Source organism: Typopeltis vanoorti, chromosome 15, assembly GCF_054136105.1.
Source record: "Typopeltis vanoorti isolate ZY-2024b chromosome 15, IOZ_Tvanoo_1.0, whole genome shotgun sequence".
Classification (NCBI taxonomy): Eukaryota; Metazoa; Arthropoda; class Arachnida; order Uropygi; family Thelyphonidae; genus Typopeltis; species Typopeltis vanoorti.
Window position 1 is genome coordinate 41995430 of NC_143563.1, and position 140769 is coordinate 42136198.

A 140769-nucleotide genomic window follows, 5' to 3' on the forward strand; every position below is an offset into this window, starting at 1 on the left:
CTGCAGACAGACTCCTGTCCTTCACTCGAAAGGCGTTATTCTGTCTAGATGGTCCAGAATATGAGGAGAGATTTCTTCGTCTAGAACGAGATGGATGCAAGCGATAATCTCATCCAAAGGAAATTCAAAAACGCTACAAGGCAGGTGGCCATAATGTTTTGACTCTTATATATATATATATATATATATATATATATATATATATATATATATATATATATATATATATATATATATATAAATATATATATATATATATATATATATATATAAATATTTCTTCTTCCTTCCTTAAACGTTAAACGTTAATCTTTTAATTCTAAAGTGCTTCTTTTTGTCTCTGTTAACGATAACGAACTTATTTGAATTAGTAATTTGAGACCAGAGAATATGAAGGTTTTTATATCAATGCTTACTGCTGTGGACAGAAAAAAACAAACAATTAATTTTGCAATAATGCATGTAATCATTTAACTGGAACCGTTAATAGATAAGATAACCGTTAACGATAAGAGCAAGTACATATTAAAGATTATCTTAAATATTACAGTAAACAGCGAATCTTAAAAAAAATAAAAATAAAAACAGATGAGTTCTGTCGTAACCTAAATATAGAATAGAATTATATCTATGACAAAATTTTAATGCATTTTTTAATTTTTAAAACTATTTAAATTTAAATAATTCTGATAATATTAATGAGCCCTCCTAATAAGAGATTAAGTATATATCTATCTATCTATATATATATATATATATATATATAGATTTTATATATATATAAAATAAAAAAGCGATTGTGGTTTAGATGGATCCACACCCACCCACCCACCCACCCACCCACACTTTTTGTATATGTCAATTGCGCTTTCTCTTACTTGTATCGAAGAATCAGCATTTATTTACTTTCAATATTTTTATTTTCTTTATCATATAATTCTGATTACTCTTCACAAAGGTAATAGAAACGACTAGTGTTCTTATAATATTTCTAGCAGATCGACCTGTTTGTGAAAGTAGAAAGTAGAACTCTTCAGACAGATCCAACGTACACGCTTTTTATATGCGTTTATTACTCTGGTTTTCATGTTCAACTCAGCGAGCTCGAAAAAATTCCCTTTGCATTTTCGCCATTTCTCAAATATTTCTATAGTTTCTAAATTCCAACCTTCAAGCAGACAAATAAAGTCGTAAAATGAGAGGTCTGCGGAGAGTGAGCGACTTTTGAGTGAAATATGCAGTTAACCAATAATCTTTTATTTTTTCGTAGTTTACTTTTGTGTCTAACTACCGACCTATTAGTATTTCTGGTGTTGTAGTGAAGATTTTAGAGAAGTTGGTAAGAACTCGCATACAGAAATGGGTAGACAATCATTCTATACTCTGCAGGGAACAGCATGGGTTTACTAAAGGAAGGTCATGTTTAGCAATTTGCTAATATTTTATAACAATGTTACGGCCGAGTTGGATAAAGGGAATGGATACACTATGATAAGGTTGGATTTTTCTAAGGCATTTGATAGGATACCACACGATAGGCTGTTGCGTAAACTGGAGAATATGGGATTGGAACATAATCTATCGAGTTGGATCAGGGGATGGTTGACAGACAGATATCAAAAAGTGGTATACAGTGGATGTGAATCTGTCAGATTTAAGGTAACCAGTGGTGTACCTCAGGGTTCAGTCTTTGGGCCATTATTGTTCAATCTATACATTAATGACTTCAGGGTCTATCATCAGATTTGCAATTGTTTGCTGATGATGCGAAGATCGGCAGGGCAATCAGGGATGCTACTGATATTCACCAATTACAAAATGATTTGAATAGACTGGAAATCTGGGCAAACGAAAATGACTGTCAGTTTAATGTTAGTAAGTGTAAAGTTATGCACTTTGGCGTGATTAGAGATCCAGCGGCATATTATATTAGCGGGGTTATGCTACAAGAAACTGAAGAGGCAAGGTATCTTGGTGTATTGCTGGATAGGAATTTAAAGTTCAAAGGTCACATAGCAAAAGTTGCAAATACAACTCAGAGGATAATTTCTATGCTGAAGCGAACCTTGTCATATAAGAATAAGGAAGTAAATTTGCCTCTTCTTTATAAGGATTTGATAAGACCACACTTGGATTACTGTGCGCAGATTTGGTCTCCCGATTCCAAGGGGATAAAGAAGCTGTGGAAAGGGTGCAAAAAAGAGTTACAAAGATTATATCCGGATTATGGGATTTAGATTATGAGCACAGATTATGAGTCTGTGGATTACAGACTCTGGTTAACAGGAGAAAGAGGGGTTATATGATAGAGTTCTGTAAACTTTTAAATGGGTGTTATAGCATTTCAACTGATGAAATGTTTCGTTATATGGAAGGCGGGGAGAGATCACGGAGGCATCCATGGAAGTTAAGGTTGTTCTCAGTCAAGAAAGGAGTAAGAGCTAGGTTTTTCTCTCAGAGAGCAGTGAGTGAGTGAATAATTTGCCCTTAGGGGTAGTGAGTGCATCCAGTGTGAATGAATTTAATGGAAGATATGATAGCTGGGCTGGGTAATTTACAGTCTCCATTGATGAGTCCTTGACTCCCTGGAGGTCTCAGATAATAATTTTTTTACCAGAATATAAATTATACTAAAATTAGTCTGATCGTTGCTAGAATGGTCGCAGTTAATAATGCAATGGATGTTATTTAATAGTGGAAAAGCAGTATCAGATGCTTAGAAAAAGAAAGAAACTAATCACGCTTTTGGAATCGAGAATATTTGATGAACATCATTGGTTCAAACGCTGATGAAAGGTAAGTCTTTCTTTTTTTTTTTTTACTAATAATTTTGAATTAATTTATTTATGGAACATCTTTGTTTTATTAGTATAGGCTATACACGAGGATATTTAAAATAAGTAAATCGTGTATATTTCGTTAAAGTATACCGTACATTGGTGACTGTTAAGTTCTTATGAGGTGATCAGATCCAGCACTCTCACACGTGGTGTCCCTCTCTTACATGCTACTTGTAATTGTCACTTACATGCTATTTGTCATCTCTTGAGATGTATTCGGGTAATGACATCTCAACAGATGCATAAATCGTATTTCCTTCCATCCCTACGACGATTCCTTCTCCAAATATATGTCCCCATAGTTGAAATCCCATAATTAATCGATCTGCACACTCACCACGCTGATATGCCATTGCATGTCATTTACATTCTCCTGTAGGTCCTCTGAATTATGACAGCAACCAATTGCATATTTCGTCCTCTTGGTCACTATCGCATACCAAAGAGATTCAAAAGAACTTCCCTCTGCATTCTTGTCCCCCTGATGTACTCCTACGTTGTTCCTGAAAATACTCTATCCTTCGCATTCTTTTCTTATGACTCTATCATCTTCACTCAACCAAGTCTCACTAATGCCTATAATCTTTGGCCAATTTTGGCTAACCAATTCCAAAACCTCCTCACCTTTATATCGATTACTTCAACAACTTTCTTGAAACCTTGTCCTTAACCATTAAAGTTGAGAACCTGGGATACTATATTTGGCATCGTGTGACCACTTCCCAATTACTAATCTGTAGGTTGCCTGGACCGCTGCTAACCCGCATTCCCATCAAACACATTCTACTTTCCCTGACTCTGCATTTTCAAACTCTCACAAAGCAACACTTTCTTAAGATCTTGACCCAAAATCCATTCAAACGCAAGACGTCCACCTTATCTAAAGTCACTGCACTCTTCGACAAAGTCCACATCAATCCTCAAACACAATCTATTCATTGACTCATCGCGATCATTGCTCTTCGTTTCATTTAGCCTCTATGTACACACACACACACACATATATATATATAATGATCTACTTGGTTAATTTCCTCGTTATTGATTTTTATTATTTCTGGTTGGACATAGCTATTAAACATAACTTGGCTCTTCTTTAGGTTTATCCTTAGGCCAGCTGTTTTGCTAGGAGTTCATGGAAACGAGTCTGTAATTCATGCGCAGTTGAAGTAAAGATAACTATGTTATCTGCAAAGCGTAAATATGATACCTATTTTTGGAGATATTATCCCAAAACCCTTTTCAGAGTGAGGTGACTACACAAATATGAAATAACTCCTTCTTGATAATGAAAAAAAAAAAAGAATCAGAATTGTCTGAACATATAACAGTAAAGCATTTATTTTGCTGAAAATATAAACTGAGCAACAATTGCTCAGATATCTATCCAGATAAATAATTGGTACTATATATGATTATTGATCACTGTCCTTATAAGGACTGGCTTAAAGGGGCGAAGCAAGAATGCTTTTCATCTTCCCCGTTATCTGTAGAGGACAGTAGGGATAAGGTTTTATTGAGCTATTAAAGCTCTGATCATGGCAGGAGGGTAACAGCAATAGCCGAGCCTCAGTTAGAACTTTATTGGCTACAGCATTGCCATCCATTACCCTCCAAGGGTATTTAATCACCGCATCTCACGGTCGATTATTCATCTCCACCTCACCTCCATTGATCATTGATTCTTCTATGAAAGCATTTTAAGAAATTTTATGTTGAAATTAAATTGGTAAAAAGTATTATTTGTTTAATAAAACTGTTTAAAAACTTTCTAAATACCTAAAATATTTTAGTCCTACAAATAATTAAATTATAGTTATATATATATATATATATTTTTTTTTTAAAATTGGAATTTTGCCTTTTACCTCATTAAAGTAGTTCCATAAACAAAAAATAACCCCAAAACCTAACAACAGTAAGCAATCTTATGGTTTTTAGGTTTTGAATAGATCTTAAAATGATTATTACGGGAAGTAAATTTTATGAAGAAGAATTTGTTAAAGGGATGTTGGAGACGATTATTAGTACCAGACTCGAGGAAGAACTGATGAAGAAAGAAGAATTAGAAGCTCAACGGCGGAAGGAAGAACTAGAAGCCCAATGCCGGAAAGATGAATTGGGAGCCCAACAGAAAAGAGAACAAATGGAGTTCGATTTGAAGAAACTGGAAATTGAAGCGCCTGTTCAACCAACCTCAACTCCAGTATCCAGTGACAATAAACCATATTGTCTTGAATTAATTAAGCTAATGCCTAGATTTAGATTACAAGAGGATGACATTGTGATATACCTCTCCCTGTTTGAAAGACAAGCTAAGAGAACCAAAATAGATGTTAAAGACTGGATATCATGTCTCTTGACTTTGTTACCATTTGAGATTGTCCAATTAATTGGTAGAGAGTCAGAAGAAAATTGCGAAGATTATGAATATATTAAAACAATTCTACTAAAGAGATTTAGACTGAATCCTGAAAGTTTCAGAAAAAAGTTTGTGATGCACCAAAAGGTTGCTGAAAAATCTTGGAGGGATTTCTGTTATGAAATAACTAATTATTTCGAAGAGTGGATTGGTGGCCTCGATATCAATGATTTTGAAGGGTTAAAAGATCTAATTATTACGGATCAACTGAAGAAGAAGAAAGTACCACATGAAGTGAGAGAACATCTCTTAGACGACTGGGCAAAATTCATTTCTCCAACCAAGTTAGCTGACAGATTGGACGAATACGACAGTGTTCGTAGTACATCAAGGAAGCCCATTGGAGCTATTCCGAAGGACAAGATTACTGAAAAGTTTAGACCTTATACTCCACCTGCTGAGCGAACATTCAAGAATAAGTTATTATCTCCCTCTCAAAGTCCACCGAGATGGTACCAGCCGCGGCGAATTGATGATTCATACAAGCCTCACTACAAATCAACTTGTTTTACTTGTAGAAAGGAAGGTCATATCGCCAAGTTTTGTATGAAAAATAGTCAGCCAAAAGGTACTCCTGCTACAGCACACAGTAACCTAGTTCAAACGTCTACCACTGGGATGACAATAAATCAGGTGTGTTGACTGCCAAAATTTCCATTTCAGTATCCAAATCAGTGGACATTGGTCGAAACGTAGATGATTTGAAGGTCGTCAAAATCAAATGCGGAAGTAGGGTTTTAAATGGAATAATAGATACGGGATCGCAAATATCGGTAGTGCGCGAAGATTTAGTGGCAGATACGCCCCATGATGGAGAAAGTAAGATGGGAATATCTTCTGCTTTCAGAGAAAATGAAATAACACCCTTGAGAATTTTTGAAATGAAAATTTATGATAATTTACATGGTATGTTCCAGTCACATCTGCCGTCTCAAGAAGACTGGTTACCGATCTGATACTGAGCTCCTCTGCCTATGAAATACTGGTCGAAAGCGTCGAGCTACATGAGAGTATTCATCATTGGGAGACACCAGTTCTGAAATCAAAAGATTTAAGTGATAAACGGTAAGAAGATGATGGAGACGAAGACATGCCTTCGAAAACAACCAGTACAGCATTGGTAGTCAGTACGATAGAGTCCCCACCAGGTGCAGAAAATGGGTGTATACCAGAAAAAACAAAATTCGAATTCGGCAAACTTCAAGAGGATGATGAGACGCTCCGATGGTGTTCTGAATAGGCAAAAAGGCAGAAAATGCCTATGCGTTTGACAATGGGGTTCTGCTTCATAACGAACATATTTGTGGCGAGAATATTAGACAAGTAGTGCTACCGTGTGTGAAACAAGAAAATGTCTTAAAGATTGCACATGAAATCCCTCTTGCTGGCCATCTCGGCAAAAAGAAAACCCGTCAGCGATCAAGTACTCATCCTTTTGGCCTACCATTAAACAAGATGCGAAAAAATATTGCGAAAGCTGCAAGGAGTGTCAAATGAGAAGGACTGCTACATACAGAGATAGAATCCCCATACGACCTATCGTCAGACCAGAAACTCCGTTTGAGGTATGGAGTGTGTCGGACCGTTAGAACCTCCATCGGGAAGAGGACATCGATTCATAATATGTGCTGTTGATTTATGCACTAGATGGGCCGAAGCCATACCTGTCAAGGAAATAAGTGCTAAATCTACATGTAATGTTCTGATGAGGATTTTTACTCGACGGGATTTCCTAAAATGGTCTGTACCGACCAAGGTACGAATTTCACATCTAAACTCACTCAAGCTTTTGAAGATCTGCTAGGCATAGTTCCACGTTTTTCCACTCCAGGACATCCTGAGAGTATGGGCGCTGTCGAACGTTGGAACAGAACTTTAAAAGAGATGATGAATAAGAATATACAGGAGCATGGAAGAAACTGGGATTTACATCTTCCCTATCTTCTATTCGCATACCGAGAAGTACCACATAGCACTACTGGGTTATCACTGTTCCAGATGGTATATGGAAGATTACCTCCAGGCCCCTTATCTTTGTTAAAGGAAGTTTGGACTGGTGGACGAGGCATCCCAACCACTGCCTCTCGCTCGATTAAAAATTATTTACAAGAGCTTCTTGAAAATCTAAGAAATACTCATGAAATTGCATCCGAGAACGCCAAAGGGTCTCAAGAACAAAACTGCTCCAGATATAATCTTCGTTCCAAAGAAAAATCCTTCATTGTTGGTGAAAAGGTTTTAGTATTGTTACCTTCATCCTTTCATACGCTTCTAAATACTTGGACAGGACCTGCTACAGTCGTCCAACTTACTAGACCACATTCTGCGAAGGTTGAGATGAAGGATGGAAGTATCAGGGAGCTCCACATAAATAAGCATCGACCATATATTCAAAGAATTAATCATGTCGGTCTAGTTTTCGAGCTAGATGAAGCTTTCGGAACACTCCACTATACACCCGCTGACAAGATGAGTAAATCAGTCGAAGATATTAGAAAACACCTTGAGGATATGAAAACTCTCTTGACGGTAGAACAAAAACAAGAACTTTTTGAACATCCTCCGGAAATATGCAGATGTTTTTAGTTCCAAACCTGGTCATGCCAAAGTTGACGGACACTCCATCAAAGTTACAGAGAACTGTTCCCATAAGAGACTCAAACCTTATAGGATGCCAATCACTTTACAAAAGGAAATAGATCGACAAGCCAAAGAACTGTTAGATATGGGTCTCATTGAGCCAAGTGTCAGTGAATGGGCTCATCCCGTGGTTTGTGTGGCTAAGAAAAATGGATGTGTCAGACTATGCATTGACTTTAGATTGCTAAATAGTTTTACTGTTCCAGATGCTTATCCAATGAAAATAGCTAGATATTTATTATTTGAGGTAGGACAAGCAAGATTTATCATTGACCTCACTAAGGGATATTGGCAAATCCCTATGGAAAAGGAAGCAAAGCCTTTCACTGCCTTCGTGACACATTCTGGTCACTATCGATGGAACGTCTTACCGTTTGGAATGAAGAATGCTGGAAGTACATTCCAGAAATCATTGGATAAAGCACTAGCTCCTCATAAGGCATACTGCCGATCTTATATCGACGATTTGGCTATATTTTCTAAAACATGGTCTGAACATCTCACCCATATAGATGAAATCTTCAAAACATTAAGAGAGGTGGGTTTAACAGTAAACCTAGAAAAATGCGAATTCGGGAAAAATCAAGTGAAGTTCCTAGGTCATTTGATTGGATCCTGTCAACATTCCCCGGACCCAGAGAAGGTCGAGGTTATAAAACGTTTAGCGACACCAGCGACAAAGAAGGAAGTAAGAAGTCTACTTGGGCTGGCTAGCTACTACCGTGACTACATACCACGATTCTCCCAAATTGTATTACCACTGACAAATCTGACTAAGAAAAGTGTCTCAAACAATATTCCTTGGAGTACTGATGCTTATGAAGCTTTTACGAAACTCAAAGAAGAGCGTATAAAAATGCCTTCTTTGCATATTCCAGATCTCGACAAGCTGTTTTTCCAGTTGTATACGGATGCATCAGCAACAGCAATTGGCGCATGCTTAGCTCAAAACAACGAACAAGGAAAAGAATTGCCCATTGCTTTCTTCAGTAAGAAACTAAATTCCTGTCAAATGAAATGGTCAACCATTGAAAGGGAAGCTTTTTTGCGTCTTGGAGGCGTTGAAAAAGTTTGACACATGGGTATTTGGTGCTGAAATACAGGTAATTTCAGATCATAACCCTCTGACCTATCTAATTAAAGTGCCCCTCATGGTGCCAAGTTGTCCCGATGGGCTTTAGCCCTACAACGTTATAATATGACCGTTACATATAGAAAGGGTAGTCGTCATGGTAACGCCGATGCCCTTTCCAGATTAAAAACTAATATAATTAATTAATGTTAATGGCTTGTTTCTTAATAATGATTATATATTTTCTTGATGTTTAGTTAATGATGATTATATAGTTTTTTTTTTTTTTGTTTTGTTTGTTTCTGGGAGCTGCATCGCACCATAAAGCTCTCACCTCATTTCTTGTATTTTAAAGTCAATTACTCGCCTGGGTTTTCTTTTAGATGCAACATCGACACTCCTGTGACGGATGTGCTTCCCCCAAAGGGAGTTGTAAGGATTTTTGTCACGAAGACTGGCGAATTCTCTTTAAACTGTGTACTGGTGGCGAGGAGGCGCTGCAGTCGTAACAACGGAAGCAGACGACGCTTAGGACTTCTTTTAGCAAAGTTTCCGCAGAGTGGTATCCATTTTCTTTTTTTTTTAAATGTGCCCGAAGTGAGAGAACAAGTACAACATTAGTGTTTGAAAGCAAATATAATTTTCTAGTTAGATCATATACTACAGTATAATAAGTCATCAGCATTGCAAAAAGCTAAGAGTTAATTTCAGCGAGCATTCATTCTGCGTAATGATCAAGACTTTCACCAGCTTTACCATTCATCACGAGTCCGAGTTTTACTAACATTATTGGGGTTATGATAATGGATTTTATTTTTAAGAAATTTTGAATTATACCAAACTGTATAATTTTATCGATAATGAACAATATTTTTTCTTGTTTAATTTTTTTTTAAATTTTTACCACAATTTTTATATTTTATCTAAACACGTATACACTGTACTTACAGTGTATATGTATATTTCGAAAGTTGCAGCACCCACACGATTTCAAGTCACGAGCCGCCACTGGTTATGAGGAATGAAAAGAATCTGTGTGTAAGAACGACTAAGATACGCACCTATATTAATGATATGAAATGAAACTAAGCTTGAACAATCCAAAAGAAATGAAAGAATAACTGTCCTCGATTTGGATGGTGTGCAAGTGGTGGATGCAGAAAAGATTGCTCAACTAACGAGTGTCATTTTAATAAATGATTTCAAGCTGGTGTATGCGATAGTTGACCTCACAGCTACCTCTACGCTGAAGGAAGTAATTCAAATATACGAGGTGGACGTGTAGAGCTTTTACATTGGAATACGAATTCGGCAGTAGAGATTGATGGAATATGGGAGCACGGATGCTTACCTGGCTGCAATAATTTGAATCTCAGCACAAAAGAATATATGATACTCCCATTGTATCAATGCAGTGGATTGAAAGAATGTATGATAATGTAGAATTCTTTATTTGGATTTTTACAATTGAAGATGAGTTGGCCGATCGAATAAGGAGGTTTTATTTTCTCAGAAACAATTTTCTCACGCGAGTACATTTGTCTGTACGCGCGTGAAAAACCCTCGTTTTCACTCGCGTACAGACAAATCAACCATAAGGACACGCGGTTTACAGGGGAAAATACTATAATGCTGTTGTTGGTGGTCGTGGTGATGGAGAGTAGATGGTATTGACGGTAGTGTCGTTGTTCAGTTGGAAAATTATGTAGTAAGGAAGATGGTGAGATGTGTCTATACAGATTAGAATATAAATTGCTATCTTGGATGAAAGAGGATGGCCGTGTGATAGATATCAAAAAGAAGTATATAGGATGGATGTGAGTCTATAAGATTAAGATGACCAGCGTGTCCCCCAGAGATCAGTCTTTGGTCCATTGTTAATCAGTCTTTATATCAATAATGTCATTTTTCTTCTTGATATGAAAATGATATTCACCTCTTTGGACACAAAATAAATGAATATATTTAAACATTTAGCCACTACAGATATCCAGATATATAATTCGTAATATACATTCATCACTAATTCTTCTATAAAAGTATTTCAAGAATGGTACTACTACTACTGCCAAATCGTGGATTAGGCCTACTGGGGATACCACGTTAAAAAAATCGCACTTGTCTACCTCTAAGGTAGTGTGGAAAAGAGTACCCCTTTTTCTTTTCTATCGATTCTCATTAAAACAGCGATGTCATAATTATTCCTAGATGTTTTTCTGGCTGTGTGTTTTATGTGTAATCAAAATAGTTAACTATTTACCTTTGCTACAATTAACAGCTAATAATCTTCCTTTACAAGTGGATATACTGAAGGGTTCCTGTGATTTCTAAATCTCAGAATCATGAGTGAGTAGGACTTGAAAAAAATAACTTTGTCTCAATTGCAAAGGGTATTTTCTTTAGAAAGAGCACGTGATTATTATACATTCACGTGTCTACGTTGCGGTATTGTGTCTTTTGATGAAACTACCTTAACGTTGAGTGTAATGATGGAGTATTTTGCACTGTAAAATTCTCCATCATTACACTCAACGTTAAGTAGTTTCAGTATGTAGTTTATAGGTAGGGAATGTGTTGCAAAAGTTCTTCCATATAAGAAGGTCAAGTTTATATGGTGGAACTTTTATTGTTTATAATAAAGAAGAAATCGTTAAAGAAGGCAGTTAACACTAAGAAAAATGCAAACTTCGTTCTTGTTGAACACCTAAACGGCAGAGTAGGAAATTATTATAAATGCGTTGGGAAAATTTTGATAAAAGAATAAAACTAATTAATGCTAAGGGAAAGTATTTGCCGGATTTCTGCTCAGGACATGTATTAGTCATCACAAAAAATGAAGACAAGACACGATTAATAAGAAAAGTCTCATTGGCTGTGTTATTGGTAATAGCGATATCTTCATGCTGGTTCAAGGGCACAAGAATATCCAGAGGATTTCAAATACGAAGTAATCACCATTTAGTTTGAGCAGGATGAAATGGAATATCTGTGGAAAAGGGGAGTGTGTATGATCAGCAGTGCACTGTAGACTTAAATAAGCAAACATTATTTAAGAAAACATGAATGAGTTTGAAAACATGAGCCCAAACTTGGAGATTCAGTGCGAATATGTAAAAAGCATTTGATTGATTCAGCAAGAGAGGCATGTAGGGGAAGTCACCGTCATCGATAGGAAAATCAGAACTCCATGCTGGACTCAGGAAGTCAAAGATGTGTTCAAGGAGAGAAAGAAAACTTATTGATGTCAGCTTGTTATCTAGGAGAATACAGAAATATATAAGAAAGCGAAGCACTGTAATAAAATTACCAAGAAGAAAGTCATTGAAAGTCTTTTGTAAGAATGTAGGAAATACATATCAGATAAGTAACAAATTATTCTGAAGAATGTTGAAAAAAACTTAGAAATCGAGAAAAGAGTACTTCAAAAGGAACCGGAGATGACAAATATAACATGATCACTGAAGATTTAGTTGTAAGTCTGCGATTAAAACTGCGAAATTGCTCATTTTAACTGCATGAACCTCAATGCTTCTCTGAACAGCGTGAAAAATGGTTAAAAAACTTTAGGTGCAGCCTCCTAAACATGTGAGGAGTATTCTAATAATCGATGCATTTGGGTTTCGTATAAAGTTAAGAGTTGGTTTCGTGTAAAATAGCATCTTCAACGAAAGAAGATTCCTAATTTTTGGACGCTTAGGAAGCTATTGACTTACGTGATGCGTTTGTGTGATGCCAGGAGCATCAGTGAATTTAATTTTAGATCCAAGCAGAGAAATCGTTTGGTGATTTGTGTGTTACTGAGAGGGAGGATATGTCCTAATTTCGTATTTAGTAATGGCGTTCAGATTTCTGTATGGTAGTAAGCAGTTTCCCGTGGTCATAACCTCGCGTTCGTAATCTCTGGTGAAATTACTTCCATGGATCCTATTTTTCACGAATTATCCCACCTTCTTTAAAGTGATATCAAAAACAAGATGCAAATTTTGTAATTCAAAGAGATATCCTGCGTTGATAATATGTCGCAATCCTGTTAAAACAGAATATTTAATTGATGAACTAATGTAGTTTTGTTTATTATCAGTCACAAAACTTTTTATTGTCCTAGTTTTTGCATTCCTATCCAAGTAAAATTCACAGAAAGAACAAATAAAGGATAAGGATGTTAGTTTTTGAAGTTAAATTTAGTTAGATTTGATACGTATGGAAAATACGCCCATGATATTAAAAATGTAAACTTCCATTTTATTAAAAAAAAAAAAAATCTTCAAGATTTACTAATCTGATGGGCACAAATTCTCATGACGCGCGAGACAAAAAATAACTGATTGTACCGTTACTCCAATTCCTTATAGTCCTTATAAGGACTGGCTTAAAGGGGCGAAGCAAGAATGCTTTTCATCTTCCCCGTTATCTGTAGAGGACAGTGTAGGGATAAGGTGTTATTGAGCTATTAAAGCTCTGATCATGGCAGGAGGGTAACAGCAATAGCCGAGCCTCAGTTAGAACTTCATTAGCTACAGCATTGCCATCCATTACCCTCCAAGGGTATTGGACTGAATGAATCAATCACCGCATCTCACGGTCGATTGATTCCTCCACTCCAATTCCTTGTAGCCAGCAAATTATTTCAATATACTTATGTAAGATTTAAAATGGTGTTCCTGAAATTATTTTATATTATCGAGGTAATATAAATTATTTAAGCCGATTTTAATTATTTTTAAAAGGCTTCCGATAATATATTAGAAAACTAAAAAGTTTATATTTATGTTTATATTTCTCATAACGTATTCGAATCAAATTTTTATTGCTATGCATTCGTTAGCTAAACGATACTTGTTTGTATTGGTTTGGTAGCATTACTATTGTTTCAGTAAGGAACTCATTGATATCTGATACCTTGCTAGCGATAAATAAAAAACCGAGAAGTATTAATAGCACTTTAGCATATTCTGTTTGTAAAATATCTGAATCTTTAGAGAGATAGAGAGAGAGAGATTCATGTTTCGGACATCATCTTTATTTTATTTGTATTATTTATTTATTTGTAATGCAAAGCTGAGTAATTAGAGAGTATAGAAATGTCTTGAAGTAAGTAGCGCCATCTCGTATCAATGTAGGGAAAGACTGTGCTCGGAAATAGCTTACTCCAATAGCAACATAAAGTTTAGCGAAGACAAAATAGTAATAAAGGCGTATATCCGGATAATTTCGCGGATTGTATCGGCCACGAGTAAGACAGGGCGAAACTTGCCAATTTATATAGACAATAATAGTAATGACGTTGTTGGCGTATGTAATGAATCACCGAGATTATTTAACATTATGTTATCAAAGTAAAAATAAATACTCTAACGCCCTCAGAGCTATATGATAATTTTTCAGACATCTAGGAGAGGACACAAAAGACTTCCCCCCCCCCCCCGAACAACTGAAGATTGTATTGTTGTTAAGGAAAACGAGAAGTTAAATTCGGTAAATTTGGAGTTGGACAGTGACTGAATGTTATCTAGGAACTGCTCATGTGGTTATGGGTTTGAAGGAAAATGGAAGAATAGTGTAAACCAACTGAGCATAAACAACATCATATCATAATGTCCAAACTAGAGAAGTGAAGTTTTGGATAAACAACGTTGGATGGAACAAATTCAGCAGGCCGAGGCTCGATTTGGGCTGTAGAATCATGAGCAGAAGAAGGATTGAGCAAGAGAAAAGCACATATGAAAATACTTGTACAAGAGGCATAAGGCGAAAGTAGCGCACACACATACACACACACACACACATACACAGAAAAATGACTACATCTACATTCGGTACATCCTACAACGCCCCTGGTGGTGAATTTTGGAACTTTTTTTCAGATCGCTTCCGCATGACGCACGATGTATTCCCGCAAAGCTTCGCAGAATTTCGATCACTAGGTGGCACTCCGGAACTTAAACCAGGATATTTTACTTTCGATTACTCTGTGTATAATTTTATTATTATTTGCGCATCAATGACATGAGCTGCATGCTGACTTCAAAGTAACTGTCTTCTCACAGTGCATTTTTTCCGTGACATTAATTTTTGGACAAAGTATTTCTTTGCATCATTTAAAACCAGCTAAATGCTAGCATTGTTATTGATTTAATAAATAATAATTTGTGAGTTCAACAAATCTTCATCATCGGCCTGTGGAGTAAGATAGGCTGAGATTCAGCATAGTAGGAGAGGAAATAAAGATAGAGTGCATAGTAGTAGAGTAGGTAAAAGAGGCCTCAGATGACCTCTTTTAGCTGTTGACCCCCCTAGGGGTGCTTCTAAAACGGTCGGCGATTTTTCACTTTTTAGAGAGAAAAAGGAAAAATCCTAAAAAAGGAAACATGTAAAGGAAACTGAGAGAACTGAGAAAGAGATCATGAAGGTTTGAATAGGAGTAAATGGACTTAGTGGTGCGGGAGGAGCCTACCCCGAGTGATACAGTTCACAGGGAGCTGCGCCGCCTCGATGTAAGCCTTCACCTCTCGGGTTCTCAGCTCCACCCCTTCCTCTGTGAGCTGAAAGGAAGGGCAAGATTAGATTCTCCCTACTTCCGTTTGTTGTGGGCTATTAATATTTGATCGGCCACCTTGCTTCCCCGGTTCAAGTGTAGCATACAGAGAGCTCTGATGAAGGCCCCCTCCACCTCCTCTTCTATAACCAGCACTCCACGTACCTCCTCTGGATTGACTTCACTTATATTCTCTATGAAGAGGTCGCCCCATTTGGCGCTAACGACCTTGGGACTGTGTTTGCCTGTGAGGAGGAGTACAGGTTCCCCTATTCTCTCCATTGCTTGTTTGAATTTGACTTGGACCTCGGGGATGTCTTTTAGGAGAAAATTTAGGGTCTCCCCTGCTTTTGCTTGGGGGAATTCTTGGTAGGTGGGCTCCCAAGCTTTGACTGTTTTGGACTTAGTTAACTCCTCTTCCTGTGGGCTTAATGGCCATTTGGAAGAGGTGTTGGTGTTCGCCTCCATCTCCTCTAATTCATGTTCTTCTTCCTTATCGATATTATCTATTTTAGCATTGGTAGCTTCTCTTTTTTCTGCTGGAGTTACCAGGATGGTTTCGACATTGTCTGTTTCTTCTATCGAGATTTTATCGCTCATGCCTGCAATTATGGCCGTTTTTTTTCCTTACGGAATTTTTTTGTTGTTTTGGACAAGGCGGTATGGCTTACTGATGCAACAAGAGTGGCCTCGAGAGGTGGAAAAGCTTCCTATGCTGTGCCATTTCCATTACTTAGTGGAGTTGCTAACGCGATAGCACCTCCCATCTTCTCTGCTAAGGTTCTGGATGGGCAGGTGTCCACTTTGTGGTCTATGGCACCACATTTCAGGCAAGCTGCCTCACACTTGTCTTGGTTGTGGCCTGCTTTGAGGCAGTTTTTACACTTCACTCGAGAGCAGTCCGCCCCAAGATGAATGAAGGCAGCACACCTGAAACATTGTTTTTTTTACTCCAAGGTAGTTTACCATTACCCTGGCGGATCCAGTGACGACAAAGTTTGGGACAGCCCTTTTCATCTCGAGCGAGATGTTGACTTCGCCCGACTTCCATTGTCGGTTATCTGCATCATTGAGAACTTGTACGTTGCGTACAATACCCCATTTCCCGAATACTTCGTGGATGATTTTCTCGTCGTTTTCTATGTATTCCAAAGGGAATTTGGGGATTTTCAGCAGTTTGATAATGCTCCCCACCATGAATTGAAAATTTGCTTTCCGTTGCATTGGAATCCTTCAAGTAGTTTGTCTCTGGTTTGTGCGTTCCTTACTACCACTTGGAATCTGCCACCTCCAAAGGCAGTGAAACCAAAGATCTGGTCTGCACCGACGCTGTTGATGAGGGCTTTAGTCAAAAGTCGAGGTTGTAGGTCGGCGTGAGCTTCAATGCCCAGGGTCCGAGTACGTGGAAAAACATTGACCATAGCTGGTGAGGGGAGCCTACACTATTCCCGCCACTACCGAGTGTTTTGATATTGCCCCAGTCAGGGGTTTGCTCTATCTGTCGCTGGTCCGTTAATATCACGAAATCCCGGTGGGATCCGTAACCGATATTAACTTCTCAGAACAGATACTACAGTCTCACTTAGCTTGGTAAACTTTGTAAGAACAGATACTACACTTTGATCTTAGCCAAAAGGTCAAGAATAGCTAAAAGGTCAAGAAGCGATTGTTATTGATTTGGACAAAGCATTTGTTTGCATCATTTAAAATTTAAAACCAGCTAAATGTTATTGATAATACAGACGACGTGGATTTATCATAGAGAAATCACTCTAATTTTACTTTCGAATTTAAACTTAAGTATTACAATTATCATAAAAATATTATTAAAAAAATTATAAAATAATATACAAAGGTAAAAAATAGTTTATTAAAAATTTACTTATATTTTTGTGTATCTGAAAAAGGACGCGAAACAGTTCTTTATCGAAAATTTTACATTTTTTGAGAAGACATAAATAAAATTAAGGGGATAAAAATCCCTTATTGTTTTTCAGCCAGTATGCGAAACTCTAAGCTCGAGAACTACGATCTAAGAGTTTCGTACCGAAGATCTATCGGCGAATCCAAGCGTAAGTGACCACCTGGTAGTACAACACCAAGGCAACTCGAAGCAAAGGTGGAGCAAGCTCTCTCACTCGCCTTGATATTTTCTCATAATGTAAAAACACAGCTCCTAAGAGATGTAATACTGCCTTACATTATGAGGAGAAGTCACAACCCAGAACGGTTTCAACCTTTTTTGAGGTCTCAAAAAACGTTGAAACCTTTGAAACCTCAACCTTCGCTTCGAGTTGCCTTGGTGTTGTACTACCAGGTGGTCACTTACGTTTGGATTCGCCGATAGTTCTTCGGCATGAAACTCTCATAGAGCGTAGTTCTCGATCTTGGAGTTTCGCATACTGGCTGAAAAACAATAAGGGATTTTTATCCCTTTAATTTAACTAACTTCGCCAGAAAAAATAGCCGTTTGGCTTTTCATCTAAGACATGAATTAATAAATAACGCTATATTTCAAATATTTCAAAGGATTTCCTAACAATGACAAAGCAAAAATGAGTTACTAAACCACTCTTTTTTATCTGTTGGCGATATTTTAACAACTTTAATGCGTTTTCATGGGATTGCAAAAGATAGACTGTTTTCCTGTAACACTCACACAACTTTCGAAGCTGTTTCAACTGATATTTTATGTACGTCAAGGATTGTTTACTCTTTATTTGAATGACGAACTAAGATGGAATGATAGTGCTTTATATTTGAAGGTGTAGCACATCATTATTCTACCACGTTTCTTCTCTTCCACCCCCCCCCCCCATTACTAACGATGACACACCAAATTGCATATAATTTAACTTGCTGTAGAATGTTTCTTCCGTCATAAATTTCCAATACAGTGGTGCCTTTACTAAGAAAAATCAGTTATAATATTGACCAAGTTTCCAGCATCATATTGGCTCATATTTTTTCAATGTATAAGTTATTTTGTCTTCTTGTTATTGGGGGCTGTTTGGCGTACCAAGTCCGAAGTTTGCCAGCGAATGTGACGATTGAAGTGGAAGATGAAACGAATCCTACAAACGCCACGTCTGAAGAACCCCCCACGTCTACTTTGCCCACCGAGTCTACTCTGCCCACCGAGTCTTCTGCGACTCCCATCGTAATACCAATGAAATATGAATTTAAAATAGTTATAATCGACGATGAATCTTCGGAGAAATCCTCAGAGAAATCTTCAGAGAGATATTCAGCGAAATCTTCAGAGGAATCCTCAGCGAAATCTTCGGAAGAATCTTCAGAAGAATTCTCGGGAAAATCATCGGGAAAATCCTCATCTTCAGAGGAGTCAGAAGAAGACGAGACGCAGCATTTGGGAGAAGGTGACAGAACATACGGGATGATGCCTATTTTCGATCTCGACAATCTTTATAGCGAATTAAAAATAATTAGAGGTAAATATTTGTTTAGCCTAAAATATTAAGTTTTTCGATATAAAGATGATTGTGCATGGATAGAGAGAGAGATAGAAGAGCAAAATTAGGGAAGGTTGTTTGAAACCTAGTACAGAATCCTGTTATTATAATCTGCATTAAAACGTGGAGGAAAAGTATATTTGTGTACAGCTTACGCAGCTCAACAGTAACATACCTATTAAAATAGGCCTATATAACGTCTTCTAAATTTAGCTATGACAAAATAAAGTAATAACAACTTAAAAGTATGTGATTGCTTTCATTTTTTTTTTGTTTGTCCTACTATTTTCATTTTCAACTGTCCTACTATTAACAACTATGTAATTTCATGTCATGTATTTCTTGCGCCTTTAGTTTTAATCACTAATATGGAGAGATTCCTGTCATTCTAATAATTCTTCATTCATCAGTACTATTTAAAATAGCAACAATTATTACAAAGCAAAAAATAGCAATTAATCTTAATAAACAGTTTATGAATATATTCGTATACAGTACGTTTGGCCGTGTAAGTAAACTTCACAAATTTAAATTTACCCACCAACTGGCATGAAGACACTATCACCTATTTATCCCGCTTATCAAACTGAACATTCTGTGATATATCATCATAGAATACAAGTAACATTTCGAACATTTTCCCCTCAGGCTTTTTACCTAAGCCAGATCGCCTGCTGAGGTATGTAAGCGAAGAGTCTCGGGTTCGTAACCCATCAAGCATACTCTTTGAATCAAACTGTGGCATGGATATTTAAAAAAGCCTTTAAGAGTTATTTTCAATGAAAATCACTGAAACTATATGAAAAAGCACGTTTGTTCGCTATATAACGCAAACTTGTGCTTTTCATGTAGTTCCCGGTCTGCATAGCATTGTTATAATACACACGACAAACTTATAATAGATCTAGTTGGAATTTCCTCCAACTTGATAATATAATTAAATTTTAAAAATTGATTGTTTTTGTTTTTAATTTCTAATAAAAGATGACTCTTATCTAAATGGTAACGTCCGTTTATTTCTATTCTTTTCTTCCTTTTAGCTGAAATGAAGTACTTCAAAGAACAAAAGCCCTTTTTACCACCTGATTACAGAAATAGCGATGCTAAGATGGTAGACATCAATGGCAATAAGTTTCAAGTGAATACGATGACTACAAATTACGAAGATGAAGGCCCTCAATTTCGCATCAGCGTTACTCAAGTGTCACCAGAATACAGAAGAAAGGTAAGTGAATGCCGTTGATTTATTTATTGATTTAACAAAGTTCCTCGTTTCTGTATCCTTCTGGTTGTGATATTTGGTTGGTTTGGAGTTTCACACTTTAATTGCGAACAGATATTGGCCGGTTTTTGCAATGCTGAAAAATAAATAACTGTATAAAATAGAAAACCTTTTACACACTCCTTCTATAAAAGCTTCAATTCGATGTGTAATAGTTCTGTCTGAAAAGTTACTGTAGTAATCGTAAGTTAATATTTCAGCGTATAGAAATGTAAGGATAACTGCATACTTCGTTTTAATGTCCAATTCTCAAACCGGAAAAGATTTCGTATTGATAGTATAAATAAAAAAATAAATAAAAAGAAATAGAAATAAAAAGCTAACAAAATAACTTAATTATTATTAAACATCAAAAATTCTTATTTATTTTTATTTTTCTTATAAATACATTTGTAAAAAATGATTTTTCTAAGTACACCATTTATAAAATATTATACTTATTTTATATATTTTTATATATATTATCTTTAAAAACTTCTAAGAGTGATTGATAATAACTTTTCAGTTCCTTATTAAGCCATTTAATTAAGTTATAAACATTTTCTAAAATTTATAAATAAATATTGTAATGTATGCCTTTATCTGAAAAACAATATTACCAGAAATTTGATATACACAAAAATATTTGAACACCTAATTGAGGTCAAAATATGCGTTTTAATTACATTTCTAGTACCGAGTGGGACCACCCGGTACTAGAAATCTAAAAATTTGGCCTGAATGACAAATATCCTTTGGGGCATGCGTTCAACTAATTTTCAACCAATTCGGCGTTGTAATTCGTCCCAAAAATGTTCGATGGGGGTTGGTCTGGACTATGAGCGAGCTAGTTCACACTTCGATGTTGTTTTGTGGAAACCAGTCTCAGACACGTAGTGCAGTAGGACATTGAAGAAAAAGTTGAGATTTTAAGGGAAAAATTACGTGAATTAAGCGATAGCGTCAATGCCAGGATAATATGAAAAACAAGGATATTAGGAAAGAACCTGACATTGTTAGCTTCAGGGATGCGTGAACAGAACTAATCTCAGATAATAGGGTCACTTAAACAGAAAGGGAGAGGAAAGGTTAACGATGCCTGTTTGATGTCCGGATGGCGAGAAAAATACCCACAGAAACAGAAAATCTAGTTGGATTCATGCAGTCGGAATATCTTAGAAGACTGAAATAAAAAGATCTCTCAATATTGAACTTCTTAGAGATAACAGGATTAATTTGAAGGAAAATAATGTGAAATTCTAATGTATATAACATATAAATGAATAATGATGACTAATATAACTGCATAAGTATAATTATTTGATTAATATAAACATTTACCGTAATTATAATTGTATCTTATCTCTCATACTTTTCCTAATATCTTTCTCTCAGTAATATATTTCAAAATTTTATCTCCTACACCACAAATATTTCTATTAAATATATTTTGTTTAGTTTTTCTGATTACTGTCTGTTTATTGCAGAGATCAGTAGAAGCCAGGGCCATGTAATTAAGGTAAAAATGATATATATAAATAAATTTAAGTTATTATATATATTTAATAAATATATTTAATAATAAATTTAAGTTATTATATATATATATATACATATACATAAATTACATAAATTACATATACATAAATTAAAATTTAAATAACTAAATATATACCAACAAATGATATAACTATTTAGTAAAACATGTATGTATATAAATATAAATGTATACAAGTGCAGTACTATACTCACTGTTTATTTAGTTATTACTTTGATATGATGGGAAATATAGGTGTCATGTTTTTTGGTTATGCGATGTCGACATACAGCAATATTGTACTGAATATGTTTGCATTTTGTTGTATATTATATATGCCACATTTTGCAATTATGGCTAATTTTTTGAGAGTAAAGAATATTATACAGTAGATGGCACAACATTGTACTTTGTATGATAATTAGTAGAAAAGAACACAAGAAGCGGCCTTATTCTGTTGACATTAAGTAAACTCAGAGAAGATGCTCTTACTAGATGCCAATGAAGAATCGATTCCTTCTTCCATGGTTGGCCTTAGCTGACTGGAACTATCTGTTTATTTTTTATTTTTTTTGTAAAAGTATAATCAATAAATACATATATATGTCCAATCATATATTGATATTCTATGGCAAAATTATTTTGGTCGACTCTCATTTAAGACATAGAATTCAAACCTTCTAACTAGTTGCTGTAGAAAATCTTATAGATACTTGGAGGAATCCGACGTTGAATTTTTTTTTTTTAATAACAAAAAACATTTCTATAAAAAAAATAGTATTTTATATGCAAATCTAAAAATAATATTAATTAATTTAATTGCATTGTATTTTTTATTTATCAATATTTTATTCACATCATGCTGAAATACTACATGCTATCTAACAGCAAATCAGAATATTACTCTTAACTTCTTAAAAGAACTAGGCGATGGACTGAGTCCTTGACTCTTTATCCCGTCATCTGAATGAAGAAATCTGTGTAGATGGGGTGTTATTGAGCTGAAAGCTCTAGTCATGGCTGTGTAACAGCAATAGTCGAGACTCAGTTAAAACTTCATTGGCTACAGCATTGTCATTCGTTACCCTGGAAGTCCGATGTTTAAGTAAAGGCAACTCTAAATATTCGGACGACCCCTAGACCACTCCATAGCGGCCGAAAGACTGTCCAACTTAGCCTTGGCTCCACTCAGTGACGGGCTCCCCCACCACCGAACAAACCCGCTTATATTCCAGGGAAACGCATCCGCCGACAAAGCCCCTCACCGGGCCGTGCCGGAGAACACTCTCCCCGGAGACTCAAAATTTGTTCCCTCAAGGCAAAAATCTTAAGAGAGTGAAACTCACACTCTCGAAACAGCGTCCCATGGGGTAACAGTAACAGAAGAGCCTCAGTTACAACTTTGTAACAGCATTGCCATTCGTTACCCTGGAAGCCCTAAAAAGGACTTTTTCCTCACCCGCTACCAATAGTACTCTTAAGTCCTTAAAAGGACTGGCTTAAAGGGGCTAAGCAAGAATGCTTTGCATATTCCCCGTTATATGTAGAGGACAGTGTAGGGATAAGGTGTTATTGAGCTATATAAATAAAGCTCTGATCGTGGCAAGAGGGTAAAAGCAATAACCGATCCTCAGTTAGAACTTCATTGACTACAGCATTGCCATCCATTACCCTCCAAGGGTAGTAATCATCGCATCTCACGGTCGATGTTATATTCTCTTACTGTTAAATAAGTTTTTAAAAGAACTGGGAGATGGACTGAGTCCTTGACTATTTATCCCGTTATCTGAATTAAGAAAATCTGTGTGGATGGGGTGTTATCGAGCAAAATGCTCTAGTCATGGCTGGGTAACTGCAATAGCCGAGTCTCAGTTAAAACTTCATTGGCTACAGCATTGCTATTCGTTACCCTGGAAGTCCTGAAAAGGACTACATCTCTCCATCTAAAATCCTTTCCTGTTACTTCTTATAGTCCTTATAAGGACTAGCTTAAAGGGGCGAAGCAAGAATGCTTTTCATCTTCCCCGTTATATGTATAGGACAATGTAGGGATAAGGTGTTATTGAGCTATTAAAGCTCTGATCATGGCAGGAGGGTAACAGCAATAGCCGAGCCTCAGTTAGAACTTCATTGGCTACAGCATTTTCATCCATTACCCTCCAAGAGTATGGGCGTCCAAGAATTGCTTCTATTCAGTGATGTTCGTCACCGCATCTCTTAAGTTTACTAAAATGCACCTTATTAATTAACATATAAATATTATTATGATGTGTTTGTTTATATTTTGGGTTTCCAGTAAAAAGAAAATATAATAGCTTAATATTGGGATTTTTAATATTTTCTTTTAATTGCTTTTGATTATTATATAAATTATAATAATTTCTTTCAATGTATTGTTGTAATTCAAGTGTTACAGCATGTCCCAAGTTAATTTGCGAATTATAAAATAATATTGTTTTATTTTATTTTTTCAGGCACCTCATATAGCAAGAATATAGCCGGAAATAAACCTTATTAAATAACATCTAAATATCATTATGCTGTCGGTTTATCTTTTAGGTTTTTAGGGAAAAATAAAATAAAATTTTCCTATATTGGGATTTTTAATATCTCATTTTAATTACCTTTGATTTTTAGATAATTTCTAATAATTGCTTTACATATATTGTTATAACTGAAGTGTTAATAAACATTGATTCCAAATACATATACAGTACGTCAAAAGTTATTTTGCAAATGAAATAATGTTGTTCGCATTAGGACAGTAAATACAGTAACAGAGTCAACTTTTTTTTTTTTTTTTCAATTATCATTTCAGCGTGAGTCATGAAAATTCTCAAAGGCGATTACAGTGGTTTTTAAATTGCAAGACTGAATTCTGGACAACTGGATGTTGTTATAATTGAATTACAGCCTCTTTTTTTTTTTTAAATAAAATAAAATAAAATAAAATAAAAATTTAAAGATTCCGAAAATAACAACGCTTATCGTTGGATAATAAATATATAAATTATTGCAATTTTGTATGTCTATATGGAATGGAGGCTTCTGTGTTTCTTTTGCAATAAATGAACAAATACACAAAGTACATATCCGCGTAGCTTGGAACACGACATGTGCCAGTTGATTACATGCCATATGGATATGAAAAGAAAACAGTTCAGTATTTTATTTTTGTTATTTGTATAAAGAATGTTGAAAGGGCTACTACGAAATATGAAATAGTTGTTACTTATTTCTAGATTTTTGTGATATTTTACAAAAATATAAATAATAGTATATATTATATAAATATAATATATTATCATGTAAATTTATTTATTTATGAAAATTACATTAATTTATATAACAATATATAAAAATGAGTACATAAATTATTCACACTTTTTTTATTCGGAAGTAGTCGATACACAAAGTCCTAACTTTGTAGAAAACCATCGGTGGAAAAGCATCTCGTATTCACTTTGATCAAGATGGCCAAGCTGATATTCTGGGAATAAAAAAGGATATCACCATTACACGACAGGGCGCAAAATAAAATACCAGTGTTAATACATATTTATGTTAACGTACTAATTTACTTCTAATTCTACTGACTAAATATGTATTAAAATTGGTATTTTATTTTCAACGAACGGAAAGTTAATTTATACCGCTTGTTCCAAAATCGTCTGCTTCTGTTAGTGTAAAATAAATTTCATGATTTAATAACAACTTTTAACATCAACGAAATCCCTTGAAAAATACAGAAGCATTCGATCAGATAATATTTAAAGTGAGAATACAATATTTTCTTACGAAGTAATGAATAAGCATATTTCTTTGGCAATGTTCCAACAACAACAAAACATATTTTTAATATTTTTCTCTTTTTTTACCTTCTACAGTACATAACTTCCTGCTATGTTTATTTAGCGGAAATCATTTAGCTGCACACAAACAAGTGACACAGCACTTGTGTGGTTTAAAACATCAGAAAGCTGACATCGCTCTTCAGGCACATGCGTACTTGTACGTTCTTGAATTATGCCATAATCTTGCAGCCCGTTATGAACAACAATAATTTCCTGTTGCCATGGAAACTATTTCGGTGTATTGCTGTTCTAAGAAATATTCACAGTTTGCTTTCATTGATGATTTACGGGATGAATATAAACCTTAGATTATTTTACAACGTGATTATACTTGAGTCATTCTTTCCACGAAAAGTCGCTTGCACCTTATCTCTTCTAAGATAGCCAGAATTTACTGGAAATTCAATAAATTACCGATTTCAGTAAGGCAGTGTATTTTTTAAATATTTTCATTGGCGTTCATGATTTTATTAAAAGATATTTGTCAGATTTATTTATTTATTTTCTTTTTTGCTTTTTTCTTAGAAAATTTATATGGCAAACATTCCTGCGGAAAAAAAAAAAAAAAAAAACTTCAGAACTACAAATATTATTAACTTTATTCTTAGTAATTTTTTTATAACGATCTTCATCAAAGAAAGAAAAATATGAAAAATATATTCCAAATATACAATGCGAGTTTGCAGTTGAATCCTGACGTTGAAGCAAATATATTTATATTTATATCTTTACTGCTTTGGTTTTATTCAAATAGGCTTGGAGATAAAGGAAGAATTAAATTAAACCTAGGATAAAGGTGTAAGTTGTATATTTTTTCACTTTTCGGGACAGTATTTTGATTGCAGAAGATTTTTGATCTTGGCTAAGACGAAAACGTAGTATCTGTTTACTCAAGGACAAAACAATTTCGCAGTGTCTAGCATTATCATCCACAATACAATGATTCGTTTATTTATTTATTTTTTTTTTCATTGCCATAAAGATTCCACGGAGAGTCACCCAAAGGCAGGAGGCTGCGGAGGTTAATTGTTTAAGGCAGTGGTCGACAACCGTTTTAATACGAAGGGCGCAATACTGCGGGCGCCATGACGCTCGCGGACGCTTCGCTGCCGACTCCTCCTGATTTAAATAATTAAACTTAAAATGACAATTGGCATGAATGGTTTTGAAATGCCTTTCTATATTACTTTTTTTTTAGAAATAGCCACACTATTATTGTATAATAAACAAATACATTAGAATACTATTCGAAAAGTTTATTAGAAAAGTTCATATTTAAAAGGTTGCTGACCTCTGCAAGATGTGCTTTACATTTATGGAAAATACTAAGGAAAGAGGCTTGGAGCTTGCTCCACCTTTACTACGAGTTGCCCATAAGGCACTACTTATGCTTGCATCCGCCGAAACTTTTAGTTTCTATATATTCGGCACTAAACTTTTGTAGTTTCTATATTCGGCTATGAAATAATGTTGGATTCAATATTCACTTAATTGGTACCATCCTGTATTATATTTGAAGTGTTTTTTCTTTATGTTTTCTTGCATTTTAGCACATACTAGTAATGAATGTATCTCTCGGATATACTGAGATACATACAATAATTTCTCTGAGGGCGCACTAAAAATTCACTGATGATGTCATGGCGCTAGAGGGCACTGCTTTGCCGACTCCTGGTTTAAGGAATTGTTTCTCCGGCTTTAGTTTAAATTGACTTTACGTTTGTCCTTACGGCAAATGCGATAATTTTTAAAGCATAAAATGAATATTTGTGAATATTTTCTAAATTACATAAAGTATTCTGTTATCGGAATTAAAATATAAGCACCTTTTTCTATCGAGATTTGGTACGAAACAGAACAAACGGAAATAATGTGAGCAAAGATGAAAACCGGATCGTTTCAGCATTTAACTGGTACGCAGAACGTTACTGTCTATAAGGGTGAAGCATAATGCTTTTATAATCACTGCTATCTGATAAGATTTCTGTGTAGGAGGAAGTTTATGAGCTACGTGTTCTACCCGAGTGGGTGCAAGTTATAGGATCTAGGATGGCCTTAGGTCTCATTTATTTAAAGAAATCCATTGCATCATAGTTTGCTTCTTGTTGAACTAATTCATTTGGATGTGAAGACGATTTTGAGAAGTACTTTACTGCTAAAGATTGCAGGAAAGAGTGGGTATAAGGAATATTTGTGTCCCGATCAGTGGCGGCTTGTACATAAGTACTGCGACACTGCAGTACCCACCAAGGAAAAAACGAAAAAATGAAATTTTGTTTGTGTTTATAAATAATAGCAATGCTTACAACTAGTGGTGAGCTATAAGGGACTCGCGCGAGCCCTTTGTTAAATTTTTCTGAAATTTGCGAACCCCTTGTTCTTCTTGTTTATTTTTTTATTTTTTCAAAAAAGAATTTTTTTTAAAAAAACATATTAAGCGAAAAACTCATACGGAAACCTAACAAAAGTGTATAGATTATTTGGAATTATTGTTTCAACTCCTCTATAACGAATACGCCCAAGTTTGAAAATAAAATAAGCGCATGCGCTATCTTTACCTTTCTCCCTTCTGGTAGCCAATCGTATGGCCAGTAGCCAATCAAATGTTTTATAAAAGATTTCATTCTTATCATATATTTTGATAGTTAAAAAATGTTTTTCTTATGTAAGATAAATTAACACAGTTGATTGTGTGCAAATATTTCAGGTTTAGATAATGAGATATTTGTTTAAAAATGATAGCCTTTACAGGTTGATTGCCTCTCATACTTTTTGACTGGAATTTGTACACAAGCTGTATTAATAACAGTTTTTGTGTGAAATGCAGCTTTTTTTTTTTTTTATGCTCGACGATGCGATCCCTTTGTTAAAATTTCCATAGCTCACCACTGCTTACAACATTATATAAATGCATTATAACATGTTAAAGGTTACAGCTTATGTTTCGACATTGATTGAATAGTTAATAATTGGAATTGTTCGATTAACGCTTTAGATTACGAAACAAATGCACTCTAACGCAGTGTCGGAATTATCACGTTGGTCAGTTCCGGCTAGACTCGCCGATATTCGTTTGCACTTGTCACTGCACGTAACAAGCGAATCTGACTGCTCGTGTCGCTACAGCTATATTGCATGCTTGCGCGCGTTATTTCTGTGTACGGAACTTTTATTATCGGTGTGTGTTCATAATGAGGGTGAAATATTTTTAATAAAACAATTTTTGTAATGTAAATTTACTTATTAATAAATTGGATACTTATTAGGAAAAAATGAATTACTTTTTCTTATTTTGTATATGCAGCACCCCCACCTTAAAATTTTCACCGGCCGCAACTGGTCTCGATGAAGTTGAACATTTTTGATATACCCTGGAGTATTTAAAATCATGCGTAGGCATTTATTTTGCACTCTCTGCAGTTGAAGGATATTTGTGCTTGAAGTGTGGCTCCAGGCGGGGGACGCATAAGTGATAATGGGTCGAATCATCAGCTGGTAGAGGAGAAATTTGATTTTGGTATATAGTTTACTATTCCTATTGATAAGAGGAGAGCTGTGCAATGACTTTTGATGCCTTTATACATGAGGCTTTTGTATGTGGGTTGAAGGTTAGTTTTCTGTCCAGCAGTACACCGAAATATTTGACTTCTGCTTTCCAGGGAATTTTGATATTAAATAGGAAGATGTCTTTAGGAGATATTAAATTTTTAATGAACAACATGGCAGTACTCATGAATACTCATGAATTTAACTGATAATAAAGCTCTGATCATGCCAGGAGGGTAACAGCAATAGCCGAGCCTCAGTTAGAACTTCATTGGCTAAGGAATTGCCATCCATTACCCTCCAAGGGTATTGGATTGAATGTATCAATCCTCTTTTGAATCCTTTAACTGATAAATGAGGTTTGAAAATGCTAAACCAATAGATATCGTTAACATAAAGAGGTATGTTTAAATTTTTCAATGATATTCATAAATATAATTATTTTTATTATACATCAACTATATTTTATTTAAAGTATCAAAATTAGAAAATATATAATATAGCCAATTATTTAATTATTAAAAATTACTCCTAGACAAATATAATTTTCTTTAGTTTAGACTTTTCTCTGTTCAGCAGACATTAGAATCAAAAATGATCTCAAAAAAACTTTTCTCATTGGCGTAAACCAAGTAAATCTTTCAGCAAGGCTTTAAAGTTACGTGTGAAAACTAAATGGTTTGCGAATCTGAATGTTAGTGATTTTTTTCTTCTATTTTTTGTAATAGACATTGCTATGCAAACAGTTATTCAACTGATGTATTTCGTTTTCATTTTTTTTTTTTTGTTGTTGTTGTTATATTTAAAATCAGTAATCTCGACGTAGATTCTGCATTGAAGTTATCGTTTGTTTTAAAACTATTTTTGGTTATTAAAAGATTGAAATGTATTATTATAACTTTAATTTTAATCAAAATGTATGTAATATTTTTTTAAAATCTTCTGTGAAATTTAAAAAAATTTCAATACACCATTTACATTTTATTAAATATTTACAATATTTTATTACCAGAGCAAAAATGAGGATTTTGGTGGTTAAGGATGATCGACCGTGAGATGCGGTGATTGATTTTATATGAGATGCCCATATAGGGTAACGGATGGCAATGCTGAACCAATGAAGTTTAACTGAGGTTCGGCTGTTGCTGTTATCCTGGGTTAATGAGTTCGCTCTCTTAGGTTTGCCCTAAGGGAGCAATTGAGTCTCCGGGGAAAGTGTTCTCCGGCACGGCCCGCTGAGGGGTACTTGCCGGTGAATTATTTTCCTCGGAATATGAGCGGTTCTGCTCAGTGGTCGGGGAGCCCGTCACTGAGTGGAACCAACGCTGAGATTAGGACGGTCTTTCGCCCACTATGGAGTGGCCTAGAGATCGTCCGTATTTTTGAGATTTCACCTTTACTTACATAGTCGGCGATTGATTTTATATGAGATGCCCATGAAGGGTAACGGATGGCAATGCTGAACCAATGAAGTTTAACTGAGGTTCGGCTGTTGCTGTTATCCTGGGTTAATGAGTTCGCTCTCTTAGGGTTTGCCCTAAGGGAGCAATTGAGTCACCGGGGTAGGTGTTCTCCTGCACGGCCCGCTGAGGGGTACTTGCCGGTGAATTATTTTCTTCGGAATGAGCGGTTCTGCTCGGTGGTCGAGTTTCACCGAGTAGAACCAACGCGGAGATTTGGACGGTCTTTCGCCCACGAATGAGTGGCCTAGAGATCGTCCGATATTTTTGAGATATCACCTTTACTTAAACATTCGGTGATTGATTAATACCCTTGGAAGGTAATGGATGGCAATGCTGTACCAATGAAGTTTAACTGAGGTTCGGCTGTTGCTGTTACCCCCTTGGGCGATGAGATTCGAGAGTTTTTGAGTTCGCTCTCTTAGGGTTTCTGCCTTAAGAGAGCAATTTGAGTCTCCGGGAAAAGTGTTCTCCGGCGCGGCCCGGTGAGGGGCTTTGTCGGTGAATTATTTTCTTCGGAATTTGAGTGGTTCTGCTCGGTGGTGGGTTTCACTGAGTGGAACCAACGCGGAGATTTGGACGGTCTTTCGCCCACTATGGAGTGGCCGATTTTTTGAGATATAACCTTTACTTAAACAGTCGGTGATTAATACCTTTGGAGGGTAATGGAGGGCAATGCTGTAGCTAATGAAGCTCTAACTGAGGCTCGGCTATTGCTGTTACCCTCCTGCCATGATCAGATCTTTAATTGCTCAATAACACCTTATCCTTACACTGTCCTCTACAGATAACGGGGAATATGAAAAGCATTCTTGCTTCGCCCCTTTAAGGAATGAGGATATTTTTATTCATGTTGAAGATATTCCACAAGAGCACAGTTGCCGTCTTTGAATAATTTGAGCTCTCCAACTAAATCCTGTTAGAATCCCTCTGTAATTGGTGTCTGTGTGTGAATGCCTTTCGGTGCTGGATGTATGTGTAATGTTTAAGATAGCATTCAGAGATTAACTAACTCTGAGCCCAGTCGTACAAAATATTCGCTAGGTTTACAACCTTTTGTGAGGATACGCGTAAAATAATAAAAAGCTCGTTCTGTTTCTTTTTATTTTTTGTTTTGTACTACAGTGATAATTGTATTGTCAATGTATTACATTGACAATACAATTGTAATACTTTAAAAAAATCCACCAATTAACATTTAATTAAAATGTTAACTGAAAATAAATATTTTTACTTGTTTCTTCTTTGAAACATAAAAAAAAAAATTTCAATACCTCAGTGGCTTATTCTTGATAATGAACCAAAAGACGAAAAATTTCATAAATACAAAGAATGTCAACAGACGAACATTCTTGATACAAATGAAATTAGGCCTAACAAAACCTCACTATTAGAGTTAATAAATCCAGGAAAGCGATCTTGGAAGTTAAAAAAATGCGAGGCGCATAGCCAGTAGGTTAACCGCGCGGAGATAACCATAATTATAATCGGCAATGGCTTACAGTTTGCAACGACAAATGAAAAACCAAAGAATTTCAGAATGGGCAGATGTGTGAAAAGCAACATTTAAAACAAAATTTGCAATGCCCATATTTTCTTAAAAGTGAAATTCGTAGAAGTAGTCAATGAGATTGTACGCGTTGATACATACTGTCCAGAATTCTCTCTGGCCATACAATGTCAGCATTGGTCCAATACTGTACGAATTTTCTCTTCACCAAGAAACGGATTTTCCTAGGTGAAGAAAGAAAACATGAATGCAACGAGGAAATTAATATTGACACTGATGGGAACATAATACCCGGAAGCGTTGTTGTTCTTTTGTAACCTGTGACAGACAAATTATTACATAAAAACGTTGTTTTAATTATATCCTACCTTCTATTAGCTCATATAATCAGCAGATATATATATATATATATATATATATATATATATATATATTGTTCCACCTTTGCCACGAGTTGCCCTGGTCCTGCACTACCTGTGGGATCAGTTAGACTTGCATCAATTGCAGGCGCAAACTTGACTTTTAGTCTGTTTGCTTACTTGGGAAATGGAGTAAAACCAGGTTTAAAATTACTTGGTATCTTTAACATTTTTTTTTTATCATTCTTTCTCTCGTGAAGTGAGATTTAGACTTTGGCAAGTTATTTATATTTATTTATTTTTAAATAGCTGATTTGAGAAATTTTTCATAGCTTGTCTCTAATGATCGTTCATAGCCACTTCTTTCATCCGTGAATAGTCAAAGTTTTGATTCCTTGGAATTAGAATTCCGAGAAATAAAACGGCGTAAACTAAACTACGGTGTATATATATATATATATTTATATATATATATATATATATATATATACGGTGTATATATATATATATATATATATATAACGCCGTTTTATTTCTCGGAATTCTAATTCCAAGGAATCAAAACTTTGTTTTGATTCCTTGGAATTAGAATAGTCAAAGTTTTGATTCCTTGGAATTAGAATTCCGAGAAATAAAACGGCGTTATATATATATATATATATATATACACCGTATATATATATATATATATATATATATATATATATATATATATATATATATATATATATATATATATATACACCGTAGTTTAGTTTACGCCGTTTTATTTCTCGGAATTCTAATTCCAAGGAATCAAAACTTTGTTTTGATTCCTTGGAATTAGAATAGTCAAAGTTTTGATTCCTTGGAATTAGAATTCCGAGAAATAAAACGGCGTAAACTAAACTACGGTGTATATATATATATATATTTATATATATATATATATATATATATATATATATATATATATATATATATATATATATATATATATATATATATATACGGTGTATATATATATATATATATATATAACGCCGTTTTATTTCTCGGAATTCTAATTCCAAGGAATCAAAACTTTGACTATTCACGGATGAAAGAAGTGGCTATGAACGATCATTAGAGACAAGCTATGAAAAATTTCTCAAATCAGCTATTTAAAAATAAATAAATAACTTGCCAAAGTCTAAATCTCACTTCACGAGAGAAAGAATGATAAAAAAAAAATTTTTTAAAAAAATAGAAACAGTTCAACAAAACAAAAAAAAATAATTTTTACCAACTCATTTCTTCGAATGATATCAGAAACATTTAATGTCATTAAACAAAGGTAGTATATCTTACAATTTCATGTCTTCTTCTTTTCGTTGGTTTGTCTGCTTGTGGGAGGGCAAATCCTGCAATCTTCGTATCCAATCGGCTACCTCATCTTCGTTTAAAAAGTACTTTAAAAGATTATCCTATCCTAAAAGGCATTCAAATTCTGGTTTCTACAACCAAAGAGCATCGGCAATTCTGAAGGAAAATTCATACCAACTTTCAAATTGCTTTTCAAAAATGAATAATAAACGAACAATAAAAACGTTCATTAAAATTTAGCCCTACAAAGAAAACGAAAAACTTGTCCAAATCATCAGAAAAACCCTCCATCACGATAATACTAGAATGCATACCGGTCTCTACTAACCACTTAATCCTTAAAATGTCGAAATTAGGTGAGCACTTGAACAATATCCAGCCTGCAATCTAGAGCTTGCACTAGAAGCTAAAATTTAGGATATAGTTATACAGTTTCCAGGAGTTTAATGCTTTATATAGTCCCCTAAGAAGAAGGCACTTTCATGGATTTCACTGTAACACCGATGGTGAATTAAAAATGATATTAAAGACCAATTCAAAATTAATTTAAAAGTTCGATTCATCCCCAGTCCTTGAAGAATCCATTGAAAGTTTGACCAGGAACTCAAGATACTTCTTACCTATACAACTGTTAACATTATATATAATTTTTAAATCGTAAATCCTCCCAACCTTAGAATACTGTTACCACATTCACAGAGGTCCATTTTCCGTCTCTTGTAATGCTCACCAGATTTTTCTTTAAAAGGCGATTCGGTCAGTAAGCTCATTTCGTCTTCAGGAGCCTTATTGCTGTTGCAACAATAATAATAATAATAATAATAATAATAATAATAATAATAATAATAATAATAATAATAATAAAATCCCGTTCCCCTCACTCCTTATAACTATATTCTTATGGGATGGCTTCAAGGACTCCTCTCTCTTTCTTTCGCCTTTTACTTTCTATCTCTCCTGTAAAATTCTTCTCTAACTTAGATATCTTTGTCCTATTCCATCCCCTGTTTTTTATCTTCACCAAACTGAAATTCATGCTCCCTTAATCTAGCTTAGTATGTGATATTCCATAGTCTTAAGGCCATCTCTATATCGTTCTTTCTTTCCACGTGTTCCAAAAATCTAAGTCTGGTCGTCTGGCTTTCGTGGACATATAGAAACTCAGCATTATTCAATGCTAAATCTCCCATGAAAGATACTATATTAGTAAAGGTTCTGCTCCAAAAACTACTTGATCTACTAGCATAACTCTAAGATTCTCAGCGGTGTTCCACTCGATTAGCAGGCTTACCCCACCACCGAGCAGAACTGTTCATTACCTATCTTAGCCACATGAAAGATAGATATTGGGCGTATACATACATCAGATATTTTGGGAGTTCATGTCCCTCGTCATCGACCTATAAATATAAATAAATATAAATATATAGGCCGATGACGAGGGGAATCAACTTGACTATATTTATACTATAAAGTATTTATAATAAGGTATAAAAGAGTGCTGAGGGTCAGCAAGTGGTGAGAGGGGAAGAGATTCCATGATAGTATGAGGTTATAAAGATGCCTCTGTTATCAGATATAATAATTTGTGAGTTCAACGTATCTCATCATTGGCCTGTGGAGTAAGATAGGCTGAGAGTCAGCAGATAGTAGGAGAGGAAATAAAGATAGAGTGCATAGTAGTAGAGTAGATGAAAGAGGCCTCAGCTGACCTGTTTTAGCTGTTGACCCCCCAGGGGTGCTTCTAAAACGGTCGTTGATTTTTCGCTTTTAAAAAGGAAAAATCCTGAAAAGGAAAAAAAAAGGAGAGACTAAGCAAATTTAACAAGTGTAAATAAATCTAAAGACTATGTGGAAGACAATTCTATAGAGGAATGAGTTTGACGAGCAAACCCAGAACAGTATAACCAGGAAAAGAAGGGAGATGACCTGGCCCGGAAGACCCCGCCCTGAAAAGGGCTTGGGACCACCTCGATGTTGGCCTTCGCAGTCCGGGTTTGTTCAGGTCAACCCCAACCTGGGGACAGAAAAACTTTCAACTGTGAAAGGACTAGACATACCTGTGGGTTAAACGCTGATCAGGAAGGAAGATCGAGATAGCGTCAACGCCTACAACTTGAAGGTGTTATAGGTGCAGACACAACCGGATTCTCCCCTGTATGATCTGGCAGATGGTTGGTGGATCGCACCATCTCCACAGGAACCGCTCTTCTCCCCGTAAGTACCTTTCCTGCTCCAGGAAGCGGCGGAGGTAGGCTGAGAGACAGTTCTTAACACGGAGATAGATGCGATCCCCCTCGTTAAGAAGGTGTTTTTTCCTGATTTTCCAAATGTGGTGCTTAATCACATTTATTAGGAAAATCAGGTGCTTCTTGTTTTTGGTTACTGGGGGAGGAAACTGTAGAAAGACTATTTCGGCGAATGTGAGCGCTGGGATCGCATCAGAGTGAAATTAAGGGCAAAAGATAGAAATGGATTAACTTATAGAGATTATATTTTAAAATATAATAGGTGTAAGTTATTTTTAAGGCATAATAAAAATTCTTAGGAATATATCTTTTTATTCTTGTTGATTTTACCATTGGAGAATCAATTAAAATTTTTTTTAAAAATCTATTTACTTTTTCTTTCTGTTATTAATTGCAAATTCTGTAAAAACACAAACCCGTATTTGATCATCTAATAAACTTGTAATTTAACTTTAATCTTAATGAAGTATTCTGTCTTTTTTTTTTATTCCTTCATATCTTGCTACCTCAGGTAGCTTTTTCTGCTGTCTTCCCAACGACTAAATAAGATATTGGAGGAATTAACATAAAATAAAAACAATCACATTGTCAAGAAGGAAAGGATCGACGCCACTTTTTTGGATGACATTATCAAATAGTACAAATTAAAGTGCCATCTATGAGTAGAAATTTAAACTATTAGAATCATTTAAAAAAAGCATATATCTAGCATTAAAATCACTGTCATCTCAGAATAATATACTAATGCAGAAATACCTCAAGGTTCTATTTTATCAATAACTACACACCTCATGTGCGGTTGATGATAAAATAGAATCTTGAGATATTTTATCATCAACCACACAGGAGGTGGTAAACACCGTTCATTTTCCGATGTGAGATTAACACTGTTATTGCAGAGTGAGTCTTCACTGATACGGTTGTGAACTTTCTTCTCTGTAGAACGTGGTAATTAAATATGATGGTTTTGAAGTGTAGCTGCTAGATTAACTAGCAGAGACGCGTTTATTTAAAGTCATTAAATTGCGGACTATACTGAATCTAAGAACATCAGCAAAGGTAAGTGGACGGTAATTGCAACGAGGGCGATTCGTTAGGCCTAACAGCCGATAGAATCGCCATTGTTAGCATATCTATTCCAGATACATTTACTTGCGTTTATACGCAAACTGTCAATAATGAATGTGTCAGATTTGGACGCCCTCACAGATTTGCTGGACGAAGAGCCAGCGTTCATACTTGTAAATAAACTTCAAAGGAAATTTAAGCTCAAATGGCCATCAAACTTGATAGATCCTGATACAATTCTAGACTCTCTAGATAAAGGATTGGCTTTCAGCTTCATAAAGAAACTCCTTAAGAAGTTCGAGCGTGAATGGCCCGGCTTCCTGAATCTTTACTCTTCACCTGAGACTGACGATGATCCAAATGAAGACACTCCTCAAATGGAGGAAAATTTAAATCCAGTCACCTCTGAATCTACTCATTCAGATCAAGGAGAGAAGCACGTGCGTAAAAAACGCAAAACTCTCGCCTCGGAGTCAGCAAACGAAAATGGCATGGATGAAGATGCCCCCGACATAGATTCCTCTGCCTCCACCAATGAAAAGGTGCCTCCAGTCATTCTTAGGGAAAAACAGAGATGGACAGCCCTAAGAACCACCATGGCCAACCTGCAAATAAATTACTCCACTGCCAAGAACATAGAGGAGGGCATCAAAATTCAGCCCACTACAGTGTCTGACTATAGAAATCTAACCAAGGAGTTGGACACAAGAGGTATACAATACCATACCTTCACACTTACCTCGGAGAAAAATCTTAAAGTGGTACTCCGAGGAGTATCTGAAGACATTGAAACAGCTGAAATAGCTGCTGACCTCAACATGCAAGATCTGCCTCCCATCAAAGTCAGTAGAATGTACAGATCTAACAAGACCCCTATGCCTCTAGTATTGGTAGAAATACACAACATCTATAAAGATATTTACAATTTGAAGACAATCTGTGGGCTCAAGATCTCACCAGAGCCACTTAGGAAGAGGGCCTCTTCTGGGCAATGCCATAGATGCCAAAAATTTGGTCATGCCCAGAAGTTGTGCAAAGCCCAATACAGATGTCTGAAATGTGGTGACACCCACCCCACATATACCTGCTCCAAGCCAAAAACCACCCCGGCTAAGTGTGCTAATTGTGGTGGCCCCCACCCTACAAATTACAGAGGATGTATATGCCACCCAAAAAACAGACAAACTGAGTTAATCAGTCAGTCTAGCTCACTGACAGAAACGAAAGCCCCAGAAGCCCAAGTTCATCAGGCTCCTATTAGCTTGAACAAGATGACAGGTGTTCACCCACCATCAACTGAGCCCCCTAAGAAAATAAATCTTCAACACCAAACAAGAACATATGCTGATGTGGCCCGCCCCAAAAAAGCAATCCATGACCAGAATATGAAAAATCCACATTCAAATATAACAACCATCATCACCTCTTCTCTTGTAAATATGTTACAGGATTTCAGTAACGCAAATCCATCACTGAGCACTACGAAAAGTTTCTTGCAGCAAACACAGCTCATTTTATCTGCACTCTCCAATGCATAGGAAAAAATTTACCCCAGATTCTCTAATGATTATCTCATGGAATGCCAACGGCCTTAAAAATAAAATACTAGAAGTACAGGAATTCAATGACAGATATAATCCGGATATATTATTAATTAATGAAACTCACCTGAGACCTGCTGACAATCCTAAATTCAAAGGATATCAGCTCTACAGGAATGATAGACTGGATTATAGAGGTGGTGGCACAGCCATCCTCATCAAAAATCACATCAATCATCATTCTGTAGCCATTCCTACAACCACCAATCTCGAACTTACAGGTATCAATGTCATCACAAACTCTATCGGAAACATAAAAATATATTCTGCTTATAACCCACCATCAAAAACATTGCTGACCACAGATCTGGATGCTATCCTCGGCATTAAACTGCCGGTTATTATTGCAGGAGATTTTAACGCAAAACATCACGCCTGGAGCAGTAGGTCTATAAATAGGAATGGCCGCATCCTCTATAACTACACAAGCTCAAATTGCGCAACTGTGGCTGGTCCCTCAGTGCCAACTCACCACAGTCCTACTGGCTCATCCGACGTCTTGGATATAGCTGTCCTTCAGAACGTTAACCTACAGTACTCCCTGGAATCATTGAATGAGTTATCATCAGACCACAATCCTATTCTGCTCCAACTGGGTTATCAGAGGGATCTTCCCCATTCGCCTCATACCTTCATTCCCTGGGAAAAACTATCCAAAATGCTTCCAAACTACATTGATCCCATCCCTCATATTAATTCCAAGGAAGAAATTGATTCTGCAGTCAATAAACTTACTGATCAAATCAACACAGCCATAGCATCTATCACCTCAAATTCAGTTGCCTTCAAGCCTAAACGACTACCAGATGACATAATGAACTTAATCAGGGAGAAAAATAAAGCAAGAAAAAGATACCACAACACCAGAGCACCCCAAGACAAGAAATATCTCAACAAAATGAACAGTGCAGTGAGAGATGCACTTAAAGTCCATAGAAACAAACTATGGGAAGATAAATTAGCCTCCATATCACCTGGTGATCAATCCGTTTGGAAGTTCCTGAGAAACATCAAAAACAAAAACAAATCTCTTCCTCCTCTCAAATCTGACCTGAACATTGTTTACACAGATGCAGAAAAAGCCGAAACTATAGCTAAAAATTTAGAAAAACAGTGTAGCCCTTCATACAATAATCTAAATTTCAATCATATTTACAAAGTCCACCGCCACGTCAGACATGTGTTAAAACGGCCTGATACCTGTACTAGCCAACTCACACCTATTTCCCCAGCTGAAATTTATGACATTATAAAGAATTTAAAGAATAAAAAAGCTCCAGGGCCTGACGGCATCTCCAACAAAGTTATTAAACTGCTACCCCGAAAGGCCATCGTATATCTCACAACAATAATAAATGCTATGTTCAGGTTTAAGTACTTCCCCTCTGCATGGAAGTTGGCAGACGTAATTCCTATATACAAACCAGGCAAGGATCCTCAGCAGCCTCAAAGTTATCGTCCCATAAGTCTGATATCTAATCTGGGCAAAATAGCAGAAAAAGCTATCCTTTCCAGAATTCAACTTTCAGTAAAAAAATTAAACATCCTTCCTTCAGAACAGTTTGGTTTTCGCCAATTTCACAGTACCACCCAACAAATTCACAGACTAATAGAATTCATTATCACAAGTTATAATTGGCATCAATACACCGGGGCAGTTTTTCTTGATTTAGAGAAGGCGTTTGACAAGTTATGGCACTTTGGACTACTATACAAGTTGATTTTAGCTGGCATTCCATCAGATCTAGTTCAAATTATAAAGTCATTTCTTAGTGACAGACGAATGCAAGTCAAACTAAATGATATATTATCTACCCAACGACGCATCTTGGCAGGAGTTCCTCAAGGGTCCCTTCTGGCACCGATACTTTTCACGATTTACATGGCGGACATTCCGCACAATCCAATGTCATCCATCATTGCCCTATACGCAGACGACACAGCTATACTAGCCAGATCTATTAAACCTCACCTTGTCACCAAGAAACTGCAAGAAAATCTGCAGAGATTAGAGCACTGGTTCTCGGAATGGAGACTGCAAGTAAACCCTCAGAAGAGTATTGCCATGCTCTTCACTAAAAACTCAATACTCCCCAAAGATGATATCTTCCTATTTAATACCAAGATTCCCTGGAAAGCAGAAGCCAAATATCTGGGTGTACTGCTGGACAGAAAACTAACTTTCAGTTCACATATAAAAGCCTCATGTTCAAAAGCATCAAGAGTCATTGCACAGCTTTACCCTCTTATCAATAGGAATAGCAAGCTGGATACCAAAATAAAACTGCTCCTTTATCAACTGTTGATTCGACCCATTATCACTTACGCATCCCCAGCCTGGAGTCACACCTCAAGTACAAATATCCTCAAACTACAGAAAGTGCAAAACAAATGTCTCCGCATGATATTAAACGCACCATGGTACGTCAGAAATGTCCAACTTCACCGGGATACAAATATCCCCTACATCTATTCTTTCCTGCAGTCTTCAGCAGTGAAGTTCTTCTCAGTGTCCTCTTCACATCCAAATGAATTAGTGCAACAAGCAGCAAATTATGATGAAACAGACTTCTCAAAATATAGGAGACCGAAGGCCATCCTACTTCCAAATGAAGATCTCTGAATCGCACCCACTCAGGCTGAGCTCTTAGCTCATAAACTTTTCCTCACACAGTAATCCTTATCAGATAGCAGGGAATAAAAAAGCATTTTGCTTCGCCCTTATAGTCAGCAACGTCTTGCGTCTTGTGTCTGTTATTGCAATTGTTAAATAAGTCTATGCTTGATCTCAAGAGAAGGCCTACCTAATTATGCAATCCTTACTCCATTCATGGCACTAAGGCAGAATCCTATCCTATCCTAATCCCTCAGCAATACGGCTGGTGGAGATAGCTATACGCTACCATACTAGGGAGATGATTATGAGCAAGGCGGTTTCTCTTTGCCTTTCTTGTCGTAGTATATTTTACGACTGTAGCCGTGTGTGTGTTCACTGAACCGGTTTGCCTGTTTTGAGAGATGAAAAACCCGAGTTACCGGAGGAAAATCCTCCACCTCCGTATGAGACCGGTTAACTCACCTTTAGTCGAAAGAGACCGGATAAAGGTTCTTAACATCACTGACGGGAATCGAATCCAGGTCTTTGCGATCAAAGGACTTCGTTTATACTGACTGAGCTACGGAGGTTTAAGGTAGAACAGGGTTATAAAAATATGCAGATCATTATCCCTTTCTCCTTCGCTAACACACACTTTCATTAAAGGGTTGTTTGGAATATTCCCACCCATTTCTCTCTCTCTCTCTCTCTCTCTCTCTCTCTCTCTCTCTCTCTCTCTCTCTCTCTCTCTCTCTCTCTCTCTCTCTCTGCCTCATTTCTCCTCATTCATTTTCTTTTATTTTTTTTCAGGTATATACGTTAATCATACCAACATGTTCAACATCACTAAATTAATGTAAACAGCAAATCAGTTAATGTTAAGTCAAGTCCAGCCATAACTCTTTCTTTACCAATAACTACAGTAGATTTAAGTTTTCCGATGTTATAACTGGCTGTTGAAGGCCACTCACCAAATTTTCACCTTCAACTTAAAAAAAAAAAAAATCTCATGTGTTAATTCCAACTGTTTTTTCCCCCTACTAACTTTCTGCCCATACCTATGAATAAACAATGTCACTGAATTAGAAATCTTTATGCAAACGTACGTAAACATCACTTACGCAGCGTATATGCAAAATACCCACTTTTTTCTAGGCAACTATTTGAGAACGCTGCTGGTTAGTAATCGCCAATAATATTCATCCCAATGGGGGGGGGGGGGAAACAAAGGATCTTTCTGAGTTCGATAAAGGGCTTATTGTGGGTACCAATCTGACTGGACTTAAAAACACCTGAGCTAACTAGTTTCTCAAAGGGTGCGATATCCCGGGTGTTTAATCAGTGGAAAAATAACCCGCATCACTTTTCTAAGAGGCGTATGATCCTAAGACGGTCTGTCAGGAACAAGATCGCAGTCAGAGAATTCTTCAACGGACAAACAGGACTTCTTTTTCGATTTTCTCGACATATAATGAAAGTCTCGATGAGTAAAGTTTATGAAGTCACCCAATATTGGCTTAACCAAAGACTTCTGTAAGATTTCATAGTTTCGTTTCGCTTATAAGTGACGTTTCTTTTAATCAATCCTACAGTTATCTGAACTTTACTATTTGTCCTACTAATTACAGTTCCCGAACTGTTAACCAAAATACTTTACTCTTCATATACTCAATAATAACTAAATCAATATTATATAATCCCCTACATTAATATTTCTTCGTGATACGTTTACATGCACTTCCCTATACGACTTCAAATTGTATTTCTGATTATCCGAACAACTAAGTATTCTTCAAATACTGTTATTTTTTCTTAATTAATATTAATAATTAATATTAAATCAAAAAATATCCAATCCAACCTCACAGACACAAATTATCAAACTTATACTCCAATGGTGTTTTCTTACAACGTATTTCCTTTTAAAGTTGGTTACTTATCCAATTGACATCAGTTTTACACTAAAATTTACTTCTGGGAATAAACTTGATCTTGCTTCATTTAATATTACCCAAGATATCCTTGAACGTACTTATTAATATTACTTACTTTAAACAATGAAACCTAATCAATGCTTCTTATTCTCATAAATAGTATTATTTGAATTATAATTATCTTTGTAAATAATATTATATTTTTATTTATTATTTTATTTATTTTTTCCCCAAAATTAAGTTCATATATTTAGTAATTATTTATAATCTTCAGACCCCATAGTCTTTTTTTCTTAAGTCTTCTTTTAATATACATTAGATATTATTCCCATGAAAATTCTCCTGTATAAATCAGTCATAAGACCCCCAGCTAACTTACGCCTCACCAACCTGGGCACACACAGCTCAAAGCAACATCAACAGATTGCAGACGATCCAGAACAAATGCCTCAGAATGGCATTTAATGCCCCTTGGTTCATGAGAAACCTCCAGTTACACCAAGAAGCTAACCTTCCAGATATCAAGACGTACATGACAGGCATAACAGAAAAATTCTTCGCACTCACAGATAATCACCCAAATCAGCTAATTCGACAGGCAGCGGACTACGAACCCTCAGATCAATTCACAAAAAACCAAAATCCGCCATTGCAAAAGACAGCTAATACAACTTACAATGCTCACAATGAGCGGGTAAATTACCCACAATAATCCTCTCACACACAAGCCAAAATCAGATGAAGGGATAAAGAGTCAAGGACTCGGTCCATCTCCCAAAGAAGTTCAAAGTTCCCATGAAAATCGGAATGTGATTACGATGGCAGGATTAAGTGACACGATTGATTGAGTTAGTGATTTACTGATATTTTGATGAAAATGGTGTATATTCGTATCTCAGGATTACGGATTATTCTCAAAGTATTGGAACCTTATTACAAAAAGGACTACAGGAGCGTTTCTGAGTGCCAGAACTCAGAAAACTTACTGAGGTAAGTAGCAACTAATTCTCTATTTAACTTAGCAATATCGAGACCATGGAAAAGCCCCTAACGTTCGAAGAAGTTTACAGAGAGTTCTTAAGATTAGGAAAACTCAAACAATAACTGGCCAGGGAAGGTAAAACTGTACGACACATCCCCCCCCCCCCACAGCAGTCACAGACGACATCATGGATGACCAAAACAACGAAGATGACACACACACACACCCTCAACAAGACTTAGCATTCTTGCCACAATCAGAAGAACATGCAACATATAGCAACGCCGACCAAACAGCAGAATCGCACACAGACTTCCAGAAGGTACAGAAGAAAAGAAAAATATCTAACACGACGGAAATACCAAAAACAAGAGAAACAGAAACAGACAAAATAACAATGGAAAGAATACTCCCAGTCATCCTAAGGGCCAAGAAACACTGGACATCGATCGCCACCGCTCTGAAAACAACAGGAATCACCTTCACAAAGGCAACAAACACGGAAGAAGGAATACGCATTCAACCTAAGACATCGACACACTACAGAAACATAACAAAATTCGTGAATAACAACAACCTACCGTACCACACATTCCAACTCAACAGCGATAAACATCTGAAAGTAGTACTAAGAGGAATCACAGAAAAATATTAACAGAAGAAGTCATCACAGACCTACATAACAAAGGATTTAACCCCATTAAAGTAAGCCGAATACACAGAGCTGACAAGACTCCCTACCCCTTGATCCTAGTCGAAATCTCAAAAGACCAGAAAGATACCATCTGCGACCTAATTATAAAAGTAGAATCTCTGAGACGCAAATCCACAACAACACAATGTCACAGATGTCAGAAGTTCGGTCATGCACAGCTATGCTGCAAAGCAGAATTCCGATGCGTTAAATGCGGAAGAAAACACGCCACACTAGAATGCAAGAAACCACGCACCCAGCCAGCGAAATGTGCTAATTGCGGGGGCCCACACCCCGCCAACTACAGAGGGTGTACAGCACATCCTCAAAACCAAAAGTTACAACCCCAAAGCAGCAAGCCCATACAAGAAAACACACCCACCCAACAAATCACAGCCTCCACAACAAACGGAAGATCATATGCAGAAGTTGCAAGACCAACCCAACAACAAGACTCCAAGCCCAAAACAAACCACCAACAGCAAACCAGCAAGACTAATCTTCTCAACATAACAAGCTGTATAGGAGAGATGCTTGCAGAACTCCAACAAACTGACCAACACAAGAGGCCAAGGACATCATTCTAAAACACACACAGATTTTATTCTCTGCAATCCTTAATGGATAAAAGCAAAATAAAACCCAACTCTCTACATATCATCAGCTGGAATGCTAACGGACTACCCAACAAAGCAATGGAACTACAGGAATTCGCGGAAGAAACCCAAGCAGACATCAGTTTAGTAAATTAAACACATTGCGTCCATCTGACAAGACAAAAATCAACAACTATACCATGTACCGCACTGACAGAACCTATGCAAGAGGAGGAGGAACTGCCATCTTCATTAAAAGAAGTATAAAACACAACGCAATCGCCACACCTCAAACAGAACACATGGAAACAACAGGAATTGAAATACACATGGAGAAGGCAAGCAGTATCATGGTATTTGCAGCCTACAACCCATCAGATAAAAAAAACTCCTAGAATCCGATCTGGACAAAATATTAAATGCAGGTAAAGCAGTAATTATAGCTGGAGATTTTAATGCCAAACATTCAGCCTGGAATAGCAGAAACTCAAATATCAACGGAAGAATACTCAACTCTTATACTACTTCACGAAACATAGCAATAATAGGACCCACAGAACCAACACACTACGGAGCAACCGGACGTCCTGATGTGCCTTATATAGCTATATTAAAAAAAAAAACATAGCGCACAGCTATCAAATACATGACGTCAACGAATTAAGTTCTGATCACGGCTCCATCATATTGCAACTAGGCACACACAAAATTTAACGGAAAATACCTCCACCTTTATAAACTGGAAACAACTTCCCTCAGCCTTCCAGGAAATTCTTTGCCCTGTACCACATATAATATCCACTGAAGACATAGAAAAAGCAGTAAAAACCTTTGAAAAGCAAGTACTAACAGGAGTATCACATGTAACACATACAACTAAATGCGCACCACCAAATATACTCCCAGAGGACATAAAATGTCTCATCTGAGAGAAAAACAGATTAAGAAGAAAATATCACAGAACACTGGATCCTGCAGATAAGCAGGCAGTTAACAGAGCTACAAACCAGGTTCGGAATGCCCTAAAGGATCACCGTAACGAACTCTGGAATAACAAAATGCACCAGTTAAACACAGAGGATCAATCACTGTGGGGAATGATGAGATCACTTCGTTCAAAACCTAGCACGCTTCCCCCAATCCAAGGAGAATATAGAGTCATCTACAGTGACGAGAAAAAGGTAGAAGCATTTGCAGACAGTTTAGAAAGACAATGCAGTCCCAATTATGCCAATGTAGATTTAAGCTCCATAAGAAAAATCCACACCCAAGTGCGTAAAATAACTCAAAACGCTTCACTCCAATCCAACAACAAATCCTTGTCACCAACAGAATATATGACATCATAAGGAAACTAAACAACAAAAAGGCTCCAGGTCCAGGTGGTATAAGGAACAAGGTGCTCAATCTACTCCACGTCAAGAGGTTATACATCTGATAGCCATCATCAATGCCATCCTTCGGCTAAATTATTTCCCAGAGCTATGGAAGCTTGCAGATATCTTCCTAATTCCAAAACCTGGGAAAAATGCACAATTCCCACAGATCTATCGGCCTATCAGCCTTCCATCATGTGTAGGCAAGATAGCCGAACGCACTATACTAACACGAATTCAAGAAGCAAATAACAACCAAGTTATACACGACGAGCAATTCGGATTCAGAAAACAGCATTCTACGACCCTCCAAATTTACAGAATCATTGAATACATCACCCAAGGTTATGAATGGCACCAACATTCTGGCGCAGTCTTCTTGGACATAACACAAGCATTTGATAGAATTTGGCATCATGGTCTAATTTTCAAGCTACACCAAGTAGGAATCCCAATACCACTAGTTCTACTTATCAAATCATATCTCAGCAACAGAAAATTTAAAATAAAACTGAATGGAATCAGATCCACAGAAAGGAGAGTCATGGCAGGAGTCCCACAAGGCTCTCTGCTATCTCCCCTACTTTTCTCCATATACATGGCGGATCTCCCCAAGTTGTTCCCATCCATCACCGCTCTCTATGCCGACGCCACAATTAACATAGCCAGATCCCTCCGTCCACATCTGGCCACAAACAAGCTACAGAGAGCAGTCAATTCGAGGACTGGTACACCAAATGGCGCATTGCCATCAATCCAGGAAAAAGCTCTGCAGTACTTTTCACCAGACGTAAAGCAGAACCGAACACAAGCATACAAATGTTTGGAAAAATTATTCCTTGGCACAACTCTACCAAATATCTAGGAGTTCATCTTGATAAACGCCTGAATTTCAAGACACACATAAATAGTATCTCCACCAAAGCAAGTCAGACAATAGCACAACTATATCCACTTTTGAATAGGAAGAGCTTCCTAAACATAAATAACAAAATCCTCCTGTATAAATCTGTAATAAGACCAGAACTCACTTACGCATCACCAACCTGGGGACACACAGCTAAAAGCAACATCAACAGATTACAGACGATTAGAACAAATGCCTAAGAATGGCTTTTAATGCCCCTTGGTTCAGAAGAAACCTCCAGTTACACCAGGAAGCCAACCTTCCAGATATCAAGACCTATATGACAAGCATTGCAGAAAAATTCTTCACAGACACAGATAATCACCCAAATCAGCTAATTCAACAGGCAGCAGACTACAAACCCTCAGATCATTTCAAACATAAAAAACCAAAATCCTCCATCGCAAGATAAAGCTAATATAGCTTACAATGCTCACAATGAGCGGGTAATTTACCCAAAATAATCTTCTTATACACAAGCTAAAAACAGATGAAGGGATAAAGAGTCAAGGACTCGGTCCATCTCCCAAAGAAGTTCCCAGTTTCTCCATGAAAAACAGGTTTTAGAATTAATCGACCGTGAGATGCGGTGATTGATTCATTCAATCCAATACCCTTGGAGGGTAATGGATGGCAATGCTGTAGCCAATGAAGTTCTACCTGAGGCTTGGCTATTGCTGTTACCCTCCTGCCGTGATCAGAGCCTTAATAGCTCAATAACACCTTATCCCTACACTGTGCTCTACAGATAACGGGGAAGATGAAAAGCATTCTTGCTTCGCCCCTTTAAGCCAGTCCTTATAAGGACTAAGTCCCATGAAAATCATTATAAATTATTGCTTGGACTTGTATAATTTTTCACGCGAATAATTTTAAGAGGATTACATAAATATAGTCCATTTCTGGTTTGATGTGAAATCATTTTATTTTATTTATTTAGTTTCAAGAAAAAATTCCTAAGAGACCTTTTTTATCCTTCATTATATATAAACATTTTAGATATGGGGAAACAAAAATTCTCCTAATGCATTTATTCTAATACACAGTATATTCTAATTCATTTATTTTTTTTTATCGAACTAAAACGTATTCTTTTTTGTTAGCTAATTTTCCATGACTAGGAGAAAAACGAGAAGTTGATTTCAATTTTAAACAGAGTTTGAATTTTAAATTATATCTCTTAATATGTCTATGAAATGATAACAGTACACGTTTGCAAATTATGCGTGAACATCTGTTTCACATGTGGCAATCCAACACTTGTCAAAATGAAAAAAAAAAAAAAGACACGCGCACACACAAGCACGTAATATACACATAAATCAATAATAATATTTGAGAGAAAACATGGATCAGAATGCTTAAGGCTTCTACCAGCCCGTGCTGATTATATTTTATGTTGAAAACTCCTCACCTTCCATTTTCAACTTCATAAAAATCATATTTGAACCTGGTGGACTTTCATTTGTCTGTCACAAAAGTAACCGCCTTTTTCCTTCGGTAAAATGCATTACTTACTTGACTGATAAGTCCTAATAGATATTTTGGTTATTTAATTTAAATCATACACAATTTTTTTTTCTTATTTCTTGGAGAGGGCAAGAATGTTGATCCGTCTTGATTTTAACTCACTAATATGCACTGAAACCCCTTTCAATGACGTATTACATCCAAGAACAGTTTATCTACGAATTCCAGAACAGCATTTCTTCCTTGAGGGGTTTTATTTGGTGGATAGTGACTCACCCCCCCCCCTCCCAACAGATCGAACATGATGCAGTATTTTGTTTCACGGAATTCACGCTATAAGAAGTTTGCTACGACCACTTCTTTCGCCCCCGTACAAAACTACGGAACAAGTTTCGAACCCCTCTTTATGTAACAAGAGTACACAGTTGTTGTTTTTTCCAAGAAGAGGTTCAACAACCTGCGCGTGCATTCCTCTTCACATTTCCACATGACTCCAGGCTGATTGTGGCTCCAAGGATCCGAAGGCTGAGAGGTGACATCCAAGGCAATGAAATTAATTTTTTTTTCTCTTTTTTTTTTTCCCTTCTTGACCCGAACTGATGTCAATATAAAGAAATACGCCTTAGTTCTGGTCACACATATTAAAGTGGAAAATAAATTCTTTTCCCTCCCTCTCAAATGAGAGTTCACAAAATCCTATAACACAACAGTGTTATGTGATCAAGTTTAAGAAGAAAGAGTCTATTAAGAAGGTTCTTGAAAAGCTAGGAGAGAAGTGTATTTGTTGAAGTGGGTTCGGTATGTTTGTACTGTACAAAGATGACCAGTGGGAGATAGTGGTAGTGGCCATTTCGGTGGACTATATCGATGAAAAGTACCTATAAAAATGGCAGTGCAGAAACAGATAGCAAAAACAGACTACCTGTGGAAAAAAAATGAAAAACAATTTTCGAGGATCTTTTGATTTTGATTTATAAAGTTAGATCTATACCTATTATATATTTGGTTTAATCCTTTATCCAAGTGTAAGCAAACAAAGTTTGCGCCTGAAGTATTTTCAGGACTGGGGAAACTCGTGGTAAAGGTGGATTAAGTTCTCATCTCTTGTCTTAGGATCTCCCATAATGCAAAGTACATCTCCTTGCAGACATGTATAATACTATGCATGATCTATACCTGTTTTTCTCTTCTGACAATGATACTGATGTAATGTGTTTGTGTCACGATAAACTAGATGTAAATCCAGCCCAAGAAGGCAAAAATGATCCTGATTGGAAATCGAATCATCATCAGACGTAAGAGGCAGTGAATTAAGGATTATGATTTGCTAATTGATTTGCACTAAATTTCTTCACTGGTGAGGAGATCAGTATTTAAGACATTGGATTTGGAGATGTTGAATACTGAATCATTGAATATTATGAGATTTCTCGAGTTGGGGAATAAGAATGGAGAGTATTGTCATCGTCAACTAAACTAAGGATAGGATTTAAAGTGAGAGAGAGAGAGAGAGAGGTCATTAATGTATAGAAGGAAGACTGAACAAAAGTACAGAACCCTTAAGTACTTTAGCATTGATAAAGAAATCTAGTGAGAGAAACCATCTCCCAATATGCAATGAAACACCAGAGAGAAAACTGACAATTAAATCTCAAAGAGTATGACGGAGACAATAAGATAGTAGCATATTGAGGCCTTGATGCCAGACACGATCAACTGTCTTGACAATATCAAGGGCGATCATAAGGTTTTCTCCAAATCTTTGCATGACCATGGTCACAGGTGGGTAAGGTTAGCGACATCTGTTGTAGAACGAGAGTGGCGGAATTCATATTAGTGATCACTAAATAATTGAGTCTCCCAGACGCGAAAGATTCTAGTTGTTGATGACCTTCTCCATCACTTTAGAAGGTATTGAGGTGAGGGCAATAAGACCATAGCTCGATGACTGAGTTTTATCCCCCCCCCCTTTTATACCCAGACTGGATAAAGGCTTACTTCCATGCTCTTGGATAGAGGCCAATGAGTATGGAAGCTTATTTAGGCAATAAAGGATAGTAGTTAATTCTGGAGTACAAGTCTTTAGCACATCTGGAAGGATACCATCTGAACTAGAGGGTTTATTAATATCAAGAATTCTTCTGATATCCTGCTGGCGAAAGATCAGAGAAGGCATGCTGTAAGTAGTTCAAACCACCATGACAAGAGTTGGAGGAAACCACTGATGCCTTATCTTTAGGACATGTTTGATTGTGTCATCAGGATGAGAGTGAAGTGGAAATATGGTAAGACAGGAGTTTTACTCATCAGCAATGGTGAGGCACTAGAAGTCTAGCATGCCATATTAGAGTAGGTAGCGTGCGTTTAGTGCATTTGGCCTTTAAAACTCTGCCTGTAATTTGCTAAGGTTTTTTTTAATTTCAACTGTTGCTGTTGAAGTGCGAGTTGAGTGAGAAGCTGGAGATTTTAACTTAAGCCTTTTTAACTTAAGAGAGAGAGAGAGAGAGAGAATAGTAAAAGGCAGCCAACTGGGAGGGGGGGGGGAACAGAGTGAGAGAAAGAAATCTTGAGCCAAAGCAGATTATATGAAGGAGATGAGGAGATTCCAAGTCTAGTATTCTTTAGCATGGGTTATCAGAATTGATAAAAGCAAATACTTGTCTATCCTTAAGGAAGTATGATGTAATATGAAAAGCTGAGGTGAGTTGCAGTTGTAGAGAATGTTACTGGAAGTTCAGTGATAAATAATATTACATTTGGATGCCCGTATGTAGTGGTTCAGGTATTCATATTAGTATTGAGACATCCTGATGTTCTTAAAATCAATGTAGAAGTTTTCATCATCATCATTATTATTATTATTATTATTATTATTATTAGGCGCAAACTACAAACTTAGCATATTACAATCGTTATAAAATAGAAAATCTGATATTCTGGGAACAAAGAGAAGATCCCTCACTCACACGGCAGCAATTACAGAACACAAAATATTTAAGGTGAAACGCTTATGCCACTACACAGTCAACAAACTATATAACTTATAAGTATAATCATTATGGGAAAAGCCATCCTAAGCTTCTACGTACCTGACATGATAGACAAACTTCCGTTCGACGACAGAAACCCAGCTTTATAAATATTATAGCGAGAATGAAAATTACAGAGAAATTACTGAAAAATAATAATAATAACGAAGTTCTGTCAAACACTAATACAAGGGCACAAACACCCCCTGTGTCGATCCCTCCTTTAAAAAGGTTAAATTGCGCCCATCAGTGGTTTGCCGTAGACGGATGTATACACTAACGAGGAAATTATTATTATTATTATTCAAAAATGAATGTATATTAAGTATCATTTATACCGAATTTTTGTAGTGTTCAAAAAATAATAATATTTTAATTGTATATAATGTAAAGAGTGAGATGAAAGAGGATAATTGTTAGTGGAATTTGCAAAAGAAAGAAATCTAAAAATAATGAACACCTTTTTCAAAACGAACCCTCAAAACCAACAGACCTGGTGGCACCCAAATGGAATTTCGACTCAATAGAGCTGTGTAAAATGCGTGAAGCTTTAAAACATATAGGCATAGACGATATTTGTCTAGGACAAATCATTGCAAACAACCATAAACTTAACGAAATTTCAGAATTACAGCAGGACGAAAAATTTTTAACCTTTATAGAGAGATATTTAAAACTAACTCCCACCAACGATGACCTATTGTAGCGAAACCTGGTCAGCACATGAAGGTGCTGACCTCTTTATGGAAGACTTAGAAAACAAAATTTTATCGCAAATTTTTCCTAAACCTAAAATTTGGTTTAGATATGTGGACGATATCTTCATCGTATGGAACAATAACAAAGATGACCTATATATGATTTTCTCAAAAAGATCAACGCCTTCCATCATTCTATTAAATTCACTCTGGAACTTGAAAGAGAAAAACCACTTCCGTTTTTAGACATCTTAATCAAAAAACATATTGACGGCAGTATAAATCTATCGGTGTACAGAAAACCGACCAATACAGGTCGCTACCTACATTTCAACTCCTCTCACCACATCTCACATAAACTCAGCATTGTACACATGTTAAAGAAAAGAGCGATTCGCATCACAACGGACAACAAGACCCTTCAAGATGAGTTAAAATTTATTTCCAACAATCTGTACTTGAACGGCTATCCAAGAACACTAGTCAATAAAGTCCTTTTCTCTGAACCACCACAAAGAGAACAAGAAGATATTCAATATATAAAAACGATTGCAATTCCGTTGTAAGTGGCATCTCCAACAAGCTCGCCAATCTCCTCAAGCAACACAAAATAAGAGTAACATTTAAACCAATAGAATCTATTCGTAAACTACTAAGATCTCCAAAAGACAACCATCCTTTCTACAAATATGCTGGAGTTTATAATATTCCATGCTCATGTGGCTCTAGTTACATCGGACAGACTTCGAGAAGCCTCGAAATCAGGCAAAAGGAGCACATTGGCTATGTCAAAAACAACAGACAGGACATTTCTGGCCTATCGTCTCATTTCTCTACAACTAACCATGTCATCGAGTGGGACAAAAGCTGTTCCCCTTACATAGAGGAAGATTACCATTCAAGAATTTTTAAAGAAGCAGCCACAGTCGTCCGTTCTACTGTCAACCTTAACAGAAATCAAGGCCTAATACTCCCAGAGATATGGAAAACCCTAATCAGAACCTTAAAAACGGAAGAAATGAACTTTAATACAAATTACAGAAAGCTCCTCAGCAACAGCTAGCTGATCTTGTACAGGTGATACGTGTTTCACTCACGTTCGATACTATTTTATTTGTAATTATTCTAGTCAGTTTTTACAGTTATTCTTGTCAGTTTTGCAGTTACGCATAATTGTGAGATTGTTTAAACCTATATGTAAGTGCCCTGAAGATGCCAACAGCTAAGTGTGGCGAAACTAGTTGGTTCAGTTAATAAAATTGATCAACACTTGATCTGTAAACCAAATATTATTATTTAGAAATATATTTCTGTTTTTAATCATGATACGATCAATAAAAATATATACATTTACAAATCATGATCATTTATATAAAAATTACAAATTAAATTTAATTACAAATTAAAAATCATTTATATAATAATTTTCTAATAAAATTACAAATCATATCATGATCATTTATATAAAATTCTCTTGCTTTGCAGTACTAATGAATTTCAATATCAATGCACAGCAAAGAGTATAATTAAGAAATAATTAATAATAAACAGTATAATTTATATTAATAGCTAATGGTTGTTTCTACTAAGTCAGAGGAAGTAACTGTTGTTATACATTATCCATTTCTACACTTTCGAATATGCAGAAGTTTCTTCCCAATAGATGGCGTATGTTAGCTTTCATTAATTAGCGTCCAGTGGTTTAGTGCAGATTCTGTTCAACGTTCTGATTTGTTTCATGAATTTGAATCACATCTAACGAGACGTTCAATGAAAAGTCGCAAATGTTAGGAGTAAGTGTGCAATCAGAACTCTATCCAATGGATACTTTTTTTTTCTTTTTAAGCAACCTTTAATGTGTGACCTTTCACTTCATCTGAAAACATACCTCAATACTGACCTGACCATGAATGATACACTTCCTGTTTTCGTTATTCACCGACCGCAGTTTCACACGAACGTAACCCCTGCATATAACAAAACACGACTGTGATTTATTCATTCGAACCCATAACTCATACTAACTTACAATCGATACCAGATGGCGCAGCTATTTGCAAAAGATATTTTGTACATGCAATTTTCTAATGTCTCCGAATTAAAAAGAGTTTGGAAGCATTCATTTTAGATGAGACATCTGAAATAAGTGAATTAATACAAATAGTGTTTGGTAATGACGTCATGTGTCAGAGATGACTTCGACGTTCTGAAGATGAGCAAACATCAATCGAAACTGATTAAAATAAAGAATTAATGGCTGTTTGAAATTCACAGGTTTGACGATAAATGAAAGATTATGACGATCAGTACTGCACCCTGAAAATGGCTTCGAACATGAAAATTTGGCAAATAGAAATTTCCAATAAATAATTATAATATATTTTTAGCCATATTTGGTGATTATACAAAATGTCACATTAGATGTCCGTACACTGTTTGTTTATTTATTTTATGCATGCACAAGTAAGGCTACGTAGGATGATTAGCTGAAGACTTTGAGTACATTTTGGTTATCAGTCTCGATATTTTATGATCAATCCCTGCTATTAAAATGATAATTTTTTGTTTTTGTTGCAGTTTTTTTTTCTTGTTTATAATCAGCCAACAAAAGGTAGATAAATTATAGCATATTACTAATGCCGATGGGCTAAGTGTTACACAATTTGAAAACCCTACTCTATAGACCAAACGGTGTTGTTTCTAAGCCATTTTAGGTCTCTGCTAAGAAGAGTAGCGTTCTCAAACATGCAAAGGTAAAAATTTACCAGCTGAAAACTCACAAACATTATGCAGCAGTAGGAACCTACAGCTGCATTGTTCGAAAGGTGAGATACTGACTTGACTGACCAGATGGCCCTTTACTTTGAAAATACGGTTATTTCTTGAAGGTCGTTTGTATTTCTAGTCATTTTCCTCTTTTGTATTCTGTTAAATGATGCTTGATGTACTGTACCTTGAGAATGTTTGAAAAATTAACTAAACTTTTAGATTTAGTTAATTTCTAAATCTAAAAGTTTAAAATGATTTAGTTAAAATCTAAATCAATTTAAAACATTCCTAATAGATTAGGAATGTTTTAGATTGCTGGTAAACTGATGTGTTAAAGTGGTTAACATAGACGATTAATTTAAATAAAAAACAAAACATACTAAAAAATAACGCACGAGCTTATTGCTATTCTGTTATTTCTCGCCCCCCCCCGATATCTGAATAATTTTTATTAATGTTTCTGGTTACTAGGAATTGAATAGGAATAAAAAAAAAGAAAAGAAAAAGAAAACTGTAGAATAATGCAGCTGATAAATTCAATCTCCTTTTTAATATGCCTACCCGTTAAGGAAGTATGGAAGCGCCACCTGGTGTGTAATATTTTGGCTGGACAAAAAAATGTCCATTTTCACAATACCGAGATAATAAAGTATTATTACAGTCTGACAGTAATCGGACTTGCTATTCTATTGTTATTGCTAATTTCAAATTGACAAAAAAAACTTTACAACCTACTCTAAACTGTCCAGCCCTTAAGTTTATTCGAGTTCAGCTACTGGAATATTCTAGTGACAAACTCGCTTCTCATCTTGATAATTTTCAAGGTTAACAAGACAATTCATTGATTTTTTTTTTAATCATGGTTGCATATGCTTTGTTAATTTGTTAAAATATAATTTATTTTTAAAACTGACAAATTCATTCACATATCACTTTTCAAAATCATTTCATTTTGTAAAATATTGTCTTTTTCTTTTTTTACATAATTTTTACATAATATTAATTCACTGCATAAAACTTAAAGAATAAGTGGCTTTCATACAAAAAAAGAAAGAATGAAAGATTATTGACGTCAACTTAAAAAATAAACCTTAGTAAACTCGGTATATAAAATTAGTCAAATTGAAGTCAATCAATTTCATGTTTCCTTACCTGCAGAATGAGATACGAGTGCGCCACCTAGTTTAATCATTAACTCAAAGAATCAATTTTGAAATTGCCTAATATTTCGTAATAATTTTTTATTAGTGACAAATGTGTTGGTCATTTAGTTATGGGGTTATAAAATGAATTCTCTTTACTTTATTTTACGCCTGGCTTATTTTTATTATATGCTATTTTTGAAAAATAACAAAAGTAGGGCAAGTTTAATTTAAAATCAACTTAAAATGAAGTCTAGTTCAATTACATGTTTTAATAAGACGAATATTTAACTAGTCGGGAAAAAGTGGTGGAAAGATCTGAAGTCCATATAAATCAAACAAAAATGACGTATATTTAAAAGCCACATTTCCAAATGATGTTCTATTTCCTTCTCCACCCTATCCGCTTTTCATTTACAAGGAGAAATGACTTGGCAAATGGCTAATATAAAGAATATTGTTTCCTGTTTAATATTATCGGACTTACTCACACTCCCTATTGATAGCAAAGTACAGGCAGTGTTCATTTCCTTCATTTCATTACTCATAATTCTCGGTAATTAAGACCTTTTTTTTTAAATTCCAAGTTAGGAAATGGGAAGAGAAAGAAAGAAAAGAAAACCTTTTTAACCATCACCGTCCTATTTATAACCTTACAAGTAAGGGGGGGGGGTAAAATCATTTAAAAGTCGTCCCTTCCTACAATGTTCATAAATGTAATCCTTAAATACTTTTTTTTTTTTTTTTTGGACAAAGCAATAAGACTTTTTTTTTTTTTTTGGAATCCATCCAACCATATTTGACTATGCTAATGGCTATTTCAGTTTTCCTCACTCACCTGCAGCCACCAACCGTGTCTCAGTCTACCTGAAATTGAGCAATAAGCAAAAGATGACACATCTGCAGAATAACGAATAATTTCCGTAGTGCCCGATTTCACAACAAACCGTGATCTTCGACGTGACTTATTTTTTCACGCAGCTGCTATATAGGTAAGAGTAGCTTGTTAGATCGGTTAATTCTGCAGGTGAAGTTCTTCTATTTGCCAAGAGTTGAAACATCCATCATCTTTGTATAGAATCCAAGTGAGTACAGTACCAATAAAAATTATATGTATATTGAATAATTGCAATAGTTACTATTGTAAACGTTGCGAACGCTGTTTTAATAAAGTTGACAACGAAATTACTTAACTCTGCGTTCATGTTTCCGACATCTGTTTCCAGGACATCCCTTTAACTTTATATCTAATCTAACGTTCTCGACCGCAAGAACTACTGCGACTATTTTATAATTATCGTGGAGTATCGGTTAAAATTTTATAATTATCGTGGAGTACCGGTTAAAATGCTAGAGTAATTAGTATATAAATTATAACAGATATAATTAGGTGTATGCACAATAAAATATTATACGAGTACACATAATCATAAATTAAGCCAATAATAATTTTATTTACTTATATATTAAAATTAATGAACATAAAGAAAGAAGAAGAAAATATTACGGAAGAGAATTTATATTATAATTCGTATTTGTATATCGTAGGTTTTTATGCTTGCTTAGTAATCAACATTTTCACTGCAGAAAAAAGCTGCATTTCAAAGCTGACTATATCATCGTTTGGTTTTCTATTTATACTCAAAGAAAAGAATATAAATAATAAAAGGGTGTATTTAATATTTATTTAAAAAATGTAATTAAATCTATTTTTTTTTAAATAAAAAAAACCTAAATGATTTCTTTATAGATGTATAAGAAGTATATATCTATGACTCTTATTATTATTATACAAGAGTTATGTTTTAAAGGAAGAGGGACTCATAGAAGGATGGAAAGAATTTAAAACAGCAAACTATCACTGAATTTTAGTTTAAAATTATTTTTTTTTATAAAAAATAAATAACAAGAATTGATAAACAGTTGTTCTATATTAATTATATCTGTTCACAGGCATTTCGGTCTTCTCAACTTAATAAGAAATAGGGATATTTAATTTGAGATTCGTATGAATAAATATTTGAAGTTTTGCACATGCGCAGTTTGATTACTCACTTGTAAAGAGAGTTTAGTGTTCAAAATAGTACTAAAGAATGTCCGTATGTTTTTGATAGTACAATATTTATTAATATCTTTATGTTCACAGATTTATTGATGTCTTGTTCTTACCTTGTGTTTATAAACAAATTTACTGAAGGTATTTTTCCCCTCTCAGCTTTCAGGACTACCTCTATAATGAAGGTAATTCTTTGTATTTTGGTCGTCTGCTTGTTCATCATTCACAGAACACCAGCTTTTCCTCAAATGGAGCGCGAAGGAGAGGTAACAGAGAACGCTGCTAAGACAAATACCACAGAAACAAATGATCTTCCTGAAGAAAGAGATAATGAAGCCGATGAAGAACTTGAAGATGACTTCAATTATTTCTTTGAATTTCCGCTAAGAACCCCAATGTTTGATATGCATAATTTCTACGATCATTTCAAGCTGATTATGGGTAGGTCATTCCTTGTTACACATTTAATCATGCAAATAAGTTATTTACACACTTGATAATATCATTGAAACAGTGTGTTCCTAGTGGATTTAGTTTTGACATTTTTAACATGAAGCGAGGTGAAAACTTTTCCTACTTGATGCGTATTTTAAACATTCTTTCTTTGGCAATATACAGATCAGTCTAACTTAATTATCTTAAATTCTTGTTATATTTATTTGTGAAACACTAGCGTTTACCCATGCATATATTTCACTTTCCTCGACATAAAATTAAAAAAACGAAAATCGACGTACGATGATATATCAAATCAAAGAAACTACAAAGTGAGCTGTGTGAACTCTGAATTTACATCAAAGAAATACCAATTTCGAAAACTGGTAAAAAGGAAACAAAATAACTCCATGAGACTCTTATTAAATATTGAATTGAACGGATGTGGGGGTAAACAAACAGGAAGATCGATCAACTAAAGAGCTAAATAATTAGTCAGCTAAACAATCGCTGAAAATTATCGATGGCCTAGGAATTACATAAAAATAAGAAAAAGGTGTATTATATTTTTAAAGTAATTTAAATTACATTTTTTATATATTAAAAATTTATTTATTTCTTATTTTATTAAAACAAGCGGTTTTATTATTTATTTTTTTATTTATTTGGTCATAGAAAGAATAAAAATTGTTTCTGCTTTGGGGAGAAGGATAAAATCTAGTTAGCAAACATATAGAAAGACAATTTTGAAAAAAAAAAAAAAAAAATCCATGAAAATGAGAAAGGTGATGGTGAGTTCTTTTACATTGCAAATCAGCAAGCTACAATAAGTATTTCTAAATTTAAAATATCATCTTGCGCTTATTTTTTTATTCCCTAAAAAGCGCAGGCAATTTTAGCTTTCAAAATCATTGGTAGCTATGAGGATAGTAACAGTTCTTGGTTTAACCAATCGAAATGTTAATCTAAAAAAAATCTTTTCTATCTTCTTGCTCTTATCTCGTCTATAAAATATCTGATTACGTTAATTGTACGTCTCCCAATCGATCTCAAGAAATATTTGTCGCCTTCAGTTAAAGGACAAATGCTATGAATGTTTACAATGATATTGCTGCCGTAGCTTAGCTCTTTAAATATGCTTACACAACAAAACTCATTTCTTCTAGATAATGAATTTTATTTCTCTCAGAAATAAATGCGAAGTTTTAGCTAAAATTCTTGGCATATTATATTTGTACAGCTACCTTCTGCAAAATGTAATCTAATGTGTCAGGAGTAACCACGATAAATTCGAAATTAGCAAAAATAACCAGCTCAATTTTTAATATGTTTAAATATAAATTGCTTATAGTAGAAGTCACATTAAGTCTTAAGCGTCATATCACTTGGATAAAAGAATATAATTGACAATTGACGTTTATAACTTAAGGGGTGAAGTGGAAAGCTTTTCATATTCCCCGTTGTCTGTTACGGTCACAGTGAGGGAAAATATTATGAGCAGTTTGCTCGCCCAGAATGGGCATGGAGATTATACAACACTGAAGGAAGTTAAAATGGATTTTGGTCTTTTGGGTTTGAATGTATCCGTAGGCTCATAGGCTACAGCTTGCTGAACTAGATCATTGGGATGAGTGGACGAACTTTGCAGCTAAAGTTTGTAGGAAGGATAAGATATAAGGAAGGTGAAGTTGATGATTTCTGACGAACCATGGGGCGTTTAGGATCATTCTCAAGCATTTGTTCTGAACCCGTTGCAATTTGATAATATTTGTAGTGGAGGTGTGGCTCCAGGCTGGAGAAGCATAAGGAACTATAGAACGAATCGTCAGCTAGTATAAAAGCAGTTTGATTCTGATGTTTAGCTTGCTGCTTCGGTTTATTAGGGGGTAGATCTGAGCGATGGCTTTAGATGCCTTTGTACATGTAGCCTTGATGTGTTGGTTAAAAGTTAATTTTTTAAAGACACCTAAATGTTTTGTTTCCGTCTGCCAGGGAATTTTGGTGTTGAATAATAAGATGTCTCCTACAGGAGATATCGACCTTTTTGTGAAGAGAATAGCTGAACTTTTTAGGGAATTTACTTGCAGTCTCCATTTGGAGAACCATGTTTCTAATTTTAGAAGGTTTTCTAGTAACGAAATGTGGTCGGAGATATCTGACTAATAATGCTGTGTCATCTGCATACAGGGCCATGATGGATGACATTGGGTTGTGCGGGATATCAGACATGTATACAGAGAACAGCAATGGGCCATTAGTGATCCCTGTGGCACTCCGGCCAAGATGGGTCGCTGAGATGAGGTAGTGCCGTTAATCTTGACTTGCATGGTCCTGTTTTGCAGATATGAACTAATTAAATGTGCAAATTTCATTGAGATACCAGCTGAGATAAATTTATGCAAATTTATCCAAAATGCCATATTTTGTCACATGCTTTGGATTGGTCAAGGAAAACAGCTCCCCTGTATTGACGCCAGTTGTATCTGGTAGTAATGTATTCCACTGTTCTGTGGATTTGGTGAGTAGTACTGTGGTACTGCCGAAAACCTAACTGCTCTTTAGGAAAGGATGTCTAGTTCATTTATTGAGGATTGAAGACGTGCGAGGATGACCTTCTCCGCAATCTTGCCTAGGTTGGAGATGAGACTGATTGGACGATAATTTTGAGGCAGGTGAGGATCCTTGCGTGGCTTATGTATAGGAATTACATCTGCCAGTTTACAGGTGGAAGGAAAATAGTGAAGACTTAGGATTGCATTTATAATTATGGTCAGGTGCACTACTGCTTTTCGAGGCAGAAGTTTAATCACCCGATTAGTAATGCCGTCTGCCCCAGGAGCTTTTTTGTTCTTTAATTTTTTAATAATGTCATATATCTCAGCAGGTGATGTTGGTGCAATATGGTCAGTGCTGGTGTCCGAAAGTTTGAGTGAGTGTCTGACCTTGCTATGAATCTTATATATGTGATCAAAGCCAAGGTTTTCATATGAAGGCCTGCATTGCTATTCCAAATTGTTTGCTATAACTTCTGCTTTGTCTACATCTGTGTGAGCAAGGCCCTGGTCAGAGAATATTGGGGGAAGGGATCTGTCTTTATTTCTGATATTTTTCAATGGTTCTATTTCACCTACTGTTCACTCCATTTTTCAATGGAGTGAACAGTAGGTGAAATAGAGGCTAACTTTTCTTCCCATACTTGGTCTCTATGAGCTTTGAGAGCATCTCTTATTGCCCCATTTAACCTGTTTAGAACTGTTTTATCTTGTGGTGCACATGTGTTACGGAATCTTTTCCTAGCTCTGTTTTTGACTCTAATCAAGTTCATGATGTCTTCAGACAAACGATCTCGCTTGCAGGCAGAATTGTAAGAGGTAGCTACCTTTATAGCAGAATTAATTTGTTGTGTGAGATTTGTAACTGCAGTTTCTACTTCTTTTGTGCATATGTGAGGAACAGGTCCAATATAATCTTTGAGAGCTGTTGACAGTCTTTCCTATGCTATGTAGGAGTGAGAAGGAGGAGACAGGTATTCTTGTTTTCCCAGCTGTAGTAGAATTGGGTTGTGATCGGATGATAGTTCATCCATAGATATGATGCTGTATTGAAGTTTTATATCCTGAAGGATAGCTATATCCAGGATGTCAGCAGTGCCGAACGTACTGAGATGAGTTGGTTCAGTGGGGCCTGCCACAACAGCGTTGCTTGATCCTAAGTAATTTGAAAGGATGCAACCATTCTTGTTGGTGGTTGTGCAATTCCATGCAGGGTGCTTGCATTTCAGATCCCTGGCTATAATAGTGGGCTCTCTGACGCATAAGATGTCATTTAGGTCAGAATGAAGTAGAGATTTTTGGGGAGGGTTGTAAGCCGAGTAGATTTTCAGTTTGACAGCGGAGCTGGTGACTACTTCCACGCCTGTGATCTCAAGGTTAGTGGTTGAAGGGTTGCTCACAGAGTGGTGCTTAATGTAATTTTTAATGAAGATGGCAGTGCCAGCGCCTCTGTAGAGTAATCTATCATTTCTACACAGGCGATAACTCCTTATTTTAGGATTGTCTGAGGGTCTTAAATGAGTTTCACTGATTAACATAACACATGCCTATATGTGAAATCTCGTAGTTCGAGAATTTTGTTTAGAGGCCATTTGCATTCCATGGAACTATCTGAAAAGATGCTGGAATGAGTTTGTTACTATTCATTTATGATAGCTCTGAGGATAACCTGTGTTTCACGAAAAAATCTTTTAGTGAAGGTTGCAGCAGGATTTGACAGGCTGAAATCCTGCAGCATGTTTGCTAGTGAGGCCGTAATAACAGCTGTTAGTTTTTTTTTTTTTTGGTGCTATTGGTTCATTTTGTTTTGGTATTGGTGTATTTGTAAGGGTGACATCGGCATAACTTCTTGTTTGCTTTTGGGTGTCTATTTTTGGAGGTCTCCGACTGTGGCCGCTGAGTCTCCCGTTTTGATGCCTGGGCCTCTGTTGTTCTGATACTGTAGCAGGAGGGCTGATTGACTGCCTCCATCCGTCTGTTCTTTGGGTGCTGAGTACATCCTTTGCAGTTCGCAGGATGAGAGCCACCGCAGTTGGCATATTTGGCAGAGGTGGTCCTCGGCTTTGTGCAGATATTGCTTGCATGGCTGTCCCCACATTTTAAACATCTATATTCTGCTCTACATAGATTCTGGGCATGGCCAAACTTCTGGCGCCTGTGGTACTGCCCAGAAGATGATCTTTTCCGGAGTGGTTCTGGTGTGACGATGAGTCCACAGACTGTTTTTAAGTTGCAGATATCCTTGTAAATTTTGTGAATCTCTACTAGGACTAATGGCATGGGAGTCTTGTCTGCTTTGTACATTCTGCTGACCTCGACTGGAGGCAGATCCTGAGAATTAAGGTCAGCAGCTATTTCTTCTGTGTCAATGTCTTCATAGATACCACGAAGGACCACTTTTAATTTTTTTTTTTTCCGAGATGAGTGCAAAGGTATGATACTGGATGGCTCTGTCGTCCAGTTCTTTGGTCAACCTTCTATAATCTGTCACTGTTGCTGGCTGGATCTTTATGCCTTCGTCCATGTTTTTGGCCTTAATGAAGCCAATGTGCAGATTGGACATTGCGGATCTTATAGCTGTCCACTTCTGCTTTTCTCTAAGGATGATCGGAGGCACCTTTTCTTTTGGAGAAATAGCGGCGTCCGAACCCTGAGCGTCCTGTTCCATTTCGTTGTTTTTGTGCGGTTCTTCTGTTGTTCTTCGCTTTTTGCGTGCGCGCACTTCTACAAAGTCTGAAGGAGTAGAAGGCACCGATTCTAACTGATCTTCTGCGACAACGTCTGTGACACTCTCCGGGGAAACGTGTCGTAAAGTTTCACTTTTGCCTGCCAATTGTTGTTAAGTAGTTCACCTAGTCTTATAAATTCTTTATATACCTCCTGAATATTGTCTCATTTCCATGACTATCAATGTGAAATATCTAAAGTTGGGAAAAACATAAAATAAAATAAACGCTTACCGTGCAGTTGTAGTCTTACCGGCACTGCTGCAAGATTCTGAACTGTTTTGGCAAGAGTACTGATTCAAAAATTGCATGATCTTCGAGACACATAAATATAATAAACGCACTATAATTCCAAAACTCCACATGGTGTGGTATATATCATGTGTACCATATCGTATACTATACTATATACTATATATGTACCATTATGTACCATTAACAGCGGGTTTTTAAAGTCGACTACCCAAAAAGGTAATAATCTTCATAATAACTGATCTAGAAACGGCATACAAATAATAGTATGGTGTAATTAGTTTATATGTCAAATTTTTCTATTTTATACAATAATTTATATTACAAAATTGTAATAATTATTTATTTGTATTATGTATTTAAAGTTGAAATTGGAATCTAGTCTAAAATTCTGCTTTCGATTTTTAGTTAAGATAAATTTCTAATGTTTTAATATAAAGAGTATGCACAGTGTTACTTGTCACTGACTGGGCGATACAACTAAATATTTCACTCTGCCTCTCTTTATTTTCGTACAAACAAACAGTTTGTATGAAAATAGCTTTCAATGCGAAGTTGACGTGTGAAGAAAAAACCGGGGAGCAGAAGATAATTTAAATTTTCTCAGTTTAAGTTGCCTCTAAACATTTATCCCAAAATACTATTTTTTAGTTTCAAAACGTCCACAATGTTGAATTTTGTTTTTTGTATTTCCATTAGACTACAAAAAACGTACCTATGTTTTATAGTTTTAAGAAAATGTAATGAAATATCTTATTTTTTAATCAGCTTCCTTAAATACATCATAAACCCTACGTCTCGGGACTGAAACAGCTCTTTCACCAGCATGTCCTTCCCCCTCTGTTTATGCTCACTCCTCTCGAACCTGCTTTGGGTCTTCAGGGTGGAGTATACTTACCCAGAAAGGTTTAAAAGGAATCGACCCATTGTTTAAACTTTTATAACAATAAAAACACTAGTTAGGACACTTTGCAAATATGATTGTGGGAAAAGTGACACCAGACTCGCTCGAGTTCTGTCCAAACGTCTCATTAAGCGTAAAATTGAACGTTTCTGATTCTGTAATATTGGTACCATTAATTATATATGCCTGTGTGTTACGATGATCATGCCTTTTAGGATACTAATAGTACAATCGCACTATTTATTACCATGGATTTAATAGTAAGATCAATGACGTAATGTGCAAGCAGACCGGAAACAGGATCACAATAATAAACTAGTAAATTTTAAGTTGTTTATTACTTGTTTAACGTCAAACCTTTTTTTATACGCAATTAAGATGGAAACATAACAGGCTTGGTGTGGGGATGGGAGGATCATCGCCTCTTTCGTTCGTGAATACGTAATTTTTCAGATAATTAAAACTGATCTGTGAATGATTATTTTTAAAATCATTCGAAACTAGAATATTTTATTACGTTATACAGAAAGACATGTAACTTAAAACTATCATTATAAATTACAGGATGAAAGCTAACGTTAAGGAAGTTTTGATTTAATAAAAATGTTGCGTATTAGTTCTAAGTTATTGCGTATTTACAAGAACTAGAAATGCACGTGTTGTGTTTCTCTTTTTTTTTTTTAACTAATTGCTACTAGGTGACACAAAGCGCAAGTCACTTGTCTGAAGGTCGTATGTCCAAATGAGCGTAATCCCCGTAGGTGTACAATGGATAGGCGTAGCTCGTTTACAGTAAAAATGTTTGTCGCACAGACACGAAAACTCAATGACATATTTCAAATGTCTCGCCGGTAACAACTTGACATAAACGGAGCAGCTTTGTTTGGTCAAAACATGACGCATCCATCCAGGTGCTTACAATTCTTGCGACATCACGTTATTTAACTATTTTTACCTTGGCATTATTATTTCGCATAAATCTTTAACCATCTTTATGCATATTTTTTACAGTTCCAAACTGCATAAAACATTTCTGAGTATAATCGACTCGACTTTCAACTTCAAAGAAAAAAATATAGAAATATTTTTCATCTGTAGATAACTCATTCAGTTAGTTGTTCCTATCTATATATTTTTTTTCTGTTGACAAGCCGATTTTGAGTAATTGAAATGGTCCCTTGATTTAGTGACAAGCTAATATATTGCGGCATTTGAATTTCCTTGAAACATAGATGTTGCATAACATAATAGATGAGAGAGCGTCTTATTGACTCATGGAAGCAATTAAACATAGTGCAGCTGACATTTTAGTGATGTGCTGAATAATGGGATGCTGATTCATTCCAAATCAGTAGAGTTAGACAACATACCAGTTAGTTAAGCAATAATAGTAGGAAAGCATTTTCTTTCAAAAACACCACTCCCATTCAGAAGGAAAAAGAACGCACTTGGGTTTCGGTGTACAAGTGATCACAGCGTCCTCTTACAGCAAGGCCGATAAATACTTCTATTGCCAAACACGGTTTTGCAATAGAAGAGAGGAGAGTTGTGCTATTTAATCCACCAGCTACACAGAACCACTACTATCATCATGATCTACACACAACACCTTCTACTGCCAGTGCCCACCATCACCACTAATATTTTTTCGTCTGTAAATTGCGTGTGCTCTCAAGGCCGTACCCAGGATTAAAAAACTAATGTTTCTATTTCTAGGAGAAAAGCTTGTGATTAGAGAAACAACTTCTGTTAAGTTGCTAATTTTATTTAAGCCAAATGGAAAGCTAATTTCAGCTAAGAGAATGATGTGACAATAGTCCAAGCTACACATTTATTACATTTATTTACAGTGCACAGTACCGTTGGACTGCTTTACCCTCCTGTCATATTTTTAACAACTGGAAAGTAAAACCTATCACAAAATTTTATTTTATTTACCATGATGTTTACTGATTACTTTTGTCGGTTCTTATGAATCTTTTACACTTTATCCCAAAACATTTCTAAATAACACGTTCACAAAACTTCCAAATTAAGGTTAAATTTGGTGTTTGTTTCTTTTTTTTTCAGTTGGCATTCTATTAATTTCAGGAGGGTAGAAGTGGCATGGAAAAAAGTTTCATGTTCAGTCTTTAAGATGGAGTGACCAGATTATGTAATAAAAAATTAGTTGTAGAAATTTTTTCGATTGGTTAGAAAGTACATTATACTAGACAAGAAATTATACTATTCAAGAATTCTATCCAATTGGATAATAATCAGTTAATACCATGTGTGTATGTTATTGAGGGAGGTTATCGATCACCCACACCGTCTATCATACCTTCTCTTACCCATTCACATTGGATGCACTCCCTACTTCAACAGACAAATTGTTTCACTCACTGCCCTGTGAAAGAGAAATCCAGTATTTAATTTTTATCCAATATTTTGAGTGATATGAGACATCTGGAGATTTTCAACTCTGACTTTTGAATTATTAATTCATTTTCACTCCAATTTGATAAGTTAATAAATATTTTTCGCAAAATAACTGATTAAGTTTTCCTTCCTGCCATGTGATATTCCTTCTAATCTGTATCTCCATAGTTAAAGTCCCCAATGACAATTAGTTGACTTGCGCTAATTTGCTGATCCATGTCAATTGAGAATTGACATGCATTGATGGATTTTTCACTAATGTTAGATATTTATTACTACTGTATAGCGTACTCGTAAATATTAGTAGTGAAACTTGATTTCTTTTAAAATAATTTCTTCTTTGCCCTATTTAAATCTTACATTAGAGAAATCCTGCATGCCCACGAAATGATATTCGCTCTTAGCATTCAGCTAACATCAAAAATATATACATATTATATTATTTTATTAGCAGACTTGTTTGAGTAATAGACTATTGTTGTGTTGTTGAGCAATAAACCTTTATGTTGTTATCACTAACAGTGCTTCTCGCAATTTTTTTTCAAAGAAAAGTATAATTTACAAGTAATGGTGTATTAGAAAAATGTTTTCTAAAATACTATACATTTTAGAAAAATAAAGTTTAATTTTTTTAAATTAAATGCACATTGTTCTAGAAACGTATATTAGAAATATTAACACTATTGCGCTTAATATAAAAAACTTTTGTTGTTAGCTTGTGTTATGTAGCCCTTTAAGACGAAGTTGCATTTAGTGTTTGATTATTTTAGATGTCATCCTTCAATTTTCTTTGTCGAATCCTTTTCTGTGTCAGATAAAAATAATAATTTTAAAAAAACTTTAACTATCTCCCCTACTTTTATTATTCATATATCCAAATGATTGTACAGCATCGACGTCAGAACACAAACGGAGTCATCAAAATACTCCGGCAATGGCAGCAAACATTTTTTTTTTAAAGGAAAAAAAACAACTTAAAAGTCGAAATTCAAAATAAATTTGCCGCCCCTTTTTAAAACTTTACGTTCCCTGGAGATCCTATTCTAAGTAAAATATCATATAATCCAATGGAAATGTCAAACTGGATGTTTGACATTGTACGAACTGGATCTATTGCTCTAGACCAGTGTTTCTCAAAGTGTGGTACTGCGTACCCCCGGGGGTACGCGAAAGGTCGTTAGGGGGTACGTGACAATTTTCGGTTATGCATAATTAACGGAGTCATTGTATTTTCCAACAAAGAGTGCAATTAGCGACAACTAGGATAAAACGGCAATTACTAATGAATCACATCCCCTCTACAACAGAAACTGCCAAACAAAACCATATGTTGCCGGTGGAACATATGATTTTGCTTGACACCCCCCCCCCCCCCCGTCGTTAACGTGTTAAAACTAAAAAATATATAGTGAATATGTTTCGGATATTATGGAATTCGGTTGAAGGCAATTAGCATTTCAACTCAACTGTTGAAATGCTAATTTGTCTTTGGTTCGCGCGATCTTTTGTTAATACCGTACCAATCATATGCAGTTCTTCGCTGCTCCACGTATCTCAAGTCTTGTAAATTACTGGTAATTTTTGCTTGCAATAATGGTAAAGAAGATGATGCTATTTGGGTAGATGACTTTGACGATGCACACAAAGAAACTGTTCTCAATGCCAAAAGTAGTGATAGCGAGTAGGAGCTTCTTGGTAAGTCGCACCATTTACAGTTCTTTTTCTGAAAACTTTAATTTCCGAAAATTCCTCCCACGTATCTCGCAACATGATTTTTTAGCTTTAATTTTGGGAAAAAAATTTAGAGTTATATTCGCATAAATACAGTATTTTTTTTAGCTTCCAAATTCTTACGTATGAATCATTGGTTAAAGATTCGATTTATAAAATCGACAAAAGAGAGCAATATAGCAAATACAAGTAGCTGTAAGCAACAAGAAAACGGTTGATATTGCATCTGGATCAAATGAAATTGATGAGTGTGTCGTCTGACATCTCTAGAGAACCAAAATTTAAAAATAAATCATATTTTTTGTTTACATGAACATATAAATTCAAATAAAATAGATATTTAATTTTAATCAATAATTTTAAATAATTTATTAATTTAATTAATTAAATTTTTAATAAATAATTAATTTTAATTATTTAATGCATTTATTTTTTAATTAATTATTTAGGGGTACTTGGTAATAATGAAAATTTAAGAAGAGGTACGCGGATATCTGAAGTTTGAGAAACACTGATCTAGACTCTTTAGAAGAAGCTCTATTAATGAAAGAATTTTTGATTGTTATAAAGCTTTAACAAAAAATAAATAATAAATAATTCTAGATTTCGCCCTATTCCTAGACGTTTCATCTTCTATTAGGATGAGCTTATCCTAACCTATATAGGTGACTACACTTGCTTCTTTAAAAAAAAAAAAAAACCTCAAACGAAAGGCTCCACATTTTATGCTGTTTAAATCTTAGCTTCCATTTTCTTATGGTCAATGAAATATTCTACAGGAGATGGCCTATAAGTCACGAAGGGATTTAAACATTTAATAACGTTTTAATTTAGTAATTATGTTTATTATTATTTTGTTAAAATAAAATACTGAATTTCGAGATTTTTTTTTATTAGTTACGGAAAACCACATCACATAAATGCCTTCCAATTTCGGCTCACAAATATGGGCCCTTTCTATGGCATGTTCAATGATAGCTGTTAATGTTTCTAAATATTCCCGCAAGAGGCTCTTAACAACAGACGTCCTTACTTTATCCACAGAGGATATTAAATGCTCAGGCATATACATCGGTTCAGGTGTAGATTATAACTTTTAGTTTTCTCCTTATAGACATCCCCTGGAGTCATTTCTTTGTTAACATTTGATAACATTTCTTGCATAATTGATTATATTGATATGAAGCAATATATAGCTTCATATTCGTTTCATATTTGTAAATTTTTCTTATATTCGTAAATAATCAAAGAAATCTTTAATATCTTTAAAAACTAATTTTAAAAAATCGAATTTTTATAAAGTTTTATTTTTTAATTTTTCCAAATTTTCTTCCAAAATGAAACACCATATATTGTTTTTAATATACACTATATTCATAATTTTTTAATAAACATTTTAATTTAGAGTTTATTTCACTTCTTATTCATCTCGTCTGCCATCTCGCTCTATCTTTTAAGTATAAAGAGGTCACTCACAATTCATTTATTTCTAGAATTGTGATTGTGAGTTAGCGCGATAGTGATGTCTATCCCTCGGTCAGTTTTGGAATTGTGGTGCGTTTATTATATTATATTATATTATATTAAATTATGTGTCTTGAATATCATTCAATTTTTGATTCAGTGCTCTTGCCAAAACAGTACAGAGTCCTATAGCAGTGCCGGTAAGACTACAACTGCACGGTAAGCGTTTTTTTTCCCCTTCTTTTTTTTTTTAAGATAGATACTTCACATTGATAATCATGGATAAACAGCTAAATGAGACAATATTCGAGGAGGTATATAAAGAATTTATAAGACTAGGTGAACTACTTAACAACAATTGGCAGGCAAAAGTGAAATGTTACGAGACGTTTCTCCCCGAAAAGTGTCACAGACGTTATCGCAGAAGGTCAGTCAGATTCAGTGCCTTCTACTCCTTCAGACTTTGTAGAAGTGCGAGCACGCAAAAAGCGAAGAACAACAGAAGAACCGCACAAAGACAACGAAATGGAACAGGACGCTCAGGGTTCGGACGCCGCTATTTCTCCAAAAGAAAAGGTGCCTCCGATCATCCTTAGAGAAAAGCAGAAGGGTACAGCTATAAGATCCACAATGTCCAATCTGCACATTGGCTTCATTAAGGATAAAAACATGGACGAAGGCATAAAGATCCAGCCAGCAACAGTGACAGATTATAGAAGGTTGACCAAAGAACTGGACGACAGAGCCATCCAGTATCATACCTTTGCGCTCATCTCGGAAAAAAAAATTTAAAAGTGGTCCTTCGTGGTATCTATGAAGACATTGACACAGAAGAAATAGCTGCTGACCTTAATTCTCAGGATCTGCCTCCAGTCGAGGTCAGCAGAATGTACAAAGCAGAAAAGACTCCCATGCCATTAGTCCTAGTAGAGATTCACAAAATTTACAAGGATATCTGCAACTTAAAAACAGTCTGTGGACTCATCGTCACACTAGAACCACTCCGGAAAAGATCATCTTCTGGGCAGTGCCACAGGTGCCAGAAGTTTGGCCATGCCCAGAATATTTGTGGGGCGGAATATAGATGTTTGAAATGTGGGGACAGCCACCCAACCAATACCTGCACAAAGCCGAGGACCACCTCAGCCAAATGTGCCAACTGCGTGGCCCTCATCCTGCGAACTACAAAGGATGTACTCAGCACCCAAAGAACAGACGGATGGAGGCAGTTAATCAGCCCTCCTGCTACAGTATCAGAACAACAGAGGCCCAGACATCAAAACGGGAGACTCAGCGGCCACAGTCGGAGACCTCCGAAAATAGACACCCAAAAGCAAAAAAAACTTAGGCCGATGTGACCCGTACAAATGGACCAATACTGGAACAAAATAAACCAACATCACGTAAAAATCTAACAGCTGTTAATACAGCCTCACTAGCAAACATGCTACAAAATCAAAATTCCAGCCTATCAAACCCTACTGAAACCTCCAATAAAAGATTTCTTGGTGAAACGCAGGTCATCCTCACAGCTCTCATAAATGAATAGTAACAAACTCATTCCAGCATCTCTTCAGATAGTTGCTTGGAACGCAAATGGCCTCAAAAACGAAATTCTGGAACTCCGAGATTTCACATATACAGTAGGTATCAACCAGATGTTATATTAATCAGTGAAACTCATTTAAGACCCTCAGACAATCCTAAAATAAGGGGTTATCACCTATACAGAAATGACAGACTACTCTACAGAGACGGCGGCACTGCCATCTTCATTAAAAACTACATTAAGTACCACTCTGTGAGCAATCCTTCAACCACTAACCTTGAGATCACAGGCGTTGAAGTAGTCACCCAGCTCCACTGGCAAACTGAAAATCTACTCGGCTTACAACCCTCCCCAAAAATCTCTACTTCACTCTCTCCTAAATGTCATCTTATGCGTCAGAGAGCCCACCATTATTGCCTGGGATCTGAATTCCAAGCACCCTGCGTGGAATTGCACAACCACAAACAAGAATGGTTGCATCCTTTCCAATTACTTAGGATCAGGCAACGCTGTTGTGGCAATCCCCATCGGACCAACTCATCTCAGTACGTTTGGCACTGCTGACATCTTGGATATAGCTATCCTGCAGGATATAAAACTTCAATACAGCATCATATCTATGGATGAACTATCATCCGATCACAACCCAATTCTACTACAGCTGGTAAATCAAGAATACCTGTTTGCCCTCCTTCTCACTCCTACATTGTATGGAAAGACTGTCAACAGCACTCAAGGATTATATTGGACCTGTTCCTCACATACGCTCAAAAGAAGAAGTAGAAACTGCAGTTACAAATCTCACACAACAAATTAATCCTGCTATAAAGGCAGCTACCTCCTACAAATCTGCTTGCAAGCCAGATCGTTTGCCTGAAGACATCATGAACTCGATCAGAGACAAAAACAGAGCTAGGAAAAGATTCCGTAACACATGTGCACCACAAGATAAAACAGTTCTAAACAGGTTAAATGGGGCAGTAAGATATGTACTTAAAACTCATTGAAACCAAGTTTGGGATAAAAGTTATCCTCTATCTCACCTATTGATCACTCTATCAATAGGGTTACTGAGAAAAATCAGAAATAAAAGCAGTCCCCCCCCCCCATAATCTCAAACCAGGGTTAATTCACACAGATGTAGAAAAGACAGAAGCCATACTAAAGACTAGAGGAGCAGTGCAAACCCTCTTATAACAACTTAGATTTCAATCACGTGAACAAATTACACAGACAGGTGAGACACGCTTTAAATCTCCCAGATACCAGCGCTGAACATATTGCACCCACATCACCTGTTGAATTATATGATATTATTAAAAAAACTTAAGAACAATAAAGCTCCTAGGCCAGAAGGTATCTCAAACAGGGTGATCAAGCTGCTGCCTTGGAAAGCTGTAGTGCACCTGACCAGTATAATAAATACAATCTTAAGATTTCACTATTTTCCTTCCACCTGGAAACTGGCTGATGTAATTGCTATTCATAAGCCAGCAATGACCCACACCTACCGCGCAAAATTATCGTCCAATCAGTCTTATCTCTAATCTGGGTAAGGTTGCAGAGAAGGTCATCCTCTCACGACTCCAAACCTCAGTAAATGAACTTAACATCCTCCCTAAAGAACAGTTTGGTTTTCGGCAACACCATAGTACTACCCATGAAATCCACAGAATTGTGGAATACATCACCACCAGCTGTCACCGGCACCAGTACACAGGAGCTGTTTTCCTAGACCTATCCAAAGCATTTGACAAAATCTGGCATTTTGGACTCCTGCTCAAACTTATCTCAGCCGGTACCTCACTAAAAATGGTTCATCTAATCCATTCATATCTTTAGAATAGATCAATGCAAGTAAAAATCAACGGTTCTACATCGTACCAGCGCCACATCTTTGCTGGAGTGCCACAGGGATCCCTACTGGCTCCATTGCTGTTTTCCGTATACATGTCGGACATCCCGCACAATCCGATGTCTTCCATTTTGGCCTTGTATGCGGACGATACAGCAATACTAACCAGATCTCCGACCCCATTTCCTTACCAGAACTTCAAGAAAACCTTCTAAAGCTGGAGGGTTGGTTCTCCAAATGGAGATTGGAAGTCAACCCCCAGAAAAGTTCAGCCGTTCTTTTCTTAAAAAGGCCAATATCTCCTGTAGGAGATGTGTTACTATTGAATACTAAAATTCCCTGGCAGACAGAAACAAATTACGTGGGTGTAATTCTCGACAAAAAGCTATCTTTCAACCAACACATCAAGTCTACGTGCACAAAGGCATCTAAAGCCATAGCTCAGATCTATCCGCTAATTAATAGAAATAGCAAGCTCAGCAGCAGAATCAAATTGCAGCTATACCAGATGACGATTCGTCCTATAATCACCTATGCCTCTGCAGCCTGGAGCCACACCTCAAATACTAACATTATCAAGATACAACGAGTGCAGACCAAGTGCTTAAGAATGATTCTGAACACCCCATGGTATGTTAGAAACAATCAACTTCATAGAGATACGAATATTCCCTATATTTTCTCTTTTCTACAATCCTTAGCATCCAAGTTTTTTCTAAAGACATCCACACACCCCAACGATTTGGTTCAGTAAGCTGCAGCATAGGAGTCAACGGATGTATTCAAATATAGAAGACGAAAAGCTATATTAGCTTCCTTTAGCGATGCATAATCTCCATGCCCATTCAGGGCGAGCAAATGCTCATAAATTTTCTCTCACTCTAACCACAACAGATAGCTGGTAATATGAAAAGCATCTTGCTTTACCCCTAAAGACATAAATGTCATTTGTCATTTTAATATATAGATCACCTATATATTAAAATGAAGAACTTCCTTTTTAGAACTTCCAGGGTAACGGATGGCAATGCTATAGCCAATGAAGTTTTAATTGAGGCTCGGCTATGCCATTACTCAGACATGACTAGAGCTTTTAGCTCAATAACACTCCATTCACACAGATTCTCTTCATTCAGATGATGGGATAAAGAGTCAAGGACTCAGTCCATCGCCCAATTCTTTTTAGAACTTTTTTAGATTTTAATATATTGAGCTGATCTGGGTTGGAGATGAAAACTCTGGGAGGATAATGGAATGCAATGCTTTGGCTTATGAAGTTCTAACTGAGGCTCGGCTATTGCTGTTACCCTCCTGCCATGCTAATAGCTTTAATAGCTCAATAACACCCTATCCCTACACTGTCCTCTACAGATAACGGGGAAGATGAAAAGTATTCTTGTTTCGCCCCTTTAAGCCAATCTTTATAAGGACTGTAAAAAAATTGTAATATATCCCCGTGTGGTGGCAGGGATAAGAATAGCTCCACTGCAGCCCATGCATGTCGTACGAGGCGACAAAAATGGGTACCCAGGGAGAACAATGGATGGCAATGGTGTAGCTAATGAAGTTTTAATTGAGGCTCGGCTATTGCTGTTACCCTCCTGCCATGATCAGAGCTTATAGCACTATATTACCCTATCCATACATTTTCTTTACAGATAACGGGGAATATGAAAAGCATTCTTCCTTCACCCATCTAACCAATATATATATATTTTTAAAATATTTTTAGGAAGTGTTTTTTTAAAGTTTCATCTAATCTTAATTTCATGAGTCTCTTCGTTCCATCCATAGAATAATTAGATCAGATGCTGTAAGGCCACTACGCCTCTCGCCAGGTGGTCTTATTGTATGCTCTTCTACAGACCAATTCTTTGAACATTAGTCACTTCAGACACACCATCCATCTCATTGACGGTCTACCCTTTCATCTTTTCCAAGGAACTTTACCTTCTATTACTGTTCTGAGAAGCCCTTCCTTTCAATGTATTTCAACTTTGAAAGGAAGTATTTCAACTTTCTTCTGTCGGTATCCTTCAGGAGCGGCTCGTGCATAGGCACTGCTGAACTGCAGGATCCCCCAATTTTTCTCGATATATAAATATACGTAGGCTGTTCAATAAGTTATAAGACTATATTTATACAGAAAACAGATTACCTCTAATCGTCATCATTTACATGGTCTTTTTCGAAGTAACTACCGTGAGACACGATGCATTTGTCCCAACGTTGCGTCCACTTCTTAAACACATGTGAGAGTCCGTTTTTTGAGAGTTCTTTCAAAACCGCCTCCGTAGCTTTTACACATGCTTTGTTGCTTTCGAAATGGCGGCCTCTTAGTGGTTTCTTGAGCTGAGGAAACAGCCAGAAATCGCACGGTGCGAGATCAGGACTGTATGGAGGGTGTGGTAGGATATCTCTGTTGTTCTTCTGCAAAACGTCCACCACACCACTAGCAATATGTGGCCTTGCATTATCGTGGTGCAATAAGAAGCCATTCTTCAGCGATGGACTTCCTTTTGACGTGCTGTACCATTGTCCGCAAAACATCCGCATAGTATGAGCCGTTTACAGTATTCCCGGGTTCTACAGCGTGTTGGTAAACAATGCCTTCGTGGTCAAAAAAACATTATGGTCATAACTTTACCAGCCGATTTTACAGTTTTCTTTCTTGGGGTAGGCGAAGACGGATGCTTCCATTCACTGCTTTGTTGTTTAATTGTAGGGTCATAGTGATACAACCAAGCTTCATCTGCTGTAATGATGCGTTTTAAGAAGTTTTCGCCTTCTTGTTCCGGTCTTTCTTTCCATTCTGTGCACACATCCACTCGATGCTGCATTTGCTCCGGTGTCAAGAGTTTGGGAATCCATCGGGCGCAAACACGTTTCAGTCCCAAATGTTCAGCCATGATTGAGTGAGCACTTCCCACAGAAATATTCAGGACAACATGCAGCTGGCGTACTGTAATTCTGCGATCCTCCTTGATGATAATCGCTGCTGTGTTGATCATTGTCTCTGTGATGGACGTTGAAGGTCTTCCCTCACGTTCAAGATCTTCCATATTTTGTCTTCCTTCCTTAAACGTTTTATGCCAGCGAAACACACTTGCCCTCGACATTGCTTCATCGTGGAAAGCTTTGCGTATCATGTTAAAAGTGTCCGATGCCGATTTTTGCAAACGGGTACTGGAAAAAAAAAAAAAAAAAACAGCTGCATCTAGAATTCTCAGCATTGTTTCTGTAAATAGAGGTCCATCTTTCCAAAGTTTAGAAAGGTCTGACTGTTTTCAGCCATTCCTAATCTTCTTTTGATATCTTCTGAACAGCAGTTCCTCACATTAATAACAAATCCCAAGTACTCGCAATTTTGCTGACTTCCTCGATTCTTTCTCCATTAAGATACACTTGTTTCTCAGGAGCTTCTCTGTCGGTATTTCCTTTGAGACCATAATCTTTGTCTTGCCAGGATTTAATCCTCTGTTCTTGCGGATTTCATTAACGCTGTCAAGGATTCGTCCCAGCATCAGCATAACAGATTACTGATCCATCTGCCACCTATCCTAATTCCTGTCTTAAGCTCATCCAATGCCACACGCATGATGTTCTCATCATAGATACTAAACAGGTGAGGAGAAAGTGGGCATTCTTGCCTAACTCCCCCTGCCTACCTGAATGCAATCGCCAGTTTGTTCCAAACCCAATTACCATAACAAACTGAACATCTGTGAAGGCTATACTTGTGCTTTTTTTTTTTTTTTGGTAAAACGCTCAATAATAAGCTGATTTTTTTAACGATTTTGTGATCATTTGCATTAAATTCATAATAATTATAAAATCTTGTCGGTTACATATTCTCTTAATTTAATACATTATCAAGTCTGAATTTGATTTTGCTAAAAAAAAAAATTATGATGTTTCTCTTTCTGTGTTAGATGAAATGGGAAAGTTCAGAAACCAAACTCTTGAAGCCGAAAGTAATGCGAACAATACCGAGTCCAAGATCGTAGAGATTGATGGGAAAAGATACCAGCTGAATACTACGACTGTAAAAGAACAGAATGAGTGGTCGACTGTTCATTTCAAGATATCGAAATTAACTCCTATTGATAGAAAAAAGGTATTCGACTATATTCGATAAACTTACTTTTCTATATCGGTGTTAGTAATAACAAATGTGTATTGGATTCCTTTTTATTATGAATTTTTATGTTGTATATAAAATGCTTGTTTATATTCATAATTTATATAGCATGTAATTTTATTTAGTATGTATTTTATGCGTTTATTGATTCTTTTTGAAATTGGATCTACGGATTCCTTAGTAACATAATAAATTCCCAATATATGAATTTTTCCATTGTAGGGTATCCATGGCAAAATTTGCCATTTTGCCATAGATACCGTGTCAGAACTTGTCTCTAATATTTAGTCTTTGATCATCTATTTTTCTTACCCAACTCTCAGATCCATAAGTTTAAAAATTGGTTTGACTATTATTGTATACAGTTTGCAGTCTGACTATTTTTCTTTTATTCCATACAAATGTATTGAACTAACTCTTCACCATACTAACTTTGGTATGTATGGCTTATTTTGTTTCCCATATTTAATTTGCTGTCTTCACTAAAAAAAAAAAATGCCTAAATAGCTGTTCTCGTTGTTTCTTTTTATTGCAATTTCCATGCAAAATTTAGCATATCCAATTTGACTTTCGGTTTGATGACACTTTCCTTCATAGTGCGATCCATATAAGATGATGAAACAGTGGAGATAGGGTGCACCCTTTTCTTATACCTGATTTTTACGTCAAGCATCTTTCTATACCTCCTTCAATTCTAATTGCTGAATTGCGATGTATGGTCTATGCATTAACCCATATAATTCTAGTTCTTTTCTTTTTTATATATTTTCTTATAAGATTTTTCCGGATCTTTTTAAATTGAGATCCTTGTTATATTCCCATGATTTCTCAACTATCTTTTAAAGTGAAAATCGGATTCTGGTAAGCATTATTTGACCTAAAACCAGCTCGTTCCACTCCACAATTTTCAGCCTCTTCTCAGGTATGCTTGCATAAATCGTAGTATTTCGTAAAGAAATTACACTAATTCTCACATTAGAGTGAGTTCTAATGTGCGACTAGAGTAAATTGGAGACTCTCTTCTCCAATCATCTGGAATTTGACATTCTGACCGAGCTTTTTGAATTATCCAAGTGTAGCTTTAAATCTTTTATACGTCCATATTTGAGATTTTTGGTCGAATGTTTTCTTTTTAAACCCTGGCAAAATCAACATATTCATCAGATTATAATAAGGTTTAGTTCTTGTTTTTATACATTCATCTTTTTTCCCACCTCATTAATATTTGTAAGCTTGTAGTTACCATTTAAAAGGATCTCGCTTGTTTTTGTCTTTTCACCATAGTAACAATTTGCGAATGGAATTATGGAGTCAAGTAGTTCTCAATTAGTAGGTATACATACATATACGTCCTACGCTAAAGGTTCTAATTAGCAAGCAGCAAGATGGTGTAATTTCGGCCTTGAATGACAACGGTATGCAATTCGCAAATTATCCAGATGCATGTGTGTATACCTTTACCGTGCAACTTCTACCAAGTGTGTTTTGAGAGTAAAAATGTAGAAATATCAGAAATAAACGCTCCCAGTTATATTCTCAGACCAATTAATGCAATGCTGAGGGAGGAACGAAAACAAAAAGTAAATTTAACCCAAGATTCACTATTCATAAGTTGCCATGTAGTTTTTATGGCTTATCACTCTCACATTAATAAAACTCTAAAATATAATTTATTTTTAAATAAATAAATAATTAATATTAAAAAATTAATAATTCATAGATTAATTAGATATAAACCTAAAAACTTACAGAAGAATAGTAAATTTTCTAACACGCCTATTAATTTTATATACAGATATAAATATAAAATGATACTAGTAGTAAAATAACAGATTCTCCAGTGTGGTGGCAGGAATAAGAGTAGCTCCATTGCAGCCCATGCATGTCGTACGAGGCGACTAAAATGGTTATCAGTGAGGGTAATGATGGATGGCAATGCTGTAGCCAATGAAGTTTTAACTGAGGCTAGGCTATTGCTGTTACCCTCCTGCCATAACACCACATCCATACAGATTTTCTTCAATCAGATGAAGGGATAAAGAGTCAAGGACTCAGTCCATCTCCCAAAAAAAATTGCCATCCATTACCCAGGGAGGGTAAAGATGGCAATGCTGTAGCCAATGGTACAGCATTGCCATCCGCTACCCTGGAAGTCCTAAAAAGAACCACAAACTTTCAATCGGTATTTAAAAAAATAATTTACATAATATTGATAAAAGTTTACAATAGGTGTTTAAATATTAATATTAATACCCAAGTCCATCTCCCAAAAAAAATTGCCATCCATTACCCAGGGAGGGTAAAGATGGCAATGCTGTAGCCAATGGTACAGCATTGCCATCCGCTACCCTGGAAGTCCTAAAAAGAACCACAAACTTTCAATCGGTATTTAAAAAAATAATTTATATAATATTGATAAAAGTTTACAATAGGTGTTTAAATATTAATACTTATTAAATTATTTTCAATGCATATTTAATTCTTAATTTTTTAAGAAAAGTATATATGAAATGGAATTTTATATATTATTATAATTATTTTATAAAATACAATTATTAAAGAAATCGGAATACTAAGCTGAAGAGCTTAAGACTAATGTTTCACGGTAACAACAACAAAAAAGATTGTATTGAAACTTGTGGCTTATTCACTATTGTTGCGAATTAGATCTTTCCCTTAGCGACTAATTTATCACATTAATGATTTAATATAATATCATATTTAAATAGAATGTTCTGTTTGTTTTTATCGAAGCAATATTCACCTACCGACAAATCGATATATCTTAAGCATTCTAAGTTGCTACGGTTCTCATTGAAGAAAAACAAGGAAATGTAAAACTTCTGTTTTGCGGTTTCGCCTGGTTGAAAAATGATGATTTTTATCCATAATTACCCGGCATATATTTAGTAAAATTCGCCAAGCGTGAAGCCTTTCAAGGCCATAACTTGGTGCCGATTCATGGCCTTTTCCTTATCACAATAGTCCAATCCCTTGCAAATCAGGTTTAGTAGATATCTTTTTCTTATTTTCATTATACCTTGCAAACTTATGTCGTACTCCACGCATTATTTTTGCTCAAAAAATACCTGAATATGAATCCCAAAAGGGATTTGAACTAATTGGAATTACGGATAAGGCAAACTAAGATAATCACAATGCCAGTGTAGAATGAAGACATAATGTCTTCTCTCGGCAATGTATCTGTTTGGTGGGATAAAAAATAAAATAAATAAATGAAATCCGATTTTCTGAGAGAATGTTTTAAAAAACGTATTGTAAATATGTTTTTTTTTTTTATTTTTTTTACAGAGAGCCCTGAGAGCAGCAAGAAAATGAGGTAAAAAATTATTTTTAAATAATTGCTTAATAAAAGTATAACTTATTGAAATATCATTTTGAAGCTGTTTCTTTCTCTCTTAATAGAATTGTGTTTATCGTTTATACAACTTCATCATCAAGGATACGAGAATTGTGACGTATCTTCTTGTACTCCCTCATTTTTATTTATAAAACATACTTCTTAGGGTTGCAAAATTTTATTCAAAAATTTTTCAAAATATAATTCGCATACAAGTGCATGTCACATACTTTTAAATCATATGATAAAGCACTGGTGGCAAATAAGGCCAAAGAAAAGAAAGAAAAAAAAAAGCCGTTTCAGTTATGCACTTGTAAGGGTAGTCAGAGATGTGCTAATATTCTTCGGTCTACCAGTATTTGCGATTTTGTATTAAAAAATCCATTTTTAATTTAAAGGTGAATCAATGAAGTGAGAAGATCTTTATTTATTGTTTAAAATTTATTACTTTCTCAAAAATAAAAATAAAATAGAAAGAGTACCGTAAGTGCCATAGTAATTATCCCTGTAATGTGGATAGACACCAAGAACATAAGAGACTTAAAGATACGAAGAGATTCTATTCTTGGTTAACTCCTTTATCCAAGTGTAAGCAAACAAAGTTTACACCGGAAGTATCTTTCAGGACAGGGCAACTCGTATATAAAAAGCTAATGACTTCACATCGCTTGCCTTAGTATCCCATAATGCAAAGCACATATTGGACATATATAATGCTATGAATTATGGGGAAGGGCCACTCCCCAGACCGGTTTCACTATATAAGTGAAGGGAGTTCTCCAAAGACTCAGGCGATTCCTCCCCCTAAACTCTGCAAGGGCAAGCGATCTGAAGGATTATTTGACTCAGCGGTGGTTCCACTGAGCAACAGGCCCACCCTCCCATGGAGAGGAACCGTCCGCGTTGTCTCTGTCCAAAGGCAGGCTCACTCCACCACCGATCAGAGTCATAAGCTCACCGGTGGCCCCACTCAGAGACAGGCAAAAAAACCGCCCTTGAGCAGAGCTTCTCATCTCAGTGCTGCCACCACTTCAACGTTAAAGAAAATCATTAGGGTGAGTTGATACCAGACTCATAAATGATATAAGTGATATATAATAATAATTTGTGAGTTCAAGTCTCTCGTCATCGGCCTTTGGAGTAAAGAAGATGCTCAGATTCAGCAGATAGTAGGAGAGGAAGATAAAAGATAGAGGTACTGTATATAGTGTTAGAGGAGATAAAGAGGCCTCAGCTGACCAGTTTTAGCTGTTAACCCCCATCCCCCAGGGTACTTCTAAAACGGTCGCTGACTTTTCACTTTTAAAAAAAGGAAAAATCCCAAAAGGAAAAATAAATAAACTAAGAACGACTTAACATGAGTAAATAAATCAAAAGGACTATGAAAGGCACTGTAAAACAAGGTATAAAAATCTCTAGAATATAACCAACGGACAGAAAAACTAAAAGGAGTAATAAAACCGGTGAACAAAAAACGGAGGTCTAGCCCGGGAGATCCCGCCCTGAAAAGGGCTTCGGACCACCTTATGTTGGCCTTCGCAGCCTGGGTTTATTCAGGTCAACCCCTACGTGGGAATAACGAAACCTTGCACTGGGACTAAAGAACTTGAATTAGGACACTAAATAAACCTGAATTAAGAAGAAGGTGCTAACGACAGTGGTGTTACAAGTGTACACACACACACATGAATTCCCCCTTGTGTGATTTGGCATATGATCGGTGGCTTGCACCATCTCCTTAGGAAGCGCTCTTCGCCTAGAGGGTACCTTTCCTGCTCCAAGAACCATAGGAGATAGGCGGAGAGACAGCTCCTAATTTGATGATAGATGTGGTCAATAATGAGATGTTTTTTCCGTATTTTCCATACCTGGTGTTTTATTACGTTTATCAGGAAAATTAGGTGTTTCTTGTTTTTAGTCACCGGTGTGTGTATGTGGGGGGGGGGGGGGGAACTATTGCAGTGATTCTACTGCAGTTCTGCAGTAGAATTACTTCAGCAAAAGTGGGCACGGGATCGCAAGCACCTCAGTCAGCCTTCGCCAGATACGCTATGCTGGTGGGAAATGGTGCCCTAAAGTTTCGACTGCACGGCAGAAGTCGCAAAAGGGATCACAATGTAGCGAACTATATCCTGACTTAACTAATTTCACCGGGAGTCTGCCGTAAGCGATTCTCTATGCCAGGTCCAGGTTAAAAGGTTGTCCCCAGCTGTTTTTGATGTTGATGAAGAGCACCTCTTCGTTCGTGCCAAGATCGGGCTTTTCCCAACCAAAACCATCGAAGAATTTCCAGTACTGAAGCACCCGAACTCCATCTGTTGTAAATCTTTTAAACATTTTGCATCCTGTGTAATACCACTCTGGCACCATCTCCGCACATGGTCTGGCGTGGCCAGTGGTCCCGAAGTAGGGTAGGAAATGTCCTATGAAATATCTAATTAGATTGCCAGATGTGTGGTTTGATGCCAATGCTTTCCGTATTTTCCAAATTTTCAGTATTTGAACAGTGTTGGCGAGGTAGCAGTATTTGAGGACAGGCAGGGTAAACCCTCCTTGCGCGCGTGTGTGGGGGGGAGGGGAGATGGAGAAAAACCCTGCGTACATTTATCTTTTTTTAGGTTGATTGTGTGTAGCAACATTGGTTTAGAATTGTTTTTATGTTGCTCTACCGTTGAATGATAAGTGGTTCAATTTAAAGGGGGTGAGTTTATCGCGACATGAGTCTATTAATTTTTGTGTTGGTAACACTGGGGTCGAGAGGAAGGGAATCCCTAATATCATTAACGGACCGGTTAAAGGTGTTAAACCATACGGAACATTGGCAGGACCGAATTTTCAGAAAATTTTGATTTCTGTTTGGTCAGGATTTGCGCGAAGACCACTGAGCACGCTAAACTGTCACAGTATGTCAAAAAAGATATAAATCGAATCGGAATCCCCGAAGGGTTCCGACAATATCATCAGCATAAACGACAGTTTTGCTCCGTTTGGAGCCTATGAGCAGCGGTATTTCTCTCACTGCGTGTGAGTCGCCGATTTTCTTTAAAAGAGGTTCAAGTACTAGAGAGAAAAGAAGTTGGCTCAGGGGGCAACCGAGAATGGGTTCAGAGAAAAACCCATTAACGGAGATACAGGTTGTTGTTCTGTTAGAAATACTTCTGATTGTTTCCCTTATCCAGGCCGCCACATCGCTTTCTCTAGGATATAGTGCAAGAAGTTGTGCTTTGCACTATCGAACGCTTTTTCCAAGTCGATTGACACGAGTGCGATTGGGAGTACTTTATTCGCCTCGTGACGAACAAGATCTCGTATCAGAAATAGGTTGAGTTCCATCGACCTGCCCGGAACTCCGTATGCTCGTTCCCAATGCCTAACTTCAGACGGTTACAAATCACTCTTGCGAATGGTTTGTAATCCGTGTAGGTCAAGGAAATGGGCCTCCAACTACCCATGCTATTCAGATCTCTCCCCTTTTTAGGGATGAAATTTGTGTACCCACTGACAAAGTCAGCAGGCACGTGTCCTGTGAGTAAAAGGTTGAATATCGAGACCATAATAGGCAGGATGAAATTCCAGACTGACCGGTAAAGCTCAACGCTTAGCCCATCTAGGCCGGCTGTTTTCCTGAGCTTCGGTTGTTTATAAGCCCGAGAAACTTCTTCCGAAGTAATCGGTCTATTTTGAAGTGCTCAGGCATGCTGGTTACATTCCAAGCGTTGAAATCGCCTGCCTCCCCAGCGTCATCGGAATAAGCTCTCGCATAATGCTGAGAAAATTGTTGCAGGATGTCTCCAGTGGTCTTGAGAATTTGACCGTTGGTGTGGATTTGCCGCACTGTTTTTCTCTTCGAATGCTGTTATGCGCTGTCGATTGTAAAATGCCGCCGAGGATGTTTCCGCATACCGGAGAAACAGCCTGGTGCGGAAATCGAGCTCTGCGACTTTTTTTCGTCGAAGTGTCCCTAGCTCGATTTCCACGGTTTTAATTAGCGAATCACTGGGAATGACATTTCTCTGGTTTGTGCGGTACCAACCTAGTTCTCTTATTTGTTTCCTATGCGCATAAGCCTTTTCTCTCGAGGTGTTTTGAAAGAGCTGTTTTACTTCGGTCTTGAACCGGTCCCACGCGTCCCAGTTCTTCCATTTGTCGCACAGTAGTTGCAAATCCCTGTTTTTATATTTTTGGGATGCTTGGAGGCAGTTTCCAAGGTCCTTTGGATGTGTCTACGACCTCGGGTAGTATGATGTTTAACAGAACCATTTTGTGATCTGTTATTACTGCTAACCGCTATTTGCCTCACTGTAACAACTTGTGGCTCTAAGTTTCTGGAGATGTAAAAGCGGTCGAGTCTTGTTGAGACTCCTCCTCGCGACCATGTGGTACTGACTGTGCCTGGATTATGTCCCTCCAGATGTCAATGAGGTCGACATTATCGCAGCACAGTTGCAGTTCCCTAGAGCCACCGGTACCGGAGTTGTTACCCCCAACCTTGTTCGTATCTCGTGTGTGCGATGCAGTTCTAGTCCCCCTCCCCCGCAATAATATATCGAACCCCATAAAGATAGGGTTCTAGAGACGTAAAGAACCTGCTTCGCTGATGGCTATTATTAGGGGCATATACACTGAGGAAGCGGAACAAGGATTCCCACCCAACTCTGAGAAATGATAAAAGTGAATCTCCTGGAGAAATAGTACATGAATAATATGTAGTAAAAATAGTCTCCAGACAGCGCGTTGTGCGGAGATAGAGTAAACCGTTGATGTTTAGGGTGACAATGCGAAAATGGAAGTTGTTATTCATGTTAGTAATTAAAAAAAAGTTAATATGGTAACCCCCTCCCTTTAACTATATCAACTAGTGTCTTGTATAGTGTCATCTTCTTGTAGACCCATATTGGCGGCTAGGATGGAGTTCTTGAAGGAGTCCTGCGGCACAGTTAAAATATCGATCACAGAGAGAGTGGCCCATTCCACATTGACACAAAGGTCGGTGGAACCTTCCTTGTGGAAGGTGTAAAAGATTGGCTCGCCGAACCTGTCTATTGCGGAAAGGTGGCTTTCCAATGCGACAGATCTTCCTTGGAAAGAGCGAGTTTTAATTGCTCCCCCCTTTTATCGTGCTAGGAACTGAAGGGGGTCCCCCTCTTGTTTCTCTTTTAAAGGAGGTGGTCGGGTTTTCGCCGTTGGCGGGCAGTCTTTTGCATGTAGCATGTTCTTCATCTACATGCTTCCTTTGTCGCTTAACTGTAGTGGTTTTCATCTCCTCTGTGGGTGTCGCTTGTTCTACAGCTACTGCGTCGGTGTTTGTGGGAGTTTTCGCTCTCTGTTTTTCCATTGTGGCCTATTCTTTTTAGTTTTACCGAGAGAAGTCTTCTTAAAATCTGCCTGTTTTCTCCTTCAGGTTTGGCTGTTGTTGTGGGTAGAGGTGGAAAAGTAGGAGCATTTTCTTTCTGGTCTGATGTTTCCATGCTGTTTGGATTAGGGGGTGGAGGAGTTGAGAGTGCTTCTATCGCACCTCCCAGATGTTCTGCTGCGTCAAAGCCAAATGTCCAACTGCAACGAATCGGGACACACCTTACAGCACTATAGTAACCCTTGCAGGAAGACATTTGGCTTTGACGCATTCTGCTCCTAAGTGGTCAAAGGAGCAACGCCTAAAGCACTGCCTCCAGACATCTGGATAGCTCACCATAACCCTTGCCAATTGACACGAAATTTGGAACAGGAGTTTTCATTTCCATGCTGAAAATGATTTCTGCAGATTTCCATTCTGGATTGTCATTGTCGGTGCCTCTTTTGATATCTTTCACAGTTTCCCAATTTGGAGCAAACCTTGTGGATAACGTCGTCACTATTTTCTATATATTCCAAGGGGAACCTATCAATTTTGATAGTTCTTAACAAGCTGCCTACCATGAAAGGGGTAATTTGAGTCCCTGCGCACTTGAAACCTTGCAAGAGCTTGTCTCTGGTTTCTTGCCCCATAAGGGATAAAACCATAAATATTTATTGAGCCTACTGCCTCGCATAACGATTGGCAGATAAGCCTCTTCTCAAGCTTAGGGTCAGTTTCGAAAACCAGCGTTCTGACCCTAGAAGAAGCGAAACCATGTCCTAAATTTTTAAAAAGGGAAAAGTAAAGAAAGTAAAATAATCATGTGGTAAAAACCAATATAGTAAAATCCCGTAGGGACAAGTCCTATCAGCAAAATCCTGTAGACTTGAAGGTCAACAAGCAAGAAAGCCGTACGATAGATAATCCACCAACGCAACTTGAAAGCAACTTTCACACGCTAAATTACGTTGCAGAAATTCAGAAATATTAATTCGTATTGAAAAATCACGGTATCGCTCATCACTACAGTACTGCTGCATGCGCGCAAATCACGGTGATGGCGGAAACGAAACTACAGCCGAAAGTAACGCCATCTGGGAACAGAAATGAGCAGATTTCCGCTGAAATCGATTCGAAAATCGGTATTGCCACCGATAAAAAAAAAAACGCAAATCACGGGAAATAATGTCCACATCAAGTTGTTAATGGCGGGAAAACAATACGTCGTGAGAAAAGGCCTTAAGACGGGACCAACAGAAAATGACGTAAATGGCAGGAAAGCGTAACTTGCGGGACTTTAACATATATATATGTATATAATTTTAAAGATACCAAGCAATTTTAAATCTGGTTTTACTCCATTTTCCAAATAAGCAAACAGACAAACAAGTCAAGTTTGCGCCTGCAAGTGTTGCAAGTCTAGCTGACCCTGCACGTAGTGCAAGACTAAGGCAACTCATAGTAAAAGTAGAATAAGCTATATAATATTCATCAAAGCTTGATCTGCTTCCTCAGTCTTAAGAAAAGGTTGGTTATATTCCACTAATTCGGGCCCTACCCAAGGGCCTATGAGTTGTGGAAATACTTTCTGAAAATGAAAGCTGTGCCGAACAAAGAGGCCTTTTGCAGCTGCCCAATTTTTAATCCATCTAACTCGAGTGCTTCTAGATGTTTTTTCAATGTTTTAGGGATGGCGCTTAAAGCACCTATTATTATGGGAGCAACTTTCGTTTTCTTTTGCTAGATTCGTTCAACTTCGATTTGCAAATCGCGATATTTTGTAATTTTTTCATTTTCTTTTGCTAGATTCGTTCAACTTCGATTTGCAAATCGCGATATTTTGTAATTTTTTCATTTTCTTTGTCGTCAATCCGATTATCTCCTGGTACTGATATTTCGATAAACTGAACACCCTTGTTTTCACTTTTTTTCAACCACTGTGATATCGGGTGTATTACATTCCAAGCTTTTGTCAGTCTGGATTTTGAAATCCCAGAGTATTTTAGCTTTTTCATTCTCAACCACTTTCTGGTTCAACCTCTTTCTATATTTATATATATATATATATATATATATATATATATATTCCTGCTATGCTATATATATATATATATATAGCATAGCAGGAATCTCAGGGATAAAATTAGAAATATATATAAGTAGCATAAGTCCTTATAAGGACTGGCTTAAAGGGGTGAAGCAAGAATGCTTTTCATCTTCCTCGTTATCTGTAGAGGACAGTGTAGGGATAAGGTGTTATTGAGCTATTAAAGCTCTGATCATGTCAGGAGGGTAACAGCAATAGCCGAGCCTCAGTGAGAACTTCACTGGCTACAGCATTGCCATCCATTACCCTCCAAGGGTATTAATCACCGCCATATATTAAGGTAAAGCCGTCTCTGAAAATTCCGAGCCACTCAATTGTGGGAGAAAGACCTTCCATCTCAGCGTTGGCTCCACTCATTGATGGCCTTCCACCCACCTCCACCGAGCAGAACAGCTCAAATTCCGAAGAAAAACATTCACTGACAAAGCCCCTCAGCGGGCCATGCCGGAGAACACTTTCCCCGGAGACTCAAATTGCTCCCTTAAGGGAAAAATCTTAAGAGAGCGAACTCAAACTTTCGAATCTTAGTGTCGTGCTATTCTTATTCCGGCAACCACACAGGGACAGAATTGAATCCTTATAGTCCTTATAAGGACTGGATTAAAGGGGCGAAGCAAGAATACTTTTCATCTTCCCCGTTATCTGTGGAGAACAGTGTAGAGATTACGTGTTATTGAGCTACTAAAGCTCTGATCATGGCAAGAGGGTAACAGCAATTGCCGATAGCCGAGCCTCAGTTAGAATTTCATTGGCTACAGCATTGCCATCCATTCATTACCCTCCAAGGGTATTGGATTGAATGAATCAATCCTAAATTTCGACAGATTAGAATTGACAATTAACATTTATGTCTTTAGGGGTGAAGCAAGATGCTTTTCATATTCCCCGCTATCTGTTGTGGTTACAGTGAAGGTAAAATTTATGAGCAGAATGCTCGCCCTGATTGGGCATGGAGATTATGCATCACTAAAGGAGGCCAATATAGCTTTTGGTCTTCTATATTTGAACATGTCCGTTGGATCGTATGCTGTAGCTTGTTGAACCAAATCGTTGGGATGTGTGGACGTCTTTAGGAAAATCTTGGTGGCTAAGGATCGTAGAAAAGGGAAAACATAGGGAATATTTGTGTCTCTGTGGAGTTGAATGTTTCTAACATACCACGGGGCGTTCAAAATCATTCTCAGGCACTTGTTCTGCACTCGCTGTATTTTGATGATGTTAGCATTAGAGGTGTGGCTCCAGGCGGGAGAGGCATAGGTGATTATAGGACGAATTGTCATCTGGTATAGTTGCAATTTGATTCTGTTGCTGAGCTTGCTATTTCTATTAATTAGCGGATAGATCTGTGCTATGGCTTTAGATGCCTTTGCGCATGCAGACTTGGTGTGTTGATTGAAAGATAGCTTTTTGTCGAGAATTACACCCAGGTAATTTGTTTCTGACTGCCAGGGAATTTTAGTATTGAATAGTAACAAATCTCCTACAGAAGACATTGGCCTTTTTGAGAAAAGAACGGCTGAGCTTTTCTGGGGGTTGACTTCCAATCTCCACTTAGAGAACCGACCCTCCAGCTTTAGAATGTTTTCTTGAAGCTTTCTGGTAATGAAAAGGGGTCTGAGAGATCTGGTTAGTATTGCCGTATCGTCCGCACATAGGGCCAAAATGGAAGTCATCGGATTGTGCGGGATGTCTGACATGTATATAGAGAACAGTAATGGAGCCAGTAGAGATCCCTGCGGCACTCCAGCAAAGATGTGGCCCTGGGAGGATGTAGAACCGTTGATTTTTACTTGCATTGATCTATTTTGAAGATATGAGTGGATTAAATGAACCATTTTAGGTGAGATGCCGGCTGAGATAAGCTTGTGCAGGAGTCCAAAATGCCAGATTTTGTCAAATGCTTTGGATAAGTCTAGGAAAACAGCGCCTGTGCACTGGCGCCAGTTGTAGCTGGTTGTGATGTATTCCACAATTCTGTGGATTTGCTGGGTAGTACTATGGTGTTGCCTAAAACCAAACTGTTCTTTTGGAAGGATGTTTAGGTCATTTATTGAGGTCTGAAGTCGTGAGAGGATGACCTTCTCTGCAACCTTACCCAGATTTGAGATGAGACTGATTGGACGATAATTTTGGGGTAGGTGTGAGTCTTTGCCTGGCTTATGTATGGGAATTACGTCAGCCAGTTTCCAGGTGGAAGGAAAATAGTGAAATCTTAAAATTGCATTTATTATACTGGTCAGGTACACTACTGCCCTCCGGGGCAGAAGTTTAATCACACGATTAGTAATGCCGTCTGGTCCAGGAGCTTTTTTGTTCTTTAAATTTTTAATAATGTCATATATCTGAGCAGGTGATGTTGATGCAATATGGTCAGTGCTGGTGATAGGAAGTTTGAGTGAGTGTCTGACCTTGCTGTGAATCTTATGTATGTGGTCAAAGTCAAGGTTTCCATACGAAGGCCTGCATTGCTCTTCCAAGCTGTGCGCTATAACCTCTGCTTTGTCCACATCTGTGTGAGCAAGGCCCTGATCAGTTAATATTGGGGGAAGGGATCTGCCTTTGTTTTTGGTATTTTTCAGTAGTCCCCAGATGGAGTGATCACTAGGTGAAATGGAGGATAACTTTTCATCCCATACATAGTCTCTATGAGCTTTCAGTGCATCTCTTACTGCCCCATTTAGTCTGTTTAGATTTGTTTTATCTTGTGGTGCACACGTGTTACGGAATCCTTTTCGAGCTCTGTTTTTGTCTCTGATTAAGTTCATGATGTCTTCAGGCAAACGATCTGGCTTGCGGGCAGATTTGTAGGAGGAAGCTACCTTTATAGCAGAATTAATTTGTTGTGTGAGATTTGTAACTGCAGTTTCTACTTCTTCTTTTGTGCGTATGTGAGGAAGAGGTCCAATATAATCCTTGAGTGCTGCTGACAGTCTTTCCCATACAATGTAGGAGTGAGAAGGAGGACACAGGAATTCTTGATTTCCCAGCTGTTGTAGAATTGGATTGTGATCGGATGATAGTTCATCCATAGATATGATACTGTACTGAAGTTTAATATCCTGCAGGATAGCTATATCCAGGATGTCAGCAGTGCCGAACGTACTGAGATGAGTTGGTTCGGTGGGGCCTGCCACAACAGCGTTGCTTGATCCTAAGTAATTGAAAAGGATGCAACCATTCTTGTTTGTGGTTGAACAATTCCACACAGGATGCTTGGAATTCAGATCCCCGGCAATAATGGTGGGTCCTCTGATGCCTAAGATGGCATTTAGATCAGAGTGAAGTAGAGATTTTTGGGGAGGGTTGTAAGCTGAGTAGATTTTCAGTTTGCCAGTGGAGCTGGTGACTACTTCCACTCCTGTGATCTCAAGGTTAGTGGTTGAAGGAATGCTCACAGAGTGGTGCTTAATGTAGTTTTTAATGAAGATGGCAGTGCCACCGCCTCTGTAGAGTAGTCTGTCATTTCTGTATAGGTGATAGCCCCTTATTGTAGGATTGTCTGAGGGTCTTAGATGAGTTTCACTGATTAGAATAACATCTGGCTGATACCTAGATGTGAAGGCACGGAGTTCCAGGATTTTGTTTTTGAGGCCATTTGCGTTCCAAGCAACTATTTGAAGAGATGCTGGAATGAGTTTGTTACTATTCATTTATGAGAGCTGTGAGGATGACCTGTGTTTCACGAAGAAATCTTTTAGTGGAGGTTTCAGTAGGGTTTGATAGGCTAAAATTTTGTAGCATGTTTGCTAGTAAGGCCGTGATAATAGCTGTTAGGTTTTTAGGTGCTCTTGGTTGATTTTGTTCTGGAATTGGCCTAACTGTACGGGTCACATCGGCATAACTTCTTGTTTGCTTTTGGTTGGAGGTCTCCGACTGTGGCCGCTGAGTCTCCGGTTTTGATGTCTGGGCCGCTGGTGTTCTTGTACTGTAGGAGGAGGGCTGACTGATTGCCTCCATCCGTCTGTTCTTTGGGTGTTGAGTACATCCTTTGTAGTTCGCCGGATGAGGGCCACTGCAGTTGGCCGAGGTGGTCCTTGGCTTTGTGCAGGTATTGGTTGGGTGGCTGTCTCCACATTTTATTCATCTATATTCTGCTCTGCATAGATTCTGGGCATGGCCAAACTTTTGGCACCTGTGGCACTGCCCAGAAGATGATCTTTTACGGAGTGGTTCTGGTGTGACGATGAGACCACAGACTGTTTTTAAGTTGTAGATATCCTTATATATTTTGTGAATCTCAACAAGGACTAATGGCATGGGAGTTTTGTCTGCTTTATACATTCTGCTCACTTTGACTGGTGGCAGATCCTGAGAATTTAGGTCAGCAGCGATTTCTTCTGTGTCAATGTCTTCACAGACACCACGAAGGACTACTTTTAAATTTTTTTCCGAACTGAGCGCAAAGGTATGATACTGGATGCCTCTGTCGTCCAGTTCTTACGTCAACCTTCTATAATCTGTCACTGTTGCTGGCTGGATCTTTATGCCTTCGTCCATGTTTTTGGCCTTAATGAAGCCAATGTGCAGATTGGACATTGTGGATCGTAAAGCTGCCCACTTTTGTTTTTCTCTAAGGATGACCGGAGGCACCTTTTCTTTGGGAGAAGTAGCGGCGTCCGAACCCTGAGAATCCTGTTCCATTACAGTATTGTCATTGTGCGGTTCTTCTGTTGTTCTTCGCTTTTTGCGAGCACGCACTTCTACAAAGTCTGAAGGAGTAGAAGGCATCGACTCTAAATGATCTTCAGCGACAACTTTGCGAGCACGCACTTCTACAAAGTCTGAAGGAGTAGAAGGCATCGACTCTAAATGATCTTCAGCGACAGCGTCTGAGACACATTCGGGGGGAAACGTGTCATACAGTTTAACTTTTCCCGGCCAATTATCACTCAGTAGCTTTCCCAGTCTGAGGAATTCCCTGTAAACTTCTACGAATTTGGTCTCATTCAGAAGTTTTGCCATTTCAAGAATTTAAAATGTGTTGAGACATAGATGGAGAAAGAGTAGAGATCCCTCAGGTGCCCCGAGCAGGCAAAGACAATCCTGTGGACTTTTGAGGGTCCACTAGCAAATCCCGTAGACACTCTTAGGTGTCTACCAGCAATAAAATGTTACTCTATATATATATCTATCTATATCTATCTATCTATATCTATCTATATAGATAGATAGATATCTATCTATATCTATCTATATCTATCCCGTAGATATTCCTTAGATCAAATCGATCTATCGATCTACCAGCATCGGTAGCAAATATTTCACTTTAAAAAACCTCAGAAAATGAAGAATATATATATATATTTATATTTATATATATATTTATATTTATATATATATATATATATATATATATATATATATATATATATATATATTTATATTTATATATATATATATATATATATATATATATATATATATATATATATATATATATTTATATTATATATATATATATATATATATATATATATATATATATATTTATATTTATATATATATATATATATATATATATATATATATATATATATATATATATATATTTATATATAAATATATATATATATATATATATATATATATATATATATATATATATATATAAATATAAATATATATATAAATATATATATATATATATATATATATATATATATATATATATATAAATATAAATATATATATATATATATATTTATATATATATATTTATATATATTTATCATTCAAAACTATCGCACTGAACTAATACGCAAGCGCCCTTTTGCATTTTTTTTCCTTCCATCGACAGATTAGAATAAGGTTGGTTGAAATAATGAAGTCATATTTCCATATACAAGTAACCAAAAGGCTTACCACTAATTACTAAGATACTCTGGAATAACGAAAGTTATTGGAAGATTTTTTACTTAGTTACACTAAAAATTAAAGATACCAAGAAATTATATATCAAATTTAATATTTTATCCAAGTGTAGGCAAACAAACTTTTCGCTTGGAGTATTTCCTGGAAAGGGGCAACTCGTATATAGAAGCTAATGCTTCACATCACTTCAGGTGCAAACTTTGTTTGCTACACTTGGATAAAGGATTAAACCAAGTATATAATTTCTTGGTATCTTTAATTCACAGTATAAACAAGCGGAAAAACTTCCAACAATAAGGGACTTAAGGAGCCCACGACAGATGTAAATCGAATTATGTATAGTTTTTTCAAAAAGGTCATTGTAAGATTGTTAGTGGGTGCAAACAAAAATTCGTTATTTACGATTAAAAAAAAAAAAATTATCATTTTTAGCGATGGTGGTTTTTTATTCATTCGCCGATATCTAAAAAATAACGTAAGGTTTGAAATCAATATGTATTTAAGAATTTTCCTAAAGTTTCTTATTTCTTAGTCGTGCCTTATTTGCTGAATAAGAATATATTGTACTGATTCTTCATCCATGTTTAATATTAAAATCCACTTTTCTTTTTCTCTTTAGGTATCACTCTCCGAGAGCAATCTCTGACTATCTATAAATTATAGTTTTTTTTTTTCCAACATATATTAGTGCTGCTCTAGGAATTCTTTATTCATCCCAGGTTTTGAGAAGAAAGAAAACTAAATCATTTATTATTTAAATTAAGAAGTCTATTGGCTCTTTATATTTAAGTAATTAAATCATTTACTTAAACCAGAATCATCTTTCAATGTATTTCTTTTATTATTTGTCTGCAGAATTTTATATATAATTTATCGTATTCCAAGAAGGTCTCTGTAACATGTAAGCACTTCGGTTTTAAAATAAATATGAAAACTGCAACTTGTGTTTGAATTTAATTTTTATAAATGAAAAACGAAAAAACGTAATATTTGAACTTTTTTTATTGGACATAATTGACAACTTTTTTTATTGGACATAATTGACAACTAATTAGTAATGTACAATTTGAAACCAACAAAACGAATTAAAATAAACACTAAAAATGCAGACGAAACATAAATTTAAATACAGTACACTGTCTACACAAAATTATTAATTAACAGATGTCGTTGGCGTCATTCTTTTTATCCGAATTCATATATTTTTTTGTTTTCTTTTCTATCCAAACTTCGTTAAGGCGATTAAAGAACTGCAGAGGAGGATCGTACCAACACACCATGTAACGATCTTTTATGACTGATTTATCCTTTTTCACTATTTCGGAAAGCTTTTGAGCTTCCGCTATCCAATCTTGTTCAGACGCTATACCACTGAAACTCCTAAAATAAATAAATAAATAAATAGAAACGTAATTGTTAAAGATCAATCATTTCTCCCTTTGGAAGTGATCAAGACAAAGCTCTCTTTTCCTGTTGTAATATAGATTACGGGAAAACTTTACCTGACAAGGTATCGTTTGGATAGCTCCCTCTTCAACGACAAACTTGCATCTGTGGGTTGAGGAACATCGTCGTACATGTTCTGTGGAATTACCAAAGACATGGTGTAAACAGGACGACAACTACCATCTGGACATGTCACAATTTCTGTACGAACTGGAGTTGTAGAATTGATGAACATTCCTGAAAATAAACATTGAAATGGGAGATGATATGATAATAGAAAAAGCTACCCCCATAACAAAACCTGAAGTCTTTTTTTTTCTGTGCCACTGTATTAATTTTTATTTAAAAAAAATAACAGAAATAAAAGAATGTCAAAAGAGATTACAATTTCACCAAGATAAATCTTGAAATATTTATATATGCACTTATCTTAATTTTTATTTATTTATTTATTTATTTATTTATTATTACTTAAATATAAAGAGCCAATAGGCTTCATATCGTCGAAATGAAGCCATTGGCTTTTATATTTAAGTAACTTAATGGGTGCACCTGTTTGACAGCTCGTATAGCAGAGTATATAAGTTCTTTTCGCTATACCCTTTGGTATTAATTTGGTCTAGCTACTCACTGATGAAGCCTCAAAAAAGGCTGAAACCGGTCTGGGTAGTGACCTCCCACCATAATGTAATAACAGCATACATTTCCTAGGAAATGTGTTTTTACATCATGGAAAATACCAAGATTAGCGATCAGAACTTTACCCACCTTTGCAACGAGTTGCCCGTGTTTGTACTACGCTCTAGGACTACTTGCATTAGCTCACGCTAGTAATCACCGATACTTTTATAGTTTACTATATTCGGCATGAAACTCTGATTCCAATCTTTAAGTTTCTTATTCGGTTTTAAAACAATGTGGGATTTAATATCCCCTTAATTTAAATATTATTTTTTTATTTTTTTATTTTTTGTACAGCATTTACTTCTTTTCAAACCTAACACGTCACTATTCTTTAAGTTGTCATTCCATGAGTCTCTGACTCCATGGAGGTCAAACGTTAATAATAATAATAATATTATTATTATTTTTGAAATATGGCATCATTCAAGAACATGTTGACAGCAGCGCCATCTAGAAAAGTTTATGATTGTTGAGACTTAATACGAGTAGCCTATTTTGTGTGGCATTTCGATGTAGATAATAAATCAGGTCAATGACGTAGATATTAGGCGTACCTAATTGGATGTTGTAACGTTTTTTCAGTATTAATAAATAACATTCGGAAAAAAAAAAAATATATATATATATATATATATATATTCTGTAGTGAAAATAACAGTCTAGACTTTCTTAAAATTAAAATAAAAAAAACAGTATCTGTAATCCTTAGTTATACAACATTAATTAAGTTAGTATTATTGGTAAACAAGAATTTCGATCGCAAAGTAATAAGTACTTTTCATTATTAATCCCCCCCCCCCCCAAAAAAAAAAGCATGACATTATAATTACTAAATTTTAACAGTCTCACATATAAGAGATTGTATAATCTATTATGTTTTCCCTAACATTTGCGGAGTCCCGGTTAAAAATTCAAATGGAGGCCCGCATATCATATGTCTAAATATTTAAAACTTGTAAATGAAGCTAACCAACTGCTAAATGAGTTCTATTATCTTACCTTCACAAAATATATCTTTATAACGACAAAAAATATGTTTAAATCTGTGGTTGGGCGGAGTAGGCAAAATATCCAAGATGGCTGAATTTCGTATGTTGTCTGAGTGTTCTGGTGATGGCCAACGATGTTTGGATGAGTGATAAAATAAATAAATTCAAACATTATTATTTATTTATGTGTGTATTCCATAAAAGTTATTTTTCCATTTCTGAATCTTTCATTTTTTTTAACCTCTTATTTCATAACGTGTGTGTGATATGAGGGCTTTCTAAAACGCGTGACCCAGGATAGCTGGCCTTCTTACCCGGGTCTAAGGGAGGCACTGATATTAATAACAATATGCGTGTTCAAAATATTATAAATTTTGAATTTTTTTATAAAGTTTTGAACTGAATAAATTTTTTTAAAATTGGATTTAAATTTGTAATAATTAAAATTCATAGTGTTACTAGAATTAAAATTAGTTAAGCTGGCTTTATCACATTGGATAATGCGTTATTAACATATTAGGAATAGTTCGTATATGTTCCAAAAGTTTATTTTGTTATATTTATTTATTCCTTTATTTCATATGGTTTTTCCGCGTTATCAAGGTTTGCCAAATTAAAGTAATTGAAAAGGGCCTTCGTTCATACGTCTATAACATGCGGAAACTCTAAAAGGGCTTTTCAAATGAATGAGTTTTAGCCGGTCTCGTATAAAGTGGTACGGTCTTTTCCCGGAAACTCGGCTCACAAATAGAGAGAGAAAGAACTCAGGCGATTAATAGACAGAATACGTCTCTGTGCAATTTCATTCAGGTAACTGAAAGTGAAACGGGATTTAAAATCAAGGGAAAAAAAATCGTCATGAAGGACAACAGAAGTTGATTAATTAGAGCCTTGAGGGTTTAAGTAACATATTAAACAAATGATTTGAGGAAAATGAGCAAACCACGATAAGTAGTCGGTAACTAGGGTTAAACTTGGTGAATTCTATTCTCTTGTATGGTTGTGAGGCTTGGACTTTATTGAGGGAAGATGAGAGGAGACTCTTGTCTTTTGAAATGAAAACCTACAGAAGACTTTTGAGAATCCCCTACACCGCTCCCGAAACCAATGAAAATGTCCGAAAACTGAATGATTCGATTGACGGGAGAAAAAGGAAAATATTCTGAGTCATCAGAAGAAGACAGATGAAATGGTTCGGACATGTGAAGAGGGCTAATGGCATTCCAAAGCAAGCCCTAGAAGGAATCGTTCCGGGACCAAGGGTTAGGGGCCGACCTCGATTAAAATGGACTGGCAACATCAAAAAATGGACAAATTCCTCTCTTTCTCAACTGACATCAAGAACAAGAGACCGAGATGATTGGAGGAGGCCAACAAAGAATATCACCTACTAGCCATGAGTGATCCAACAGTTCATTTAGGACTACGAGAGAGAAAGAAAAAAACTAGGGTTAAAACTGGTTATCAATTGCAAAAAATCAGAAGACCGGAATAAAAGTGGAGTTTACTTTATGACCTTTAAGGAAAACCATATCAACGCCTCTAAGAAATAAGTGGGACCTCCCGCGATGAGTCTTTGACTCCATGGAGGTTTATAATAATAATAATAATAATAAAACGGGAAGTGGGGAGAGGCAGCAAGAGCCACTGTTTGATCTTTTCCAATCTTTTCCGGAACAATTGTCAATAGATGGACAATGTAAGAAAGAACGTCACCCTGTGGATAGAAACCAATACCGAATATAATAAATTCATATATAATATTACGAGGCATGTTGCTTGCAGATTCATATCTAGTATCTTTCGCCACTTACTCATTTAGAACGGAGAGCTCAGAATGCATTTTCTGTAAATGAATGTACAGTATAACCTAAACACATGAAAAAATATTAATAAACACTATTATCCTAAAATACGGCACAATATCAATTATCCGAAATTTATTTCCATACCTTGCACATTAGCTCCCTGAATGTACCTGAACAATTTTGGATACAGTCGCCTCATACTCACAGCCAATGATGGGCCCTCCATTGAAGCACTAACCCATATTGTGGAAGGATATTGCCTCTCCTCATAGTCCTAGAAAACAGTGCATGTTCGGGAAATAACAGTTGGTATGGAAACACAATAAACATTTAGTTTATTATCTCTCTGTATAATACAAAAATGTAAGCGACACTATAAAATTAATAAATAATAAAATATCTATATAAGTGAGATTGTGGTGCCATCTATCGAACGAATAGAACATTATTGCTTTTTCCTACTTGAATATGAATATATTAATTTTAAAAAAGTGCAAAGTGCTATTTATAAATCAGCCACTAAAGGTGAATAATAAAAAATAACATAATCATTAGAAGGATTATTAAGCGAAGGCAGAAACTAGTAATCTACAATTATTCTAATAAATAACTGTAGTCAGTGCAAAAGAAATAATATAGATTTCTTTTGGCGTCGTGAAATTTAATGCATACATTTTTGTATGCATTAAATTTCATTAATAAATTGCACAATAATTAATTTATTTACTGAAATATTTATGAATATTTGTTAAGAAAAAGAGTGAAATAATACTTAATCTTATCCGTCTTCATCTTATTTGATAAATAATTTAGTAAAGAAGGATATATAATATTCTTATATTATATTTAAGAAAAGAGCCTGTGTAGCTCAGTGGATGTGGAGTTTGCACACCACCGCCCTAGGCCGCACGAAGGAAGTCTTGGTTTCGAGTCTAGTCGGCGACTAGAGGAAATTTTTCTAAGCCTTTTTTCGACCGGTTCCCGAGTTAGTCGATCTCTGGCACGGGCAAGCAGGTTTTTCCTCCCGGAAACTCGGGTTTTTCGTCCTGTAAACTCAAGAAAATCGACCGTAGAACCCACATTATTTCAGACATTAAATATATTGTGTTAGGGTTAGAGACCACGAGATGGCGGCACATTTGAGCCGTCTCTCTTCACTGCGTACCGCTTAATTAGTGATAGCCTTGGGCCATCTGTCTCTGATTGGGTACCAGTGGAGATTGAACTGCCCACTCAGTCTCCAAAAGTTAGATAGGGCTAAATGGCCTCGCCTACTCCCGTATATACGGGAATAAAAAGGCGTTAGCTGATTTTTTTTTTTTTTTTTATATTTAAGAAAAAATTATTTTTTTAAAAATTTCTCCTCAGTTATGGCGTTTGTTTAATTTCTCTATCTAATTTAAATTTTTGTATTCATTTATTCTTTGATCTGATTGTAATGCCTTCTATCCTTATCACTAAATCATTACCTACACTAAAGACTGCTCAAACTTTATTGTTAAAAGCTTTTGCCATCAGCCTTAAGGAAGCCAAGACTAATTTAAATAAACTGTTGCAGTAACAAAAGAAGTGTTTATTGGAGATCGCTGGAAAATGATCTACATCAAGATACAGAGTGATTGATATCGAATTGCATTATAAGATTACAACATCGGTTGGAAATAAAATTATGAATTTGAAACTAGTAATAAAATCCTAATTGTGTTGGAGGATACATTTCCAGGAAATGATGACGTTCGATACTTACTTCATTAGTGGATATTACTTGGTAGTCTAAACATTCCACTCCTCTTCTGATACATGCAGAGAAAGAAATTCCGACCTAGTAAAGAAATAAGTACAGTCAATAATCTTTTTTTCTTTTTCAATTCTAATACGGGGATAGCTTATGTAAATATAAATATTTTTGTTCACAACAACCACAACGACATAATAATAATAATAATAAAACTCGGGTTTTTCGTCCCATAAGCTCAAGAAAATCGACCGTAGAACCCACATTATTTCAGATATTAAATATATTGTGTTAGGGTTAGGGACCACGAGTTGGCGGCACTTGTTGAGCCGTGTCACTTCACTGCGTGCCGCTTAATTAGTGATAGCCTTGAGCGAGCTATCTCTGATTGGCTACCAGTGGAGATTGAACTGTCCACTCAGTCTCCAAACATTAGATAGGGCTAAAACGGCCTCACCTACTCTCCGTACGGGAATATAAAGGGCGTTAGCTGATAATACTACTACTAACAATAGTAGTAAATGATATCTTATTTACTCTTATTCTGAACTTTATTTTCTTTTTTTTTTTTTAGCGAGAAATGTCTTCACTGGTGGGACTCCCAGCACTTATATGGAATCCTTTAATCATTTGTTATCCTCATATCTCCTGATTTCCTATTATATGACGAACTTTGACAGGATGGAGAGCTTCTCAGATTCGCTTCACGTTAAATGTTTTCCAGAGTCATGTAGTTCTCTCGAGTAAGCTACTAAAGCCACAGTTAGGCTTCTCTTGTCCAATATGATTTTTCTCCGATTTTTCACTTCCGAAATAGGTTGATTATATAGAGAAACCTGTGGAGAATTCATGACTAAAATTAACCCACGTGAACCACAGTAGTAGGTTTTTTTATTACGTAAATATTTCGTCCTAGGTATCTTAGTACATCATCAGTACAGTAGAAGAATACTAGGGATGACACATAGGATAGGGTGCGTAAGTACGATGGAATCCAAATTGCGTGCAGTGGCGCGTTGCGGCCTCAACTTAAATTAGATTAAATTGAAATAAATTAAATTAAATTACAGTATTTTTACGCAAATTTGTATGAGAATTTCCCATACTTTAGGGATGGCAAGAACATCATTGCGGTTTAGATTTGGTCTGTGGAGTAGGGCTTCAGCACTTTCTTTATATAAACGTTCAAATTATGTGAAGATCTGTGTAGGAGTTTTAGTTTTTTCTTATTCCAATGGATCTTGTGGTTTTGGTTTTCAACTATGTGTTGAGCGAGGCCTGATTTATGCGGTTTGATGAAGCGGATATGGTCTTGATGTTCCGAAATGCGTTAAAAAACGGATCTGCCTGTCTGTCCATAATAAGAGAGTTTACAGAAGCATGGGGCCGCGTAAACACCAGGTAGTAGCATAGGTGAAAGTGTCTTTGGGCAAAGGTAACAGGTTGTGGATCTGGTTGATGGGTTTGTAGGTGGCAGTAAGTTTGTATTTCTTCATAATTTTCGAGAGCCGTTCGGAGATTCCTTTGATATAAGTAATGGGAATCCCATTGGCTTGCTCTTGTCTAGGTTGATGTGTAGAGAAGTTGCTCATGATTTTTTGAGTTGGTTTGAGATTGTATCCATTCAGAGTGGCTGTGTTTGTGATTATTTTCAATTTTTGTTTTAGAGAATCCTCGGAGGAGCAAAATCTGTGTGCTCTGGTTACCAATGATTTAATGATGCCAAATTTTTCAGAGGGATGGTGAGCAGAAGAAAGGTGAATGTAGCGACCTGAAAATGTCGGCTAGCGATAGAGAGATGTGGAGATGGAACCGTCTTCTTTTCTTTGGATGTGTAAATCCAGAAAGGATTTACAATCCCCACCCACAGATGCCCTGTGGGTGGGGATTGTAAATCCCCACCCACAGGGCATCTGTGGGTGGGGATTTAGGTTTGGTCGAAAATTATTTTTGCTATTTCAAAACGAAGTTTTTGCTCGTATCTCTTTTTTAAAAAAGTGCAGACGCGATAAACTTATTCCAACGTTCGCCAAGCTAAAGGAAGTGATTAAATCACCAAGTGCCCATAAAATCTATCAAAAAACAAGGCATTCACTAATGCTGAATCAGCTACGAGATTCCAAACATAAATTGGTAATAAATAATTTAAACATTATAGAACTAGAAGAGATTTGTCAAACACGCTAAATCAAGAGGTGGTACAAGTGATTATTAGTGTCTCAAAAAACTCGGGGATCAAAGCTTTCGATAAAAGCAATATTAACCTTCAGAAAAAATACCTTAACCTGTTAAATCGATCTAAGAAAAATATCAATAAATTACCGACAGAAAAATGGGTGTGGTTAACTTATCTAACCGCCCACTAACAGAAGATGAATTAAATGTTCTAGCAAGGGGCCATAAGTTTCCCTTTCCACCTAAACGCCTCCCATATCAAGATTTCATACACAACATTGAAAGAAACATCAGCCACCCTCCCAGTATTGAAGACAAAAACTTCGTTTTGAAATAGCAAAAATAATTTTCGATGCCGCCCCTTCAGTCTTGAACATTCCACCTTCAGAAATGAAGGCTCATACCTCCTTAAAACATAATAAAAATATAATCATCACTAGAGCTGACAAAGGAAATACGACAGTGGTTCTTTATACTATTTCATATGACCGAAAAATGAATCTATTACTCCGAGACCGAAATACGTATGCAAAACATGACTGTGATCCCACAAAAAGACAGCTGAAGAAACTGAACAAGTTACTCGATAAAACAAAGTCTTTAGATCAAGAAACTTCAAAAAAACGCAAGACATATCATGCTAGACCTCCGAGAATATATGGTTTACCCAAGCTTCACAAGAACAACGTCCCACTCAGACCTATCGTTGATTCAATTAGCAGCCCGACTTACAAGTTTTCAAAATTCTCATCCAACCTTCTCCGTCCCCACATAGGCCATTCAACTTCTTCAATAAAAATTCCACAGAATTTCATGCCAAAATAAAAGGCTTTCATCTGCTGAAAACTGACATGCTAATTAGCTCCGACATCGTTTCTCTATTCACCAATATCCCCCATAAAGAAATTATAGACCTGTTAAATCAAAAATTTCCGTCGGATATTGTTGAACTTTTCAAATTTGTTATCACTTCCGGTTACTTCGCATGGATAGGAAAAATCTACAATCTACAAGCAAGAGGAGGGAACAGCAATGAGGTCCCCCTTGTCATCCAACTTGGCAGACCTAGACCTTTTAGAACATCTTGAAGAAAAGATTCTTGCGTTTAAACCAAACCAAATCTCTGGCTTCGATATGTCGAAGCCAGATATCTTCGCAGCCTGGAGTCATTTCGAACAAGAACTACTTCAGTTTTTAGAAAAAGTCAACCTTCTTTATCCACGCATCAAATTTACATTAGAAAAAGAATCCCCACCCACAGAGCATCTCCTTTCTGGATTTACACATCCAAAGAAAAGAAGACGGTTCCATCTCCACATCTCTCTATCGCAAACCGACATTTTCAGATCGTTACATTCCCCTTTCTTCTGCTCACCATCCCTCTGAAAAATTTGGCATCATTAAATCATTGGTAACCAGAGCACACAGATTTTGCTCCTCCGAGGATTCTCTAAAACAAGAATTGAAAATAATCACAAACACAGCCACTCTGAATGGATACAATCTCAAACCAACTCAAAAAATCATGAGCAACTTCTCTACACATCAACCTAGACAAGTACAAGCCCATAGGATTCCCATACCTCATATCAAAGGAATCTCCGAACGGCTCTCGAAAATTATGAAGAAATACAAACTTACTGCCACCTACAAACCCATCAACCAGATCCACAACCTGTTACCTTCGCCCAAAGACAAACTTTCACCTATGCTACTACTTGGTGTATACGAGGTTCCATGTTCCTGTAAACTCTCTTATTATCGACAGACAGGCAGATCCGTTTTTTAACGCATTTCGGAACATCAAGACCTTATCCGCTTCATCAAATCGCATAAATCAGGCCTCGCTCAACACGTAGTTTAAAACCAAAACCACAAGATCCATTGGAAAAAGAAAAAACTTCTACACAGATCTTCACATAATTTGAACGTTTATATAAAGAAAGTGCTGAAGCCCTACTCCACAGACCAAATCTAAACTGCAATGATGTTCTTGCCATCCCTAAAGTATGCGAAATTCTCATACAAACTTGCGTAAAAATAACTTTACTGTAATTTAATTTTAATTTAATTTATTTCAATTTAATCTAATTTAAGTTGAGGCAGCAACGCGCCACTGCACGCAATTTGGATTATATATGTATAGAAAACAAATGCTAACTGATATCCTCCAATCGTTTAGGAGAATTAATAAGATGTCGGAGAAAATATCCCATCTTTCTTTTCTTGCTGTGTTCAATTATTCTCTTAGTCATAATTACTTAATTGTTCAATTAAGTTCGAAAATTAAATACTTTTTCCATTCTTCAATGGTCCAATGACATCACTAGACGTCACTGATGATTACGTGTAAGCATGGATACCGGGTACTAACTTCAAAGGCACGTTGTCTAAAAAATATCACCAAAAATCGACCAGTCGTATGCTAGCCTATGGACGTGGTATGCAGAAAATTCACCGAAAACAATTTATCGAGCAATAAATAATCGAATAAACAATTAATCCAAACCAATTCATCGAACAACATCGTTAATAGAAGAACCAAATTAATCTCAAGGTAATTCCTCCAAAAGCAATTCATTGATCAGCAATTAATCGAAAATACAATTTATCGTAAGGCAATCCGTCGAAAACCAACAATTCATCGAAAAATCACGATTCATCGCAACTACAAATCATCGAATGAACACATCACTGAAAAAATGTTCAATGAATTGCCATTCCGTTAAACTGTCTTTCGATTAATTGTTTTTGATGAATTTCTATGGAACCATGGACTTGAACACGAGAGTGCAAAGTAAGTCCAACACGAATATCGACAAGGCATGAGAACTCACTTATTGGCTCTGCGACTGTTATTCAGCTCAGGATCGTTCTGCTCTTGGAACCCATTAACTACAGCATACCGTGAGCAGCCGAATAAAAAGATGGTTTCCTGTTTACCCACCATTCAACAGGTACCGTACTAGTCACATCACGTCTCTTCCCGATATCGATCAGCAATGGCAAAGATCAATATGGTACACAACTCCTGTACCATGTATGCTGATCTTTCACCGTATTTCACTCTAAATTGGGAAATTCTGGACGGTTAGAGAAATGAGTGTATTTTTAAACTAAAATAGATTCATTGCCCTAAAGAATGTTTCATGACCAAAGGTTAATCATTTTCATTCGTTAGAAAAGAAAGCGGACGCATGTAACTGTTACATGATTGTATGAGATTGATTTTGTATGACACAGACACACAAAGAGAGAGAGAGAGAGAGAGAGAGAGAGAGAGAGAGAGAGAGAGAGAGAGAGAGAGATTTATTGGCTCTGTTAGAGCCCAAACAGAGCCAATAAATCATTACCTAAACATGTATTAAAATATCTGTAACATTTGTAATATTTGTAACATTTCAAAGATAATGGCAAATTTTTATAGCATAACCGAAACATTACATCATCGTCCTAATTTTAGCTGTAAGGATTTAAATATTAGGACGCTACTGTAATATTGCCTGTGTAGCTCAGTGGAAGTGGGGCTTGCATCCGAAGATAGACTTCAGTTGTAGTCTAGTCACCGACTGGAGGAACTTTTTCTAAGCCTTTCTTCGACCGGTTCTCGAGTTAGTCGATCTCTACCACAGGCAAGCGGGTTTTCTTTCCCTGAAACTGGGGTTTTTCGTCCCTTAAACTCAAGAAAATCGACAGTATAACCCACGTTATTACAGACAGTAACATATCCTGTTAAGTACCAAGAGATGGCAGCACTTGTTTGCCCGTCTCTTCATTGGTTGCTGCATATAATTAGTGATAGTCATGGGCCAGCTATCTCTGATTGGTTACCGGCCGAGACTGAACTGCCCCATTCAGTCACCAAAAGATAGGTGAGGTTAAAAGACCTCACCTACTCACTATGATTGAATAAAAGGCCTCAGTTGATTGTTGTTGTTGTTGTTATTATTACTGTAATATTTCACAGGATTTCGTGAAAGGGCGATCAAATTTGAATTGGTTCCAATGTACTGTGTTTATTGTGATTCACTCACGTGTATTTCAACTAAATTACTAGAGAGATCACTGTGAGATGTCATATACTAACATAATAATAATCCACCATATTTACAGGCCCTTAAGGACCATGATCTGCCTAGATTGACTTTCGTAACTATAATTTTAGAACAAGGTGGTTTGGTCTTAGATCTAAATATATATTCCACTGTGTATATTGCTTGTGTTTTTCGTGGTTACAAGATGAAAACACCTTCATTTGAAAAAACCTTGATATTTCTTCCCATACTAGACCGGATTCAAACCAGGGTCTTTTCAACCAAAAATCATCTTGGGAAATAACTCTTGTCAGTAGGTTATGATGGATGCCAATTGATTCGAATATTCTTGAAACGAATGCCAAAGGGATCGACCATTTGATGACGATTTTAAAATCGACAATTCCCATTATTTAGTCAATATCGACGATGCCCGTTGGATGGAAAACCTTGGGGGTTCGAAATTGTCTAGTAAGGGACGAAACGAATTCTTCTAGAGTCATCTGAAGACGAATTAGGCCACCTCGTACTGGACGTGAAACATTTTGATAAAACAGATGAACTTGTTTTTCTGACCAGTTTATCTGTTTTACAATAACAGACATAATACAGTATTACCTCCATAATAGCTTTCGTTCACAATTCAAAATGGTACCAACAAACACCAAGAAATTCCCGTATAAACTCAGATATTTAATGAGACAGAAAATTGGAGCTACGTCATGAATCCGAAAACTTAACAGATCACTGAAAGAAATAAAGAAAAAAAATCAGGTCTACGAAAGTAACCTAAGCTGGCATAGTGCATGCTAAGATATATTAAATACCACTGAAAAGTAGATTATGATCACCAAAAATAATAACCGATAAATTTGCATTGATCTTTAATTAAAAATCGATAGCATAAACTGATATACTTACATGAACACAAAGAACTACTACGATTATCTTAAGCATCCCCATCTTGTAAAATTCCTGATACAATAGACGCTAAAAAGGTAAAATAAATATTAATAATGGTCGTTTTTTTTTTTTTTTTTTTTTTTTTTTTTGAGGGTTGAAAAATAAATATTTGAACAATGAGTAAAGTATAAAATAAAAATAACATAATTAGATATTCGTTGAAATAATTTCGCTGCTTAAACCTCCAATTAAAGTTCTCTTGATAATGACGTGCTATCAACATTGGGCTTACTAAGACAAATGAAGCCTTTTCCTTACTTTTAAGCTAAAGTCTATCCCATGGAGGATTCTGAAATCTCTAAGTAGCGCTGGCAGAGACCAGCCTTCTCCACTTTGCAATTATTAAGAATGATAATTTAGCATATAAATTAAATTCTCGCTCTTCTTGCATTTTAATATATATTATCTATGAAAAAGAATATGTGGTGTGATTTATAGAGATTAAGAAATTATGAATATTAAAAAAATTATACTAAAATCTTAAAATCTAAATTACAAATAACTATTAATTTTGTATTTTAAATCATAATTTATAAAAACGAAAGATCATGAAATACACAAAATTTTTTATAGTTCCTATGAAATTTGCCGATGTAGAAAATAGTAGTTTTAAAATACGTATTAACTTCAGTTGATTGAATTCCGAATAAAAATATTGTGGACAATATATTTGTGTCGTTTTTCAATATGCTATAAATTATTTTAAGAAAAGAACTTAAATCTGCCGATAGTTATCATGTCTGTGATATTATTACTATAAAGATTTAAAACGCAAAAAAAAAAATAAATAAATAAAAATCTATTGATCATTATGACTTAGTTGTGAACTTTTTTTCCTCATTTGATAAAAAAGGCAATTAACGTTGGTAATTTACTAGAAATTATTAAAAATATAACAAACCTAGGTTCGATATTTGGAATTATGCAATTATTTGCATAATTCCAAATATTTCGATATTTGTATTTCTATTATTATTTCATTTTAAATTTTCGTATAGTAGTTGACAAAGAGAAGTGGTTTATCATAAATTAACAACCTACCTGTTCAAGAGCGATGATGAGAGTGACGGTTATTCTTCCGGAACTCCCGGTTTATATATACGGGAAGACATCTTTACGGGGGTCACATCTTAGATTATTTCCCCCATTCCTTAGGAAGGGGGGGGACTACATACATGCCTATTTCGAGCGAGTGGTTCTCTTTATATAAATGGAGGTTAGTGAAAGCGAAGCATGCGAGCAAAACTTAGCTGGAGAAGAAATAGATGGGGGACAGGGGGACGGTGGCGACGGGGGGGGGGGGAACAGGGACCATGTTCAACCTCTAAACTGCCTCTTCCTAGATCAGCTGTAATTAGCGGACGTGATTTCAATGCAAAACGAGTTACGTTACGGAGTTTTAAGACGTGCAGGTTGACAACAGGTTGTTGAACTCAAGACGAAAAAGTCATATTGTAAGAATTCTTATGCCACAGGCTGTTGTCGTCTAGCAGTTCTATCAACTTCTAAGAACTTAGTAAACAAAAAAGGTGACGAGAAAATCAACTGGAAATCACTGTCAAGGTAAAGTTCTTCAACAAGAAGAAACAGGTTCCCTAAAAGCTCGACTGACAGTTTTTTTTTTTTTTTTTTGTGACTCATGTGCGTGTATTGGTAAACAACACAAAAACAACAATAACGCATATCCAAAGACAAATAACATCGATATAATTTTTGATACTTCGAAAATCTTATTAGCTTGTTAGCTAATTACAAAATTATTAATCATATCTATTTATTTTATGCTTTGCACGATCATCCATTCATCCACAAAAAATGGATAAAATTCAAAATAAATCGGACGAATTTGTATTCCCCATCTGTAAAGCTAAAACAACAATAACAAAAACGAATTAAAAAAAAAAAACTTAAAAGATTTGAACAAGATTATAACGATACAGCATGCAATCATTATCTTCAAGTCAAATCGTCTTTATCTTAATTATTTTTTAATATTTTCGTTAGCTCAATACTCAATAAAAACATTGTCATGTCACAAAATCTAAATAAACTTAATAAGTTTATTTAGATTATCAAAATCAGTTATCAAAAAGTAGTGTATGGAGTCGGGTGGTGGAGATGTGAGTATGCAAGATTTAAGGCAACCAGTGGTATACTATAAGAATCAATCCTTGGTCCATTGTTATTCAGTGTTTACAACGATGACATTGGGAAGGATTTTACAGAGAACATACAGCTATTTGCTGATGATGCAAAGATAGGCAGGGTAATCAGGAATGCAATTAAGCACAGTTACAGAATGAAAAAGTATAATTGTCGCCATTTGAAAATGGAAAATGGTTATCAGTTCAATGTTAGTAGATGTAAATGTAAATCCATGCATTTTACCGTAATGAGATATCCAATATCATATTATATTGGTGGAATTATGCTCGAAGAAAATAAACAGGAAGTTGAAGTTCAAGAGTCATATAGCAAAGATTGAACTCAGAGAATAATTGCAATGCTGAAAAGAACTTTGACACGTAAAGATAAGGAAGTCAATTTGTCTCTTTACAAGGCGTGGATAAGACCTCACTTGGGCTATTATGAGCGGGTCTAGTCTCTTGGTTCCAGTGGTGATTCTGATACAATGGAGAGAGAGAGAGAGAGAGAGAGAGAGAGAGAGAGAGAGAGAGAGAGAGAGAGAGAGAGAGAGGATAAAGGAAGCAGTTCAAATGATATCAGGATTGTAGAATACTGATTATGAAAACAGATTGAGAATTTGTAGACTGCAGACACCAGCAAACAGGAGAAAGAGGGGGGGGGGTGATATGATTGAGACTTACAAACTTCTGAAAGGATCATAAGGGATTTCAGTTGATGGAGTTTTTCTTTTTATGGAGGGTGGGGAAAGGACGAGAGGACATCCATTGAAGTTGAGAATGAATGCTGTCAAGAAGGGGTTGAGGGCTAGATTTTTCTCTATCATAGGGTGGTGTGCGTGTGATTGCAATGGATTATCATTGGATGTGTGTGTGTGTGTGTGTGTGTGTGTGTGTGTGTGTGTGTGTGTGTGTGTGTGTGTGTGTGTGTGTGTGTGTGTGTGTGTGTGTGTGTGTGCGTGCGTGTGTGTGTGTGTGTGTGTGTGTGTAGCCTGAATGAATTCAAGAACAGGTATAATAGCTGGTGAGTGTAGTATGTGGTCTTCCTCGATGAGTCGCTTACTCCTAGAGGTCTCTCGTAACAACAACAACAACAACAACAACAATAATAATAATAATAATAATAATAATAATAATAATAATAATAATAATAATAATAATAATAATAATAATAATAATAATAAATTCAAGAAGAGGAGAAAATGATAATTAAAAGTGCACCTGGACAAATGGGTTAAGTGCGCATAAAACAGTGAAATATTAAAAATTAAACATGATTAAATCTTGTGCCCTAACTACCCCTCAGCAGCTTCGTAAAAATTAATATTCCACCTACAAAGTTTGTAGCATCTAAGTAAGAAAAATTATTAACAGCATTATATTATAACCAGACTATCAAGATAAAATAAAGCATCACTAGACTTTACTTTGTTTTACATGAAATTTTAAATATTTCTTTGATTATTTGAAATAGTTCATAAAGAACTAAATATACTTTAGAGTTTATTTTTAGAAAACGTAGAAGCAACATACTCTTTCCTTTAAATGAAAAAAAAAAAACATAAGTCTGTCCAATGTTTTCAAAAATAGAAACAGAACTAAATCAAGTCCTGAAGATACTTCAGGAGCAAACTTTGTTTGCTTATACTTGGATAAAGGATTAAACTAAATATATAATTTATAGTCTAGCCAAGCGAAAAAACTTCCAACATCTTTCTTTAATCCAGAGTAATTTAATAATAAGGTGTGACACCTTTTGACAACTCGTATAGGTAAATATGACTTCTCCATTACTTCCACCTTGGTATCACCACCTATAGGTCTGACTTCCACTGACGAGACCTCAACAATAAAGGTCGAAGCCGGTTGGAAGCTTAGGTGATGAATGGCAATGTTGTAGCCCATGAAGTTTTAACTGAGGCTCGACTGTTGCTGTCACCCTGGTCCTGGTGCGTGGGGGGAGGGGTAATGAATGGCAATGCTGTAGCCCATGAAGTGAACTGAGGTACGACTGTTGCTGTTAACCTCCAGACGAAATATGAGGGGTTCTGCTCGGTGGTTGGGTGAGCCTCCCACGGGTTAGAGTCAACGCTGAGAAGTCTTCTCAGTGGCAGGGTGACCTGTTACTGAGGGGAACAACGGTGCGTTTTTTGATCCTGCGGGTTGCTCATTTTTATTGATCCGAGAGATCTCACGAGTTTGTTGGAGTGGTAATCCCCACACTGAAATGGCCCTTCCACTACCCAGACCGGTATAATGCTATGCATTATACATGTCTGCAAGGAGATCTGCTTTGCATTATGGGAGATACTAAGGCAAGTAATGGAAACTTATACCATGAGTTGCCCCAGTCCTGATTATATATCAGGCGCAAACTTTGTTTGCTTACACTTGGATAAAGGATTAAACTAAACATATAATTTAAATTAAATAAATATAGAAATAAGTTTAGAAATAATGGATGTAAACTAGGTTACTTAATTAGTAAACTAAAGTGATAAAAATATTAAATAATAGATATAAACTGTAAACTAAAGATTGAAAAAATATTAGAAATTATTAATAGAAGGATAGAATCGATTCTTGTTTGGATAATCGTTTAATTGATGCTGCTTCACTTAAATTAATAACAGAAAAATGTTCTCTTAAGTTGTTTGCGGATAATATTAAAAGTTTGATAGATCTCTAGATTAAAATACTAAAAAAATCATTAAAAGATATAAAATATCTAATTCATACGCGGTTATTTTCTGTAATTTAGCTGAATATTCGACAAAACTTGAAAAATGGAAGAACTAGTAATTTCTAAAATAAAATAAAATAATAAAAATAAAAAACATGTATACGTAGCCAGAATATTAAAATAACTATTAATTTGCATTTCTATAAAGCGTTAAAAAGAATATTAAATATCAAATATGAAATAGAATTAATTAGATATAAAAGGAAAGATTTTTGAAATATATACACATACTCGTGTATATATTTCAAATTCTTGATAAGGATTTTTGCCATCTGAAGATGATCTAGCTATTTAATTTCCAAGTGTTCAATTGTGCAATCTCCTGACCATATTTACACATGGAAACTCACAACGTGAAGAATCATATCTTCTTCTACTGATGACGAAATCCATAAGATCGCTGTTAAAATAGCGGACATTATGATTGTGAATATATAAACCACCTGCAACTGTTTGGCCAAATGATGTTCTGCAGTCATACTCCCACCCAACGGTGTACTCTGGGGATTTCAACAGTCATCATGCTTCTTGGAAATACGATCGGAATGATCAAGGTGCCTTTTTCCTTGGCATCAAAAATCATGCCAAGGAAAAAGGCACCTTTAAATCAAGGGCAAGGAATAAAGAATATAACCCAGATTTGGCATTCGTCTCAACTGATAGTGAATCACAAACCATACAGTCTTTCCGATGTATTCTTGAGTTTCTCCAAATAGCCAGCACCGTCCCATCTTTATGGAATTAGGAGCCTAAATTCCAGTGATAACATCATTTCCTATATCAAGATGGAGTTTCCAAAAAAAGCTAACTGGGCAAACTTCACTGCGGATCTAGACGCATGCCTTAGAAGAATTCCCCCAAATCACAAAAAAAGTATACACGGTTCACTGGAGTAGTCACAGCGGTAGCAAAAAATACACATTCCTAAGAGACCACCGAAGAAAAATACGTGCCAGAATGGATCAATGAAAGCGAATCCCTGTATCAAGAATTCCTTGAAAGTAAGGATCCCGAGATAGGAGAAGAACTGTTCCATAGTCTCAACGCTGCTTGTAGGGAAAAGTGGATTCAAATAACGGAAAACAAAGATTTCAAACACTGTACTAGAAAAGTTTGGTCGCTACTTAACAAGCTGGGTTCAAGCCCCTCTGTACCAAAGAAATCTCCTTTTTCGATCCAAATCAGATAGCTGCTCGTATTGTTTCGTTTTTTAGAGCTCCGATAGATAAAGAACATACTAAAGAGGTAAAACACGAACTAATGAAGTCTGTAACTCAAAAGAATCAACAATTCTCTCTGCCTTTTTCCCGTGAGGAAATATCCTCGGCGTTTCAAAATATCAAAATGGGGAAGGATCCTGGATTTGACAATATTCATAATGAATTCCTGATATACTGTGAACCTTATACAAGATTGTGGCTGACTAAGTTCTTTAACGATATACTTGAAAGTGGCTGCATTCCTAAAGAATTTAAAAAGACAAAAATCATTGCTGTGTTAAAACCAGGTAAGCCAGCAGAGAGAGAGAACTGAAAGCTATCGCCCCATAGCCCTTTTAAGTGCAAGCTACAAATTGTTGGAGAGACTAATATTGAATAGGATCAGTGAGAAAATTTTGGGACATGTTCCAATAGAACAAGCGGGGTTCAGAAGAGATCGCAGCTGCACAGATCAAGTTCTCAGCTTAACAACCTACACTGAAGCAGGATTTCCAAGATGTCTGAAGACTACTGTAGTCTTTATTGACTTAGCAGCAGCTTACGATACTGTTTGGAGGGGGGGAACTCATATATAAATTTCTTAAGGTCATCCCATGTAAAATATTGGATCATCTCCTAAACAAATTACTATGTGATCGATATTTCAGGGTAGTCACCGGAGGAAGCATCGGTAAACAGAGAGTGCTTAAGAATGAATTACCTCGGGGCTCGCTGCTCACACTGCTTTTTAGCCTTTACATCGCAGATATACCTGAAACAGCCAGCAGGAAGTTTGCTTATGCAGATGATCTAGCTTTGGCGATCAGCCAGAAGTCTATAAAAAGAACTGAAGAAATATTGACAAATGGTGTGTTGGCTTTATGGCAGTCCTACAAAAAATGGAGATTAACACCAAATTCTGGTAAAACCGAATGTTCTTGCTTTCACCTCAATAACAGACTCGTAAATCAAAAACCATATATGCTGATGGAACATTAATTTCGTTTAATCCGACACCTAAATATCTGGGAATAACTCTGGATAGAACTCTGTCATATAAACAGCATGATTAATATCGCTGCTAAAGTTTGCACCAGAAATAACATAGTTCAGAAGCTTTGTGGTACTATATGGGGCTCAAGTGCCACAACTGCGGTGCACTGGGTCTAGTTTACAGTGCAGCAGAGTATGGTGCTCATGTCTGGCTCAATAATTACCATGTCAATAAACTAGATACGCAACTTAACTCCACTCTGCGTTTAATAGCGGGTTGCATTAGGAGTACACCCTTAGAATGGCTCTCCACTTTGAGCCATATTGCTCCTCCGGAACTGCGACGACAGGAAGCCTTGCTTCGTGAATATAAAAGAATTTTAAATAACCCAAACCTCCCAATACATGAATTTATTGCAGATGCTTTATCTAATAGACTAAAATCCAGAATACCTGCCATAAAAACCGATCGTAATCTTCTTAGCCAGAATGACAGTAGGGTGAGTCGTTGGGATGTACTGTGGTCCCAAGCAATATCACCTGAAGTTCGTAATTACATAAATATCTTCCAACCATCTGGATTTGACCTGCTCAGGAATATATGAACAACGGCTAACAGGAATCGTACAGGTGATAGTGTATGTGGAGACTTACTTTCAAAGTGGGGTAAAATACCAAATCCTCACTGTCCCTTGGAGCCGAGACCCAAACTATTCGCCATATAGTACAGGAATGTGAGCTGATGGCATATCCAGGTGACTTTAAGGATATCTTTGACCTATTCCCAGAGGCGATCAACTGGATTAAAATCCTAAATGTTAAAATATGATTAATCTTCTGTCTGATGCTTGTCATAAATTTCGTGTTTGTATTTTGCCTGAACGTAGATGTTTTATTTTTTATTAATATTATCATATAGGTGTATCTTATCTATATTCATATGTATTTTATCTTATTGTCTTTTAACCATGTGTACATGCCATACGATAAATAAATAAATAAATTTCTAAGTGGAGGTCACAGGATTTTCTCTCTCAAAAACTTGTAGTTTTTGGTTACGACAGAAATTGTTAAGGCAATGAGACCATTGTGTTATGTTGGTTAAAATCTGTGTTCAGTCCGGTACGCCTGTTTTCGATGGTGAGAATTTCGAGTTTTCGGGTAAAAAAAATCCGCCACCTCTGTATAAGACCGTTTAACTCACCCTTAAATGAAAACCACTTATAAATGATCTTCGCGGCTTCTTAGACGGCATTTAAACTCAGGTGTTTCCAGTCAAAGGGCATCGCCGATACTGACCCCGAAACTCGGATTTTCTAGTATAAAACAAGTAACCGGGCGATGTGTTTTTGATCATGATCTAAAATTGGGAGGAAACAATTTAGACTATAAAAAAGTTTATTGTTTCTTTAATTGCATGTGTGATTCTAGATTGTTCTGCATAATGAATGAGTTTCCAGCAGGCAAAACCCTACACACTTCGTGTGAGACCGGATAACTCACCCTCACTAGAAAAGCCTTCATACAGTTTCGTCATATCCGGTCTCACATAAATAGGATTAATTAGATATAAAAGGAAAGATTTTTGAAATATATATATACATATATGCAAAAAACAAAAATAACTGCAAGATGAAAATCAAACAACACTTAATTTTATAAAATAAAAAGAAAAAAATGTCTAGAAGATCGACCCACTTGATATTAAACTAAGTTTGATGCTAATTTTTATACAATAATTATTATATTTTAGTTATTAACAATTTACCTTTTTTTTTTTTTTGGTTCTAATTTCCTTAGAGCAGTGGTTTTAAAGATATTCTGAAACAGGTTTGAATTTTGTACAACAGAATTTCTAAAAGTTAGCAGATTTTGCTTAAATAACATAAGTTTTGAATAAATAAATAAATCTAAATAAATTTGCTCTGAATTTGTGTCATCATGAGTACTCTAAGTGACCCTTTTCAAAGAGTCAATCAGATTCTTGATAGAACAAAATAATAATTAAAATAAAATAAAAAAACTAAAAAATAGTTTAAGAAAAGGAATACAGTTTAAGGCTACATTTATTTGAAATTACCGAAAAAACACCCGATGCTACAAAGACAATCATTTGAAAGGAAAAGCTTTATTAAAACATATACTTTGAAAATGAATCAAACTTTGCATACCTTGGTCTCAGTTCGAGATGCTTTGTATCTGAGATGGCTTTACCGCTCTACTCTGCTATACTGTACAATTTTCACAGTGATCCATCTCTCCTGTTACAGGATTTTGAAAACATTTCTGGATATTACTCTGAGACATCATAGGATTTTTATGAGATATTTATTACTTTATAGAGAATTTACGACATTAGTTTAGTATTGGATAACAAGAAGTATACGAAGAATTCTAGTTTACTACAAGGAATTGATCGATTTTTTTTTATTTTCAGAACGAAAGAATATCCTTGAAAATCGCAAAGATTATTTAGCGTTGTAAAATATCTAGAAAGTAATAAATATCGCATAAAATAATTTTACGCCAGGCCTTATGGGACAGACGTTAATGTATTTTCAGTATATAATGTAGCTGTGAAATCGACAGCTATATTCCATATCTAACATCCGGAGTTTAAAAGTGAATAATAATAATATTTATTGCCCGACTCATCATATTTACTCAAGATTAGAGCGAAATAAAATAGAAAAATAAATATATACTTGTTTCATTTCGCTAAAGTAAACAAACTTTTAATTGTGTATCTTTCCCCTATTATGCCTTTATTTTCTAAATGTAAATGCAATAAGTTTATAAGCATGTTGTTAGTAAGAAAGAAATTTGAAGCAGACGATCTTTGATTTTATTCTTTAAAATCGGTCGCTGACCATGATGACTCCCTTAAATACCTCCCTCTCGCAAATGAAAATTACTCGTGTGAGAGATCAGGCAAGTTTACCAGCAAGGGCATTGGCCCTCAAGCATGTTATCGCTTTCTACGAGTTTGGGGCATCAGAAACAGAGATGAAAGTCACAGATAAATGTCACAGTCACAGATAATAAAGCAGTCAGAACATTCTTTAGCCAAAGAAAGCTATTGTATTATTATTATTATTATTATTATTATTATTATTATTATTATTATTATTATTATTATTATTACCACGGAATCCGAAGATTCATTATTCTTGTATGATTACTTTTTTTTTAAAAAAAAAATTTCAGACTCCACTGGTTTAAATTGCTGGTTTTTAAACCCATTTCGTCATATCACACGTTTTATGTAATATTGATACCTATAAATAGCAACTAACAGATTATTTAGAATTATTTTAGTATTGCCTATGGAAGTTGTTCTATTATCTTTTACTTGAATGTGGAAAAAAAAAAAAAACAAGTATTTATCTATATCCTAAGAACTAAAAATTCAATCCATAAAATGACGATAATTGAAGAAAAACTTGAGGTTCAGTATCTTTTCTACTCTTATATAAACTCCGAATATGTTCATTTTTCATTCTCACATGTGTGTGTGTGTGTGTGATGACCAGAGTTTGTCAATTTTTTCTTACCGTTAATATTAAAATTTGATTTTTTGCCATCTTTTTAATTCTCGTGCTAAGAAATAAATCCAGATATAGTTGAATGAAATATTCGTCTGCATTTAGCATAAATGACATTTAATTACTCATTCAATTCATCTTCACCTAATTTACCTAAGTCAAATACAAAATGCATTTTTTATGCGAAATAATAATCTTAAACTTTAGGTTTCAATTTTTTCTGTAAGAGTGCGCTGTGCAAAACAGAAGTAAAGTAGTACTAATCGTTGCATGTGGCGCTCATTTTTGAATTGAAACAAACAAACAAAAAATTCTGGTAATATCTGTTTGTTCTTCATTCTGATGCTCAACCTACTGTGCTCAGAATAATAACTTCCCGATCAAAACTATTCAGGCACTAATATTATGGTTTAATAACTTTAGAATTGGATTTAATAGCGTGATCCCAGGTAAATTATTAACAATGGTTGTGATTGGCGTTACTTCTTCGGGAACGCCTTTTCAAAAGACATCACGTGGAGAAGTTTGGAAGTAATGCTGAATATGGTCTATATATATAGCACAATATTTATGCTTCGATTTATTATTTATATTATTATTATTATTTCTTTATTCAGTTGTTTATTTTGTGTTTTGTATTAATTTCGCTGCAATGAATTTAGCATGCTAGCGAAATTAAGTAGATGTTGAAAAAATGGATATGATATTTTTCATTAGTTTGTGGAGACTGCAGATGAAATATGTCAGTTTAATTAATATTGAATTTAATTTTTTATTTACGTACTCTTAATTAAGAATTCCAGTTTTGTATTTTCCTCATCATATTTTCTATGTTCACAATGTGAACATAGAAAACAGTCTCCTCCTTTAGTCTGTGCAATATTACGAAAATTACACTTGAAATTCCCGCAATAATAAGGCTAGTTCATTGGGCCGCCATAGATGGCGCCTTGCTTGTGCTCATGTTCATTTAATTATTTTCATATGCACTGGATGGTGATCGTTTAATTTTGAGTGATTCTTAGCTTTCTTTTGCTTACATTTAACTCTAGCTATGGTTGAACAAAAAACAGTTTACAATGGTGGGGAAATCAAGAGTAGGCACACTTGATTTACATTTAATATTTAGATTTCTAGCAGTGCATGATGTTCTGGAGATATGGGAGAGGTAAAAATAGTGGGTCAGAGGGACACTGAAAAAGTATTACTACGTGTCCTCCGTTGGTCCTGCAAAATGGCTAATCATCAAGACTCTAGAACGAAAGGTGTCGGAAAATACATACACACGCACGCACGCACGCACACACACACACACACACACACACACATTTTTTTTTTTCAATTAAAATTTGTGCATCTCGTTGTGCAGCTGGAAGAATGAGAGGTGGTGCAACTTTCGATTGGAAAAGACCCAGGTTCAATTCTCCTCATGATAAGAGGGATCTTTATGTGGTCTTTTTTTTATTTGAATATGAGTTTACCCGTCCTCATCATAACGGAAGTTACACTGGTTTCCCTCTAGTAAATTTAACTTCTACTCTGCCGTCTAACAATAGACAAACTACTGTGTACCAGATAGTGGTGAGATGCCTGTGTCACCCTGTGGAAATGGCATTTGCATCCGTAGTACTAGATCGCCCGAAGAAAGACCGTTCTAAGTTGGATTCTAGACGATTAATGCAATTCTTGTATGTATATATATATATATATATATATATATATATAATGACCTGAAGGTCAGCAACTACCCTTATACAAAATGAGTATGCTTTCAACCAATTTCTGATGTCTCAATAGGAATATTCTTCCATTCCTCGCTCAAAGCTATCATGACGGCTGCTGTGGGCAAGAGCGAATTCGGCATTGTAATTCGTTAAAAGATGTCCGATGGTGTTGAGATCTGGACTCCGAGCCAGCAAGTCCAACACTTAAACATTGTTTGGTAGAAATCAGTCTCAGAAACACAGTGCAATACGGCATTCAGCATTGTCGTGCTGAAACATGCAAGGGTCACTGCCGAAGTACTTCCATAGCGTTGGAATTATCTTATCCAGGATGTCCAGGTATCCATCAGACGTCATGGTTTTGGGCATGTCCAAATGAACAAGCCCCATCTAGTTGAACTATCCCATATCATCACCAAGCATTCACTAAACTTGACAGTTGGAATGATGTAGTCCTGCCTTAACCATTCCCAAGTAATTTTCCGATCCATTTATGACCATCAAAGTGAAATATTTGGAAGCGTGATTCGTCATTCCACAACGTACATGATTAGAAAAAGGGGTCCCTTTTCCAATCATCTACAGTCCAGGAACCAGCCCTAACATCATTTAGTGTTGAGGGCAGTGATGTGTGGCTTGTTCGCAGAAGCTCTGCAGTGGTCGGTACTGTCGACAGGGTGTAGCATAGAGGTAGCCTGCCTCACGGCCTGGCTTAATAAGGGCGCTCGTTCAGCTATATTGCGGTAGGCGCCGTCGCGTAGCAAGCGCGGAAAGAAGTTTTTCCAAGTTTAAACTGATTAAAAATTATTTGCGAACAGCAATAACCTAAGAAACATTAGTTGGTCTAGCAACTATATCGATAAAGCCGGACATAGCTTAAAATTTAAATTTAGAAGAGCTTATAAAGTTTTATTGTGCGATATTCCAGTAGAGCAAACATTTAATTAATATTATTATGTAATCGTTTTGCATTAATGTTTCTCTTGTAATAAAAACAAAACAGCAATTGGAGAGTTTCTTATATTTTAGTCTTATAATCCATCAGGGGCGATATTTAGTCTTATAATCCATCAGGGGCGATATTTATATTGATTTAATTGTTTGCCTCAAGGTGCGATCTAATCTGGCAATTACCCTGGCGGTGGTAACGTAACGTAACTTGAAAGACTTCAGGACACGAAACTCAGCGGTGGTACCAGTCACTGACAGGCAAAGATGTACCACTTGGCATTTCTACTCTCCTCTAGGAAACTAGACCCAGAAGTAATCCCAAGGTATAAGTAATGCAGAAGTCATAATTCCGTATACAAGTAGTCTAAAGGTGTCAACATGTATTACTAAAATACTCTGAATTAGAGATAAATGTTGGAAGTTTTTTTTTTTTTTCACTTGGTTATATTAAGAATTAAAGATGCCAAGAAATTATATTTTTGGTTTCATTCTGGGTCTAGCTTCCACTGATGAGACCTCAATAAAGGTCGAATCCGGTCTGGGTAATGGCCTTTCCCATAGCGAAACTATAACAGAAAATTTTCTAGGTAAGAAAACCGAAATTTAGTAAAAAGTATAATCGTTATTGTACAAAATTAATAGAGGTAGAAGCAACAACAAGAACAACAAAAGTTCTGTTGAAGGTGATTTTTCTGAGTTTTTCTGAGTACTCCAAACCATGGACTAACAAAAATGTTTTTCAAAGTAAGTATCTCGACCCATTGATGGATCGTAAATTTATGGGGTCGCGAGCTGCATATTTAATTAAGCAAAATAGAAAAACATTGAAATGGATCTATAGATTTAATAAGCACTTTAAAATACTTTGATATGATTCTGTACAAAATCAAAACAAAATAAAAAAATAAAATAAAACAAAAAAAAATCGTTATAAAGTTACGTTTTGGTTTTTATTTTACTACATATAATAAGGGAACGTATGGTTTCTTGAAACTTTTGTTTCAGTTTGGTGTGAGTGCGTGCACGAGCCTACTGTGTCGCGATGCTTGTATTTCTTATTACGTTAAAAAGTTTGAAAAGCATTAGACTAATGGATATAAACTTTTAATTCTTTTAAAATACCTTTTTTCGTTTTTTAAAGAGGAGCTGATCTTTTCTTATATGCGGTGACAGGATTTTCTTTCCTGAAAATGTTGACATTGGAATTCCTGCAAACAGATCAACGGGTTTGAGTACACACACACACACACACACACACACACACAAAGAGAGAGAGAGAGAGAGAGAGAGAGAGAGAGAGAGAGAGAGAGAGAGAGAGAGAGAGAGAGAGTGCATGCACATCGATAAAAAATATTGAATTGCTCACCAAGGTAAATGATGTAGAACTGATGTGAAGGCTAATGCTAAAATTTGGCTAAAGGAAAGCAAACTAAGGTTTACACGAGGAAAAAGTGTTTCCTGATATGGAAAGCATTGCTCAGGAACTCAAGTATAGACTTGAGGTCACCTTTCCCACGAGTTGCCGTGACGCGCACAACCCTGAACAAAGTGTAGCACAACTCAACACAATGTAACCTTGACACTCACAACTCTTAAAGATATAAGATGTACCATTCGTTTGAAAATCTTCAGATTTACAAGAAGCAGTGTAAAAGGAAATTATTTTGGAATTGATGAAGTGTTGACGGTATTTGTGTAATTATTTTAATGATTTTGGGGGTCATGTGTCCTTTAGCAATATTAATATCATAATATATATATATATATTTTTTTTAAATTAATTAATTAATTTTTTTTTTTTTATAGGAGTGATAGTGATGACTACCAAACTGATGACTTGCTCGAAGCGGATCAAATACTAGACCTGCAGAGTAGCAGATTTGATGAAGACCTGCTGACTAGCAGTTTTGATGAAGACCTGCTGAGTAGCAGTTTTGATGAAGACCTGCAGAGTAGCAATTCTGATATTAATATGAGGGATCAGATCCCTTCGTATCAAAGTTATCTGAAACGAAAAGGAATTTACATGCGAGAAACAGGAAAAGTTCCAAAATTAGGTATGCTTCAGTTACTCCATAAGTATACATGCCGATTCATCTTAATCCTAGGTGCTTAGCCATACTTATATTGTGCTGATAATAATTAAACATTCGTGGATCTTATCACTCATATTTTATGTTTCTGTTTCTAAACGTAGGATTCCTAATTTTCATAACAATTATTCGAAGTTTCAGTACTTTTTTAAAAAGTATTTCAGTCACTTTCAGATTGAAATATAACCGTCTAAAATGTCCTAAAACTCAAACCAACTATTACCTTTAATTTTTAAGTATATTTTTAATCATGTTCTCAGAAATCTGTGAATTTATTTATATAATGTATATAACATTCGTCTGGCTACTTTGGCTTGTGCAAGTTTTAATCGGGACTACATCTTGTACTCGTAAGAATCGATTACATTTATAATGGTTCATCCATTAAAGGGTAGCTAGCATCGTATGTAAACACAAACATTTCAAAATATTTGTTGAAATAAACACACACACACACACACACACACACACACACACACACACACGCGCGCGCGCGTGTGTGTGGTGGTCTAGCACTGCATAATGACATTTACACCCTGAAGGCCTTCACAACATCCTTGCGAACGGTGAGATTCTAACGTACATAATGGAGAGATGTGTACACATCTAAAATATTATGACCACCGTCCTAATAGTTCGTACGCCTCCTCTTGTTACCAAAAAATGCGGCTACGCAACGCGGCATGGACTCGTGGCAATGCTCTTCGAGCATTGCAGCGTTGATTGGTGGTGTGGGAAACATCACCATTCTTCCCCTGATTAAATTTCATGGTCAACCGTTCGACAGTTTTCCTTCTAATGACTTGCACAAAGTGCAATAACATGCATTAGCTACGAGCATCGATGAGGTGTGGACACCACAGTTAGCGACTGGCGACTGCTGTTCTATCCTGTGCATTGTCACTCATGGAACACCTTAACTACAGCACTCCACGAGCAGCGTACAATATAGGAACGATCCTGGATACTACAGTATTTCGACATATCCCATACAAACATTTTGTTTCGAAGTCCATCAGCTCGCCTCCCTTACTCATGTTGATCAGCAACTTTAATTGAACCATACGTCGTATGGTTCATTCGTACATATGATATATGTAATGATCATCTTCATATACGCTACTTAGAAAGAATTCAACGGACATCATAGTGTGAGGAACAAACAGCCAGCGCCCACCTTAATAAGATGTAGGACCTTCTTTCGCTGCGATAACTGGCAATAGCAATAGGAAAATAGCAATCCTACGGGGTATACTTTCCACAAGTATACGATAGCGATCAATGGGAAATTTAGACCATTCTTCCTTTGGGCATGTAATGAGGTGCTGGATTGTTCAAGGGCGGAAGTCCCTTGACCTCACCCGATGCTTCCGTTCATCATACGGATGTTCAATAGGATTGAGATCAATGCTCTGTGGAGGCCAGTCTATTGTGGTGAAGCTCATGTCCACAAACCACTCAGTTACATCAGCAGCAACCTTGTGATATAGCGCATTGTCTTGCTGAAAGGGAGAATGGTCAGTTCAGTAGAAACGCCACCAAGTAGGAAGCATTGCATTGTCCAGAATGTTCAGATACCTTTCGGAGTTCAATGTTCGTTGTACCACAAACAGAGGTCCAAGGCCAAAACAGGATTATACCATCACACCACTATTTCCGAATTTCATAGTTGCGGTTACGCACTCTGGTAAGAGACGTTCATCCGCCACACCAACACTGTTCATCTGCTCTGTAGAGGTTGGAGCATGTTCTTCGTGAAAGCGTGAACACGGCTTTCCAAGCTTCCACGTTCTACTGAACCAGGGGCGAATTCTCTATGCTTGCTATGCTTGCTGCGCAAGCTCATTAATTGAGAAAGAAGTAATATTTCTTTGTTAATAAATGCATGCATTTATAAGCATTCCATTTATTTAAGCTTTTATCTTTGTAGACAGAAGACGTCTTAAGCTTGCGCAGCAATAATTGAGCTTTGAGTTGTGTATCGAAGGCCGATGCTTGCTCGTCTAGTCAAAGCTATATTCTAGTCAAACCGAGCAAGCCAAGGCTCGGTTGTAGGCAGGGTGACCACCCAGCAAAACACATGTACAATAAATATGAAAAGAAAAAAAGACAAACTCATCTCATTGTATCATCTATGAGTCCAAGAGCTGCAGTTGTCAATCATCTGTCAAAGAAGTAACAGAAGTCCCAATTGTAATTCTAGCACTTCATACGTGTATTAATTTACCATATAATTTTTAGTCTCATTTTAGTGTTTAAAATAATGTAACATTAACTTTTCAGTTATTTATTATACTATTTACATATATACAGGGATTCCCACCCACAAGAAAAACACTGGAAGTATTTATTCATTATTTTTATCAGATTTTGCTAAATTAATTAACTCTTCAGAAACAGTAAAATCTGTAGCTGATGAATGTTTCCATTTTTCTTTTGTCAAAAGGAGTCCATTCATCAAAGGAGTTTTTTTTTTTGAGATTTCATTGCATGAATCTACAGCCAACGCATTTTTTATAAGACAGTTACATTTAATGCGTCCACACTGTATTTTCTTAGCAATTTCGCTATCAGGAGCAATTGTTTTCGATAGAGTTGGAAGAGTATCCATAAGCCACAAAAGCAGATTGTGTTCGACATCCAGGGCCGTTCCGTGGATTTGCGACTCCTGAGTGCAAAATTTTTGTTCCCCCCCCCCTTCCCATTAAAAATTAAAGGATCCCGAAGTACAATAACACGTTACAAATCATTTTATTATACTGCACATTAAGAGGAATGTACATTAAAATAAAGAAAAAGCACAAATAGTAAAAAAAAAAACATTTTATATAATAAACAAACATATTCCTATAATGTAACATGGAACACGACAAGAAAAGAAGAAGAGACTCTCAGATTAACTCAGCGTGCAATGGAACTTAGGATTTGTAACATCAGCAAAATGGAACATGTTAGAAACACGGAACTAAGAAAGCGATCAGGCATAAAAGATATAACTGCAGTATATAAAAGCAGGATGAGATAGGCAGGTCACATAGCCAGGCTCAGGAATAACAGATGGACATATAGAATATTCATCTGGCAACAGGAATAAAGAGAAAACCAGGAAGACCACCTATAAGATGAGAAGATCCACTAGTGAAATCTATGGGTATAACATGGAAGAGAGAGGTTCAAGATCGAGATCGTTGGAGTCATCTTTGTAACCCGCACTCATTGAGAAATCCTGAGTGAAACACAGGTCCATCAAGAAGAAAACTCAAGAAACTCCTAAATGTTTGTTCAGTGTGCTGAGAGCAGTGATTAAAATAAGTTGTGTTGAAGCTCGTACCATTTATTTAACTACCCAGCGACTCCAGCCCCTCACTGAAATCTCTCGCATTCGAAGGTTACAAATATGCACAAACAGTTCAGTGTATTATTCATTCCCTATTTTTTTATGAACGTGTTCGATTATATCGCCCCAAAATTGTGTCGCCCAGGTTCATTGTACTCTTTGCACCCCTGAACGGAAGGGACCTGTCTACGTCATATGCACATAATGCACATAATCTTAATTCTGCCTCTTTAATTTGTTTTTCCGACTGGTATTTGGAACTGGATTTAAACAACGACATTATACCTGGTGACATCTTTTAGATTCTACATTCTTCTAGTGTTTTGGAGTGTTTGCATAACGAATCAACAGACATTTGCTACCATTAATGCTTATATCACAAAATTTACAATAAGCAGTGTCTCCTTTACTTTTACTTGAATAAATCAAGGATTTAAGAAAGGGATCCTCCAACCATTCTTCTTTGAATTTTTGCTTATATGATTTTTTCATCTTTTAAGATGAACCTTGTAAGCCTGAATCTGAATCATAACTATTATCACTTTTTCTTTTATCTGAATTACCTGTGTCAGAAGTGGTTTCTTGTGAGTGGGAAGGGCAGGGATTGAGATCTTTACTTTCAGTGGTTCGTTTATGTACTTTACTGACTCATGCACTACACATTTTCCCCTGAGATTTAGAATCAAATTTAAATTTAGAAAGTTTTTCTTGTCCATGTTTAAAAGTAAAATCTAAATAATAATATTTTCCACGAAGAATTAAACAAGTTTTTGTTAATAAAATTAATAAAAACACTGGACTTCTTATAACGCGTGAGAAGTGTTTGAACAGCGAAGAATATATTTTCATTGGCTAATATCAGATTGCGTGAGTACGGGATCGTGGGGGGCGGCGAGAGAAAACTGACGATAGGAAAAAAAGAGAAATCATTCTTGTGTCATGAATGTGACATATGGGGAGGCGAGAGAAGAGAAAAACATTAAACTCATATGTCTAACTCATGTTGTTGTTGTTATTATTAGGAAGGAAGAAAGTACTAGATCTGTTGGTGAACGTACTAGAATACTAAAAATTTATAAGACGTACTAGATCTAGTACGAAAGTACTAGATGTGGTCACCCTGGTTGTAGGAGCTTCCACGTCCTCGCTGCAGCAATGTGGTTTCATGCGCGCATAGCCATTTCACATCGTCTCGCTCTGTTGTTTAAACACAGGTCATACGCAGTCAACGTAGCTCTAGCCAGTGAGCTTCAGCCATCCTTTACAAGTGTGCGTGTTGCTTGGGAAAATTAAGTTACAACCAACTTTTTATGACGATGGTATTGACCAGTTCATAAAGAAGAACCGTAGGGTAGAATTTGTATTCAAATAGCTAAATTGAAAATCTAGAATATCATTTTAAAAATGAATGTTGTATTTGTATGATTAAATGTACATAAATTTCTAAATATATAGTTTTAAAGGGTCCGTAATTCATTATTCCGCTAATCAGACTTCAATCACACCTCTCACACCCTGAATGATAACAAGAGCTAGCGTGAATTTCAAGACTAGCATTCTTCCCTGCACTGTACACACTCTTTGAACCACTGAAGACGAGGCTGCATGTTGGTTCGGGTAATGTGGAGCTAGCAGATTGTGGTTCTACTGTGAAAACCCATGTTGCAAGCCTCGTTTCTGAATGTTTTTGTGCAGATTCGTGTTCCAGTCGATATCACCTGGAACTCCACCTTCAACGTGTTTGCCGATGAATGGCAGTTTTTACATATTATCCTTCATATCACCCTGCGTCAAGTTCGGTGACTGTAGTGGGTCGCTATCTGCGGACAGCACTTATAGTTGACTCCCTGCGCTTTCCTTCTCAGTATGGTATCACTGATTGTTTGACCAGGATGACCAAATTTGTCAACAATTTTCTGAACAGATAAGTCTACAACATGGCTTCCTATCACAACGCGTCTTTCAAACTACGTCAATTCTCTTCTTGTAGTGTTTTCCCTCGAATCTAGTTGCAGACTTGGGAGCATCATATCCCTCCAATTTAAGAGCTACAACGTATACCTCGTATACTTGATACAAACACATGACGCATTACATGGAATCTCATGATGTACCTTGCCCATGAGGTGTCCTTTGATTTCTTTCCAAGGAATGTATATATTTATATATAATATTCATCAAAGCTTGATTTGCTTCCTCAGTCTTAAGAAAAGGCTGGTTATATTCCACTAATTCGAGCCCTACCCAAGGGCCTATGAGTTGTGGAAATACTTTCTGAAAATGAAAGCTATGCCGAACAAATCGGCCTTTTGCAGCTGCCCAATTTTTAATCCATCTAACTCGAGTGCTTCTAGATGTTTTTTCAAAGTTTTAGGGATGGTGCCTAAAGCACCTATTTTTCTTTTGCCAGATTCGTTCAACTTCGATTTGCAAATCGCGATATTTTGTAATTTTTTCATTTTCGTTGTCGTCAATCCGACTATCTCCTGGTACTGATATTTCGATAAACTGAACACCCTTGTTTTCACTTTTTTTCAACCGCTGTGATATCGGGTGTATTACATTCCAAGCTTTTGTCAGTCTGGATTTTGAAATCCCAGAGTATTTTAGCTTTTTCATTCTCAACCACTTTCTGGTGAACTTTATGCTTCCAATAGTTTTTAGACTCTTTAATCCCATACGTTTTACATAAATGCCAGTGGATTATCTTAGCTACGTTATATATATACACACAGTGGTGAGCTATAAGGGGCTCTCCCAAGCCCTTTGTTAAATTTTTCTCAACTTTGCGACCCCCTTGTTCTTCTTGTTTACTTTTTTATTTTTTCAAAAAAAAAAAAAGAGAAAACGAAGCATAATTTTTTGAAATATATTAAGCGACAAACTCATACGGTAACCTAACAAAGTGATTTTATTAAATAAAATATTATAGTTACTGTTACCATCATTTTACAAATATTTTACAAATATTATCACTTGAAGTATAAAAACAAAAGAGAAATATAACGTGCTTCAGTATTATTGTGTTTAGATTAATATTTATTTATTATTTATAGATTGTTTGTCATAAAAACTTCTGTCGCAAACAAAAGAAATGTATTTTGTTTATAAAAAATGCAGACTATTTCATATGTGCGATTATGAAAGATTTTATTTTTATTATATTTTGATAGTTAAAAAATGTTTTTCTTATGTAAGATAAATTAACACAGATGATTGTGTGCAAATATTTCATGTTTAGATCATGAAATATTTGTTTAAAAATGATAGCCTTTACAGGTTGATTGTTCCCTCATACTTTTTGATTGGAATTTGTACACAAACTGTATTAATAAACGTCTTTGTCTGAAATACGGATTTTTTTGCTCGACGATGCGAGCCCTTTGTTAAAATTTCCATAGCTCACCACTGTGTGTGTGTATATGTGTGTATGTATATATATATATATATATATATATATATATATATTAGTAATATACAGTTATATACACTTAATTAGTAATATAGATTAGTAATAGAGATTAGTAATATACACTTAATAATAGTATACTAGCCCTTTGGTCGGAAAGACCTGGGTTCGATTCCCGACCATGACGTGAATAAACCTTTATCTGGTCTCTTTCAACTAGAGGTGAGTTAGCCGGTCTCATACGGGGAGTTTTTCACCCGATTTTCGTCCCTTAGTAAAGCAAACCGGCCCCCATGAACACATACGGATTTAGTCATAAATATTTGCCCTTAGGGGGGATGCATCAGAGGAGTGACGAGCCGGCTGCATTAGTTCGTCGTAAACCTTCATTGGGGGGGGGGGGGGATCTACCCATCCTAAGAGAGTTGAGACGGGAAGGAAGGAATAATATACTACTCCTGACTTGAAAATATGTCGAAATAAGCGTGATTTTTTTGGGGGGGGGGGATTAATAACTGCAAGTCTATTTTTGTAAATGATATTTTCAAACATTTACCTGTGTTACCTTTTTTTTTTTGTTTGTTTCATCACTAGGTCTGTTTCATACTATTTTGGACTGGTTTGCTATGCTAGATTACGAAGCTGAAAAGCAAACTATAATAATATATCAGAACTTCAATGCATTTGCCCTGGAACTGCTCCATGACCTAAAAGCAAAACAAGCAGGTACGTTTAAAAATACAGATTTTTTTTTTTTTTTTCCAGTAATAAAATCCACTTCACATCGATTATTTATTTATTTTTATCTGTGTGCAAATAATTACTGTATTTACTGTCGGATTATTCTGAGGAAATTTTTTATTTAAACTTTCAAATGTTTCATCGGTTAGAATGAGTACTGGTTATAACGGTAAATGTAAATATAAATGTAACCTAGTGGAAAAACTTCCAACGGTTTATACGGTAGATTTTTCCCGACCGTTGTGAACTCTTGTTATAACGAGATGTTCTGTGCATAGTTTGGGTCTTCCACGATAAGACTGTTGACGCCTTAGCGACGGCCATATAATAATAATAATAATAATAATAAATCACTCACCCGAACACGGCAATGCTCGTGTCTCGAGACCTGTCAAGTGTAGGATTGATTTTAAATAAATAATATTGATGTAATGTTATTTTAATAAAGTAAGCAAAAGTAGTATTTTTTTAATTTTTTATTATTTTATTTCAGTTTCGATCGCTGAGAAATATAATCGAAGCATTGTTGGTGCAAAATCGATTCGAAAGGTGATCCCGTTTTCTCTATGGCGCACAGGGTTTAAAATTAATAGAAGGGCATGCTTTGCATTATTTATTCCATCAAAAAAACGAAAAATAGGTAAGTAAAAGTAGTAGCAGCGTCCTTTAACTTAACAAATATTTGTTAACAAATCAATGTTCTTTTTTTTTTTGTTTTTTTAGGAAAAAAAAGACGCATACATTGTTTTTTATCCATACAATCCTAATTTTTTATGAAATATTTTAATATCTTAAGTTTTTCTTTGAAATTTTATTTATGAATATAGCATTATAAAGTACACCGTTTAATTAAATTATTGTCTTACCTTAAAAAAATCACGGCAGAATTGGTGCAGTTTACATGCATTTGATCTGTAAGTTATCCTATTATAGTATGTTAAATGAACAAAAAAAAAAAAAAAAAAGGTTTTAACTAGTTCTGTTTACTTTTCATGTGGCTTAGGTGACGTTATTGTGTAAGGCAATTTGTTAATAATTATCATGAAATATGATAATAATAATAATAATAATAATAATAATAATAATAATAATAATAATAATAATAATAATAATAATAATAATAATAATATCTTGCACAAAATCATCTAGGATTAGGGAAATCTTAAATTTAGGAAACTTACGTATAGTTTATCTTTTCTATACGAAGATATGATTTGACAGCAGAGTTTGTTCATATAAAAAATGATAATAAATTTAATAGATGATGAAAGATAAAGAAGTTAGGAGCTCATCTTATAGCACACTTCAGGAGCACGTCTCATCGGCACAACTGATGGGGAACCATTACGCCATGTTTAAGTTGTCAGCTTTGTACCAAACATGATTTTGAATTACTGCCGAAGCAACCATTAATATGCTGGCTTTGCAGCCAATATATTAATGTCCGTGTTTGAAGGTTGATAAACCCTATTTTCGGGAAGGAGCAATACCGATGACGTCTGCTTTTTTTTGTAGTAGTAGGTAGTAGCATGGTAACAATAAACGGATTCCATTAATTTAAATAAAGGTTTATTAGGAGCAATGTTCCCTCTAAGCTGTGCTGGCAAACTGACGGACATCACCAAGTTGCAGAGATCTATTTGTTTAGAGTGCCTACTGTCTAGCCGTACAGCCACTTGAACTCGTGCAAACAATAGTGGATTTTTGTGGCCAACGCGGATTTAAGCGAATTAATTTAGTGTTCGCAGTTTTACAAGTTACAGGTAGATGAAAAAAAAAGAGCAACATTAATATGAGAAATATTGCATTAGCGATTTTTGTGTGTCTGTTCCTAAAAATGTCACTGTCGGAATTAAAGCGGAAAAGAACTGCAAATTCGTTTAAATTTGAGTGACTGAACTAATTCGATGCTTAGAGTACGTTGAAGGGATGGTTGCAAGTTTTTGGATGTGTGGAATGAGTTTGAAGGAAGAAGAAGAAGAAGAAGAATTTGTATAAGAGGAACGGTCCGCAGTTATGTGTTTAGTATCAGAGTCGGGAGAAATTACTTATTGCTAAGAGACCTACACGGAGAGTCAGAAAAACTAGTTATGATGGTAGGAATGGTAAGAATCTATGATAAAATGACTAATTTATGCAACTATGTTAGTGATACTATTATTATTATTATTATTATTATTATTATTATTATTATTATTATTATTCATGACACCTCCAAGGAGTCCGAAGACTAATCGCTGGAGGACACCCACTGCACACCCTCCGTCTCCACTACTACCGAACCGCTACTCCCAATCAACTACATCAGCGCCATCTACTACTCACAACCACCACAAGTATTTTTTTGTCTGAAAATTGCGTGTGTTCTGAATGGCCGATTTGTCTGTATGCGGGCTGAAAAACTCGAGTTTCCGGGAGAAAAAACCCTGCTACCTCCTTATGAGATCGGATAACTCATCTTCAATCGAAAAAGTTCATATAAAGATTCCTCCCATCACGAGGGGAATGGAACTCAGGACTTTTTCCAATCGAAGGGCGCAATGTACCGTCGTTCTTCCAATTGCTGTACGGAGGCAATATGTTTAAATATGGAGATAATTATGATGAGAGGATGATTGTGTTCGTCCAATTCAGATTTATTAAATAAGTGTACGAATGTCTGCATAAGCGAGGCATTGTATACGATGAGAGATGTGTAAGTTGTCCAACTGGATTATAGAAACTCCAGACACAGGGTTCCAAGTGTTTGAGCAAGTATTTATTTGAAATAAATAGCCACGAACTACAAATATCAAGACTTTCACAGTGCGACTGTAAATCGGATAAGGCAAGCGTTCCGTCGAAGTATTCGTTGACTAGTCATATATGGAGAGAGGAGGGGGGGGGGTAATATCATTCCCCTATACCGCCGACGAGGCATCCACCTACATTTTTAACGGCTGAAGATGAGCGGAGAACATGCAGCGCACATTCGCACTCACCATTGAAATTTATGCGGGAATTAAAGGCGTGTGGCTGTCAACAGCACAAGAAGTTTGGTTGTATTTAGCACATTACGTGTAGCTGAGAAGTGAAGTGGAGTTAGTTATTCCTTGTGTTTTTTTGTTAGATAACTATGCTTTTTTTTTTTTTTAAACTGGCATTTATTTTTATCCTTCTGGTTAACGGGAAACGGTTGAAGATATTCTGTGTACACCTTTTTCGAACCGAGAATACGAGTTCAGTTTTAAAATTGTTAAAGACAGTACCGTTTGTATCTGAAACGAAGGATTAAACTGATGTACAAAGAGAGTGTTTTTTTTTTTCTTAATAAAGTAAGATTTTTATACAAATTTAATTATTTTTAATAATGTTGCCTTACCACAACACACCCACTGGAATAACCACTGTACGCTACTGACTGCAGAGGAGGGTATTGAAAACAAAACAAAAACAAAAAATAAAATAAAATAAAATAAAAACACTAGAGGTTACGTATTATGTCGGTACACGAATGCCAGGAGTATTCAGGAACAAAGGAGCAGAATTTCTGGCAGTGGTTAGCCTCAGATTTTAGTCATTAGTGAGACCTTGCTCTCAGAAGCAGATATACTAACTAATATCGAGTTTAAACGGTACAGTATTTTTAGGAAGAATAGACAAGATAGGAGAGAAGCGGAGTTCTACTAATGATACTAGCTGATTTGAATCTATTTAGGGTAGAAAGCTAGCGTTACAATACTAATAACAGTTTTTCCATGTAGCAGTGAATGTGAAACTATCTGGTGTGAGGTGGAGTCTGACAAGATCAAATACATCATGGGATATAGTTAATGACCTTAGATCGGTTGCTGGTGACGAGAAAATATATCACCAAATCAACCTGACGGGTGCTAAACGAGTTAATAATCACAGGAATTACTGGTGACTTTAATTATCCAAATACTGATTGGGCAACGGTGATATCTCATGAGTAGAATGAAAACGAACGTACTGAGATGCATGCTGTAAGACAAATTTCTCAAATAGGATGCCAAGGAAGGAACTCGAGGTCAAATAGAATTAGATCTAATTATAGGAGTTTCATTTAAAGAAGTGACTGTTCTGCCTCCAGTTGGTGACAATGGTCGTGCTGCTGATTTGGGAAGTGGCTAAGTATAAGGATATTCCATTTCAGAAATGTAATATGCTGAACTACAAAAAAAAAAAAAAAATTATGATCAGCTAAGGAGTATACTAGGATCTGCCCCATGGTATTGGTTGGAAAGATAGTGTCAGTGTATGGGAAACATTTAAATATACTTAAATTATGCAGTATCAGAATGGGCTCCTAGAGTTCAAAGAATAAATAGAGCAAGAGTGAAATGGATCTGCAGTCAAATTAAGCAGGAGGTTATTAAAAAAAATGATGTGGAAAGAATACTGTGTACATAAGGATGATGCCAACCATGGTAAGTCTAGGGTTGACACGGTTCGAACTATTGTACGGAAAGTTGTCTGAGTATGAAAAGAAACTTATTTTGCAAGATAAAGACAATCCAAAAAAGTTAATCGTTATTCCACAAGTAAAAAAAAGGATGAATATTAAAGAATAACTCTACCCAATGCAGATGGTATTAGGACGATATATGCAAAAAATATTGCTCAATTAAAGTTCCCATTTCGCTAAGAGCCATCAAACTGCTGCATGCAACATTGCGCTTAATGCTGCCTCTTCAATTGATGAAGGAACTCAGGTGTATGAGGAGGAGGTACTTAATCTTTTGCAAACTGAATAAGAATTAGGCCAAAGGGATTAATGGGATATCAGCGCAGATACTAAAAGAGTGTTTCGTCAGATCTGGCTACACCTTTGACCAAGCTATATAATTTGAATCTCAAAATAAAGATTCCACAGGAATGGAATGAATTTGTGAAAATTCCATTTCAAAAGGATGGCGCAAAGACTAATGTGCCTAACTATGGACCTATCAGTATCTCTCGGGTAGTAGTGGTGAAAAGTTTGGAAGATTTGAAAGAGCTCGCATACAAAAATGTATTGACAGAGAACCTATACTTCACAAAGAACAGCATGAATTAATGTTTGAACAAACTGCTCACATTTTATAATAATGCTATAGGAAATGGATACACCATGATACTTTTAGACTTTGCTAAGGCTTTTGATAGTGTTTCATAAGTTGGAGGATATTGAATTGGATTATAGACTATTAGCGTGTATAAGAGAATTGCTGAGCGACATATCTAAAAGTGGTTTGGGGAGGGAGATCTGCAGGATTTAAGGTGACCAGTGCCCTGCAGAGGGATCAGCCCATAGTCCATTATTATTCTTTCTTTACATTATTGACGTTTCACAGAAGAGATACATCTGTTTGCTGATGATGCAAAGATAGGTAGGGTAATTAGGAATGTGACTAACATGCAAAATAATTGAATCGGGTGCTAGTTAATGCAAAGTTATGAAATTTTTAAGTAATGAGAAATCCAATGATGTATTGTATTAGTGGAAATATTTTACAAGATGTCGATCCGGCTAGGTATCTTAATGTTTAGTAGAGAAGAAATTGAAGTTCAATAGCTATATAAAAAAGATGGCAAATACAACTCAGAGGATAACTGCATTGCTGAAACGAAGATTGACATGTAAAATAAGGAAGTCATTTTACCTGTTTACATGATACAACCTCACCTGTACTGTGCACAGACCTGGTCTCCTGATTTCCGTGATGATGCAGACACTGTTGAAAAGAAGAGTGTTAAAGATGATATCCTGAGTGTGGATTGTAGGCTGTTAGGACAGATTGAGAACAGAATACACACACTTGTAAACAGGAGAAAAAGGCGTGATATCATAGCGACCTACAAACTTCTGAAAGAGTCATATAGCATACCAATAGATGGGATTTTTAATTTGATGGAGGGTGGGAAAAGAAAGAGATGGCATCTATGGAAGTTGAGAATGAATGTAGTCAAGTAAGGGGCGACAGCCAGATTTATTCTTTCATAGAATGGTGGGTAGCTGGAATGGATTGCCTTTGGAGGTTGTGAGTGCAGGTAGCGTGAATGAATTCAAAAAAGGTATTACAGGTGGTATGGGTGATATATAGCTTCCGTCGACGAGCCTCTGACTCCGTGGTCTCTGGTCTCTATTATTCTTAAGTTAGATATTGTTACTATATATCTTTAAAAATATCCAATTTAACAGGAAAAAATTACAAAAAAATGACTCTTTTTTTCTGAAATAACAATAGAATAAAGCATTTATTATATCATCATCTTCCCTTCGACGTGTTGGGCTCAATACATAGCTTGTCATGTCCAAAGTAAGTTGACTTCCGACATGATAAATCCATGCATAGTCTGCTATGTCTGTCAATTGCGATTATTCTCTGGCAGGTTTGTTGTCTTACGTGATAAAATATTCTCCTGTATCGTATGAGAGAGGCTTCAGTCGAAAATCCCTTCCGCATAACGCAAATAAGTAAATGTCTCCTTGTTTTTATATCCTCAAATCAAAATACGTTCGGTTTGATTCCCTTGTAATATTAACATCCTTCCTATGCACGATATTACAAGTCAGATGGTTTTTAGTCAGGCTGATGTTTACGTTAGTCTCTAAGTTTTTTCTTTCGTCATGCTAATATTTGTGCTATATGTGAAATGAATACATATTATTACGTATTTTGGTAACTTTTTCTTTGATGAAATGGCAAATCTCTTTTCTTTAAACAACTAATTCTAACTAGTATAGACTAGCATTAAAACGCTATATACCATTATAAACAAATACACCCGATTCAGTCATGAAAAAGAGGCATTTCTTAGTTAAGTCACGAGGATGCGACATTTACCCTTCTGTTTGAAAGAAAGGGTTCAAATCCCATCGAGGCAACCTTTCCTGTTTTCAGCTGAAGGTGAGGTACCGGTCTGATGCGGAAATGGCAGTTTTCCTTCCTGGAAAATCAGGTTTTGCATCCCATAGGACAGGCTATCCGACTTAGAATGCAGTAGGTAACGGACAATAGCCTTCATAGCTTTCGGCTCATCACAACAGTTATCCTAGCTCAATGTCGAACTTAGGTACCGTGCATAGAATATGTATTCTTACTGTGTGGGGCTGTGTTGTTCTCATGAAACATTAATGAAGATAGAATGAGTTGGCACTGGATAACTGAATATGTGAAATGTGAATATGTGAATATTAACCAGAGTGATGCTTCATGCAGGTGTGTGCTGCTTGAGTTTTCCCATATAGGATCACTGTATATACACTATGTTGTAAAAATTATATACAGATTTCAATTATGATGAATCTACTTCATAGTGATTGTAGAAATTATAGATCCATTCTCCTGAGTAGGCTTTCTCTAAATACGAAGTGTGAAAATTTAATTCCCGGAATGCAAAAATCTACGTTCGGAACCATACGTTAGTGGATACTATCGTCTTCGAAGTGGTCCCCTTGTGCATTTATACACTGGTTTAGACGGTGTTCCCATTTTTAGGAAACAGGCCCAGAACTCTTTTTCTGGAATACTCTTGAGTTCCTTTATCACATTATGCTGGATATCAGTGATGTCAGAAAATCTTCATCCTTTTAGTACAGCCTTTAAGTTTGGAAACAGCCAGAAATCACAGGGAGCTACGTCGGGGGAATAAGCAGGATGACCTAATCCAGTAACCGATTTTTTGGACAGAAACTTTCTCACGATGAGCGCACTATGGCTTGGCGCATTGTTGTGATGGATCCACTTGTCAGGCCACAATTCAGTTCTTTTTCTCCGAACAGAATCTCGTTATCTTTTCAGCACCTCTAAATAGCATTGTTGGTTGATCATTTGTCTCTGTTCAATGAATTCATAGTGGACTATCCCCTTGTGATCAAAGAAACACTTCAGCATGATCTTGAACTGCGAACGTGACATGCATCCTTTTTTTTCGGACATGGCAAACTCGAGATTTTCCACTGCATGCTCCGGCATTTTGTTTCGGGATCGTACTGGAAGCACCAGGTTTCGTCACCCGTAATTACTCTCTGAAACATGTGCTTATTTGTAGAAAGAGCACTCGCAACTTGAACCCACCCATGCTTCTTTTCGTCCGTCAAGATCCGAGACACAAACTTCGCAGAAATCTTTCGCATATTCAATTCTTCAGTTAAAATTACCCTGACAATTCATCAGCCATTAATCGTACACTTATCGTCTGTCAGACTGTACCAAATCTCGCACTTTGTTCACATTTGCGTCCGTCATTTTTGTTTTTGTCTGCCCACTTCTGTGGATCGTCGTTCACATCTCGCACACTTTTGAATCTCTTATACCACTTTACTTTTTCAGAGCATCCACGCCAT

The 140769-nt window shown here is 36.2% G+C and overlaps 3 protein-coding genes and 1 pseudogene across 3 annotated transcripts; 2 read left to right on the forward strand and 2 right to left on the reverse strand.

The window, feature by feature from the left end:
• Positions 1-16992: 16992 nt before the first annotated feature.
• On the reverse strand, positions 16993-17158 carry LOC150098694 (U2 spliceosomal RNA; annotated as a pseudogene).
• A 1211-nt stretch (positions 17159-18369) lies between these two features.
• Positions 18370-24487, forward strand: LOC150098695 (uncharacterized). The gene is made up of 4 exons (XM_090405668.1): positions 18370-18961; positions 20023-20207; positions 21731-21762; positions 24255-24487. Exons 1-3 carry the CDS (start codon positions 18481-18483, stop codon positions 21755-21757), a joined length of 693 nt encoding a protein of 230 aa, XP_090261794.1. The 5' UTR covers positions 18370-18480; the 3' UTR covers positions 21758-21762; positions 24255-24487.
• Positions 24488-57893: 33406 nt separating this feature from the next.
• LOC150098696 (uncharacterized) lies at positions 57894-96664 on the forward strand. The gene is made up of 5 exons (XM_090405663.1): positions 57894-58049; positions 59180-59461; positions 78842-79026; positions 82363-82390; positions 96344-96664. Exons 2-4 carry the CDS (start codon positions 59200-59202, stop codon positions 82387-82389), a joined length of 474 nt encoding a protein of 157 aa, XP_090261789.1. The 5' UTR covers positions 57894-58049; positions 59180-59199; the 3' UTR covers position 82390; positions 96344-96664.
• A 217-nt stretch (positions 96665-96881) lies between these two features.
• LOC150098697 (heme-binding protein 1-like) lies at positions 96882-118889 on the reverse strand. The gene is made up of 6 exons (XM_090405735.1): positions 118809-118889; positions 109517-109585; positions 102399-102473; positions 100796-100925; positions 97227-97407; positions 96882-97104 (listed from the first exon to the last, which is right to left on the reverse strand). The coding sequence occupies exons 2-6, from the start codon at positions 109556-109558 to the stop codon at positions 96882-96884; spliced, it is 651 nt and encodes a 216-aa protein (XP_090261861.1). The 5' UTR covers positions 109559-109585; positions 118809-118889.
• Between the last annotated feature and the right edge of the window lie 21880 nt (positions 118890-140769).

Bases quoted from the DNA above. Each gene is read 5' to 3' on its own strand.
- LOC150098695 (XM_090405668.1), top strand. From the start codon at position 18,481: ATGTATAAGTTATTTTGTCTTCTTGTTATTGGGGGCTGTTTGGCGTAC. The intron at 18,962-20,022 runs GTAAATATTTGT...TCTTCCTTTTAG, and splicing joins CGAATTAAAAATAATTAGAG to CTGAAATGAAGTACTTCAAA. The intron at 20,208-21,730 runs GTAAGTGAATGC...TGTTTATTGCAG, and splicing joins CACCAGAATACAGAAGAAAG to AGATCAGTAGAAGCCAGGGC.
- LOC150098696 (XM_090405663.1), top strand. From the start codon at position 59,200: ATGAAGGTAATTCTTTGTATTTTGGTCGTCTGCTTGTTCATCATTCAC. The intron at 59,462-78,841 runs GTAGGTCATTCC...TTTCTGTGTTAG, and splicing joins TCATTTCAAGCTGATTATGG to ATGAAATGGGAAAGTTCAGA. The intron at 79,027-82,362 runs GTATTCGACTAT...TTTTTTTTACAG, and splicing joins CTCCTATTGATAGAAAAAAG to AGAGCCCTGAGAGCAGCAAG.
- LOC150098697 (XM_090405735.1), bottom strand. From the start codon at position 109,558: ATGGGGATGCTTAAGATAATCGTAGTAGTTCTTTGTGTTCAT. The intron at 102,474-109,516 runs GTAAGTATATCA...TTTCTTTACTAG, and splicing joins TAGTAGTTCTTTGTGTTCAT to GTCGGAATTTCTTTCTCTGC. The intron at 100,926-102,398 runs GTAAGTATCGAA...ACTGTTTTCTAG, and splicing joins AAGTAATATCCACTAATGAA to GACTATGAGGAGAGGCAATA.